The 144,179-nt window shown below is 41.8% G+C and overlaps 2 protein-coding genes across 2 annotated transcripts; one reads left to right on the top strand and one right to left on the bottom strand.

Moving 5' to 3' along the window:
• Positions 1 to 61,138: 61,138 nt before the first annotated feature.
• On the bottom strand, positions 61,139 to 110,533 carry LOC121434359 (galactocerebrosidase). The gene is made up of 17 exons (XM_041633252.1): positions 110,324 to 110,533; positions 103,574 to 103,642; positions 103,100 to 103,163; positions 100,528 to 100,641; positions 99,100 to 99,239; positions 95,422 to 95,460; positions 91,327 to 91,457; positions 84,011 to 84,166; positions 81,508 to 81,632; positions 79,323 to 79,450; positions 75,018 to 75,107; positions 71,855 to 71,941; positions 69,797 to 69,947; positions 68,584 to 68,764; positions 67,519 to 67,682; positions 66,253 to 66,329; positions 61,139 to 62,707 (listed from the first exon to the last, which is right to left on the bottom strand). Exons 1-17 carry the CDS (start codon positions 110,522 to 110,524, stop codon positions 62,561 to 62,563), a joined length of 2,064 nt encoding a protein of 687 aa, XP_041489186.1. The 5' UTR covers positions 110,525 to 110,533; the 3' UTR covers positions 61,139 to 62,560.
• A 13,390-nt stretch (positions 110,534 to 123,923) lies between these two features.
• LOC121434489 (psychosine receptor-like) lies at positions 123,924 to 125,177 on the top strand. Its single transcript, XM_041633492.1, has one exon. It carries the CDS (start codon positions 124,028 to 124,030, stop codon positions 125,039 to 125,041), a length of 1,014 nt encoding a protein of 337 aa, XP_041489426.1. The 5' UTR covers positions 123,924 to 124,027; the 3' UTR covers positions 125,042 to 125,177.
• Positions 125,178 to 144,179: the final 19,002 nt, after the last annotated feature.

Here is a 144,179-nt window from a genome sequence, read left to right as displayed (position 1 = left end):
TTTCCTGGATTAGTACCATAGCCCTTTAGTGGGTGACCCTCTGTGACCCACTTTCTTTTAAGGGTGGATATGGTGCCAGTGCAATCTTTCTAAATTAAAAGTTTAACTCAAACACTTGGAGAAAAAGACTGAAAGATTCTTTCTGCAAATTAGTGTTTGGATTATATATTGCCTTGTATTTATTTTTATTTTTGAGACAATGTTTCACTAAGTGACTCAGATTGTCTCTTACCACCAAGGTACAGTGATTATGAGGAAGAACCTCCGTACTGGATGCAAGACTCGTTTATTCCTTTTTAAGGAGAAACTGGGAAGAAAATGCTGCAAAGCAACAATAGGATGCAGAAATGAGTCAGACCTGGCCTCTCTCTTTAATTACTGATGCTCTGCCATGTGGTGTGGGAAAATGAGAACCAGAAGAGGTGACAGGCAAGAAAATCATTAGAATACATTATGACAAGGAGTGTGACAGACATCCATATAGGATTCTGGAGAACCAACAAGACCATTCAGACTAGAGAGTTAAATGAAGAGTTCCAGGGGAAATAGTGTCCAATCTGCATGTAAAGAATGTGTGGGTACCAGCTGGCCTGGGAAGGGGGAACATGAAATCCCTGGTGTTGTAAGCAGCGCAGACAGGCTCAGGGATGTGATGAGGCGGTGTCCTTTAGGTTTGCCTTGAAAGTAGGGAAGGGTTCGTGTACCAAAGAAGAAAAAGCAAAACTAAGTGAGGAAATACGAAGTACTTTGGATTTCTACTTTCTCATAACCACCTCATATTTTGGGTACAATAAAATGTATTTTATGATGCACAGCACCCAGCCACTTCTGCAACAGATATGGAATCCAAATTTGCATGTTTCAGAAAAAGCAAGCTGGGAAATCAGCGTTAGAACTGGTCATGTATCAGTTATTTTTTCAACTACAACATTGTTATTATGTATATGTATGATAGGGTGTATGCGGATTTGAATGTAACAGGCATCTATACAGAGGTCAGAAGACAACTGTGTGGAGTTAGTTCTCTCCTTTTTTTATGTGGGCCCTTGAGATCAAACTTAGGTTGTCCGGTTTAGTCAGCAAGTGCTACATACACAGACATTTTTCCAACTCAAATTTTTCTTTCACAAGGGAAAGAGTGTATTAATTTATATTACTTTGGAATAAAAAAAAATGCCTTTTTTCCGTTTTCTTTTATTTTGAGATTTTAATTATATCATTTCCCCTACCTTTTCCTTCCTCCAAACTCACTCATCTAGCCCTACTTGCTCTCTTTCAAACCGAGCACACATTAGTGCCCATAGCTCTTTGTAGGATGAGGCTTCACGGTCATCGCCCTGTCCACGTTGGCATGTCTGCTGTTGGTCTTGTTCAGCTCGTGTTTAGGCAGTCATGGTGATGAGTTTCATGAGTGTAGCTTCTGACACTGCTAGGAGACAGAACCTCAGAGCAATTTCCCTGGTCCTTTGGCTCCTACAATTTTTCTGCCCCATGTTCTCCAATATTCCCTGAGCCTTGGGTGTGGGAGCTGCTTTGCAGATGTATCCACTGGGATCGGGCTCCACAGGTCTGCATTTTGATTGTTTCTGGCCTTCTGTAATGATCTCTGTCTATTGCAAAGAAAGGATTCTGCTTATGTAGTAGTAAACTTTCTGTGTCTCTTGGGCAAAAAAATACAAACCTGTACTGTAGGGGGTTATTACAGTACCCAAATAGGGTCCTGCTACCGGAAAGCAAGCCCTCCACTGAATGCATCATCTCAGTCTGAAATTTAGGGCAAGGGGAATGATTCAATGGATAAAACCCTTGCTATGGAAGCTCAAGGACAGTCGTTTAAATCCTGAAAATCTTATAAAAGATAATGCAGTCATGGTGGCCGCCTATGATGCTAGCAATCACGGGGCAGAGACAAGGAACTTTCAAGATAAGCTGGGTAGCTAGACAAGGTTCCGATGAATGAACCATGAAGAAAATTTGATCATCAGAAAATAATGTCGACTTTAGGACTACACACACTCAGATATGCACCACACTCACAAAAATACCCTTAAAAAACACAGAAAATATATACTATCCTAAGTAGAATCAGTAGTTACAGCAAGAAAATAGAAATTGAATTGGCATTCCAAGAATTAGCATGCCAGAAAAAAACAAATTCCTAAGGTATGCTTAAAATCGCTAAAGAGGGCAAAAGAAAAATTAAGAGTATTAATATCAGGACAGGAAACTAGGCTTCAAAATAACTAAATTTTTAATATAATCCAATAAGACAGTAAAAGGGAAAAATGCAGGCATTCATGTATCAGAAGATGCATGGTGCAAATTAAAGATCGGATTAATGGACTCAGCACTGCTGAGGGAACCATCCAGAATACACAAAGCACTGTAAAGAGATGGAGAACATGAAAAGAACTTCAGATAGGAACTGAACTGAGCAAAAACATCTCAAGTACATCTACTCTTTTTGAAAAAGGAGGAAAAAAAGACAAGAGAAAAACAACATTGAATTTCCTAGGACTGAAGAAACAGCTCCAGTTTCCATATTGAAAAATCAAAGTAAGCTCTAATCTTAATCAATAAAAATAATTATGGTATATTAGTTTATTTGAACACATACTATTGTGATTTTTAAAAATTTTCTCCTGTGAGTCTATAAAAAGAGGTCGCCATACAATTAACACCATGCTTAGTCTTTGTGTGTTCTATACCACTTAGCCATTCTGTCCTTACCCCAGGACATTCTTCAACTTCGTCCAGAAGCCAAATTACAGTGAAATGGAAGACCCTTCCTTTGATCATCCATAGAAACCTTATGGCCAAGTGTATCTTCTGGCATCCATGACACCCCCATGATCAGCCTACAGCCTTATTGATGCTGAGATCTGGGATTCCTCCTAGCATACTAAAGTTCAGAATATTGAGGACCAGGCTATCTTCAGTACTAGCTGATTCCCAAGGCAATTAAAGTGCTTTTTTTGTCCAATTAAAAAACAAAAAAAATAAAGCTTTCTAGATGCCTCCAGCCTAGCCTCACCAGCTCTTCATCCTTCCCCTTGGATTCATTTACCTAAGCCTCTACCCTAGAGACATCATCCTTCTCAGGCTTTAGTCAACTGCCTGGAGCTGGCTGGGATCCCTGTGGGCAAAACTTCAACCTTTCAAGGTTTTCAACTGCAAAGATGTCACCAGGCTAGCCAAGCCCGAATGCACTCGAAATGCACATCAAAATTTACACAGGGCCCTGAGTCTCTGAAGAAACCTGTACTTCCTCCAAGTCCTGGCTGCTGCAGGGTCTTGCACAGAGCATAAGACCAGTCCCCAGCTCACACTGTGGCCATACCTTCACCACCCTCCAACCTGCAAGTACATCCCTAGTCCTGCTCTGACAACAAAGATACCAATGCAACATGTGTTCATGAGGGAGGAAAAGAGGGAAGAACTTATTTGTCTTCTCATTCTTGTATACAAACAAGAGCTTCAAGTGTGTAGTGAATTAGACAAGACCGTCTACTCTACAGTAATAAATAAAGACAGAGAAGGTTATTGGAGACCACAATAATAATAATAATAATAATAATAAGCATACAGCTGACAGACCAATAGGCAGATCCACAGGAAGTGTATATGTACACATCTACCTGGAATAACCCATTTTGCAGAGTTACTTTAGTTAATAAATCTATCAATTGACAATTTTGGTCTGATTTTTCTGGTGTATCAATGGGCACTATAGGTAGCCTAGCCATTTGTCTTCCATACCAGGGAGTTCCCCCTCATCTCAGCATTTCAAGCTATTTTGGGCAGGGACCATGGAACGACATGTTCTTTTCTGTAACTACTTCGAGCTGACTTTGAGGCATTGTTATCAGGGCCCAAGAAGGCTTAAAGGCTAGTAAGGAGGGAATTTAGGCAATGGGGCATTTATCAGAAGCATTAACTAATGGTTTAAAAAATGTAACTCCTTGCTCAGGTGTTAGCAAAAGCTGCTTGTTTGTTTCCTGGCTTCCCAGACCCGAAATAATCACACTGAAACTATATTAATTGCAACACTGCTTGGCCAATGACTCTAGTGTATTCCTAGCTAGCTCTTATATCTTAAATTAACCCATTTCCATTAATCTGTGCATATTCATGGGGGCATGACATACTGGCAAAGTTCCAGTGGGCTCCAGCAAGTATCTTTCTCCTCTGGCTGCTATATGGCTTCTCTCTGACTCTGCCTATTCTCTTTACATATCTTTCCCAGCCTGGCTATATTCTGTTAAGCCATTGGCCCAAAGCAGCTTCTTTATTAGCCAATGGTTTTCACAGCATACTGAGGGAAATCCCATATTACCTCCCCTTTTCTGTCTTAATAAAAAGGAAGGTTTCAATTTTAACATAGTAAAATTACATATAACAAAACAAGTATCAAGCAAGAATTACAGTTACAATATTTATATCTACTTTATCTTTAGTAATAATTAAGGAAATCTTTAAATATAGCTAGTTATTCTACAGCTCCATCAAAAACTCCAGAAGGATATATTACCTAAGTTAACAGGAAGTGCATTGTAAGCAACTTCCAAAACTCTATAATTGACAGAGACATCTTGCTGCCTGGACAGTCACCCAAAGTTTCTGTAACATTGGGGTATCCATCTTCAGCCTACAGGCCCATAGTATCTGGCGGACTTTTCCATGAAGCAGGAAATTTCAAAGACAGTTCTGCCTATATTGGCAGTTTGTTAGTCACTTTCCTCTGTGTCCTGCAGAATGTCTGACAGATTCTTTCATGAAGTAGGAACCCTGATGGACTGTCTCACCTTTAGGCAACTTCAGAGGTCATTTTTCTGTGGGTTATGCATGTCCAGCTTATATAGCATACCATTAAGCAGTCCAGGCAAAAGCAGTTTCTTACCCAAATGGCTAACAAACTCCATAAGGAGCTTCTTCAATGCCCATTATCTTCTTGAAGTAGATTGCTACTGCCAGGAGCAGATGTATCTCACTGTCATGAAAAGTCCTACGTTTTTAAAACATTTTAAATGCCATATTCTGTTAGTTTTTGAGAAGTTTGAAGAATACCCATCCATATGAAATATATCTCTGTACATCTAGAAAACTTAACTAACATGACTACAAGCTTGACTAATATAAATTAATATCTACTAAACTATATTTCTTAATTATACGTTACATTTTTAAATGAGCTGCACAAACACAATTCTTTAATCAAGAGCAGAAATATACATATAACAAAATTGACCTTAAATTTGTGTCAATAAATCAAGATCCACATCAATGCAAAGTTTTCATCTCTATAGCATATCACCCTTTAAATGTAAACAAACATATAAACAATATTTGGGAATTTGGGCATAGTTTTCTCCAAACTGCTTCCTGCTTTTTGTTGGGTGAAGTAATTTTGGGGTTTGCGGAGACCTTTCAGGGGATCTTGGTCCATCAGACCACATCAGTCTGGAAGTAATCCACAGGTTCTATTCCTCTGTGGAAAAAAAAAAGCAGAAGCTCTTTTCCAAAGCAACATATTTTTAGACACAAATTTTGAAGTCAAGATACCTCTAAAACATATATGTTGGTTTAGATTAGCAGCCCCAGAATCAAATATCTCTCTGTAGAAAAAAAATTCAAAGAAAACACAATAATATACATAATCCAGGCTCTCTGTACACATACCATCTTTATGTGGCTTATTTTTCTTACTTTATTACATTTTCTACAATTTTAATATTCATTTTATTATCTTACTCTTTTTCCTCTTTCTCTCTCAAACCTATGTACATTTACCAAACACCATGACCCATTTAGATGCCTTTTCCATCTGAATCTGTCTTTATTGCACATCTGTAATTATTCTTTGATCAGGAGCACTTTTTTTTAATGCTGAGCAGTCATGGCTAGGACCAAATCCACGGTCTTTCCTGCTGGTTCTGCCCAGTCCAACATGGAAGAGGCATGCACACTGCCTCAAAGTCATGCATACCACCCCAGCTCCAGGACTGCAGAGGATCTTTTTTTTTTTTATGTCACCATTAAGGAATTTGTAACACGCTGTTCACAGACCCCATTTAAGTGCTCAGTGCAGTATTTTGTTGCTAATGCTGAATCAGAAAGACCTCTCTTAAAGGATCCATGGCACCCCTGAACCCATCTGAAGAAAAATTCAGCTACCAAGAAACTCTGCTTGGCTCCCAATTTTGTAATTCTAGAAACCCTCTTTTTTTCCACTGTTTTTTAGGGCTTATGTGTATCTATGCCCCAGATGATGGGTGCCATTCTGTTGACAGAGGCTGCTTGTTCATTTGCCAGCCACAGAGACCCAAAATTATCACACTGAAACTATATTAATTGCAACACTGCTCAGCCAATGACTCTAGAATACTCTAGCATATTCCTAGCTAGGTCTTACATCTTAAATTAACCCATTTCCATTAATCTGTGCATCAGCATGTGGTTGTAGCCTACAGGCAAAGTTCCAGTAGGCTCTGGTGAGTGTCTTTCTCCTCTAGTAACTACATGGCTATGCTCTGACTCTGCCTACTCTCTCTAAATATCTTTCCCAGCCTGGCTATATTCTGTTAAGCCATTGACCCAAAGCAGCTTCTGTTTTAACCAATGGTATTCACAGCATACTGAGGAGAATCCCACATCCCTCACAGTCTATTCAGGCTTAAATATATATGTTAGCCTCCTTGTCTTTGCAAACTTTGTTGGGCTTAAGCTATTTGGATAAACTGAGTCATATAAATTTTTTGCATTGGTGATATTTTGTTTGTGATCTAACAATCAGAGCTGGACTGAAGTTCAGAGTGCAGAGGTAACCACACTAATTAGAGGCCAGGCAGTGGTGGCACACACCTTTGATCCCAGCACTCAAGAGACAGAAGCAGGGCTAAATGAGATTTGAATCAGTCTAAAAGAGAAACAGAACCAAGCGGTGGTGGTTCACACCTTTAATCCCAACACTAGGGAGGTGGAGACAGGAAGTGATGGCTGGGCAGAGAGAGGAATATAAGGCAGAAGAAGACAGGAGGTTAGGATTCAGTCTGAGGTTTCATAGAGATGCCATTCAGTCTGAGGACTCAGAGATAGGACACCACATTCAGTCTGAGGATTCAGAGATAGGACACCACATTCAGTCTGAGGACTCAGAGACAGAACACCAGATTCAGTCTGAGGACTCAGAGATAGGACACCACATTCAGTCTGAGGACTCAGAGACAGGACACCACATTCAGTCTGAGGACTCAGAGACAGGACACCACATTCAGTCTGAGGATTCAGAGATAGATAGGACACCACATTCAGTCTGAGGACTCAGAGACAGGACACCACATTCAGTCTGAGGATTCAGAGATAGATAGGACACCACATTCAGTCTGAGGATTCAGAGAGAGGACACCACATTCAGTCTGAGGATTCAGAGATAAGACACCACATTCAGTCTGAGGATTCAGAGAGAGGACACCACATTCAGTCTGAGGACTCAGAGACAGGACACCACATTCAGTCTGAGGACTCAGAGACAGGACACCACATTCAGTCTGAGGACTCAGAGACAGGACACCACATTCAGTCTGAGGACTCAGAGACAGGACACCACATTCAGTCTGAGGATTCAGAGATAGGACACCACATTCAGTCTGAGGACTCAGAGACAGGACACCACATTCAGTCTGAGGACTCAGAGACAGGACACCACATTCAGTCTGAGGACTCAGAGACAGGACACCACATTCAGTCTGAGGACTCAGAGACAGGACACCACATTCAGTCTGAGGACTCAGAGAGAGGACACCACATTCAGTCTGAGGACTCAGAGACAGGACACCACATTCAGTCTGAGGACTCAGAGACAGGACACCACATTCAGTCTGAGGACTCAGAGACAGGACACAACATTCAGTCTGAGGACTCAGAGACAGGACACCACATTCAGTCTGAGGATTCAGAGATAGATAGGACACCACATTCAGTCTGAGGACTCAGAGACAGGACACCACATTCAGTCTGAGGATTCAGAGATAGGACACCACATTCAGTCTGAGGATTCAGAGAGAGGACACCACATTCAGTCTGAGGATTCAGAGATAAGACACCACATTCAGTCTGAGGATTCAGAGAGAGGACACCACATTCAGTCTGAGGACTCAGAGACAGGACACCACATTCAGTCTGAGGACTCAGAGACAGGACACCACATTCAGTCTGAGGACTCAGAGACAGGACACCACATTCAGTCTGAGGACTCAGAGACAGGACACCACATTCAGTCTGAGGACTCAGAGACAGGACACCACATTCAGTCTGAGGACTCAGAGACAGGACACCACATTCAGTCTGAGGACTCAGAGACAGGACACCACATTCAGTCTGAGGATTCAGAGACAGGACACCACATTCAATCTGAGGATTCAGAGACAGGACACCACATTCAGTCTGAGGATTCAGAGACAGGACACCACATTCAGTCTGAGGATTCAGAGACAGGACACCACATTCAGTCTGAGGACTCAGAGACAGGACACCACATTCAGTCTGAGGACTCAGAGACAGGACACCACATTCAGTCTGAGGACTCAGAGACAGGACACCACATTCAGTCTGAGGATTCAGAGATAGGACACCACATTCAGTCTGAGGATTCAGAGAGAGGACACCACATTCAGTCTGAGGATTCAGAGATAAGACACCACATTCAGTCTGAGGATTCAGAGAGAGGACACCACATTCAGTCTGAGGACTCAGAGACAGGACACCACATTCAGTCTGAGGACTCAGAGACAGGACACCACATTCAGTCTGAGGACTCAGAGACAGGACACCACATTCAGTCTGAGGACTCAGAGACAGGACACCACATTCAGTCTGAGGATTCAGAGATAGGACACCACATTCAGTCTGAGGATTCAGAGACAGGACACCACATTCAGTCTGAGGACTCAGAGACAGGACACCACATTCAGTCTGAGGACTCAGAGACAGGACACCACATTCAGTCTGAGGACTCAGAGACAGGACACCACATTCAGTCTGAGGACTCAGAGAGAGGACACCACATTCAGTCTGAGGACTCAGAGACAGGACACTACATTCAGTCTGAGGACTCAGAGACAGGACACCACATTCAGTCTGAGGACTCAGAGACAGGACACCACATTCAGTCTGAGGACTCAGAGACAGGACACCACATTCAGTCTGAGGATTCAGAGACAGGACACCACATTCAGTCTGAGGATTCAGAGACAGGACACCACATTCAGTCTGAGGATTCAGAGACAGGACACCACATTCAGTCTGAGGATTCAGAGACAGGACACCACATTCAGTCTGAGGACTCAGAGACAGGACACCACATTCAGTCTGAGGACTCAGAGACAGGACACCACATTCAGTCTGAGGACTCAGAGACAGGACACCACATTCAGTCTGAGGACTCAGAGACAGGACACCACATTCAGTCTGAGGACTCAGAGACAGGACACCACATTCAGTCTGAGGACTCAGAGACAGGACACCACATTCAGTCTGAGGATTCAGTAGTGGTAATAACTAGTTCAGCTTCTCTGGTCTTTCAGCATTAACTCCAATATCTGACGTGGGTTTTTTTATTATTAAGACCAGAAAGAATTTGCACTACAAAATGCAAGATTGGGTTCCCCATGAACAAAGGAAAATTCAAGAAATGGGGAAGAGTCATCCTATTCCTCTGTGGTTAGATATGTTTCAACATGTGTGGCTGGTGGCATGTTTGATCCTTCACTGTGCTTTCAACAGAGCACCTCTACAAAGTGAACAGCAGAGTTCAAAGCAGACACAAGACAACAGTGGCTTTCTCTCTCTCTCAGTCAAGAAACAATTTCCCAACAAATTACAGGTGAGTTTTTCTGAAGCCCCTCTCACCTAGAAACAACTGAATCCTTTTAATCAAGAATGATTAAACAAATTCAATAGGTAGCCATTCGCTAAAGTTCAGGCAGTGTTCTTTGTTCTGTTTTGTTTTGCTTTGCTTGTTTGCTTGTGTGTTATAATAAGCAGAGCAGAACAAAGCACCCACCCCATTTGATAGTGACTGAGCGATATTTACTCACGAATGCATACATAGAGGTTTGGAAAAGAAATTTTAATGGGAAAAGCACAAAGAATACAGTATTAACAACCCCATTTAGAGCCATGATTTATTTCCCTGATTTGGATTTTCTGCCCTTTTCTGAGGAAAAAAATTCTAAATATAGTTGAAAGTGTTTATCACCTGAGATGCACCATTTGGAAAAGAAAACAGGAGAACGTATTTTTAAACCATAAATTTCCACCATGTTCACCCCTTGCATAAATAAGCAGGCCCAGACTTTGCAAGAAATATTAAAGTTCATTTAAATTGCAAATATGACCTTATTAAAATGGCTCTCCCAACGTGCCATAAACAAATAGAGTGTGTCGGTAAGGCTGCCAAACAACGGAACATACTCTCTACCTGTTCTATAATTAAACGGCAAAGATGGGAATTTTCACAGCTCTTAATGACTCAGAGATGGACAACGAAAACATGTCGTGTCAGGGACTTGAGGTGAGGACAATGTGTCCATCTGGAGGGTCCCTTTGATAAATGGATCATCGCAATTGCTGTTTGAAAGTCGAAATGAATTCTTATGAACAGCTTGTAAATGTTATTATATTGTTGCTAAATTTAATGTGTTTGAAATACTTTTTCTATAGCTACCACATTCCCTCTTAACATTAGCTGCTCAGCTATTAAGATTTACTGTGTTTGGGGTAAGAATAAAAATGAAACAATTAGGAATAAGCTTACACCTGCAAATGGCTTGAAAGTGCTAATAAATTTCCAAATTAAAAGCCAAACAGATATGCTGGGCTGTTTACTGAGTTTATGGAAAATCCATACTTTAAGGTATATTTAAATTAGTGGGCTGTCATCAAGCAAATGGCTTCCTTGTGCTTGGAAAAATAACCCAAAGTTCTGTAGACCACGAAAATTCCATGAGGTTGAGATGAGCCTTGGCTTAGTTTTAGTTGAGTCTGGCAGTCATGGATTTAAAAGTGCTCCCAAGATCTAAGGCAGATAGATGGGTTTTTGTAAAGGTATGGGGTGGACCACAAACACTTAAGTTCCCCACTGACATGGAATCATACCGCCTTCAAAAATATGCTAAATGCTTTAAATACCACTATGGCTTATTTAAATGTGATTTGGACTTTATTTGGATGGACATGATTTGAGACTTATTCATTAACTCATTCAATCATTGTTAATAAAGTGCTCATGGTATCCAGAGTATTAGATAGTAACAGGAGGAGGAGAGGGCTGCTTGTTCTTCCTGGCTACCTGGCTAGCTTAACCCCTGAAATAATCACACAGAAACTGTATTCATTAAAACACTGCTTGGTCATTAGCTCTAGACTCCTACTGGCTAATTCTCACATCTTGATTTAACCCATTTCTATTAAATCTATGTTCACCACGAGGTCCTGGCTTACCGGGAAAGGAGCATGTCTGATTCTGGCAGCTCCATGGCGGTTCTCTCTCTCTGCTTTCTTCCTCCCAGAATTCAGTTCTGTCTTCCCCACCTACCTATGTTCTGCCCTATCAGGCCAAGCAGTTACTTTATTAATTAACCAATGAAAGCAACACATAAACAGAAAAACCTCCCACACCATTAGATGAGACAATACAGAAGAGATCGCCTTTAAAATCTAGCCTGTGAACACTTCCGCAAGCTGTCAGCTACTGCAACTGTGTCTCTCCGCTGCTTATGAAACAGTCACTCTTAAAGGGGATGTGGTAAGGAATCATGTGATCTACACCAGCCCAGAGAATCTCCGAGAGAACTCACCTGTGTGAGCAGACGATTATATGAGTCAATGAAACTGACAACGATGCCAAGCAAGTGTCACTTCCAAGGAGGTCTACAGTCTGATGTGACCATTAGAACAAGAGGGCTTTCTGCAGGGTGCCCAGCTGTGTGCATCTGACTGCTCAGAGCAATTCCACTGCTAGTCTCAGATTGCAACCAGGACAACTCAAAAGATGCATTCTAAGATTATGCTTCTGACCTTGTCAGATCTAATGTTAAATTATCTCTTTGAAGTTTCCCAGAGTTTTATGGGCATCTGCCTCCACTTATGAATGTTCTCTGTTGTATCCCATCCGGTCCCACAGCCAAGCATTAATTGCGCACCTCCCTTGAACTATGATGGAGTTAGATTCTATTATAGGTGCCACGGGGACCCATTGGAGAGTTAATATGGAGGCTTATGCACACAGCGCAGCATGCACCCAATTATTCTTAGTTCCACATAATTAAAGATTTGACTATAACAAGGCCACTAAAATAGAAAATAGAAAAATAAGCAAGTCATCAAGCTAATAGAGGCACGAAACTTGGACGTTTCACTTTGTTCTCTGTGGAAGCAGTTCAGAGCAAGGACTGTGCTCTAGTTCTCGTCATTCTCCCCCTCCCTGTAACAGCAGGAGAGGATGAAAGTTTCATATGACTAATGACTAAAGCGCCCCCAGATTCTTCATCCCGAGAGGACCATTTTCTATGTTTGAAATGTAATGAGGAAAATATCCATCAATGCTAAGCGCTTGAGTGTGGCTGTTTCCAACTAATAAATCACCAACCTTGGTCAATTGGTTGATCCCAAAGCCTGACCAAGGAGATTACCATGCACCTCTCTTTGACTTTTTCGTTCCCCCTTTGCTTTACCATCCTAAAACACTCTAGCAGATGGTATGGGCATAGAACTGTAGCTTCTAGGTCTGCATGTGTGCCTGTACCTACATGTAATCTCCATATATGCATGCATATATACATCTGAGGGTGCCAGCACTACCTCAACTATAAATTTCCATCCTGAATTAGCAAAGCCCATTATTATCATCTGCAACACTGTCCTCTCATCCAACCCACTGATATAAAGACTCACTGAAACTGAAAAGTAATTCATTGAGCAGGTTGGAGAAAAACTCGTAGAGTGGAATTCTAGGTGATCTCAATATTGACATTGAAAGTTATGTGATTTTTCCCCCTGATCATGGGAGAGTAATCTCTCTAGAAAGGGCAGGAGGGATTTGAAAAGGAGTCAGGAATCCCCTGTGTACCAGTTATTAGGATATTCTGTTCAGTCTCGATCTAACTAAGCACAATAGCCTTGCCCCTGCTAATTCTGACTCAGAAAATAAAAATCAAGTGGTTGGAACTAAGCAAAAACAAGAGGCAAGTGCGGTTTAAGCTTCGATTTTCCGTGTAACACAGCTTGAAAATAGTGAGCTCTATGATTCCTTGAGGGGATAATAAAAAATGTGATGGATTTCTCAGAGGGCTTAACTCTAGGCTCCCCCAGAGCACAGCTTATGACTCTATTTTCTAGCAACATAAACTCCCTAACCGTGTCATTGTTTTTCTTCAACTTAACTTCCTGGAAGTGACCACAATTCTTACAAGATAGGTGTGGATTTAATCTGTGCTGGACTGGCCAGGCAAGGTTTAATTGACAATAACAAAAAAAAAAGTAATAAAAATATCTGAAAATCTGAAACCGTTCTCTCTGGGAGAAGACCAGTCAAGTTGAGGACCAGGTAGCAAATATCACCTGCAAACGCCGATGTTGCCAGGGCTCAGAAGACTGGGTGGAGTTCCCCTGGTGAGAGTCCAGTGCTGTTTGGAAGCTTCCAAAGCTCGCATGGAAGAATTAAAGACAATCTGCTATGACACTTGACACTGCTGCTTCTCTTTCTAAGAACATGTGCAGACCTGTCTCTGGACCACCAAACCCCAAAAAAATCAGCTGAAAACAAAATGGGTGCACACCAGCAAATAATAAATGAATACACTGGGAAATGTGACCTAGAGCTGCAGGGACTGGGAGTAGCGACTTAGAAGGATGCTTTTAGAGACCCAAACAGGTCTTGTTGACTCAATAATCTATTATAGGGAGGTTAAAGCTGTGATAAAGATTTACCTAAAATTTTGTTTATGTAATGTAAAATCTGAAACAAACTGAGTGCCCAAAAATAAGAAATCTATTCAAGAAAAATGTGCTACATTGACAAAATAAAATCACTTAGCGAATAAAATGAAAACAGATCAATGTAGTTTAACATGAAACCAAGTTCCATTATACTAAGCAATGTCTTATAGTTTTATGAATGATTCTAAAAATTCTCATAAAGTGTATAATATACACACAACCCCCCACTATTATTACATAGCCTCATGTGCACATTTATAATTATAGATAAAACATTATTATCTCTGAGTGGTGGGATTAGAAGGGCATTTTCTTTTATTTTTAATTATCTATGTTTTATCATTCTGATTCGATGAACATATATTTCTTTGGGTATTAATAAAATGTTATGAAACTAGGAAGATAGCACCATCAGTAAAAGGTTTGCTTTGCAATTAAGAGGACCTGAATTCAATTCCCAGGATTCACATAGACAAGCCAGGCAGAGTTGGATTCATTTAATTCCCAGCAATAGGAAGGTGCAGACAAGTGGGTCCCTGGGAGTCACTGGTCAGCCAGTCTAACCTTCTCTGTGCATTCCAGAATAGTTGGAGACTTCGTCTTAAAAAATTAGGTAACTGGTCCCTAAGAAAAAATACTCAAGGTTATTTCCTGGCTTCCGTGGATATATGCATGCACACACACAAACACACACACACCCCTTTCTCTCTCTTTCTCTCTCTCTCTCTCTCTCTCTCTCTCTCCCGCCAAAGAAGCTAAAAGACAGCTCTTGAGAAGACTACTAGATGAAACCAGTCCAAGAGCAAAGCTCTCCGAGGCTCACAGCATGATCCGTGAAGGAAACGGTTTGATTAGTGGTTGTTATCAACTATGGACATGAGTTTGAACATTTTAGTCCAGACAGGCCAAATACAGCCTGGAAAATAAAATTCACAGCCTGCTAAGCCTCGATTGTCTTCAAGGTATTACTCACAATCAGAAAACCATGAGAATGGGGGACAAACAGCAGGTCCAGCCAGCCGTGAAGGCAGCAGGGAGACCCTTGTGTTTGGATAACTGCTAGAGAATTGGTACCACCGGCTCTCCATGAGAACAAATAGAACCTGGCAAGTCAGAGGAGATACCGGCAAGGCCCGCAGGAGGCTCTCATTGGTGCTGAAAGCACACACCGTCTGGAAAGGGACGCTCTTACTATGCCACTTAATAACAGTTGTTAGGTGAGTGACAGAAAGCACATCAAAACTACATTACCCACTGAATAGGGAAAAAGCTAAGCAGCATACCGTTTATTAACTGGTGGAGGAAATGATTATAGGGTAAATACAAACAGCTCAGGGAAACGGCCATGGAGACGTATTAAGGAAGAAAGAGAGGTATTAACAGCCACGGCGAGCACGGGGAATGAGGTGGGTAGAGGGCAGACAGCTGATAGGAAAGCAGAAGAGAGAGCTGGCTCCAAACTCCATGTAGAAACCCACTCACAGTGTTCTAAATACCAGGGCAGCCACGATGGGCAATAAAACGAGGCTCATTCATGCACGCAAGGATGAAAAATGCAGAAATTACAGTGCTGGCACCGTCCAGGCGTGGTGCAGGCAGGTATGGGTTGCTTAGGCAAAAGCATCGATTAGAGTGCTAGGAAGAGGCAGGGTGCAGACCAGTCAAAAACCACAATGGCTGTCTGCTATGCAATGGGGGTGGGCAGGGGTAACACCCAGCTGGTGGGGAAACGAGGTTTAGGCTTTCCTCCTATCTCCACCGTTCTAGAAGAATCTCTGGAGTTACGGTGTCTTTAAAGTCTCTCTAGAAACGCTGATTCCACACTAAAACTGCTCGCTGTGTGCTTTGGACATATGGATGTGCAAACTCTTACTCTGCATGATACAATCCCAACGCCAAGTTTTGTTTTTTGTTTTTTCTTAAATCTGTGACTTTGCTGGTGAGAGTAATGATGTTCGTTCCTGAGCTACATTCTCGGCAACATTTATCTCCCTTGTTTGGAGGACGGCGCGTTCGCTAATGCATTCCTTATGAATAATTCTCCGATACCCTCCACAACTGGGATTCATGCAGAGTTTAAATATTGGCTTCCATTTATTTAACACCTGCTTCGAACTCCCTGCTGGGCGAGCTGCCTTTGTGCTCACTCTTGTCTCCTGGCTTCTCCTGCTTACGCCTTCATCCCTGACCACTATCATCTCAAAACTCCTTCATAACTTGAGTAGCTACAGAAGCGGTTCCTAGGATGCAGTATTAGCATTTTCATTTCTGTGTAACAAAATGAAAACACATAGGCAGTGCGGAACTCTTAAGAACCTCTCGCTTGCCATGTCTGCCTGCACGCATGTTTCCTCAGAAACACCAGAACTAACTCTATACACACTTTTCCTCTTAACCCTTTTCTGGTGGCTCCTTTTCAACATTACAAAAGGTAAAGCCTCTGAAACTCAGAGGAATAACTCTATTACAAGACAAAATGGCTGGTTGTAAGAGCCGGCCAGCGAGTTGCCTAGGTAATAACAGCACTCTATACTGGCACTAGAAAAATCATTTGGGGCAAAGGATGCAGTTTGGCTCTTTATAAACTGGTTTATAAACCCTTCGCTTGTTATGTTGTCAGCAGGAGAAGAGAGCACTTGAGATTGTTTCAGAAGGAAGCAGATCATAGCGGAGTTCCTGGGAATTGTATTCAGTGTGCTGCATCCTCACAAAGAAAGCAATACCATGTACAGAGTCCGTATTCCTAGATGATGAGAGGCTATCTTTTGAGAAAACTAGCCCAGGTGAAGAGCATGTGGAAGCCTGATCCAAGAATCCATCAAACAACTCAAAAAGGTGTGGGGAAAAGGTTATTACCTCCTGGCATGGCCAAGGCTTGACCAGATAATGAACACAACTCACTCTGCTGTATTATATTAATAAATGTTATAACTCTTATAGTACTGCTATATTATATGGCAAAAGATATTCTTGAAAACTGCAATTAAATTCATCATTTATTTGCAGTCAAGGAAAAGAAGATAATCAGGGTACGCGAATTCTAATAATATACCTGAGTAAGCCGGAGAGTCTGAGCCAGTTGGTGGCAGGATAAAGGAATCAGCATGTGATGAAGATGTATCCTAAGGGACAATGCTGCCAGCTGTCCTGATGAAGGCTGGCCTGTAAGAAGATGGGTGACAAGCTACCGCCAGGAGCCGATAGCATCTGTGAGCTCTTGATGACAGGAAATAAAAGGCTTAGTCCCAGGTCACAAGAAATGATTCTGGCAGCAACCTGAATGAGCTTAGAAACATTCCTCCCAGGGTCTTATTGTAGACTGTGACCTCTTTGGGACGCTTGAATAGGAAGCCCTGGGCAGAGAGCCCAACCAAGCCATTGAATGCCTAAGAAACCAAATAACTACTACGTTAAGCCCCTAGATTGAGAATGTGTTGTTGCACAGAAACAGAAAGCTAGCTCAGCCCTTCTATTCATTCCCTGAACACACAAATTTGTTATGCGTGATGGCTGGGTGATAGGTGTAGACATATGACATGCTTGTCACAAATGCTCAAAATCATGTATTCCACAGTACAGTCCCAAAGCTCTCCTAGAACCTGAGGGAAATAAAATGTAAAAGACACGTTTGTTTTGATAACTGATAGCTGTGTTCTGATTAAGACTCTAGTATTGTAAGGGCGGGTATGACTTGACCCACTCTGTTCTATGATTTATTATTTACTAACATCCTTTAATCAATATATTTAGAATAGTATATTCATCTGAAATTATATACAGCATGTATATACACACCTATACATATACATGCACACACAAACACACATTTTAAACAAAGTTATGCCATTTGGGCTGACAATGCTCCCCATAAAGGTTGTAAACTATCTCATAAAGACTCCAATACCCCAGACAAGAGAAACCTCCACTAGAGTTTTTGCTCAGGTAACCCAAGTCGTACTCACTAAGCCATAAACCCAATTTACAAATATTTATTGAAGATCTGATATATGCTAAGTATTATTCGAGGCACTGGACACATAATGGTAAATAAATTTTTTGAAATAGCTTGTGGTTTTAATTCTCTGTGGTCAGGCTGGGCACTAAATGAGTAAACTAATAAATAAACAAGATAAATTCAGATTTTTCTAAGTTTTAGGAGGGAAATTAAGATAATAGAATAGTGACCAGTGAAGCAGAGAACGGCCACTGTAGGCTTAGGCTCTATTAATAAAAATAGTCCCAGTTGTGAGCAATGAGCACCTCAAGAAGAAAATACCACAGAAACAAGGACCTGAAGAAGAAATTAAGAGGCCAGATACTTAAAACATAGGAGTCCACATGGAAACTGTCACTCAGAGGAGCTACAAGCTGAGGCTACCAGCCAGTTGACCATAGACTGGAATGCAGTGAGAATTAACCATAATACTTTTGAGCGAGAACTGAGATTCTACAATCCATGAGCCAAATTCAGCTGTTTTGTTGTTGTGGCTGTTGTTTTGTTTGTTTGTATAGCCCATAAGCTAGTAATATATTTTATGCCTTAAAAATGGTTGGAAAAAAGGCTAAAGAGTATTTCATGACATTGGAAAACTATGAGAAATTCTATCTTTGATGGCCCTCAATAAAGTTTTATTGGTGCACAATCCATGACCACTGCATTAAGAAGTCTCTGTGATGATTTATGTGCTACAATAACAGGGCATAGTACTTGTAATCAAGACTGGAAGGCCCAAGTAGCCTAATATATTTTATACCTAGCCTTTCTCAGAAAAGTTTGCAGGTTCCTACTCTGCACACTGTTATCAGACCATTTAAGTAAGTGGGAAATATCTGTCACCAATAAAAAGCTATGGCTCCCACTGTAAAGCCACTGAGGAAAGCCGGAAGCTGAGTATGTCCACGCCTGGAGCTCACAGGCAACCAAGGCGGCTGAGGGCCCATGCAGGTGATTCTGCTCTTTGTTTCGTGTCGAGAGTGATTTCTGCTACTTGAGTTCTTATTGTCATATCTTTGCCTTGGGGAGAAGGTTAGGAGAAGGTGGGGAAGTTGAAGTGAAGAACTAGAGATAGACATGCTTAAGACACAGAAGAGGTCACATATCCACGACAGAGCAAGGTAAGAGAAGCCACGCATGAGCCTGAGAGAGAGCTCGGAAACAGAGCACTGTTAGAGGATGACCTGGGTACCCTATGAAAAATGGGAGTGAATGACAAACGGCAGACAATCCTGTCTTCATTACTGACTTGCTAGCCCAATGATTTTCAAGATGCTAAGCCTCAATTTTTTCAACTGAAGATCATTGAGAGAGAAGTCATTCTTCTTAAATGAGGGCTCCCCCCATGCATCATCACCTCACCCTGTCCCTGCCCGGTGTGGCTCATTTAAATAGATACCTGCCTTAGTTAGAGTTTCCATGGCTGTGACAAAACACCAAGACAAGAAATTCAAGTCTGGAGGAAACGGTTTATTCAGCTTACACTCTTCCACAAGGCTGCTCATCATCAAAGAAAGTCAGGACAGGAAGTGAAACAAGGGCAAGATCCTGGAGTCAGGAGCTGATGCAGAGGCCAATGGAGGGGTGCTGCTTACATCACATAGCTTGCTGCACGTGACTTGCTCAGCCTGCTTTCTTACAGAACTCAAGACCACCAGGCCAGGGATGGCACCACCTACAAGGGGCTGGGCCCTTCCCTACTGATCACTAGTTGAGAAGATGCTTTACAGATGGATCTATCTCGTGGAGGCATTTTCTCAACTGAGGCTCCTTCCTCTCTGATGACTCTAGCTTGTGTCAAGGTGACACACAAGACCAATCGGCACAATACTCATGTGTCTGCTTTCTCTGCTAGAGTCATATGCATCCCTTATAAACCTAGCACTTCACCTAGGATCTGCTCTTTGGTAAGACCTCAGTAAAAACTTAGATGAATGTGTAAATGAATGCTGTGATGATTAATGTGTGTGTGTGTGTGTGTGTGTGTGTGTGTGCAATGTGTGTTAAGGAGTGACAGTAGTGAATGCCTGTCTAGTACTTTCAACGGTAGAGGCAGGAAGATTGCAAAGTTAACGCCAGTCTGGGTTACATAACAGGTTCTAGGCCAGTCTGGACCACATAGCAAGACTCAAAATAAAACTGTGCATTCATGTATTAAGTCTGACATAAACAAAAGCACCTAGGCCAAGACCCAATACATTAGTTTCTTTTCTTAATGAAAGGGGTAGCATCACCTTGACCCTCACATGGTAGCCATTTCAGTTTCACAAGTTTGTCATGCTAAACACCAAATGCACCTGCTCGAGTTTCAGAAATCCCCCACCCAGGCATAAAAAGAGTCAAAAGCTGTTTCCTTCAAAAATTACCCTAGTTGTTTCTTTCAAAAGCAGTTTGTAAACAATATCATCTTGCCTAAACAGAGTCTCCTATCCGTGGTCTACTATTCTCACAAAATGAATACTTTCAAGGGAAAACTGAGAAAGGGAAATAAGTGTCCTCCTTGTGTACTCTTCCCCGTGAAGAAGAGGCATCTGCTTCTATTATTTAGTGAAAAGGATTTTGAGGCAAGGATCAGGAGACTGTAACTCACATAGTCTAGTCTTGGGAAAGCCAGAAAAAAACGTCAGAACGGTTGTGGAGAGATGCTAACAGAATCTTCTCTGCACATTTCCAGACTCCCCTGTACAGCAAGGCAATCTTTAAAACCTTCCCTTCCATCTTGCCTGCTTCAGCCTCTGAGTGCAGCTACTCTTATACCTACAAAAGTAAGAGGATACATTCCTGGTAAAGACGGGGAGGAGAGAAAGATGACAGAGGTCAAGATGATGACGATAGAGCTGGATAAAGAGACAGAGATGAGACTGAGAGACAGAGGCATGGGAGATAGAGATGGGGACAGAGACAGAGAAACAGGTGAGAGACACACATACAGACTTATTTTAAGGATTGACTCGCACAGTTGTGGAGATTCAATTTCAATAAGAATGGACAGCAAACAGGCCATTGAATTCAAAGCGATCTTCAAGCAAATTCTCATTTGTTTGGAGAGGGCAGTCTGTGTGGCACTAAGGGCACCAACTACATAGGTGAGCCACCTCCAGGACTGAGGGCAAGTCACTCCAATTCAAAGTACTCAGTTGAAATGCTAATTTTATTCACTGTCCCACCCACAACTCCCCAAAAATCTTACAGCGATGCGCTCACAATAATGGCGAGCCAAACATCTGGGCACCAAAGCCTGGCCATACTAGGCATACAAAATTAATTACCACATCTGGGCTCTTAGCCAAGGTTGAGAAATGAGGTGCAAAGCATCCCATACCCCTAAGGAGCCCTTCTGTAGTTCGCGTTCTTACGATATTCTCAAAATCTCACATGATTTGCTTGACTAAATTTCCTGAATATGAAATTTAAATATATGAAGTATAGAAAATAATTTCATTAATTAAATCAATTCTGCCATGTAATAAAAAAAGAAAAATGCTACAAGAAGTGAATTACTGGATATTCAGACATGCAAGCTTATCAGCTACACATTTTAGCCAAAATAAACAAAAAATAAAAACTTCTGTTTTCCTGTGGATCCATTTTAGCAATCAGATTTACACAATTGATAAACTACTTGCATTTTTGGTTATTGATACAGAATTAGGATCCCAATGGAGTTTTGAATGTGTGTTCTCCAGAAGGTCAAGTTTATTTCAGTCAGCCAAGTTTTGGTTATTAATGAGGGTTTTTTTTCCAAGTTTGTGTATGACTCAGTGAATTCTACATCAGTAGCATCCAAATCATGAAGGTTCTTCCAAGCAGGATTTGTCTAGCAACTTTGCCATTCATTTGGTCTTTTGTGTTCTTTTTCTAATGCACAGTATTTCCTCTGGGTGTAATCTCAGAGAAGAAGCTAGAAAACATCCCTTCCATGCGGTCCATAAAACAAACGAGAGAGGAGCGTATCAAAAGGACATGTAAGCAAATACCCAATGCAGGGCCAACATAAATGTCTGCTGAGTTGAAATATAATATCAAATGAGGCAACCTGGGAACCTTATACAGGTGGGTTCAAGAACAAACAAAATTCCTGACAGGCTAGACAAAGAAGACAGCTTAAGGAGGTTTATCAAATGGCAATGATGAGTTATTCTAAGAACACAACCATACTAGGGGAGTCCTCTTCCAAAGATGATTCATCTCTATAGTTTCAGGGTTCTCCCCCAACATAATTTTGGCAATGGGAAGTTATAAGTTCCCCTCTTATCAGGGAGGGATACAACCAAGCTAGAAATTCACTGAGGTCTCTTATTGCATTTTACCACCAGGCATGTCTTTTATTTCTACATCACCAAGCCTAACACTTTTTCTTGATAGCCACTTGTCTTCTATTCAAGATTCTCTTGAAAATGCTCAAGTAAACGGCATATAATCGTTGCAGGTAACTACACTCCACAATTTCGTTTTATCCCGTTGATATCTTTTTCCTTGAACTGTACTATTTGATGATTAATTTTGCTTTTCCCATAATTTGCAATCATGAAAATAATCGAGTTCTGTTCCCCTGAAGAGAAGCTAGGTAAACAAGAATATGACTTGGACCCCTCTGTTGTGATCCCACCTCTGGGCGGGGCTCATGCTTGAATACATTTGAATATATTGCCAAGATACCTACTCTTCTGAGGAGGCTCTTTCAGATGATGGACAGAAACCCTACCAAATAGATTGGAGGGACAGGAGAACATATTTCTAACACTTGCTTCTGTATCTAGGAGACTAGCCAAGTTGCAACCTCAGTTTCCTGACTAGAAAAGCAGAGGGTCAATTCTACATACAGTGCCTGCGCAGCAAATGTGCCTTGGATTGGCTTCCGAGATCAGAAAAGAAAAAGATATGCTGACCGTAGGAATCAAGTGCTTTCAGAGAAGAACTTCAAAAAGAGATATCAAACACAAAAGTATTGCCTGGACTTATGTACTTTTTAATAAGGGTTATGACACGTTCATACTCAGTTTTGATAGAGAAGACAGATACTCAAGCTGGCTGCCTTCATATGCAATTCAGTCAAGCTCACATCAAAAGCTATACTCAGAGATGTCTCTACAAGGAACAGAAAGCGCCATGTGCCTTACCGGGTAGGGATTCGGATGCTCGTGGAATATGCTTGTTAGTTCTGGCTGGCTGCCAACAACCAGCTCTTCCAGTTTTGCCAGAACATGCACCTCACTATGTTTCTCTCCTCCCCATGTGCAAGCGAATGTTGAACACAAAGGCAACTCAATACCAAAGAGCACTAAAAGGTTCCAATAAGATGACCAAGGGTGTCAAAGATCATATCCACTTGGACCTCTGCTGATCACTGGGACAGGCCTGCACACCACGTTAGACATCAGAGCAAAAGGAATCAAGTCACAAAGGCAATCCCTGAGCAGACCCTGCCTTGTGCACTTACTTAATGCCAGGCAGGTGATCACGCAGAGGTGAACACTGAAATTTATGTCATGTATTTATAGCATTTACTCTGTGTGTTGACTTCAAAGCACATGATGACCAAATGCCACAAGGCTTCCTCCTAAATGCACTGCGGACCCAATAAATACATTAATAATTGACATTTCTTTGACATTTATTGGCTTCTCAGGGGCATATGGTATATGAAAGACAGGCCACTTGAATTTTAAACAATATACTACTGACATAGTTTAGATGGTTGTTTAAAAATAGCTTTAGCTCTGAGCTAGTCCCCCAGTACAAGTAAAACAAAAGGGATGGTTCTGGATCAGCTGCACACACGGATTCTGGTAGGTGCTTGAGGGAGGTTCGAGACAAATGCCCATTGCCTTCCTGTGGGACAGAGTCAGCTTCACAATGGGGATTCCTCCTTTGGTAGTCCAACCTTCTGTCTTGTAAGACGGCATCTGCTGCCCTGCAATTTTAATGGCATCCAGCTCATCTGGGGTGAGTTTAACAGACCATACTGACCAGTCTATAAAGGCTGTCCTTTGCTACAGGTGATGATTATGCCAGGGTGTCTCCTGGCGCTTCTGGGCAGAGTCTTGTCAGCTTTTCCATTGGAACCACCTGCACCAGCACTGAGCGCAAAGTCCTGCAAGAGAAGCCTGCGGCTGAGGCTCGCCTGGCTTCCTCCAGGCATCTTGTACCAATATGCTACGGCCAATTGAGGAAGCTGTATCTCATCTTCAAATGGCTGAGCTTTCTACTGCAGCTCTTTAAAAAAAAAAAAATGCTGTTTGTAATTGTAACCAGATTGTCCCGCCGCCAAACACACCATAGAATCTGGCAATAAAGGTAATGTTCTTCTATAAAACAACAGTTTCATAAAATGATCAGAGCCTGGCCCAGTGTCCTAAACACTTACCTACCCCCTTAAAGTGTTGAATTAGATTAAAGTGCCGTGGGGACATAACTGATGGAATGTTTCAAAAGCATAAATGCAGGAGGTGGGATTCTACAGCAGGATAATGGGGAGAATGGAATAATGCAATAAAAGCTGGCTCAAACGCTGTGTCTGATACCTGATTTATTGTTTTAATATATGCTGTAAAGGCCATGCTTGAATATACAGCAGTATTTTATTGATCAAAGAGTCACGCTCCTAACAATGAGTGTTTAGCAATGGTTTTAGACCGAATGTGGTGGCACACACAAACAAAGCTGGTTTGGGGGTATTCCAAAAAAGGCAATGGGACAGAGGGGATGTTGAGAGGCAATGTTGCAGGGAGTGCCTAAGAGCCCTTCTGAAAACCCCATTTCTCATCTGTCCAGAATGGCTCTGCAGCTTTTAGAACTGCCTCCAGCCCTGCAAAGCTCAACTAACTGAATACATTTTGAAGATGCTGGAGAATAGGCACAGACCTTAAGACCAGTCTGAATTTAACTGTTCCATGTCCTGTCTGCAGCTAGTGGTGGGGAACGCACATTCTCAGGGGAGGGTAAGCCAAAAGAAGGAAAGGGAGAGCATATGCATGCGCTACTTCCTGTTCCCTGGACCCCTCCCTGAGACCCTGGGAAGCCCCAGACACAAACCCTGAGCTATGGCAAAAGCTCCCTTGCTGAGGAACTTTTCAAATCATTGCACCGAGAGATGGGGAGTTAAGACTTGCTTCATTGGCCTACGTCTGTGTTTCTTCAAAAGAAATAGAGCTGGAGAGTGGTGATGGCATAAGCTTTTAATCCCTGCACTTGGAAGGCAAGAGACAGGCAGATCCCCGTGAGTTCAAGGCCAGCCTGGTCTACAAAGCTAGTTCCAGGACAGCTAGGGCTGTTACACAGTGAAACCCTGTCTCGAAAAAAAAAAAAAAAAAAAAGAAAGAAAGAAAAGGAAGGAAAGAAGGAAGGAAGGAGGGAGGGAGGGAGGGAGGGGGGGAGAGGGAAGGAAGGAAGGAAGGAAGGAAGGAAGGAAGGAAGGAAGGAAGGCGTAGTCGGAGGTGATGATACATGCCTTTAATCTTAGTACTTGGGAGGCTGAAGCAGTAAGATCAGGAGTTCAAGGCTAAACTATGGGTTTAAGGCCAGCTTAAAATAGATGAGATATTCTCTCTCTCTCTCTCTCTCTCTCTCTCTCCCTCTCTCTCTCTCCACACACACACACACACAGTCCAATACTTAGTGTCATCTTTACAAGCTCATTGTTAGCTTGTCCAGCAACAGTGCCCTTTATTGCTTATGCAGCAGCAAAACACAAGAGCTAGGCAAAGCTCCACGGTCCCATCTGGTCCTGTGACTTCATGTTGATTAGCAGAAACGGTGCAAGCCTTAGCTCCTTCATCCTCACAACAGGGTTAAGAACATGACCCATTTCCTACAGTGTTGAATAAAATATCCAGTTTCTTAAATTTATGGGGCCATGCAACTGAATGTCAGGGTTATAAAGAATTTGGCAACAATAAAAGGTTTCTGAATCTGTAAAGGCAAAAATTAATTCAAAATAAAATAAATAATGAATTCAAGGTGTCCCCCACGCTGCAATATGATCATATAGGAGATGAAACATCTGGTGAGGGCCTAAGCATGGGACCCTCAGAACAGGACAGGTGACCTTCTGTACCTGGCCCTAACATCTTCCTTGGAGGAGGATGTGAGAAGGCGCAACATCATTGGCTCAAACACTGGGAGTCAGGTAGAAGGCACACAGCAGACTTGTTCATTTAACAATGAGGGATACCCTCCCAGCACCAAGACATTCCTATCCCTTGGCATCACAAAGTCGCCCCTCATTGGCTAGACAGATCAGGACCGCTGATAGAGACCTTAACTTCTTACAACCTTCTAAGAAAAGTAAGACTAGAATTCTGTTTCCCCATGCTTTCCGAAGCCAAAATAGCAAGGAGTCTCCATCTTCCACAAGCATAAAGCAGGTTTTCTCCAGGACCAGATTCAAGGCTTCTCAGATTCCAAAACCTTGAAAGATAAATGGCTGTGAGTTAGATCCCCAGCCCTTGGTATGCTGCTATAGCCGTCTGCGATGACTGAGCAACATATCACTTGCCTCTTATTCTCCCTCAAGTGTAAGGGCCTTCTCTACATTGGCCATCTAAGGTAAAACCTCAAGCTTTAAAAGGCAAGAAAACAAGGTGTTCGTTTGTGTTGACCAACTACTCTTGGGCATGAGGCCAGTGTGGCTGGTATATCTAGTGGCATTCCTTTGGAGAAAATTTATTTTCCCCCTTGCCAGTAGATATCAATCATCTGGTTAAGGATGGGACCTCGTGGCCACTTTACCCTCTCAGAGTTGGTACCTCTATCTGGCTTGGACTTTTGCAGGGATCTTTTTTTCTTATTCTTTTCCCTCACTTGTTTATTTTGTTTGGGGGTGGTGTTTTTGTTTCGTTTTATTTTTTGAGAGAAAGACAAAACGAGGTGAGGAGGATCTAGGAGGAATTGGGGGAGGGGAAACAATCAAATATTGTGTTAAAATATAAATAGAAAAAATGACATGAAATAAAACAGGAGAAAATTAGGAAGAAGTGGAAATGGGAGACAGGTTGAGAGGTGAAGATGATAGAAATGCATGAAGTCCTTGTATGAAAATGTCATAGTAAACCCATTATTCTGTATAATTAATATGTGCTAATAAAACATTTAAAGACAAAAAGGAAAGAAAGGAACCCGCCCCATCCTCTCTCAGGGTCATGCTGCCCATCACCTGCTGTTGGCCAGGCAGAGGGTGGCTCCAGGGCATGATCCGTGCTCAGCATTTCACCTTCGTTCCCGCTTTACAAATTAATGGTTCGGCTTCAGATTTAAGGCTGGATTTTTTCATAAATGTGCAGAGTCGTCATAGATCTATAAATTCAAGACTGAGTTTTTCCCAGTCAAATTCTTTTCAGCTTAATCATCACCTTATGCGTTTCTGTGAAATTTATCAGTATCTGTTGGCAGTCGCTCGAATGCTGGGCCTGTAAGAGCTGCCAATAGCTTATGTGTGCACCCACCCAGGGCATGTCACTTCTAGACCAAGTCCTGGAGAGAGCTGCAATTCTTTTCTTGTTTGTTTTATAATTATTTCTTAATAGTATAATAATAGCATCATTCCCCTTTCCTCCCTCCAAATACTCTCTTGTTCTTTTCCATTAATTGTTGTTACCTATGTGTGTGTGTCTGTGCATGTGCATATGTGTATTTATGTTTTAAGGGCTGACCATTTGGTAATTGACACTAATTAGTGTGTTCTTCCCCATGGAAGGCTCTTTCTGCTGCCCTCAGCATTAGTTGCCTGTAATTCTGTGTGGAGGGTAGAGGCCTCCTGGGCTTTCGGAGATCATTGTGGAAGAAGGGTCAGAAAAGGCTGGCGTTTGCTGTGAGACTGTGTCTCCCATATATGTCAGAAGCTACACCTTAAAATCTCAGCAACCTGACTGCCTACACCTGAGTTGAACAAGGACAACAGACATGCTAGTGTGGGTAGTTTGTTTTTAATTATTTCTTTTATCTTTTGACACTATAACATAATTATATCACATCCCCCTTCCTGCCCCAACCTCAACCAAGCCCTCCCATATACCTCTCTTGCTCCTTTTCGAATCCATGGCCTCTTTTTTCTTAAACTATTGTTATAAACATATCTATATATTTGTAAATACAGAAATACAATCTGCTCAGTCTATATAATATTGCTTGTATTGTTTGTTTTGTATTATTTATTTTGTATTATTATTATTTTGTATTATTGTATTGTTTGCATTGTATTATTTTCAGAGCTGACTATTTGCTTTGTTTTAAGAAAGCAAGAGGGAGACAGGGCCAGAACTACAGAGATGGGCTCCCAAACATTTCTGACTTTAATATAATAATAATTATTGTATGCAGACACCAACAACAAAACCAACTGTGTATTAAGGACTCACTGAAGAGAACTGTTAATGTGAGTTTTGAAGCCATATTTGAGCATGTTACTCCCAACTCAGTCTCAGTTTCAAAACTGGAAAGCAGCTGGGCATAGTGGCATATGCCTATAATAACAGCACTTGGGAGGCAAGGCAGGTGGATCTCTGAGAGTTTGAGGCCAGCTTGGTCTACATAGTGGATTCCAGGACAGCCGGAGCTACTCAGTGAAACCCTGACATAAATAAATAAATAAATAAATAAATAAATAAATAGTAGAGTAAAACTGGGAGGCAGCCATAAAAGAATATTTGACTACTGAGCAAGTTAATATATATAAGTGTTTAGAGCAGGTGCTTGCATAAAAGTCTTGTGCAAACCTGAGGCACCTGCCAGTTAGGAGCAGCCATGGGGTATGCGAGAGGAGACCAGAGGGATGTCTGCACGGGGCCCATCTGGACCACAGCCAGGAGCAGACTGGGTGAAACACAGCTCGATGAACACGCACGGCACTGCAGACACACAAGAGGCCCTCCATCCTGGGGTTGAACAACCTCCCCAGTTTCCCCCTACCCACTCCCCCCAACATGATAGGCGTTAGTGAGATCACCCTCTGCCACGGCTTGCCTGGAACAATTCAAATGAAGAGAGGCTTCTGTTTCCCACGACAGCCAATGAAGTAGACTGAACAAAGGCTCCCCTGAGAAGCTCATATCCAAATCCACAGAACCTGACACCTTTACCTCATACAGCATAGAAGACTGCGTAGAGACGGGGTAGGAATGCACACTGGGAGGAAAGTGTACTCTAGAGTATCAAGACGGGTCCTGGATGTAATTATGAATATCCTCATAAAGGGAAACCGGGCAGTGGAAAATTATGTTAATAAAATCTGGAGCTTAGCATAATGGGAGGAAAAAGAATCATAATCCAAGTCATGGAGGAGCCAGAAGAAGGCAAGGACCAGAAAATGACTAGTGCCCTACCTCCTCCACGAGGAACTTACCCTTTGGACAAGCAGAATTAAGCCCAGTGAGATCAGTTTCAGGAATCTGCCTTCCCCTTCCAGTTCCATAAGGCACATCCCCAGTGTTGCCAAGTCTGTACAAAGTTACATCACACCTCTGAGATTACACTCACGACCTCACTGGGCCTCATGACCTCATCCTGCACGCAATAGATAAAATTGGACGATGAATAAAATCACAAGAAAAACCTAACAGCTATCAGGTTTTGAAAACATGTTGGCATTAAATTTTTTTCCTGTCTATGTAATCCTCAGAACAATTTCCTTTTATAGGTAAACAAGCAGGTTTTTAAAAGGTTAAGTGATTTGTACAGTTATAAAGCTAATGGAGTAGCCGAATGTGGATGCAAACCCAATTTAAGTCAAAAATTAATTACATTGAATTTAATATATGAATTCTATCAAAATTGGCATTTGTAGTGGAGCTTTTTTTGTGGGTTTTGATATCACATCTGCTTGCTTCTGCAAGCTGAAAGACATGAGCATTAATTAGACAGAACCAACTTTAGGAGCAAAACTCGGAATTCCCAATGAACAAGATAAGATGCTGTCTTTAAAAACACGAGATAGGGCCAGCAAGATAGCTTAGCACATGAGGGCCCTTGCTAGGAGCCTGACAACCCGAGTCCCCCTGGCAGACACACACATGGCAGAGGGAGGCGGTGATTCCCACTTGTCTACTAACCTCTACATCCACACTACAACATGCTTGCTTCTGCATGTGCACATACTTACAGACATGCACACACTAAATAAACAAATACAATAACGTAAAAGACACTAGTTATTTGAGCTTGTAATTATAGTGTTCTATAGCTTGTGTATATAGCTTTATGTAAGTGTGCTCATCTCTCTCTCTCTCTCTCTCTCTCTCTCTCTGTGTGTGTGTGTGTGTGTGTGTGTGTGTGTGTACATGTGTGTGTGTATGTGTGTGTGAGAGAGAGAGATGCTTAGTTGGGAGGGGATGCTCACGCATTCAGAGATGTATGGAGGCCACTGTCAGGTGTTTTCCTCAATTGTTTCTCCACTTGATTTTCTGAGGCAGGGTTTCTCATTGAGCCTGGAGCTCACCCTGTCTTCTAGACTTGCTGGACAGTAAGCCCCCAGGATCATACTGTCCCCTCTCACTCCCCACCTCTTCCCTTGAGCACTGAGACTGTTGACATATCCCACCAGGTTAGGCTTTTGTGTGTGTACTATGGCTCCAAACTCAGGTACCCATACGTGTACTGGAAACACTTTACTCACTGAGCCATAGGTCTCCCCAGCCCTTCATTATATGGTTTACAGAAGCACTGACTGTTTGCATCTGTATCCTAAGAGAAGTTGAGATAGTTAGCAATAGAGGGTCTTTTAAGGCTCCCCTTCTGTACCTGTTATTGTCAGATGCCAGGACATGACAACTATCCTGGGACAAATGAAGCTAATTTTTGCATCACACAAAGTAAAGCTTAAAAAGTTGAAATTTTCCCTCAAGCTCCCCCACTTAAGAACAGCAGCGTCACGGGTGGACAATCTGACATGAAGCCTGCGCCCTTCTCTACCCCACTACAGAGAGAAAACCTAAACCCTGATGTCTTTCCAAAGAAACACACCTTCTAGAGCATTCCACCCCACACTCAGGCCCATGGGATTTACTTTGTATCTAATGCAATGACTAGCTCTTTTGGAGAGAAGGCCAAAGGCAAAGTGAAACAAACATTTGGTTAATTTCATTCAGGATCTGCAAAGAAGTTGGTGACATCTAAGTCTGAGAGTCCGCAGGCTAGAAAGTTGCCTATGCTAATGAGGCCAGGTGGGGCTGATCAGCTCTTGAGCGCCTTCCCTGTGTCTACCCTTTGTCTCACAGGGAACAAGGCTCTTCCTCCATCCAAGGGGCCTTTCATGCCTAGGTTTCTGTTTGTTTATGAACTAAATGTTTCCTTTTCTTCAATTCCCCTTGGTGTGTGACAAGATTGCTGCTTTAGGGTCTGCCACAAACACAGATAACTCCCTAAATGACTATATCCTTCATTTTAGTTTTGTCATCTCTGCAAGATGGAAGCCTTAGGACATGGGGAGAGAGAGAGAGAGCAAGCAATGAGATTATTTTGATTTTATTTTTTTATTTTCCTTTAGTTGCTATCAAGATCCTGCAATGTAACATTTAGCTTTTCTAGTCACAGCTTCTAGCCCTGGGCCTAAGGAGAGATCATTTGAATGAAGGGCAATGGTAGGTTTATAAGATAGCAGTGTTGTCTGACACATGAGCGGGGCTGGCACAGACGATGAAGATGAACCACACCCCACAGCCAGCCTGTATTGTACGACCAGGAAGCAGAATTGATGTGATGGCCAAGGCCCTCATATTGATTTCCTGGAGGCAGAAAGAGTCCTACTTCATTGAGGGTCTTAGGAGGTGGGTTCCCTCTATCTCCACAGAAGCAAGCAAATCTAAAAAAAGGGCCACAGTACTGACATGAGCATCCAGTGAGAAACAGTGCCCACCACTCCTTCTGACTGTTGAGCATGTTGTATTTGGTGAAGTCAGTTTGTTCCCTCTCAGGAAAACAAAACCAAGTATTCAATTCGGGAAAGCCTCACTAGTGGAACTTGACCAATGGCCTCCATCAGTACGCTCCATCCTCATCATCCTAGTTCTCCTCTAGATGGTTTCCATTTAAGATGGCTCAGACCTCGAAACAATAGCACCAGGGTGTTTTTATTACAAAATAAACTATAGATTTGGCATGCTCGTCCTTAAGAAAAATAGCAGAGTAGAAAGGCATTTTTCCCCATCAAAATCCCCTAAAGTCTAGTTTTTCCAAAGAAAAATGACTATAAGCTTAGCTTATATTTTTACCACTCAAAAGTCTGTTAGTAAGCATTCTGCTGCTATAACAAAATAACCCAAGATTAATCAATATACAGAGCAGAAAGCAACACCTGGGCTCATAGATTCAGAAAAACAGTAACTAACCCCATTGTTTAGGACAGGGCAGAACCTCATAGCAAGGGATGCATGATGGGATAAAACAAAAGAAGACATAAAAGGGGGGAGCAGAGCCCCAATACCCCTTTCAAAAGCAACCCAAACACCTCTTCAAGGTTCCACCACTTCCCAGGAGAGCCAAAGGCTGGTGATCAAGCCTTTAACGCATGGACTTTGAAGAAGAATTTTAATCCAAACCACCCAAATGTATATCTGAATGCATGTGGGCCCAGATACATAACACTTTGCAAGTCAGAAGCAAGCTATCTGACAAAATCCAGGACTTTCTGAGAATGAGAATGTGCTCTGAACTCCAGGGTCTTCACCTGCTTCAGGTCTGTAGCTATTTCTGACTACACTCTGGCTTCTCTGTGATCTGTTAGAGAGGTACTTCTCAACTTTTCTAATGCTGTGACCCTTTAGCACAGTTCCTCGTGTTGTGGTGACTCTCAACCACCGACCAGAAACTTATTTTCATTGTTACTTCATAACTAATGTTACTACTGTCTTGAATAATATATATCTGTATTTTCTGATGGTCTTAGGTGACCCTCCCATGAAAGGATTGTTCAATCCCAAAGGGATCATGACCCACAGGTTGAGAACCAGTGCATTAGAGTAAAATGCATCAGGAGATCAGGACCCAGCCCCACTTCCAGCAATTGGCAAACTGGGATCTTGCAGACAGCCCTCACATATTGAAATGTGGTGATCTCCTCTACAAAATAGTTATTATTATTGCAGGGACACCTATCTTCATGGCTACTGTTAGAAAGGATGACGTAATATGCTATAACAAACAAATGTAAGTTGTGGAGATACCCATGAAGCTCTTTCCATAGGGCAGGTCTTTTCTTGTCTGTGAATCAGATAGAGAACAAATTTCATAGGTGGATTAGATATTTTCAACAAATGGAAGAAATATCAGTTCAATTCACATCTCCTATCCAATTGGATAAATAAAGCATTTTGGTGTCTGTCAACCTTTGAATGTTCGTAGCCCCCTGGCGGATGCTGGCTGCTTTGGAGAAGGTGGAGATTGACTTTCCTTTCTGCATCTTGTCTAGTCATCCTTTCTCTTCAAATCTGTCACAACATCACAGCTTCTGACCCTTCAGAGTTAGAATGTGAGTAGAAAGTAGAAGCAAAGAGGTTCCATGCCATAGGAACGAAGTACGTGGCCCTCATCTTCTTTCCTTGGACCCGGGGCCTCATGAAGACTAGCCACACACCTTACCAAATGAGCTACATCCGACCCTGCTGCATTCTGAGTCCCTCACCTCTTTTCATCTCCACCTCTTTGTTCCATCTTTGTAATCCATCTGAGGCTGAATCGAGTGGGTTGGGACCTAATGTTTCCCTCGCCTACTTTTACAAACCTTGCTTATGGTTTTGTGACTCACTCTGGATTATAGCTTCTATTAACTCAACTGAATAGCTGAAATCAAGACTGCAAGACCTGTGTTATAATCTCATCCTAGCCATCGTAGCAATGACAATGACAGCAGTCAGTGTGACTCGGTGACTGAGATAGTGCCAGCACTAGAGATGCATGACAGGGGTTCCCACAGTTTCACTACAACCCTGCGGGGGACCGAGATACATAGAAACTGAGGCTCAAAGTAGATCTCTAGCTTTCCTTGGGTCCCTGAGTTCAGAAGGGTCAGTAGCAGGCTTAGAAACAGGTACTTTGGCCCTAAGGTCATCTCTGACAACATCTGGGCACTAGAATGCTTGTGTAACCATCAGATCAGCCATGTATTTGATAGTTGAATGAAAAACGTCCTTTATAACACTATAAAGTCTTCGTCAATTATTTACAATGTTATTACCATTCTAAAGACAATAACGCTGTATGTTCTATTCATACAGCACTAGGATTTTTATATAAGACACATTAAATATTCTGAAAAAAAAAGATTTAAATTTAGGAGAGATGGCAAGATGAGAGAGTAACCATTAGATGGCCATTAAAATGTCTTAAACATGGAAGCAACTAAAAACAGAATACTTAACTGCTTGAAGATTTCCAAATTCAATACACTCTTCTTGCAAGTGGGATCACCCTAAGGACAGGAGACAGAACGGTGAAGCAAGCAGACCAAAGTGTGGGCAACACAGACGGCCTTCAAGGCAGCCCACCTACCACTCACTAGGCACACCTAGCTCTACTGACTTCTCGGGAAACAGGGCAAACATACCTTGCTTTGGGTACACTCAAACAGCCGAGTGATCTGCACAGGTGTCCCGTGCTTAAAGAAATTTAAAACAAAACATAAGATGAACAGTCAAAACCTAATGAGATACTGCTGTGGGCTAGGCCCTGGGCTGAGGGTGCTGCAATCTTCAACAGTAACTCCTTTTAATCCTCTTGTGAACTTGTGTAGCAAGACCACTCAGATTCCCAATTTCCTCTACGAAGGGGTTTTGAGATAGGTGACTGTAACAAAGCAAGCCCCTCAAGAAACGTTCTCGCCCCCACTCACTGGAACTTGGCTGTGTACTATTTTCCGTTGTGCACACTATGCAGATGTGACTGAGGTCCAGTTCTTGACAGGAAATGTTGAGGGTATTCCCCAAGTGGGCCCAACAGAATCACAAAGGCACTACAGAAGCTAACACAGGGAGGCAGAAGGTTGGATTCAGAGAGAGTCAAAGATAGTCACACCATGAGCTCTGAAGATTGAAGATTATGAGCCAAGGAATGTAAGTGGCTTCTGGAAGACGGGAAAGAAAAAGATGAATTAATTCTCTTCCCTAGAAGCTCCATAAGGACACACCTCTGCTGAGATCTTAGTTGCAGCCCTCTAAGACCCCCAGAAGGACCATCCATACTTTTGAAATCTAAAAGTGGCAGATAATAAATGTGTGTGTGTGTGTGTGTGTGTGTGTGTGTGTGTGTGTCACAGCCGCAGTGGGAGAGCAAGAGTCTCTTTGCACTAGTTCACCATAGAATCTGGATTTAACAGTGCTGTGCCTTGTGTCTACTAGACAAACATTCCCCCATCGAGCAACATCTCCAGCCCATGTGAACAGGAAGCTTGGAAGCAGACATTTGTAGGAAATAGTTGATATAAAGAGCTATGGGGAAAGCTGGGCATGTGCAAGCAAAGGGGAACCTGGGGCTGCCATCACTTAGAAAGAGACCAACCCTTCAGCAGCTTCAGAGGGATCGTGGTCCTACTGATAACTCCATTTCAAACCACTGGCCCCAGCACGGAAGCAATAAAATTCATCTGCTCTAAATCATCCCAGGATCATCAATGTTCCGTGACACAACCCTCTGAGAAGCTGCCTTGCAGCTCTTCCATTCAGAACTGTGGGTAGACACCCCCATATTTTATCAGCAGGGACAATTCCCTGTCTGGTTGTGCCACTATCTCATAGAGCAGAGGCTGCGTGACTTAAAAGTGATGAAGATTTATTTCTCAGGAGTTGTGAAGGCCTGGGAAGCACAACGTCAAAGTGCCATCAGGTTCCCTATATAGTGAGAATCTCCTCTCTGCCTCCAAGATGGCACTTCAAACAGCATGGACTCCCAGGAGTGAAGAAGGGACTGAAGAGCAGAAAAGCCCTCTCCTAGCCCCTCCCATCCTTTGATATGGTAATAACCAGCTCATGATAGGAGGGCTCTCAAAATTTCATCACTTCCCCCCAAGCCTGGGTTAGCCTCAAAGGCACTACAGTAGATAATGATGCTGAAGTTATGATCAGCCTGTCTCCATCTCCTAAAAGTTGGGATTCCAGGCATTCCCTACCACACTCACTGGTCTGTGTTGCTGGGGTTCAAACCCATGACTTTGTGCATGGTGAGCGTGTTCTCTACCCACTGAGCTATACTTCCAGCTAAGGCCTTGTCTCATAAAGGGGGATCACTTCCAAAAAAATGAGAAAGAGACCTCTTCATTCAGACTATAGCAGGAAGCCATTGGTAATCACGGGAAAACAGAACTTCTGAGGTTCTGGCTTTTAGAGGGCTCCTCCTAAGTACTACTATGTGAACCACACCACAGTCAGACAAGCTGGCCGAGGACAGTTTCTCCAGGGTGTGTCTGTGGTAGTCATTACACTTGTTGTGAGTTTTGTTGTTGGTGGTGGTGGTTTTGTTTTGTTTTTAACGTACCGGTCTTAAACTGTCTGAGTCCAAATTCTGCCACTTTCAACGGTACAGAGGTTACAGTTTTCATTGTGTTCGCTCTCTTTTCTTAAGTAAAAGGAATTATAGTAGAAACTCAACAGCCTCGTAACGGGGCTGAGACGGCATGTTGGTATGTTACAACGCTCTTGGACCACTTTATTCAGCCCACTACAAAGTCTTGAAGACCCTCCTTTACAGGCAGGAAAATCAAAGCAAACAGACATCAGGAGATTTACCCAAACGCATGTGGCTTCTAAGCAAAACCAGGACTGAAGTACAAAACTCTTAAATCCTGTGGCAAAACCATTCACCCCACAACATCCCTTCTCTCAACACCCTTTCTTTGTGTGTGTGTGTGTGTGTGTGTGTGAGAGAGAGAGAGAGAGTCTTTGCTGTTCTAAGTTGAAATCCATTCGAACCTCTTTGTCTGTTAAGCAATTATAAATTTAATTCTGCTTTCAATGCCCACCCCAGCCATTCAATAAAGATTACACTTTCTCTAAACCGCCAAGTCGTCCTGCTCAAATTCTTTTATGAGAACCTTTATCTCAAGAATTAGCTCGTTTTACTGCCCAACAGAAAAGCAGTTCTCTGGAGATAATGTCACCCCTAAATAAAGTGCCAAGGATGGAAAAAGAGAGAAAACACAATAGTCCTGGCCAGCAGCTTCCAAACCACAGGCTCCCCCTCCCCCCGTGCACACATCCTTCCTCTGGCTCGTTCCTGCAAAGTGAGCCAAGCTGGAGAACTTACACACTCAGGGCTATGTATCAGTTTGGTTTTTTTGTTTTTTGTTTTTTGTTTGTTTTTTTTTTTTTGCTTTGGTTTGGTTTCCAATAAAGCCAGTCCTCTACGAAGCTGCTTTCAGACCCCACTTCACCGTTTTCTATACTTCTCGTACTTATCCAACCATCTCAGAAAATGGTACTCCTTAAAATTATGGGATGCAGAATGAAAAACCCATCAGGATTTAATGACCATATTTCAGCATCTGACTACTTAGCAGAACTTGGCTTTTTCAGCGTCTCCACAATTACTCAAACTGGAAAGGGATCAAAAAGGTAGAGTTTGGAGATTTTTCTTTTAAGCCTCCACAAACCATTCATCAAACCTAAGCGGCTGTTCCGAAGAGGGACAGAGGGGTGAGGAGCCATTAGCATTGAGGTTGGAAGGATATTTTTTAAAAAAAGACAATCTCACTGTCTAACAAAATACAATTAACTGAATTTCATCAGGGTTTCTATAAAAAATACACAAAGAATCAATATTAGACATAAAATCCAAAAGTGGGTTGTTATCTATAGACCAGGGGGGAAAGAAACCATTTCATTAGGCCGAAGGATTTTCTACTCCTGTTGGGAAAATTGCTTTTCCCTCCCACCCCTCCCCTGCTCACTACAGAAACTGCACTGAAAAGTCAGCCATCAAAACCACTTAGCAAATGTCACAAGGTGCTGCTGCTCTCCACAGACATTTGTTTCTCAATGGGAAACTCGGCCACCGGGAAGCCTGGCACCTTTTCCCCCTATTGAATGACACTCCTCCATCTTTCCCTGGTGTTTTATTCTCTCGCTGGCTCCTTTACTGTTTGCGCATGTTGTTACAGGGCTAGGGGAAGATTCAGTATCACAAGGCCCTGAGCAACAGCTTTTCCCTTAACATCTCAGTGTTCCTCCATGTTCACCGCCCCAGTGAGAGCCCTGCTCGCCCAAGTTATAAATGAGCATCGCGGTCTAGTCTTACTCCCTGCCGCAGGGAAAGCCTTTTGCAGGCTAGTGGCCAGAGGTGTCCTCTTTTCACACTGCATCCTCAGAAATGCCTGGCACTTCAGGGACACTCTGCCTGGTAATGGCACTGTATCGGTACACCACCCTGCAGGCCACAGATCGACAAGGCTCCCCTCCCCTGCAACAGAAGCAGAGCCGATACTCAGGGAAGCACAGAAAACCCAGGAGGGAAATTTGAAGATCGGGCACACACGGTCCAAGAAAGAGCTTGAAGAAGCAGTTGAAGATGCCAAGTTATAAATTATTGAAGTGGAAAAAGTATGGGAAGAGACCAGTATGCCAAGGCTTGTAGTGAGGGGTGGCCAGAGGGAAGTAATAATTTCCCGATGCCTCCTGTGTGCAGGTGATACCTATTTCATCATTGTATTTCTGAATTCTATTTATTGGCCAGTCAGTTGAGCTGAAGCTGTTTCCCTTTTTATATGTTTTATTATTTTAATGACTTATCTCCTTGTGAGATTGTTTATCTTTATTTTTATTTTATATGTATGGGTGTTTGTCTGCATGAGATCTGTGTACCACGTGTATGCAGTGCTCAAGGAGGCCAGAAGAGGGTGTTGGATCCCCTGGAACTGGAGTTAGAGCAGTTGTGAGCTGCCATGTGGGTGCTGGGAATTAAACCCAGGTCCTCTGGAAGAGCAGCCAATGCTCTAAACCACTGAGCCTTCTCATCAGCCCCAATTGCTTCTATTTTAAAACACAGGGCTGTGAAGCTCACACAGTGTGTTTGGACACACCTCATCGGCTACAGGATATTTTTAAAGAGAATGATTAATGTTGGCAAACCTAACAGATGTGCTATCAGTGGACTAGTGTACGTGGGGGGGCCTGTGCGTACCCACATGTACGTATATGTAAGCGTACATGTGTGCTCAGTTAACTAACTCAATTAACCAGACTTACTGTGCACACATCTCTAACTTACTTTGTCTTGACCGCATGGACATGTCTTAAAGATCACAGACAGCGACAGTAGCAGGCAGCCCCAGTGGCTCCCTGATTCCCCGTGAACCTCCTGGCATCAGTCTCCCAGTTACCCTCAAATCTGGACAGCCACACTGCCGCTCTTCAACCCCAACTCTTGCACCTCTCTTACTCAGACGAGCCTTAGAAAGAATTCCTCCAGCCAATAGAACCGGGAGCCCTGATTTCCAGTTGATGCTAAGAAAGCATTCATTTCTAATCAAAGAATGCACTTTATGTCCGTAGTATCCCGCCCTCCAGAGTGAAGCCGCCGGACATCTCGCTCTGCATGGTTAAATTGCTAACAGCTCACAAAACGCCCGGCACTCGGGGCAAACATGATTATTTAATACGTTGCCTCCATAAAGGTCAAACCCGGGGCTACGCTAGTATGAAATTGCAGCAGCAGAAGAAATACTCACATCCCACGACTAAGTGAGAAGTCACAGCGTAGCAGCCGTTAGTAGGATCGTAACTGTGCGGTTGGCTTCAAATCGGTGCCACTGAGCAAAAATTGCCACCTGCCCTCAGAGGAGTGTGGCCTTAAGCCAGGCAAACCCCGGACTGAGCAACCAAAGGTGGAGGTGGGCGACAAGAAACTTTTAGCTTTGAGCCCTAGCATGAAACTCGCTTAAATCATAAATTACTTAGGAAGTGATAGACAGAATACGAACGTACTTTATACGATACCAAAGAATTCTTGGGTGGATGGGATCGCTTAACAGGTAACATCGTTTGCAGTTGTTCGAGCCTGATGAGCTAAGCTCAGTCCCTTGAACCCATGTTGAAGGGGAGAACTGACTCCATAAAAGCTGTCCTCCAGTCTCCACGGGCGCACCCTGTGGCATGTGTGTCTCTCTCCATGCATGCACAGACAAGCAAACACACACACACACACACACACACACACACACACACACACACACACACACACACACACACTAGCTTGGAATACTTTAAGAGTAGATTTACATACATAAAGGCTTTGCATTCCAATCTCTCCTTTCAATATTAAGAAATCCCCTTTCGAAGCCTATATATTTTAACTGAAGTCATGCTGCCATCTAGTGGACATTTCTGGAAACTGAGACATTTCTGTTCTGGAGAACTATCAGACAGGGATCCCCTATAGTTTCTTTTTTTCCCTGAGGGCAGCATTTTTCTCACTGCCTCTAGTTCCCGGTTTCACAGAAACACATTTTCAAATGTGTCAGTCCCACTCAGTGAGCTGGAGTAGAATTCCTGTCTTTCAGCTGTTGTCTAAAACTCAGGAGATTCTCAGGAAAGAAAACGTGTCTCCACAACCCCCAGGAAGCAGTGCCCAGAGACCAAGCATGCTCTGCCCCTTCTGCTCAGCTCCGCCATGTGTCTTTGAGGAAATGACCTCAGACAGAGAGAGATGGATTGGACGTGTCGTGTTTCTCTCCTTTCTTGTCCCCAGACAACTCTGAACATCACTGTGTGACACAACATGGTACTGCTTGGAAGGGGACATGTCACTTCAGCCCTTCACACACATCCATGTGGCAGCAAAGTTACCTGACAGATGCCAGACAGTGCAAATAAGAAATCTGAGAACTGACCCCTTCCTTAGAGGAACCAGCAAGGGCCACTTTGTCCTACTGCCCCTCGGTTTCCCCATTCTCTGAGTAATGGCATCAGGGAATAAGTACAATGCTCATAAGCACACGTAGATATACCATGTGTGGGTCTAATTACCTTAAAGTAAGGTGATATTGTGCCATAATGACCAACAAAAGGCAATTGAAATATTTCTCACATTTTAATTTACTTTCCTCTATTGATAGCAGGCCCTTATTGCTATCAAGAAAGATGGGTCATTGGTTATCCAATACCAAATGACCCAGCACTGAAAACATACATACAAGTAACACTAAACAGACTGAGCAGGTTATGTGTGCAGTTATAAACATATATGCATATACTTATATATATGTAACAACAATTACTAAAAAAAGGAAGCCATGAATTTGAAAGAGAGCAGGTGGATGTATGGAGGAAGTAGATCAGGAAGGAAGAAAGTAAAAAGGGAAATGATGAAATTATATTAATCTTAAAAGTAAAAGAAATTATTGTAAAACCCAAATAAATCTTCAAAATAAAAAAAAGAAATCTCTTAGACTTTGGAGGTGACTTCCTGGGTAAAACACTTGCTGCACAAGCAAGAGGACCTGAATTTGAAGACCCAGAACCCAGGTAGAAGCAGATGTGGTAATCCTGCCTGTGATGCCATCATTCCAGATGTGGGCACTACAGATGGAGTCACCACATCTGGAATGATGGCATTACAGGCAGAGTCATCACATCTGGAAAGCTCACATTACAGATGGAGTCACCACATCTAGACCAACACCTGCTCTGAGCTGACACAGAAGCCAGGGCACCCAGAGGCCTACACATACACACTCTTATATATATTCTCCCATACACTCTCACACACACATACTCTTACATACACACACTCACACACACACACACACACACACACACATCTGACATACACACAGGAACTACATGTCACTACTCCTGGCTCCATAGAGAGCTGACAAGTAGGACTGACATCTGAGCCCTCCTAAATGAATTTTGGCATGCACAGAGGAATTGTCTGGAGAAGTTGGCCATGCTGAAGTCCAGGGTGTCCCGAGACTGTGCGGTAATCTCTAAACTGTCTGGTGACTTGAATACAGCCTGAAGATCACGACTTGAGAGACAGCAAACCACAGAGCCCTTGGAAAATGAAATGAACATTTCTGGAAAATGTCTGGAGAGAGAAAGAGACCTGCCGTGAGTCACCTCATCCCACATCCCTGTAGCCTTGATAACTACAAGCCTCTTCTCATTTAAGCTCTGCTACATCCACTGGGAACTTCAAATACTGATATTTGGCTCCTTGTGTGTACACTCTGATAACACATTCTCTGCCAAAGAGGGGAAAACAAAAGTTAGAAGAAATATTAAATATTATCAATCATATATTATACATAAATATTTTCATGTGTACAGTTTCCAATCTGTCAGGAAAATTATTTTTTATTTTTTAGTTAGCCTATACATTTTCATTATATGTAATATTAATTACAGATATGAAGGTCTCAAATCAGTTTTATCAGAACAGCTTGATTGACTCAACCATTGCTTGAGACTGACTTTAGTAAAGATATTTCCTGTTTACTTTAAAACAGTATTTAGTTGAAAAGAACTGTTTAAAAAGTCCATTTTCTGTGGACACTCCAGACTTCTCAGAAGTCCTGTCACTACCAAGGCCCTTCCTTCTAACCTTACACTTGTCATGATATTCATTTTGTATTTTAATAAATAAAGCTTGCCTGAAGATCAAAGAGTAAGACAGCCCCATTGGTCAACCTTACAGACCAGGCAGTGGTGACACACACCATTCATCCCAGTAGCCACTCTAGTTTGTCATAGAAACCGGGAGGTAGTGGTGCACACCTTTAATCCCAGCACTAGAGCGGAACATAAAGCATGAGGAGACAGCTCTCACACACAGTCTCACTCGGAGATTCCTGGAGGCAGGATCGCCATTTCAGACTGAGGGAGAGGGAAGAGCCAGTGGATGTCTGGCTTTTCTGACCTTTAGGTTGAACCCCAATATCTGTCTCTGGGCTATTATTGTTCATGCTATATATACCTCACAAAATAAATAAATTGAATTATTAGTAGGACAGGGAAGAAGATATCTTAATTAAGGGAGCCATTTTAGGGTTGGCAAGAGACTTGGCTCTAGAGGGGATCCCAGATGTCCAAGGGGATGGCCCCAGCTAGGTCCTTGGGCAGTAGAGTAGAAGGTGCCTGAACTGGCCTTGTCCCATAGCCACACTGATGAATATCTTGACTATCACCATAGAACCTTCATCTAGCAATGGATGGAGATAGAGACAGAGACCCACACTGGAGCACTGGACTGAGCTCCCAAGGTCCAGTGGAAGAGCAAAAAGAGGGAGAAGATGAGCAAGGAAGTCAGGACTGTGAGGGGTTCATCCACCCACTGAGACGGCCTGACTGATCTAAGGGGAGCTCACCAAGGCCAACTGGACTGGGACTGAACAAGCACGTGATCAGACCGGACTCTCTGAATGTGGCTGACAATGGGGGCTGAGTGAGAAGCCAATGATAATGGCACTGGGATTTGATTCTATTGCATGCACTGGCTTTTTGGGATCCTAGTGTGTTTGGATGCACACCTTCCTAGACCTGGATGGAGGGGGGAGGACCGTGGACTTCCCACAGGGTATGGTACCCTACCCTCTCTTAGGACTGGAGGGGGATGGGGAGAGTGAGTAGGGGAGTGGGAGGGAAATGGGAGGAGGGGAGGAGATGGAAATTTTGAATGGTATTATTTACAAAGCAAAAAAATAGTTAAGATTATGAACTGAAAAAAATTGTAAAATACACAACACTACTATCTATGTACACCAACTTCAACAATGTCCAAACGCACCTGCATTTGGTAAAGAGCTGAAAGAGAACCCAAAAGGAGAAAAACAGGGCTTTGATTAGATATAGGAATTATCTTTCCTTTGTTAAAATGACTCTTTGTGGTAAATAATTCAACCTATCAGGCAGGGTGACCATATTTGATCTATTTAAACTTTCTAACTTCAACGACTAAGATAAGCGTTGTTTCTTTTAAAAAAAAATATGGTTTGCTACTACAACTTAAAAAATCAGCAATCATTTATTGAATGCTTAGTATACGGCAGGCTTGTGCCACGCACGTCACATGCATTATCTCACTTAACCTATACAATACCCATACATGTCTTAAACACAGGGATCCGAGAGCCCAAACGAATTGCATTGTCCAAGATCAAGAGCCAACAAGAGTGAAGCTGGAGGCCACCTGCTTGGCCTTTGGATTTCATAGAATTTTGACATATATTATGTAATGCATCCCTACCAGAATCACTCTGTAAAATAAAATAAAAGTTCAGCAAAGTTTTCTACCTCATTGAGTAGTATAAGCATGCCCCAAAGCTTCACTTAGACAGTTTATATTAGTGAAATCAAAAATAAAATCAAATCTTAGAACCTGAGCACACTACCTAGCTCTGGGAACGAGGCGGTATGTATGAAAGTGGCCTTTTATTAGGTCTTAAATAGCTGGGAGAGCTTCCTTGTAAATTTTACATTTGCAGTCCATCTATTTCCTTCCTGAAGATGTCACTCATATCCGCCTTCCACACACATCTATGTGTGTGATGTCTGACTAGTGTCCGACGGCTGGGGCTCGGCAGCTGACACAGATGCCCCTCACTACAGAGGACAGGGAGAGGTGATGCTGGCCCCATGGATGTTGTAAGATTAACGCACGGCTTTGAAGCCATGAAAGGTTTCAGGCAAACACTGTACTGGGGTCTTGTCCTTCGGCCATTCAGACTCTCCCATGAAAAACCACACAACCTCTCTCCTAGTCAGTCTAAGTAAACAAAGTTACTTTTATTGAATTGGCCTGTTTTTGTTTGTTTGTTTGTTTTTAAAGACCAGGCCTTCTTACGCAGCTATGTAGCCTAGGTTAGTCTCTACCTCAAGAACTTCCTGCCTCATCCTCCTGAGTTATGATTACAGCTGTGCACAAACACGGCAGTGATGAACTAAGCGGTTAGTTCTCTGAATGAAAATTCTGTTGAAAAGTTCTGGCATCCAAGTCACTACAGAATTCATACCACACCTACAGAACTCTGTCCCCTAAAATGAGGCCAGGGTGTCACTGATACAGAGGAGAGAAAGCGTCATCAGATGATGACAACCAGGCAGGAACTTCCAAGGTAAAGGCCCAGTCTAGATTGTTTGCTCAGTTGAGAAGGGCAGGCAGTCATGTTTAGATGGTAAGGTATAGCCCTCCATGTTTGTTTTGCCAGGAATTAACGGGGCTTAAAGAAGAGTCCCTGGCATTCCCAGACTCCTTACAATCTGGGTAAGATTGGCTGAGACTCTCATTCCATTTTAGCAATCCATACTTTGCCTGTGTCCACACTCTTCTACCACTCTGAATCTAGAATCCAGCTCCTGCTGAACTTCCACTCCATCATCCCCTGTTGTGTAATGCCATCATCCTCCAAAAAAACAAAAAAACAAAACACTTGGGTTCTTCCTTTCGTGAAAGCTGTTCTACTTCGTCTGTATTTGTCTTGACTCTCTCTTTCTCTGTGTATCTCTCTCACACACATAAACAGATGCATACATATTCACCATATATGCATGTCCTTATAACTATTCATACATACAGACTCATGCAAGCACAGACCTTACATATTGCTTTAAAGAAATAAATATTGGGGAATACAATAAATTTAGCCAAAGACCAAAACATTAAGAGAGTGGCAACACTAACGAATAGTTCCTTTAAAGAACAACTATCATCTCTATTCCCAGCCCTTCTTGGGCTTCCTTACCTCCAGCAGGGGCACTTCAGTGGCCCCTGGATTCCTTTCCAGCTTGTGTCTATTTTCCTGGCTTCTCTAGTATCAAGATCTCGTGCACAGAGATTTCTAAATCCTTTCAGCCACCTAGACTTTTGCCCTCAATGTTCCCAGCTCCATCCACAAAGGATTTGACAAGACGCTTTCCTGAAATAGCTCCCTTCAGAGGAATAACTCCAGTAGCAGATCTCAAAAGAAATTCATCTGCCATCTATCCTTCTTTTCAATTAATTTTTCTATGACTTGGTACCCGGTAGTCAGGACAATAAAGACATGCTGTATTCTGGATTTGGTAAATCCTGGCAACAAAAGCCATCATTAAAGCAATCTTAAGGCTGTTCCATCTTTATGAGCATTTCACTACCATAAAGCAGCTTGCTGGCTAGAGTTGTGTTAAAACACAGGGGTCCTGTATATTCTTTGGTCTAGAACTGAGACTACCACGAGGCCCAGCTCCTTCCAAGGATAGCTGGACATCTACCAACAACAAAATTCGAAGCCTTGAAGACAGATGTTCACTAACAAAAGAGAACTGTTGGCGGGAGGCTCCAAGTACGATTCTGTGTCAAAATGGAGGACTGCTGAAGACGACAAGCGGTAGCTAAAGGAAGTCGTGCCAAGCAGAAGGGTTTTCAAAAATAATCAGTAGGAGTGGGCATAGAGGGGACCAGCTGGGGTGTCACTTTCAAACCTCAGTTGAGCGTGCCAAATTCTGAAATTGAACAGAGTAGGAAAAAAAATCGTACCAAGTTGTCAGCAGATGCGAGCTCAGAATGCCAGGTGTCATCTTCACACGGCCAAAAGAGGGAAAGGGAAGAGAGGACCAATGTCCTGAACCCAGGACTTGACACACTGGGCCAGTTCCAGGTCAAAACACTGAAGATGCTAGACAAAAAGCCTGCCTCTTCTGATGCCTTTTTGCTGGGTCATCCTGTCTCCCCTCTGCCCACCTCCTGTTCACTCCACAATTGCTGTCAACACACCTACTCACTCACTCATGAACAAAAGTTCAGCCCTGCTGTTCCTGTGTCCTTGTGAAAGAGAGTGAGCTTGCTCAGGACAGCTGCTGAGACACATCTACCCAGACAGGAAAATACACTGCTGTCTTAGTGAGGGGATTTCAAGATTTCATAAGACAAAAGGGTAGAGAGCCGATGGCTGTTGTATGACGGGCTTTAGGTTTGTCAGATTTTCAAAATGATTGTAGAAACCATTTTCTTGTTCTGCTTGTTTTTTCCCTTTTCACTACAAAGAGAGCAGCTTAGCCAAGGGTTGTGAGCAATTTGGAAAGCCCGCATTCTCTGTGACATTGCAGACTCAAGAAGGAAATACAGCTTGACTTGGCTAGCGAGAGAAGGATCTGGGAAGAAGGACGGTGTAGGAGGATATCTGAAAAAAGCAACAGCAGGCTGGAAATAAAGTCTCCTTCCTGAAGGGAGTGCTAAGGGCTCTCTCCTGCACAGTGGGACTTCCAGGCATGCTGTGCAGGATGGAGATGGTCTCAGCCCTCTTGCTGGTCACCTCACCAGCAGCACTGAGCACCCCATGCTCACTTTGCATGTTGCGTACATTCTTTTTTGTCTCTATCACACTGGCTATCTCTGTTTCTTTAGCCAGTGTCTCCTCTCCTTACCCTCCAAACTGGGGAGCATACAAGATCTCAGTCCTTTTGGCTCTCATCTTATTATTTCCAAATCTCTACCTGACCTTACCCAGAGCATCAAGCTGTCCTTGGCAGGTAAATGTAGCTCTCACCCCTCATCAAAGAAGCATCCTTTTACAGCCAATGGAGATCATTACAGAAAACAACAACTTGATATAATGCAGAAATCAACAGATCATGGGGAGTCCAGGCTCATTAGATACATTGACAACATACTTCCTGTACCTAAGGCTCAGAGAACACCTTGGAAGAATGGGGCAGAAATATTGTAAGAGCCAGAAGACTAAGAAGTCTGCTGTATGGTCCTGCCCTGACCCTGGAACCAGAGCCAGTGAACAAAACACCCTTTAGCCCCCCAGTGAAAGAAACACACTTTGGCCCTGAAACGAGAACCAATGAAACATACCCTGATCCTGAAACCAAAGTTGGTGAAAGAAACCCACCATAGCCCTGAAACTAAAACCAAAAAGTTGAAAAGTACACATTTTGAAATGCATACGAATAAGAATACATTTTGACCCTAACACTAGAGCCAAAGAAACACACTCTGCCCCTAACCAACTGAGCAGGAAACCAACCAATCCCTGAGCAGGAAAACCAACCAATCCCTGAGTACCAAATCTAGCCAATCTCTGAGATTGTCAAACTTGTCAAGCTCAGGAGATTGAAGTCTGACCAATTCCCACCCTGAAAATCTCCCTGGAAAACTCTGCTCCCAGGAAGTCCTATATAAACCCTGTGTCTGTTAAATGGGCAGCTCCCCTTTCCTACCCTGACAGAGGCAGTCACTCTCCTGGATTTCTCCCTCCCAAACAAATCCTTTGAAAGAATTTTGGGTGAAGACCTTCTTTTGCCAGAGGGGAACTGAATCTCTGCTGGGAAACTCTCTCTGTAGAGTGGAGCAGAGAAGCAACAGACCTCCCTGCTGGGAAACTCCCTGGTGGAGCAGAACACAGAAGCGACAGAAACCTCTGCTGGAAAACTTCCTCGGGGGAGCCAAGCAGAGCTCAGCTAGCTATAAAGGCTCTCTCAGAGAGGAGCAGGATTGATACATCCCCAACAGAACCCTACTTCAGGTATAACCTGATTTCCCAACAAGTCAAAGCTGTGGGTATCCACGATACCTTCCCTTCATCGCTGTAGGTATTGCCTGACTTCCAACAGGCAGGGTCCCTTTCCCTCAAGAGCTGCAAGATTTGCATCAGTGACTCGGACTTGTGGCACCAGATTCCCCAATCACAGATCAGTACATCCAATGGCCATTCGGCATCTTTACTGGGTATCTGGTATATAGCCTAATAAGTCACAAATAGAAATTGTTGGTCTTCTATCCCAACTCCGCTTGCCTCACCTGTGCTCTCTTTCCAGAGGCAGTATAAACTCTTAAGGCCATTCTTTGAGTTTGCTCTTTCTGATATGCCTTAAATCTAGACTATCAACAAGGCTGCTTTCTTCTACTTTGTAGTTATATCAGAATCCAACTGCTTCTTACCACAATGGCTGTTACCACCACGGTGCCCACCACCGTTCATTGGTATCTGGACCACTGAAACAACTTCCTAAGTAGTCTCCAAGCTTCTGTGTCTCTGCAGCATGCTGCTTCAGAAAGACACATCCTTTCCAGGAATTCCTGCTCAGAACTACTGAAGATTCCCATCTTGCCCCACACAAATTCCTATACCATCTGCCCCTGCTATTTGTTATTAATTCCAAGTGCTCAGTCACACATCCCATATACCTTACACCTATAGACCTGTAAACATATCTCGAGGCACAATGTAGCTGCATACTATCCCCCAGACCAGCCGCATGCTTCTTCAGACTCCTATTATAATACAGGCATAAACAAAGGTGCACACTTTGACTAAACGTCAGTCAATACATTCAACCCTGCCACCATCTGTCTCCCAGACGATTAAGTTCAAATTCGGCAAGGCCTCCACCAACTCAATGTAATAAGACTCCTTACCTTTGATACTTTTGATATCATTTAAATTCTTCACCTAAATCTTTGCCATGCTCTTCAAAATAATTCTGTTGGGCTGGTTTAAGGAGAATCTCCTCTCCTTGATATCCAATTACATTTCTCTTAAGAGTTTCCCGTCCCCACGATTTGTTCTGCTGTATCCCGGCCTGAGTAGTCCCATAGCAAAGTCTCTTCCCCTTCCTATTGTGACTTGAATGCATGCTTTGTGTCATTTTTAGCAAATATCCAGTGCAAATTTTTTCCCTCCCACCATTCATTTGCATGTTGCCCACGGTGACATATGAGGAGCCACAAGGCCGAGGTAAGTAGTTAAAAGAGAACGCCTAATCTTCGAAACTTAAAATATTTCCTCTGTAGTCACTTAAGCCCGCCGATCCTTGCTATTGATTGTGAACTCCACAAAGATAGAAAGTTTGTAGACGCTCGGCAAATATTGATTGAATAAATCATAAAAACAAGATAAAATTACAAAGTAGTAGCTGGGTTTCTAACAAAGGGAACAGGTTGGGACAATCAATCAAATATGGCCTTACTGCCATGATTATAATAAGAATGTAGTGGGATACTTCTCTCCAAATATGAAGTTGAAATCTATGATGCCATAAATAGTGTCTGCTTCCAGAGGAAGGGGCTGTGAACTCAAGAAATTTAGGAAAACGATCCCAGTCGTATATAAATAGATTCCCATCTGGTGTCACCAGGAACTGTAACAGTGGAGCAGCCAAATGCTTGTGCTCCTGATGCTATTTCACTTTAATAAGGTAAAAATAGGGGTGTGTTTCTGTAGCGTTGCAAGCTTTATAATAAGGTGAAATAAAACTAACTCTCTCTCTGTCCCTCTCTTTCTCCTGATACTGAGGGAAGCTGAGGGAAATACTATAGGCTCTGAGCAACAGAGGATCCTGGGTCATCCCAGTATTGGATAAGGAGCTGTTTCTTGCTTCTGATGGCCGGCTAGGAGGCAGGGAGGGAAGTGGCCTTGTGGAGGCCAACATGGGTAAAGCCTAGGCCTACAGTGACTGGTAGAAATTTTAAGTTATTCTCTGTGGTATGCAGGCCTCTGAAATGCTTCTGGGAGCTACAGAAAGAACACGGCCCAGGTGAGAGATGGAATGGCAAGAAGTGGGGTTTTTAGACAAGACCAACAAAAGGTAGACAGGATCCCTGGGAGGACTGAGGGTGACAAAGTCTGGGTGGCATCAATGCAGACACATGACGTAGAGGCTAGAGAATGACAGAAAGAATTGGTCCTAAGTATCATTAAGCGACAGTCCTTCTAGAACACCCAAAATTATATAGGGGACAGGATTTCTAAACTTAAAGTGGAAGGAATGCTACAATGTGGATGTCTCAAGTGAAATGTGATCTTATTTTAGACCATAACCCACTGTCTTTTTCTTGTTTCCTACGTTCATTAAGAAGAGGTATCTGGGGGCTTTCTCCAGGAAGGTAATTCTGTTCCTGGAAGACCTAAAAAACTGAATGCCACCAGGAAATAGTGGCACACGCCTTTAATCCCAGCACTCAGGAGGCAGAAGCAGACGGATCTCTGTGAGTTCAAGACCAGCCTGGTTTATAAGAGCTAGTTCCAGAACAGGCAACAAAGCTATACAGAGAAAACCTGTCATGAAAAAAATCCCTCCCCCTCAAAAAACAATTTTGAATGCCACCCTTCTTAAGCATCCACTAAAAGTACAAGAACTCAGCTATCCCTGCCACACTCTTATGAAAACAGCTTCACCGGGACTCCCTGGGCCCCCTGCCTTTCCTCGGGCCCTTGCTCCACACTTCAGCAGTGTCAGAGCATGGGCAGAGGAGACAAGAGATGAGCACCAGCTTGTTCTCTTGATAGTAGATGGGAGTGACTCAGGAATCCTTTATGGATCTTGAAGCAGTCACTTCTGAGAGATGCTTCTCTCAATCATGGGATATCGACCTTCTAATCATAAGAGAAATGATCCAACAGGGATGTGTCCAGCTCTCACTGGTGTCTCCTAAACATGGGGAGGTTGGCAGACTGCAAATGCTACATCAAGTCTTCCCTAGTTTGAGACCTCAGTTGTGGGGTTTTACTGGAAATTCTAGGCAAAGTGATTCCCTTGCCTACCTGTCTATCAGCCACACCTATTATTTTTATTTTTTAATATCTTAAAACCAAAAATTTCACACTTTCTGGGCAGACCCCAGAGAAAATCTCTCTCTGTCCTTGGCTAGGGTTCTAAAAGGTCTGTGTCATCATATTTGGTAAAAGAAGACAACTTGGGTTCGTCATTAGTCAGACCACACACTCACTGTATGAACTAAATGATCTCCAGATTTCAATGTTGGGCCACACGCAAGTGTGATAGAATTAGGAGGTACAGCCTTTGGGGACCAATAAGGGATAGATGAGGTCGTGAGTAAGGGTGGCATTGGAGCTGTTTAAGTTCTCTGGCATCTTTCTACCTTGTCTGGGCACAGCAAAAAGCAGCAGCCTAGAGAAAAAAGAAGGGAGTCCTCCACACACACAGGACCTGCTGGAATCTTGGCCTTGGACTTCCAGTCTCCAGAACTAGGAGCAATAAATGACAGTTGCCTGGCCTGTGGCTTTCTGTTATAGCAGCTCAATATCAACAACTGATAGATCAAAAGGGAAAAAAAAAGGTAACATAGTCTGCAAGGGTCTGGTCCCTCCGTTTCCTGGATCAGCCACAGCGTATTTTAAACATCTTTTAAGTGCCAGTATATGACAGGCATTTCAGAATCTAGGATGGATGCAATCCCACATCCTCCTGCCCAAGAGTAGCCATTAGTTTAAAGAAGAAAAAGGATCTGAAAATAAATCTTTACACCACAAGGCCAAAACAGCAAAAGAACAACTATTCTTTGAGAAAATCTGGACATTCAGATGGATAACACTGGTCCTCAATTGTGAAAGCAGACTACACCCACAGAATACTATCAGGTCTGAGGGGACAGTTCAGTTGGTCTGATTCCATGTAGCAGTATGTTTGTAAAGCCAGCACTAAGAAGATAGAGACAAGTGGGTCCTTGGATAGCACAGGGAGTTAGTCTAGCCTATGTGGTGAGTCCCAGGTCAGTGAGAGACCCTGTCTCAATAAATAAGCAGGCAGAAAGGGTAGATCTGAGAAATTACATGAAGTTGTCTTCTAGGGCATTTAAATGTTCATGCTCACACACACACGGTGCACACACACACACACATGGTGCACACACACACGGTGCACACACACGGTGCACACACACACACACCATTCTACTCACACATACACACATGCACATCTGCCCACATGCACATCTACACACATGTAGTCTCATGCATGATCACACATATTTTCACACCAAAAAATAAAGAAATTCAAATCACAATACTGGGGGTTGACAAAAAGGCTGCAATAGTCTTCCAAATAGCACTCAAAAAGCATGACAGCTATGATTTATTCTCATAACTCGAGTACCTCAGAATCCCCAAAATATCCCATCAGGGGCAATAAATACCACTTCCCAAAACTGTCCACGACAAGCCTCTCAACTGTTGTAGAGCTTAGAAGTAGAAAAAGAATCGGGCCTTCTTTGAGTTGATTCTGACCTAGAATTAGAATCAGTGGGTGGACGTTCTACAAAGGCGGATCTGTGCGTTCAAAATAAATCGTTTCTGATGACTCTCACTCCTGCCATGAAGATAGCTCCATGGAGGAGCAGAGGCACCTGCCACCGAAGAGGTCAGACAGAAATCACATCATCATAGCAAGAGCTACAGACGTATGGATTCATCTGAGGTCCAACATGACCTCCAGATAACTCAAAGACGTGTTCGTTCTATTGTGAAGAAGCTGCTCGTCTGGATGGCACATTTTCTTCATGCTTATTAAACCATGTCTAAGGGTTCATGTCATTACGAGAGGTAAGCTCTGTCAAGGAGGGTCATTGAGGAAAACAGCTTTTGTGCCAAACCATCGATTAGTTGTTTGGTCCTATGGTCAAAGCTTGGAGTTCTTGCTGTGGTACCCATGGAGGAAAGAAGATTGCTACTTAAAAAAATGAGTCCAAAACTATTTGGGGAAAGGGGTATAAAAGATAAAAAGACTTTCTTCCTTCCAAACTCCACAGCTGATGCTGGATTGTGGTTGTCATGGTGACCTGAGCTGGTGCCTGCCTCCTGCTAGGACACCTCCTTACTCCCCGCTGGGGTACAGTGAGTTTCCAGGCTTGATAGATACTCAGCTTCCCTCCAGGGACCTCAGAGCCCTTCTGCCAGTTGTGAGTTATGTTTTGCTTTAGTCAAAATGAATTTTAAAAAAGGAGGGACTTCAAATTCTGGTCTTGTGTTCTTTAAATAAATTTTAATAACTTTATAAAATACTAAACACACATTATAAACAAATACATTTCTATGTACACAAATACTGCATAATACAAAGTAAATCCACCTAAAATTCTATTTAAGGAGGCTCTCTATGTGTACCAAACACTGGAAAATGCTGTTGTTAGTTCCTCCATTCAAGCATACAGGAGCTAAAGGGGACATATTGTACTAATCCCTTTAACTCTCAGAAACTCCAGGCAAGGAATGTCCCTGCTTCTGGGACTATTTTACTATGATCGTGTTTCACAAATAGCAAAGAGATGTATTTGAATTCCAAGACCACAGAGGTAGGAAGTGGTAGGGATGAGAGTCAGTTCTCCATTCCTCACCCAAAACCTGGTACACTTAATTGCCACATGATGTCTTTGAGAAATGGTAATTTTTCAAAAGTAGTATAGTACTATGAAGCATAAATGCACCACTGTCTATCCTGTCCCTCTTTTGATGGGCAGTTGGATGCTTGGCAACAATTGTTGGCAATGATGAGCAACAGTAATAGTCTGGCTGAGCTCTAGCCCTTGTATAGACCTCTTATGATGTCATCTCCTTCTTCACTTGACATTCCTGGCAGTAGGATAGGCAAGCAGGGGCCCCACTCTGCCCTGACTTAAGAAAGCAAGGTGAATGACACCTAAAGTATGATAATCTTGCTTGATTGCTGAAGCACACATGTAGTAAGAGCATGGGGCCCCTTTGTTCCATCCTGCCCGGCTAGCTTAACCCAGAAATAATCACACAGAAATTGTATTAATTAAATCACTGCCTGGCCCATTATCTCCAGCCCCTTATTGGCTAACTCTCACATATTAGTTTAATCTATCTCGATTAATGTGTATCACCACTTGACTGTGGCTTACCAGAATGAGTCTAACCAGCAGCCATCTCTGGCAGGAGAACCATGGCGTCCCGACTCTGCCCTTCTTCCTCCCAGCATTCTGTTCTGTCTACTCTGCCTATTTAAGTTCTGCCCTATCAAAAGGCCAAGGCAGTTTGTTTCTTCAACCAATGAAAGCAATACATAAACAGAGGGAACTCCTACACCACACACATGTATGTGTGTCTATGCTTATGTATACACATGAACACACACATAGGCACAAAGAAAGAAAAATACACAAACAGAAGAAATGTATTCTTTACAAAACTGTCTTCCAGTCTCTCTTCATTCAAGTCTCCTAGTATCATTAATTCTCTTCTCTTCTAGGGTAGTCTGAACAGACACATGAGCCTCAATGTTGTCTCCTGTGGGCTGTGAGATTACAGGATTCTACTTTTTCCTGTTTTTATTTTATTATTGGTAAAATAGGAAAAATAGTATATGTATTGCAGGGTTTGGGAGGATTAGATGATTTACTTGGCACATAGAGATAAACCAGATATTTTTCTGGTTCTCTATTCTTCTTGTTGTCTGGTAAGAAAAGCCATGCCCTTGCTTATTTCTAACTTTAAGAATGGTTCTCTTGCCAGGTGGTGGCACATGCCTTTAATCCCAGCACTCAGGAGGCAGAGACAGGTGGATCTCTGTGAGTTCAAGGCCAGCCTGGTCTACAGAGCAAGCTCCAGGACAGGTTCCAAAGCTACAGAGAAACCCTGCTTCAAAAATCAAAACAAAACAGCAACACCAAGAATGGTTCTCTTTTCTGGCTGTAGAATTCCTTATGCTCTGCCTTTTGCAGTGTTGCCTGAGCTTGGACTGATGTCTATGTCCTGCTTACGGTTCAGTCATCATCTATTCTCAGCCCTCTGAAGAACCATATGTGTCTGTGTTCACTGCTGTTCACCGTAAGATCAGCTTCTTGGATTAAGGATGAAGAGTAGTATCTGTCTATGGATACAATCATAAATGTGGAGAGGATTTCTTGGTATCAACAGAAAGTCACAAAGCAAAACAAAAGGCCTGTGGGACAGGGGCCTGTAGAGAGAAGGACAAGAAACAACAGAGATGGGAAGGCGATAAGGGAGGGTGGCTTTGAAAAGCAAACAGGAGTACATAAATTGTCAAAGAACAAAGTTAATCAATTTTTTAAAAAGTAGTCATTCTGGAGAAAAATGATTCTAGACTTTTACTACTTTAGCACGCTGAAAACAACTTACAGAATTCTTCTGAATGTGATCTATCATTCCTTACTATTTATCCAGCACATATTTTGACTTTCACCAGTCACCTAGGCCACATCTGTTGACATCCAAGCTTTTCCTCCTCCTTTGCCCATTGCGTTAACACAGAGCATTACATTATGAGATTTCCACTATGGACCAACCTTTGGTTTGTATCACTGAACTTCATTTGGCCATGGAGCTATCATTTCATTCACTGCTCAGTTCTATTTGTCTGTCCTTTATTTGCAGTTTTTCATATTGATATTCTTAGCATGGCCAGCTGATGTCTCACCCACCACGTCCAGGAGTGTGCTTCCCGAGATCATTGTGAGGTGCCCCTTCTCCCTCGCTCTGTCAAACTGTCCGAAGACTGCTCCTTAGTCAGCAAAACTGCCCAACTGGAAACTGTTTCTGCCTGATGTTTTATGGCAGATGGCAAATGTTTTATTGTTCCATGATAATTGGTCATTTTCACTTGCTTCTGTTTCTTTTGAAATAGTTCTACTCAGATCTGTTCACAGAAAAGTACTCATTTGGGCTCATTTTGCCATTTGTTGGCAGGTTATCTATATCTGGGCTTAACGGTTATAAGAAAATGACCTTTAGCCCAGGTTTCTAGCCCAGGTTTGTTTAGTATTTATTTCCTTGACTAATTAACTTACAATTTAAAAGAAAATTCATTGTTGAGTACATCACACTCTGTGTTTCATAGCCTGTTTTCTTTACTTACCTTCTAAAATGTCTAGGTCTAGTCTTTGAGGGCCATTAAAACACCTTCTCACAGAAGCAAGAGACCACCAGTTAGGTGAGGAAGGACACCAGGAAAGTAAAGGGTGAGAAATGTCCTCTGGAAGCGCCTTCCGCTTCTACAAGAATGGCTCTCAGTCTTGACTACACATCAGAATTACAGGCAGTGCTTACAATAAGAATCAATCCTCAAACTCTCCCCCAGACCAACCAACCAGATTCTCTGGGGCCAAACCCAGGTATCAAGTCTCCTCAGTTATGCTTACTGTACATTTAGAGTTGATGGCGACTCTATTCTAAATATATATGGCAAGAGCAGAGTTTGGGGTGTGGAGACATCAGAGCTCTTACGGGAATATAGCCACATCATCTCTATTAGATAGTGAGTCAGATGTTAGCAGGCATGGAAGTTTGAGGGTAGATTCCCCCCTCCTTTACAATCTTCAGATTATAAAACCAGGGACTCAAATTTTGATCACTGATCAATAGAATGAGATATGAATCATATTTTCAGCCCTGGGTGAAGATAGGAATTCCTCAAAGCTCATACAATTACTATCAGAGACTCCCTGCTATGAAACAAAGACATACTAGTTCCCCCTCTCTTAATCTAAACAGACCTATCAATCCCCTGGCCACTTAAACACATCTGTTCCTGAAATTTTACAAATTAGCATAAAATCCACCTTAGGGGCACGACGGCCACTCTCCACTGTCCTTTCTTCCCCTTGAAAGGCCACTCCTTTTGTCCTGCTTGTCTTCTGCTCTCTGGGGTCTTGCCTGAATTAATTCAACAGAGATCACAAATACCAGCATGTTGAGGGGTTGCCAGAGCCTGATTCCAGTTACAAATTCCAGCCCATGTCTGCCACTGAAAGATTTATTTAATCCATAGGTATGGTTTAAGGAGTCCCTCCAGACACAGGGTTAGATCAGTCTCAGGACTTAACACAGGCTTTTAACCGAGCTCAGGAAACAAGTCATAAGCAAACAAGCACAGAGCCATGCCAAACATCTCTCCTGATGGAGATGGAAGGGGAGTGCCAGAGGCACAGAAAGCCAGTTCTGTTCTTCATCCTTGCAAAATCCTCATGGCTTCCTTCGGAAGCTTTAGAACAGTGGAAATCAGTCCAATCCTGGGAGAATATATGTCTCCTATTCAGGACCTATAATACATTTAGACAGCATTTTTTAAGATGAATATATGGCTCAGAAGAGCAACATCTCCACAAAGGTAAGTGGAAGCTGTTTTGATGAACTGTTAATCACTCAGAATCACCTCATTCATCCCCCCAAATATCCAAGTATCTCTCTTTAAATTAACATCAGCTTTTTTATTTTCTCAAATTGTTTGTAAGCATAATTAATTTTTGTTCTTAATCACATGCCAACTAGCCAGACAGACTTTGAAAACTACCCCTATTTGGGCTAGGGAATTTGCTGTCAGTAAAGTACTTGCCATGTAAACATGAGGTCCTGAATTCAGATCCCCAGCAGCAGCTAAAAATCCGGGGCAGCAGAACACAGCTGTAATCCCAGCACTGGGAAGGCCAAGACATGAAGGTCCCTAAGACTGCTGGCAAGACAGCCCAGACAAACCAACGAGCTCTGGGTTCAGAGAGACCCTGTCTCAAACAATAAGGAGAATAGTGATGAAGACACCTGATGCTGACTTCTGACCTTCATAGGCATGTGCATACACATGCATGTGCAAACACATACACACACACACACACACACACAGAGAGAGAGAGAGAGAGAGAGAGAGAGAGAGAGAGAGAGAGAGAGAGAGTTTTATACATTTCATATGGTAATCGGTGGCAATTCTCAGCTTCCCTGGTAATCCAGGAAGGAGTCAGGCGCCAGCACTCTCTGACATCCTGTGAGTTTTAGTTGCAAACATTACAGGGTCTGAAATAATGTAACTCATGAGAATTACTTAACACAAGATATCCATTCCTCACAAATACTCCATCTTCCCTACGGTAGTAGTTTGAGGATGGCCTTCAAAGGCTTATATATTTGGATGTTTTATATATTTGAATGCTTCATTCCTTGGTCCCTAGATGATGGCCTTTTTTTTTTTTAAGGAAAGATTAGGAAGTGTGGCCTTGTTAGAGAAAATTCAGCCTACTTGGAAGAGGTGTCACTGGGGGTGGGCTTTGAGGTTTCCAAAGCCTATACCAGGCCCAGTCTTTCTCTCCCTCTCTCTGCCTCTCCACTATGGACCAGAGATAAGCTCTCAGCTATTGCTCTAGCATCATGCCTGCTTGCCAGTTTGACATGCTGGACTGACCCTCTGAAAATGTTAAATAAAGCCTCAATTAAATGCTTTCCTTTATAAGTTGCCTAGCTCACGCTGTCTCCTCGCAGCAATAGAATAGCAACTAAGATACCTCCCAACAGCTACTTATTCGTCACCTCTGCATTAATTATCGGGGCCTATACTAGATACTGCGGATATGGCTCTGCACGGAATCAAACTTAATCCCCGTTTCCACGGAGCTTACAGCCTAATTCTCAATAAATGCCTGCTGATATTATTTCAAGGCGCTAAGAAAGGGAACAATCCATTCACTGCTAAAAATAGTGTGGGTGGTACAGCAGGAATTTACTAGAACATGCTGGTTCCCGAAAGGCAGGGATTTGAAAAGTTTCATAAAAAGAAATAACGCCATCCCGGAGGGTCAGATAACTTTCTGCCATTAATTAAACGTGAAGCAATGGAGATGGGCTGAGTTGATGCAATGCAAGAGAGCCATCTTCCTGCTCCGGAAGTCTTCCCAAAGCCCTGAGAGTCACTCTCTTCACCCCTTCTGGGCCTGTGTGGGGGTCCATGCACATGAATTCAGGAGCCTGAAGAGGTCAGAGGTCTTGGGTCCCCTGGTACTGGAATTATAGGCGGTTGTAAGGCCCCTGATATGGGTACCAGGAACCAAACTCAGTCCATGTGCAAGAGCGGTAAGCATCCTTAACCTCTGAGCCATCTTTCCAGCGCCTATAACATAGATTTTAAATACTGCCATTTGGAAAGACAGTGAGGATCTTGAGAAAATGAGAGCACATGCCCAAGAGTGGTCATGGACTTGCCAAGAGAGATTTTCTTGAGAAGTTATCAGATTATTTATAAGACATTAGAACTAAAATTCCCAGATTAATAGCACCTATGTTAAAGATTCTCCAAAGTAGATTGATGGTCTAGAATTTTAGTAACTATGGAAAGCTGGAATATTCAGGTCTGGAGCCAAATTATCTTGGGCTATTTTTACCCCATCAGGCCTCTTTATTAATTTTTTTAACTTTTTGTGAATTCCACATTATGTATTCTAATCCCATTTATCTCCCCCATCCCCTCCAAAACCAAACAAAGGAGGGAGGGAGAGGGGGAGAGGGAGAGAGAGAGAGAGAGAGAGAGAGAGAGAGAGAGAGAGAGATCTTGCCTTGGAAACTGCAGTGTATCCCATTGAGTCACACAGTTTACCCTTTAGTCCGTTCATCTTCGCTTGCAAATGCTCACCACGAGTCATGGGTCTGGCTTAATATGGGTGGCAGAGCAGTAGCCAGCGTCCTCAAGCCAGATCCCTGTGACGATCAAATTTAAACCCTATGAGGTTGTATGAATGGACCTCTAAATTCCACCAACCCAGACTAAGAATGTCATCAGACAGCAGCTCAGGCCCATATCTGAGAACTTCCCCACCTTGCTGTAACCCATCTACTGATGTTGCTACCAATTATCTTTAACAGTGCCTTGGTTGATGACTGCTGTTGTTCTATTACTATAAGAACTTTATGAAATTGCTACCACACAGGAACATGGGATTTGGGATAACCTAAATCCATGTTCCTGGGCTGTAGTCACTCACATTTTGCTCAAGAATAAACTATTACTGCCTTTGAAGCGAGATCTGCACTTATGCACCAACAGCATTACACAAGAGATATAAAAACAAAAAAGAGAGGGGGAGGGGAAAAGAAACCACCTTCTTAGAAGATCATGCTAAGAGTGGAAGACATTCTCCCTAAGATTGGGAACGAGGTGGGGATGGATGCTCTGAGCACTCCTCAAAGCTGTAACTGAAAGTTCCAGTGAGCTCAAGACAGCAGAAACCTCTGAAACAAAGCAACACACTGGGAAAGAAGCAAAAGCCCTGGAGCCACAGATGACAGGAGCGTGTGTGCAGAGATCTTCATCTATCCAGACCCCTTGAAACCACAGATGACAGGAGCGTGTGTGCAGAGATCTTCATCTATCCAGATGCACTACACAGTGTTGGCAGGAATGCTGTCATTGGTGCATTAACACTGGTGATCATCACGGGAGTGTAACATCATTAACACCGGTGATGGGAGTGTAACATCAATGAGATCATTTTGGGAACAGCTGGTGGTTTCTTATGAAGTTAAACGTATCTTAACATAAGAGCCAGTAACCTTTCTCCCCAGTTAATCCAGAAGAAATAAGTGAATAGTCCCAAGACTTGTATGTAAATGCTGTCAAGAGTTTTACTTTTCATCTCATTAAAATAGAAGATGGAAAACCAAACTGTGGCATAGCCATTCAGTGGAGTTCTCTCCAGAAATAGGAAGGAGCCGACCACTTCGGCAAGTGATAACCTGGACAAATTTCACAGCCTTATGCTGATGGAAAGCAACCATTCTGAAGGACGCATCGCACAACATGTCGCTTCCATAGCAAACACAGAGTGCCTGTGCAGGTGTAACAGAAAGCCCTCCAAGGTGATGGAGATAGTTGGTGGCGTCATCACAGTGCTGGTTACAAAGGAATATTTACCTTATCAAAACAAACTACACACTTCAAATAGGAATATTCTATTATATGTAAATTGTATGTTAGTTTTCAAAAATATTTAAAAATTTAAATTATAAATCATTTAGACTTGGTTTAAATATATTTTTCTTTAATCTGAATTATACTGGCAATTATCTTCAAGTTCTTAAAAGCAACACAAACCTCCTTCTAGTTCTACCAGTGTTAGACTGACACAAATTCCCATGTAGTGGAATTAATTCAATGAGTAATTTTTCCTTATAAAGAATTCCAGAGTTCTCTTTATCCACATGAAAAACTGATTTGGTTCTAAGAGTTACATTAATGCTTACCAACACTTAAATATAAACAGTAGGAACATACTAAGTGCACCTATCCATAAAACACTAGGACATGACCCAATTTAGTAAGCTAGTAAAAGGCTAAGTGTACCCTCCTGGCACACAGAGAGAGGTGATGGCATTCGTTAGTGCTCGGCTGTTTCCGGAGGCACCTGTAAGGACATACTTCAAAGGGCAGAAGAAATGAGGGGAAAATTCTCAAGACAGTTATAAGGGTGATAAGAGTCAAAAGCCAGAAGTAGATAAGGAAAGAATACAAACAACCCAATTTACTCTGGTTACTTTTATTACTGCAAAAATGGCTTTGGAGTTAGTTTATTAATGAGGTATTTTTCAAATCATCCCACCAATTCCATTATGGGGGGAGGAAGGCAGAGAGAGAAGGAGGGAGGAGGGAGGGAGAGGGGCACGTGAGGGAGAGAGGGTGTGTGTGTGTGTGTGTTTCTGAGAGAGAGAGAGGACAGCATGTTAAAGTGTGCCCTGAAGTGTTCATCAGCCTCCTCTTAAGCATCAGCATCTTCTAAGGATGCCTCCACTCACTTAGACACAAACCACCTGTGGTTCTCAGGTCCCGGCCATCTGCATGATCATTTACAAACAGTATGGAGAGAGCTACCAAGAGCACCAAGACTACAAGGCAGGTACCACCCAAACCACTCCTGAAGGATGGGACCAACAGTGTTAAGGCTACCGCAGGCAATGCCAAAGACATCCGCATTCCTTCCGGAATTTGTTCTAATTAAATCTTTCACAGGATCTGGCAACCGTGTGCCATCTTCCCTATATACTCTTCATTATTGCTAGCCTCAAAGGCTCACATATAGGTCCATCAAAACTGGCCCTGAATATAAATCAAAAATAGAAAATCCAAATAGCATCTTGAGGCCCTGTGAGTACTAGCGAGCCGCTTGCACGTGAAAGTTGTCAAACTGCGCAAACTCGAAGGTGTGCGTTCCGATCGCAGCCCAGCCGTTCCCTGAGTATTTCACAGGGACGTTTTCCCACAGGACCTTGCCGTTCAACATGCCAGAGGCGAAATAACCCTGCAGGAGAGAGAAAGGTGTCCCGTGAAAAGGTGGAAATGTCCTCTGAAGTCCATTTAAGAATGTAGCTCACATACTTAGTGTAACAAACATCTCTCTCATTCAAGACCTACAACTGTAAAATACAATTTCATGTGTTTGAGAAAAAGTCTAAAATATATCAAAATTTTTCTGAAAGAATAAAAGGTACCTGTTTAAACAGTTAACAAAATACATTAAACCTCGATATTTCCTGATATCCCACCCAAAACCAAACCTCAAAACAAGGCCGTAATATTTTTATAGCATTATTACAAAGCTTCAGACAAAAGGCCACTGAAACAGCACTGCAGTGGCACACACGGGCACTTTGGCCAAGGGAGACTCCTCCGGAGTTTGCTGAGCCCAAACGCCTGCTGCAAACTGCTCTGTGCTTAAGGTCTCAATCAAGGACTGTGCACCCAGCCAGAGAAGGAATTAGCCTTCCTTTTGCTCTTTTGTGCCCACGAGGAGCATGTCACTACAAAGCCATATGGAAGGGCTACTCTTAGGTCAGAAGAGCAGTAGTTAAACTGAACCGTGGGGCAAAGTGCTGGGGGAAGAAGGAAAGTGCACAGAGGTGTGATTTCCTGGTAATGAGGGGAAGAAATCAAGTGTGTCTTTCTCAGAAAGTGGCCATTACATTTCCCTTACTGTCTGGCACATGGTAAATTGTATTTCACCCTTTATTGCCTCCGCTGCAGCACACTATGAACACACACTCAAACGCATAGCTAGCCACCTAAAATAAGCTGCTTTCAAAAGAGAAAGTGCTGGAGAGTCCAACTATTGGGCCAAAACCCACCACCAATATTTCTGTCTCAAAATTATAATACATTGTTCTTTAATTTTATAGATGAAGACATTGAGAGTTGGGCTGAGTAAGATTCTATGTTGAAGGCTCCAGAGGATCCAGGAAACAAATCCAAGTCACCCAGGGCCCAGTGTGAATCCATACGCCTCTGGTTACACAAGTGTACAGCTGTCTCCCTCTCAAAGGCACTCCTGGACCCCTCCCCCCCCCCCGCCACTTCTAGAGCAGTGGCCATTAGCCCTGGGCCAAGGGACACACATACACAAATCATATTAGACATATGGCCTGTCCCACGGGGCCACAGTGCCTCCTGGTCCCACTCCCCAGGCTCCAGCCATTTTGGCTTCCCAGATGCTCCCTAGACAAGGCTAGACCAGCTGCTTTCTGCACCAGCTATGAGGGCTACTTAGCTTGTTCTCAGTTTCATCCACATCTAAGCTCAAGCATGGCCCACTTGGCACAGTCTTCTCTAACTGCCATGACTAGGAAGCCAGAGCAAGGGGTGTCATAATTTTTTCATACTCATTTCCAAGTTACTGACTTAGAACAAAGCTCAGTAAACCAAGCCAGCCACCTATTTCCACAGTGAACTTTGATTGGCAAGCAGGCACACTAATCATTCACCTCTTGTCTGCCATGGCTATCTCATGACAACTCCAGAGTTGAGTGGCAGGAGCACAGAGCACATGGACCACAAGCCCCACTATCTCCCACCTGGCTCTTCAGGTCAAATGCTTGCCCAGTCCTGAGTATGAAGTCCTTCATCTAGCATGACTAATCTAGAAGGTAGCTAATTCCAATTCAGAGAGTGGTAGAAGTTAATTGGTCTGCCCCAAGTCTCAAAAGAAACATTGGTGGCAGAATTATACTTAGGAATAGACCTTTTAGTGTTTCTCTCTTACCTACCTGGCACTATTATCAGGTCATAGGATCCAGGAGAGATCCCACCACCGCTATTATTCCACTTAACGAGCATATATTATGCCAACTCTTAGTGACTTAAGCCTATAGATGAATGCAGCTTTCAATCCTCATCCGAGAAGCTTCCTTTTGCAGCAGATGGTGATTAACACATAGACTCACAACTGGGCAAGGTGTAAAGAATGTTCCACCCTAAACAGGACACCTACATCACACCCATCCTCCCAAGGCTCAGGGATCATGCAGAAGAGGAGACAGGGGTTTATAAGGGCCAGATACAATGGGTGACTACAGGAAAATGGTTTTCTGGACACAGCAGGACATCTAAATTATGAACTCACAGCAACTGTGACAGCATGCATGAGCCCTGTGTAAGCTCACACCAGATGAACTGCCAATGTGGAGAGAAGAGGTGGGTATGAGGCCCCTCCCGTCCCAGGCCGAGGAGCAACTGGCAACTGACAACCACACTGAGAGGAAGCTTAAGTTTTCTTAAAGCAAGTGGCCCCTGGTAGATAGAACATGCTCGAAGGGATAGTCACACACCCAAGAGGATGTGGGCAATGTAAATTAGATGTGACAGATTAAAAAAAAAAAAGAGGAAACAACATCATGTGGGAAGGGAAGAGGTTAGATCTGGTAGGAGATGGGTGGTGAATATATCAAACTACACTATAGGAAATTCTCAAAAATAATTTAAAAATAAATTGCAATTAAAAAGAAATAAATGCAATTTTTCTTGTAAATGCCCGTCTCCACCAATCACACCACATAAACATTCAGGAACTATGTTTGGGATCATTCTATCAAAGAACAACTAAAACAATTATGCCATTAAGAATGGTATAATCAAATAAACTAACCACACCCTAACTAGATCCTCAAGTCTACTAATAAAGAGCTTAAAAATCAGAATTCTCATTTCCAGTGGTTGAATGGATACCAAGTGAAACATTTTAAGTTTTTTCAGTCTCAATTTTAATTTCTATTTACAACCTAAGCGAAGGTATGAAAGAACCTCTAGGGAAGAGACACTTTCCCACACAGCATCCTTCGGGAGCACTGTCAGATCAACCAAGGATGCTAATGCTACTAGGGAAGACACTTTCCCACACAGCATCCTTCGGGAGCACTGTCAGCCAGCACCGTGTGATCAACCAAGGATGCTGATGCTACTAGGGAAGACACTTTCCCACACAGCATCCTTCGGGAGTACTATCAGATCAACCAAGGATGCTGATGCTACTAGGGAAGACACTTTCCCACACAGCATCCTTTGGGAGCACTGTCAGCCAGCACCGTGTGATCAACCAAGGATGCTGATGCTACTAGGGAAGACACTTTCCCACACAGCATCCTTCAGGAGCACTGTCAGCCAGCACCGTGTGATCAACCAAGGATGCTGATGCTGATGCTTAGACTTCCTTTCTCCCATGATCACTCCAGGATCATCTCTAACATAGACCAGCAGGGATAAGCTTCTATGGCTTTGCTACTCTGGCAGGTTCTATTTACTCTCTTGGTTCAAGAACATCGAGAACAGCTAGTTCAGCTGCTCACTTAACCAATTATGCCTCAATCTAAAAGACAAAAAAACAAGTTAAAAGAAAACAGGGTCTAAAAAGTCAGCTTCTGGGTCTCTGTGACACAGCACTCCATCTCTGGACGGAGGCTTTAATGACTCCACAGCAGACTCCCCCATTTCATAGTTTCTACCCTTCTACTTTTTTTCTAACAGAAAACTCTAGAAAGTTACACATTTTATTTTCACTCTTTCTTGTCCGTAACTTACCTTAATACTTAGGCGGAGTGTATACCATCTTTTCGCTGTAATGTCAGCTCGTCCTGAAGTATATGTGATCCATCCACCTGTAACAAAAAATGATCTCTCATCTGGGCTACGTGTAAAACCTAAATCTCAGGCTCATACAACTCCAGGAGCTTCAGAAATGGTACCTGTATGTACTTAAGTCTGCCTTAGGGAAGCACGGTCCCTTCATTTCCAGATCTGTAAGTGACTTCCAAGGAGAATTCCTCATTCGGCTACACACTACACAAGCCTGTTCTGAGAGTGGATTCTACACCACAGAACATACCTGCACTCACAGCAAAATAAATGAGATAAACTTAAAAACGAACCATGTCTGACATATCAGCATGGAAACCCACAGATACACTTATATCTTAATGGAGAGCCCAAGGCTACTAGAGACGCTTCCATGAAAACAGCATCAATACAACAGAGAGAGAATTGAATAAGCTAGCTTTCCACTTAGGGCATCTGACTGTCTGGAAGAAATCTAGGGTTAAACATCAAGAGGTGACTTCGAACTACAGCAGTGGGTACTGAAGATGCAGGTTGAAATTCCCAGTTCTGGCTCCACCACTAACTGGTTTTGGGGACTTGGGGACAAGCAATCTATGTATCAATGAGGTACCTCCTAGATGGGCCACACTATGACAATACCCTTACCACCTGCTACTCTCTAGTTTCTGATCTGGAACAAAGATCAGAAAATTATAAAATAAAAAAATGTCACTAATGTGGTAAGTCAAGAGATTTGAGAATTAAGAAGTTACCACCACAAGACCTCATGTCACCGCAGCTGGGTGACCTAAGTGCAATCCAGTGTCAACGAGCACCTAGGCCCCCACTCAGCATTAAGAGCTGTTCTGCATAGGCCAGTGTTGCTGAGACAGATGTCAGAGAGAAAAGGCAAACTCCTTCCCAGCATTCCATGTATTAGGGGATAGAAGTCTCTTTGCTAAGAGGCTCAGCCTGCCCCTTGATTTCCATAAGCACCAATACTTACAGTCTTCTGAGAGGCTCCCCAATGTGTTCTCCCTCCATCACTACCCCACCTGGGTCCTCAAAAGCTCACCCTCACAGCGCTGCACACCCTTCCTACTGTTCCTTCTCATTGCTGAGCTGCTCTCCTCCACACTAACTAAATAGCTGTGGCTCTGAATAACTCGGGACTTGACACACGCTGAAATTCTTCCCCCCTAGACACACAGGCTCCAAGTAAGTCCTGACCCGTTGAGATGTGTCATTTACCCAGGTCAGCTGTGACTCTGTAAGATCCGTTTGCGAAAATCCAGAAGAAAACTCCTGTAGCCGTCCTCACCAAAATGCCCCCTTTGGTCACCCTTCCAGCGATGAACACGCCCCCTCTCTGAGGGGTCTCTATGTAGACATCACACTGCACAGTCATGTTGGTCCTGCAGGGTCAAAGAGTCAATTAGCTCTGCATTCATGGTACCAACCCAGCGGTAACAAGCACTTCATAGCAAATGTCTCCCATCCTCAGTTGAGGGAGTAACTGGCTCTGTCTGAACAGGTAGCGAGGATGGGCTTCAAGAATCCTAACGGCTGTTTCAAGTTTTACACGATTAAGCGAACTGACTTTGTTGATTCTTTCAATGGGTTGGTGGACAGTGTTTACTAGTTTTAGGCACTGGAACGGTATGCTACTTGCCTTTCTATACTAAAGCAGTTTGTCGTCGTGTAGTGTGATACTGAATGAGGCACTTTCATAGTGCATAAAGGCAAAGTTTCTGGTGAGTCTGAATAGAAAGATTTACCTACATTTCCATCACCAACACAGGAGGAAGCCCAAGCCAGGGATGTTTTAACTACTCTGAGGCCAATTATATGTTTCTATCTATCAAGATTAAGAAACCCCCTTGATAATCTGACTAAATTCCATCTCTAAAAGGACAGTCGATTTGAGGGCTGGAGCGGCCCCACCGGATTGCTTTTTAAGTAGCTTCCTAGACCTAGCTTAGGTGGAATTCTACTGTTTGTCCAGCAGGTGGCAACACCAGCTCAACAAATCAACTCTGATAAACTTCAAATCACAAGGTCTGCAAGTAAGCATTAAATTATAATATATTATATTATTTATTATATACTCAAGTCCAAAGTATTCTCAATTCTTCCTTTAAAGTTAAATTTCTCTCACTAAAGTTATTATCAACCTGGAATAATCTGAGGGCTTCCGAGTTCACACAACCATGACCTGCCTAGTAGGCTTCTTTGACATGAGGACTACTGCAAGCTCGTCACTCAGAATGGACCCAGATCAGGAGGTTAGACACTGAGGGCATCTCTCTCACACACCAGTGGTAATCGCCTATAATGCTGATGGTGCTGGAAGCGTCCGCAGCCCAGGTGATAGGTCGTTGATTGAGAACTTGGCGCAGTGTGAAGCGATGCTCTCCAGGGTCTTCGTTATTTATGTAGTACTCAAACACGCCGGTCTGATCAGCAAAGTTCGGAGCTTCGCTAAAAAATGGGTATTCTGTTCAGAACACAACAAATCTTCTGTTTAGTGTTTCAGAGGCCGAGCATCAACCCCTTACCAGTGTCCTCCTGTCTGATATCTGTGGAATATTGTGAGACACTTTCCAGTGATTTTTAAAATATAAATAATACTTAAAACCTACCAAAATTTAGACCTAAAGACGTGTGTGTGTGTGTGTGTGTGTGTGTGTGTGTGTGATATTTGGAGATGCCAGTACCAGAGCCCAAAGGCCTTTCTATGTCAAGCAGCTGAACGTTCATGCCCTGCCACGGGAATGTGAGACCCAGCAGTGAGTGGCACAGGCCGGAGTCTCCATGTTGGGTGGAACAAGCAGTGCTGCCCTCTACAGGAGGATGCGGGTACATCACGCTGTACATCTGGACACTCTGTACATTGACAGCCATCAGTTTTGGAGGCAGATTATAGAGCTACTGGACTCAACTTTAAAGCCTTCAGGCCCACCAACCACTATTGCTTGGTAAGCAAATGCCGCTGCTTGCTGGTCCTCTAGAGATGCAAGCACAATGAGCACGCTTCTGCTTTCAGATGGTTTCCCAACGGCCCATCCTCCAAGGCTTCTCCAATCACATCAGGGCAGACCCTCCTGAAGATGCGAGGGTTAAACTCCGGCAAGCAATGAGTTGAAGCCCCTAACTCTAGCATGGCTGCCCTTAGGCACTCAGTTCCCTGGAACCGTGATTTAGCCTCCACATCAGAGAAACATGTAGGGCCGGTCAAGGAGGCGGTACCCAGCTATCATCTTATGCTTCACCCAAAAGGGCTTAGAATTATAACTTTCCTCCTCACAATGACTTCTGCATCTTTTTCTGGAACTCAAAAATACAACTTCGCCTCAAAGAACTGGAAATATTAGCTATCTTTTAACCAGGTAAAACTCAAAGTGCTGAAAGGGACATCAGGACTTTGGACATCATGCTATCTATCTGTCATTCATGCAGTCGGACGAGAAGACAGTGCTCTGCTCTGCAGAGGATGGATGGCAGGTGAGGCAGGTTAGAGACCACTCACCAACGTTGAAATCATCCTTATAGTTTCTCGGGAAGGGCTGCGACTTGGGAGGCGGAGGGTAGCTGCCTTTGCGGCCTGTGGTGAGAGTGGTGAGTGTCACCAGCTCGTCCTCCTGCAGTTCCAAGGCAAAACTGCCACCGCTGTCCAGGAGCTGAAAAAGAAGATGGCCCCACGTTCACGGCCAGGTGCTAGAACCCTCACAGGTGTGGGCATGGGGACAGCTTTGAAAGAAGCAAGCTTAGACAGTCATTCTGCTAGAGCTTCCTAAACACGTGGGGAAGACACAGCAATGCTAAGGCCCTCGGCAGTCTCTAAGGGTGTTTTACAAGAGGGTATAGATGATATTTTGTAGAAAAGAAGTTCCAACAGAAAAGGGGAAAGGCCAAGATGGCTGGAAGTCTCTATCAGTCAGCTGCCTCCTCTGTTGGACTACAGACTCCTTAAAGCTCACGTTGGTTTGATTAATGCAACTCAGAGGCTGCTTGTTTCTTCCAGAGCTTCACTAACAGACAAGAAGGCACAAAAGCTCCCAGACAGCTCGGCTGGTGAGCACTAGGAACCTCACACACTCGAGAGCTAAGAACCAAAACCTGCGCATTGTACTCGCAGTTTTAGCTTCAATTACTAGGCTAGGTTTAGGCCACATATATGACCCTAGCGACGCAGTCTTTCTAAGTTTTTCATCTCAAGGCTCCGGACACATATCTCAGAGGGCTGTTGTGAGAATCAGACCAGATGTTTAAAAAGGGCCTGCTTAGCTTGCTTCAGTGTATGGTCAGAGGAAACACTCTCTAGAGCCCAGTTCGTGTAATAGGCACTGCCTTCTGGAAACATTAGAATCCCATACAACTAACGTGGGCACTGAGCTTGAGCTCATCTTTCAAACTTTAATGAGTTTTTATCTACACTGAACTAAAGGGTTTAGCATTATTTCTTGGCTTTAAGGATAAAAAGATGCAGAACCATGGATATCCAGTGCCACGTTCTGGCTCGGGATTAACGCCAGATAATATTCCTATGGGGGAAGTCAATCGCATTATATGATTTCTAGCAAATTATTATACAAGTAGAGAGTGTTGTAATGGGTATTTAATTACTGATACTGACTAGCTAATTGTCAGAACATTATTATTAAAAACGCAGCCGATAAAGTCAGTCCAATGATGTAATATGCTTGCTTGGGCCAGTTCACTCTTTGCAACCATCCCTGGGGAACTACCAAGGATCAAACACCTCTGGACTAAAACAAGGCAGAGCCCCAATCTCAAGGTAACCAAAGTCCTGGGGGAGGGGTATAGGGTATTTAATGAGATCCACATAGAGTCCTGCACTGGGTCAGGTGAGCAAGGCTTCAAAGAAATGGACACTTGAGCTGACATATATCTTCAGAGATACGATGGAAGCCATTTTAGGAGTTTACTCTCTGTGAGGAGAGGCCAGCTACTGAGATCTGCCTCGGGAAGGGAAAGCTATCTTCCAGCGCCTGAGAGGACAGTGGTGGTCACATGACAGGACAGGGATGGTCACATGGGGAATGTGAACTGACGGGGAAGATTGATGATGCCTTCCAAACCAAGGACTGCAGGCACACTGCTCTAGCAGCAGGGCCATGGCTTGCCCTGAGACTCAGACTGGAGTCTGTTGAAACCGTGGGCGGTTTCTGAACAATGAGGCATAATGAAGAGTGGAGACAGGCAGCGGGGAGGACAAGAAACAATGGCAAATAAGAGAAAACACAGAGGGCAGAACTGCCTACAGCCAACTGCCAAGGGGACAGACCAGGACGGAGGGAAACAATCTCAAAGGAGACCTACATCTCTCACTTGGGCGGCCAGACAGCAGTGGGCACATCCACCAATATAAACAAGCACTAATACAGCTACGGATATACAAGGTTTTCACACCTTACTCAGGGTTTCTGTTTAAGACAAATATGGAGAGATGTTTATCTCTACCGCCCTGCTGTCATAAAATCAACTTCCCTTTTAATTCATCGATCACATTTGTTCCTTTTTACTATTGTAATGCCCCAAACGGAGGAATCAATTTTAAGACTACCCATAGAGAGTCCAGTTGTTTGAAATGAAGCCTCTCCGATGGTCCTCTGAGCTTGGTATACCACACCTGGAGCTCTTGTATTTCTCTCTGGGAAGAAAACACAAGAAAGCATGCTTGAGAGATTCATCACATCCTGGAATCGGTCTCTCATCCTGCTGCAGAAAGAACTGTCTCAAGGTTAACACAATTACACTTTCGGAAACAGGAAGACAGGCTCCAGCAACGCTTTCGTTTCCTACGAACACTAGCCACTGAGCAAAGCAGGCACCACCAGCAACAAACGCCCGCGTTAAAGAACCGGCACGATTGTCCTCTTCTGGCTTTGTTTCAGTGGAGACATTCCGGAGAAACCCAAGGAAAACCAGCACAGCCCTTGAGACACTGACTTGCATTGTTAGGGAACCAAATCAGCCTGGATCGGTACAATACTCAACTGGGCATGCTCAGAAGTGCTCCTGCCATCTGCTTTTGAGTATGTGTTCTCTGACCTTGTGTTAAGTAGGTGTACAACTGAATCTGTCTACTTCTTTTCCTGATTAAGCCACCACCTTAAACTGAGAGTCCTCGGGAACAACGGCTTTCCTCTGTGACCGTGGCCAGGGTCCCAGAAGAAGACTGTCATGCTTCCTTTTCAGGGCACTACAGACAATAAATCTCTCTACCCTGTTAGCTCATTGCATTAACACCTGAGAATACTGGCAAATGTCAATCACAGGTCTTAGTGCCTTGGCCTCCCAATGTAAAAAGAAGCTTTCTTAAACATTTAATTACTTTAAAATGTCTTTACTTATTATTACAGAATCTTACCTCGCTTTCTTCTGCCTTCTTGTGTTATTGACATCCATATAAAATTAAACTTCTTCAAAGGTAATCATTATGTTCTAAATGTTTTCCTTCAAAGTATATAATATTATGGTGAATGCAAAAATGCTAACCAAAAACTGAAGATCCAGTATGAATAATTAATAATGTCCTAAAAGTATCTTAAATTAGTCTTCATATTTTAATACTTATCATTAATTATAATTATTATGTATTACAGTAATTTCTCTCAAGTCAGTAAATTCTGAGTGCCACATTGACAATGGCAATAATTCTAGACATATATAAGAAAGAGACTCCTCTTTCAAGAGAATTCAAGAGGAGATGCATCTCCACGCTCACAGTTGGATTACACAGAAAACACCAGACCCATATGATTTTTAACAACTTGGTAAAGAAACATTTCAAGCAGTATCTTAGGGCTTCTGAGCAGTAACTGCCACAAGTAGCTGGACTGTCTTTACATCTCTGACCGTCTTTGTCATGTACTTTAGATAAATACGTGGGTGGCATGAGCTTGCAATATAAAAAAATAAACATGTAGCTTTCGGCTTGATTTTGGAGACAGCTGTTAAATAGCAAAGAGCCTATATCAGTGCCTCTTTCTGAAGCCTTCCAGCTTCCTGGAGTAGGACATTTAATCAAATCAGAATGCAGCCATTCCACTCTCTGTGCTTTGTGAGCAAGCTTCCCTTTACTAGGATGTTTAATCAAATACAGAATGCAGCCATTCCACTCTCTGTGCTTTGTGAGCAAGCTTCCCTTTACTAGGATGTTTAATCAAATACAGAATGCAGCTATTCCACTATATGTGCTTTGTAAGCAAGCTCATCTTTGCTAGGACGCTTAATCAAATACAGAATGCAGCCATTCCACTCTGTGTGCTTTGTGAGCAAGCTCCCCTTTGCCAGGAATTAGAGAAACTACACTGCTTTTTTTATTACAATTAGTAGATATTTTGTCTTCTTCTATATTAATAAATTTTGTTCTCTTAATTTTATGAATGTATATAATGAATTCTTATTGGTCTCCCTTTAGCCTCTCAAATCCTCACCCCTAGCCCTGCTGGCTGCCTATAATTCTCTGGTATAAAAACTTATTCTGTGGCATCACTAGTAAGAAGTACACTGGCTTCTTCCATTTCAACTTTAATAAGAGGTTTAAAAAAATTGGTGACTTTCGGGTATTTTTGTTTAAGTGGGCTTTGTTTGTTTGTTTTTCAGTATGGAATACTCTAAGCTTTAGAGCTTAAAAATTTCTCATCAAGTGGTGGTTGCTATATGCCTTTAATCCCAGAACTCAGAGGCAGAGGTAGGCAGATCTTTGTGAGGTCAAGGCCAGCCTGGCCTACAGAGTAAGTTGCAGGACAGCTAGGGCTGTTATACAGAGAAACCCTGTCTCAAAAAAAAAAAAAAAAAAAGAAAGTAAGAAATAAAGAGAGGAGCCGGGCAATGGTGGTGCATGCCTTTAATCCCAGCACTCGGGAGGCAGAGGCAGGCGGATCTCTGTGAGTTCGAGACCAGCCTGGTCTACAGAGCTAGTTCCAGGACAGGCTCCAAAGCCACAGAGAAACCCTGTCGTGAAAAACCAAAAAAAAAAAAAAGAAAGAAAGAAAGAAATAAAGAGAGGGAGGGAGAGAGGGAGGGAGGGAGGAAGGAAAATCGCTTAGGCCACAGAACTGATCTTAGACCACCATTGATAGCTTTCCAAGTCCCCACAGTCACAGGCAGCTTTGTCCTGTTCTGGCCTCTGTTTTTGTTTGTGAAGGTCAGAAGGTCAGAAGAGGCTGTTAACGTGGCTCAGCTGGTGGCGGGCTTGCCTAGCATTCCTTGCCCAGCACCCCCTGAAGCAGGTGTACTGGCACAGGGCTGTGATCCCAGCTCTCAGCAGGAAAAGGTGGGATGCTCAGGAGTTTGTGGTCATCCTCCACTGTGTAGTGAGGCCAGGCTAGACCAGCTATTACGTAAGACTATTATTTAAAAGGGAAATGCAGGAGATACAAGGCACCAGGACAGGTTCCATTTGTATACAAATTCTTAGTAATTATATAATACATGACTTCAAGACTTTAAGAACTGATGGCCTGTAATATAACACAAAATTTTCATAAATTTGTAAAGATTTGTTTTATTTGCTTATTTCTGTATGCTCACATGTGTGACATTTGGAGGCCAGAAGAAGGCAAGAGATCCTCTGTAGCTAGAGTTATATATAGTTGTGAGTTATTTGACAGAGGTTTCCATCTTTAAAGAAAGTAGCAAGCACTCTTAACCACTAGGCCATCTGTCTAACCCCAACACAAATTTTGAAAGCAAAATGAAAGTCAAACATACGTACTTACCAAAGATCCCTTGAGAGTGAAGGTGGCCAGCTGGCGTGAGACATTATAATACGGTAGATATGGCCGTATACACATGGAGTGTTTGTGACTCTGAGGGAAGAGAGTCATGTAAGTTATCCAAATAATATACACACTATATTGTGGGGGAAACTTTACATAATCAATGCTTGAAGAGTAGCAAACGAAGCAAACATTTATAACAAATTTGAATTTATTTCAAACTATAAAAAAATACATTCATAACATAACCTTAATGATAGTGTGCCTGGCCAAAGCTTAGAATAAGGAAATAACCCTAATGGCAAGTTAAATACATAGAAACATATCCAAAGAACAAGAACCATAGATAAAATAAATATAACAGGTGATATAAATATATACTGTCCTCTTTTCTTCTCTTCACTCTTAAAAAATCATCTAAAGTAATAATTTCACAGCATTCTGTTCTCTTCCTGTTGGAAATGTGATGTGTATAATTAAAAATGGGAAAAGATAAAAGCCTAAAGGGAATGAAAAGGCAGAAGAGCACCCCTGCATCTGTCCAGGACAAAGGAAACTGAAGTCTAAAGTGGTCCTGAAGCAGTAAGGTATGGGCGGTGAATTCTGAAACCATCGCTAAGATGCAACTCCCAAAAGTATAGTGAAAAGATTATTAAATGAACAGAATGCAGCCTCAGAAAGCACTCACTAAATGTGGAATAAAATGGCAGAGGAGGAATACAACATAGAAACAAAATCATGACTGTGGAAAACAAAGATCACAAGGCAAAAATAAACTCAACCATAGCAACACTAGTGCTTATTCAACAATCGGACCACAATGCCAGATAAGTTTAAGAAAAGCAAGACCCAACTATGTGCTTTTGAAAAGGAGATAAGCTTTATGTTCAAAGAAACGGGCTGAAAACAATGATTAAGGGAAATAAATACACTAACAGATGCCACCAAAAAAGTAGCAATGACAAAAAGGGAAAATCAATTTTACAACAAAAGAAAAAATAAAAACAGTGAGAAAGCCGGGCGTTGGTGGCGCACGCCTTTAATCCCAGCACTTGGGAGGCAGAGGCAGGCGGATCTTTGTGAGTTCGAGACCAGCCTGGTCTACAAGAGCTAGTTCCAGGACAGGCTCCAAAACCACAGAGAAACCCTGTCTCGAAAAAAAAAAAAAAAAAAAACAGTGAGAAAATTTAATGCCAGAAGTCAATACATTAAAATATCTGAAGTAACACCAAGAAAATCTCAAAATCATAGAAAACAAAAACTAACAAAAAAAGAGAATTGTAGACAATTCTACAAGGTTGAGATTTTACTTGTCATAATTCACAGCAGAGAAATGAACACAAACAACCAAACAGATCTAAGAAAGAGCCGTGTGGAATTCCACAGGCAACAGGGCATCTAGTCTGCGCCAGTCAGTGTTCAGGATGGCCCACGGGCAAGGCAACAGCTGCAACTCCTCTCAGGAACACCGGGAAGTACGTTCTCCAATCAGAATGGGATGAGATGAAGCATCAACAATGAAAGTTGCAAATTTCACAGAAACACAAATATAAAGATACCTTGGTACTGAGCAATAAAGTCGAGAAACAAATCACAAGGACAATAAAAAAAACATACTTTGTGATTAAAAATGTTAAAACGAAACAGAAAAGGGATGAAGTACACTAAAGCACCGCCTACAGAAGAAGTGAAGCCGATTCATGTTTATATATTTGAGGTTCAAAGGAATAACCTTGACTTCTATTTCAAGAAGCTGAACAGTTTTCAGAAGAACAAAGCAAATCCATAGGGGGGAAATAAAGACAATACTGGTGTGAAATACTGCAACACAGAAAACAAATAAAAATAATATTATTCCCTCGGAAAGATAAATAAACCTTTAGAAGACCAACCAAGAAGAAAGAGACGTGACTTGAGTGACTAAGGTTGGGACCAAAAGAGGAACATTAGGAACATTCCTACCAGCTGTATCTGAGTAGAAAAGGAACTGAACATAGGCCTCTGTGTTAAACAACACAGATCTGAAGGACAAAAAAGACAGAAAAACAGAAAATCCCAACGCTTCTGAAAACATACCATCTGAACAGACCTACAATGAGTGAAAAGATCCTTAAACTCATGAAGAAAAATCCTGGGGCCAGATGCTATCATATATGAATTCTGTCAAACATTTGAAGAGCACCAGACCTTAAGAAATTCTCTAGAAACATTCCCAAATCACTCCATGGTGTTAGTAACTATTCTCCTACCAGACCCAACAAGGCATCACGAGGAGAGGAAATCCTAGGGGATCTAGGAAGTTGAATCCAATACAGAATACAGAGGATACTGAATGACGTCAGGATGATAATCTCGGGCACGCATGGGTGGTTCCACACACAGAAGTCACTCAGGATAATCTAGCCCATGATCAGAGTGCATAACGGGCAAAAGCAGCACAAGCATGCATGCGGGGAAACCAGAACTCTGACTAAAAGGATTCAACGCGCTGCCTACAAAAGGCAAGAAAAGCACACTCTACAGTGATATTTCTTTCTAGATCAGCGGCAGGGCAGGACAACTGGGCAAGCAAAGGAAACACAAAGTTTCTAGAATGATAATGGGAGGACTAAAAGAATCTTACTTACTTAGTGTGCTCATTTAAACAAAATCCTCTAGTAATCCACAGAAAGAACTGGTTGTGAGGACAAGATCAATACATAAGAATCAATTGCATTTCTACACTTGAGAAATGAACACTCTGAAAATAAAATTGAGACAACCTATTTATAGTAGGATCTGGAAGAATAAAACACCCAGCAATATTAATAAGAAACAAATCAATAAAAATTTAAAATTTTAATAGATAAGTTTACTAAATTAATAAAAAGAAATATGAATTCCACAATGAAAAAGACAACATATCATAGAGAAATTAAGTAAGGCATAAGCACAGAAAGACCCCCACATGTGTGGAGTGGCAGGGTAGAATGCAAATGCTTCTCCATATTCATATACAGAGTAAGTAAAATATCATTCGTAGGCTGTCTGCTTGCAATAACTAATGAGCTAGTCCTAAAACTCATGCTGAAATTCAAAGTACCCAAAATAACCAACCTTGAAATTGATCAAAGCTAAACTCGCCCATCAAACCCTCACTCAGAAGTATAGGGATTAAGATGCAATGGTAACCAATACAGCACAAGTATGGAAAAAAAAAACAAATTTTGTTAAAAATTGCTTTTCAGCATGTATGCAAAATAATTCAAGTGGAAAAATAGACTGTTCAAGACATGGTGGAAGACTAACTAGGCGTGTGTGCACACGCATACATACCACACACACACACACACACACACACACACAGAGGAAGAAGCTGAACAAATGCTAAGCACCTCAAGAAATAACAGGATCAGAAACCTAAATGTAAGACTTAAAATAATGGCAATCTTACCAAAAAATACACAAGTTTAGAACATTTTTACTTCAGAGAATGCCATTAGAAAGAGAGAGACAGGTTGGGCCTAGCGACGACAGCATTTGGGATATTGACACAGCAGGCTTATGACTCTGAGATTAGCCTGGTCTACCCTGCGTATGCTATAAGGATGGGAGCAAATACACAGAAGCCACATGTGTCTTCTGAGGGGTATTAGATAGATTATATGAAGAACTCTTACAATTCAAGATGAAAAATAAAAATCCTCTTAACTTAAATGGACAGTGTAGATTTTAATAGACATTTCTCTAGTGAGGACATACAGCTAGCCAGAGAGCATATGAATATACAGCCAGGACCATCAGTCATGAGGAAAAGGTAAATCAAATTACAATGACACCACCTCATAGCCTATAGAATCGTCATACAAAGATAAGGACAATAATTACTAGAGAGGACGTGGTGATACTGGAAGCCTTAGGAACTGCTGGTAGCAAGGAGAAATGGCACAGGCAAGTGGCAATCTTTGCCCCATTAAAGTTACTATTTAACTTGGCAGGCCAGGCCCGCTCCTAGCTACACCCCCAAAGGGATTGACGCACATGGTCCCAGGAAACCTTCCATAGGAGTGTTAAGAAGCCATGGTGAGGATAAAGGCTAGCTATCCCAATATATCTTTAAGGATAAAGAAGTCTTAGAAACAACATGAGGAGCAAGGTACCCATCAGACCCTTTCCCCCACCTTTCTCCAAGGGAAGCAGTCATAAGACTCTTAGAGAAGTGCCCTCTATGCCCAGGAGAACATAATGCCCTTCTCGTCTCTGAAGGCCAAGTTTCTGGTGAAGTAATAGGCGCCCACTAGTTGTGGACCAACAACAAAACATTACCATGGTTTCAATGATGATGGTGAGGTTCCCCAAGCCATCAGTCAGAGCTACATAGCTTCCTCCCTTCTCTAGATGGCCAACTGTCTTCAGGTAATACCAGCCTGGTTGAGTAAACTGAGTTGTATGAGCTACAGAGAAAGAGAAGAAGACGTGAATGAGACAACTATAAAAGAAAACAGTCTAGCGGCTAGAAAGAACTGACTGATTCTAACCAGCTACGTTCTATTATAAGAAATTATCTCCTGACTTCATGCTTCCATTTTTTAAATACTTCAGCAGAAAAGTGTAAAGGCAGGAGGGCTTTCTGGAGGACCGATGAGATTAAATCAACCTGGAAATTCAAGAACAGTGGTTGTGCATTCCCATTCTCAAAGTACACAACTAAGTTACTCTTGCCAAGCCGTGGTCATCAGTACTTGTTCCACTCTAACAGAGCAGGGAAGAATTAAAAGAATTTTTTAAAAGGAACTTTTAAAAAGTTAATAAATGTATCTCAGAACTATTTTATAATTTGGTCTTAAACAGATTTGTTCCTAAGTACTGTCACCTCTGAATCTGGTCCTGAAAATAAACTAAGTAGTATTCCATGTTCCTACCAATGCCCCAAAGTCAGAAATTTAGAAGAGGGTTACTTCACCTAATTAAGTGAAACAATGCCAACAACTAAGAGGCTATCCAACCAACACATAGAAGTCTTGCTTAATTTTTCCACTATTTTGAAGAGCTACTTAAGGAATTTAAACTAATGCCATGATTATAATCAGAGAATAACACACAAAAAAAAGAAAATTTTCAAAATGTGGTGTTAAATTAAAGCAAGTTGAATTAGAATTATCTTTCTTTGGAAGAAATTGGGTTTTTAAAGACTATGGTATAATTTTGACACACAATAAATATAAATGTTAAATATTTTACTAAAATTAGAATTTTTCACTATTGTTATTTATCTTATTTATGATGTTATTAGCTATTAATATGGTTATGTTCCTTTGAATGTGACTGATACTGAAGAAGACCTGGATTTCACTGGAAGTACGTAGATCTGACAGCCCTGTCTTTGAGCCATGAAAACTATGTCATGTCTAGAAGATATTTTAATTGATTTCCTCCCAGTTGTGAGAAACTAATCTTGTCTCCATTTATAATTAATCTCAAGTTGCTTTGCCTTGATGACTTTTCCTCTAAGCTCGTTCTAGCATTTACCTGGTTTCTTCCTTTCATGTGAGAAACATAAAATCTTCAGTGTATGACCATTTTTTAATCTATATGAGAGTCATAATTTTATCTTTTCTAAAACTCATTGCTATAGAATGATCCTTTGCTATATTGTAAATATTTGTCACTTGAATTGGTTTAATAAAAAGCTGACTGGCAGAAAGTATGGGTAGGACAACCAAACTAAGGATGCTGGAATGAAGAAGGATGGAGCCAGAGGAGATGCCAACAGAGGAGGCAGGGAATATTAAAAAAAATGAGATAACAAGCCATGAACCACATAGCAGAGGGTAGATTTAAAAAAAAAATGTGGATTAACTTAAAATGTAAGAGATAGCTAGTAAAAAGCCTGAGCTATCGGCCGAGCATTTGTAATTAATAATAAGACTATCTTGTGGTTATTTGGGAAGAAGTGGCTGCTGGGATGAGAAAACTCTACCTACAGTTGTATATCTTCAAACACTGAGTAGATTTAGGGACCACTGTAAAGTCATATTATTTTACATAACATGTTTATTTCTTTTGATTAATGATTATAATTTTATTAGTATCAAAATTAATATATTATATTCACTCACATTAGTGCAATCAATAAAATGGAACTGATATAAAGAATAACCCCAAAACTCCTAGACATGCTGAGCTTAGCTGGATATTTCTAACTATATTCATTCCATCAGTTATAATGATGATTTGGGATCATAAAGTTACATGATTACCTCTGTCTCCATCACTGGGCATCCCCTTTCCCTATGGTGCTATCTGTCCCCTCTTTATTCTCCCTTTATAAGGGCCTGATCTTAGAATAGCCAAGTATAAAATACAGAAAACAGTCAGGTTACCCAAAATAGTATTATGAAACACTGGCATAACTCCCTTAAAAGAGTCAAACACTTGAAGCATGGACAGTTTGATAACCTCCTTCGGTGCTTTCTGTGGAGAGAGAGAGATGGAATCTAGACATTCATACCTGATATCCAAATAGGAGCTTCTACCACATAATGCCCACTCCATGGCTCTTGGGCTGTCATCAATCCACTTCGCCCATAAGGCAATTCCTCATAGTAACTAGCCACCAAATTCCAAGCAATTGTGCTAAAACATTAAGTTGAAAAAGAAGAAACACCAAAGTACTATGTAATATAAATATTTAAACAACTGGAGTAAAAATCTCAGAATGATATGTAAGTGAACATAAACTTTTAAGTACCCCAAACAAAATATATGTCTCAGTTCACTCTCATCTTTAAAAATTCAGCGCAGTGCACAGCCAAGCATTTTAACAGTGAATCAGAGAATTAAAAGTAACACACACATGTATATATTCTTGAAAACACACATATGTATTCATGTAAAACACATGCATACACATTTACATTCACACATTTATATGCAAGAATTCAGGCTAACCTGACATGTCAAAATGCAAAATCAGTACAAGTAAGAGCTTATCTATAACTGCTCTTCATGGACAGCCTTCCTAGGCCCCCACCTTCATAATGTGATTGCCACCAACTTGACTTGGAGCTGCTGCAGTTTGAAAACAAGGACTCCTAGACTGGGTTCAAATCAGGACTCCACAGCCTCACCTCTGCTGACCGCTGTTCCCTCCCCTGTGGACTGAAGATGATGATTACACCTGAATCACCAGGTGGCTGGGAGGATTAACTGTATTGACACAACCCCAGCCTCTATCCTTCCTCCTTCCGCTAAAGTGCTAAAGTACCAACTCAGATAGCCTGCTGGCCTATTTGGGGCCCTTTCTTTCAGGTGAGAGACACTAACACTTTACAGCACATACCAGCTCCAGCAGTACAGTCCTACAGCTCTCAGAAAATTCAAGCACAAAACATTATAGGTTCCTTACAGCTGATATATTAACAGCACCCACCTAAGAATTCCACTTCCCTGACCAAGTGCTCTCCCAAGACACAAAGCTATTCTGGCATGCTTAGAAAATCTAAACCTTCTCATTACCTCAATATAAAGCAAAAATAATAATGCTAATAAAACACACACACACTATCAGTGGAGAACATCATAAGAGTTCTCATGATCTGGGTCACACATGGCTGGCATCCTCTATTTTGTTCTAAGTGTTTCCCAACCTTGGGCATCAACAGAACTGCCCTAAGTACTGACCAGATGTACAAGGACCTTAGAAGTGAGCAGCTGCTTAGGAACTGCACGATGTCTTAAGACAGGGCATAGTTAGGAAATACTTGTTTATGTGACAGAGTATATGGATGTATGATAAGTATCTGGAAGTGGTGGTGTATGCCCATAACTTCAGCACTCAGGAGATTGAGCGAGAGTATAGAGAGTTCAAGGCCAGCCTAAGCAACATAGGAAGGCCCTGTCTCAAAAACAAAACAAAAAGCACGAGATGTAAAAATATACTTAACACGAGAAAAACGTCACAATACCCTATTAAGTAAGAAGCGGCTTGCTCAACAGACCATATACCAAGGTGTCAATATATTAATTAAAAGTCTATAAAAATAAGGGGATGTTTTAAGGACCATTATTTCAAGATGGCAACATTAAAGGCAGCTTTGTCTCACTTGTTACTCATCTTCATTTTCTCAGTGTCTGCAAAGAAGATGCATCACCCTAATACCGAACAAGCAACCACAAAAGTATGCATATTGGCTTGCTTTTATTAGACTTACAATTATCTTATAAGGCTAACTGGCATCTAATTACTCCTTAGCTGTCATCAAATCATTTAGGAAATGTTCCTTTAAGGATAAAAGCGATTGTGTTGTCTTTACAAACTTGGTTTTGTATAGAATTAGATAAAGTTAAGAGATCCCATAAGGACTCAGCCACTCAAAATGAATGTGGGTACCAACAAAAGGCTACTACCTTGGTTTCTTGTTTGTTTGTTTGTTTGTTTGTTTTAAAGGTAGCTATGAAAAGAAGATGAGTCAATAATTTCACATTAAAAGAGACAGGGACCAAAACTGCTAAATGGAATGCACAGACCTGTGCTATATCTTCTTTAAAATAAATAAAAGTTACAAATGACATTTTAAAAATATGAATAAAGACTAAGAATTAGAAATATTTCATATGCTCATATTTATGAAAATAATACAATAATGTGAGAAAATATCCGAATGCTCTGGAGATACACACTAAAATATGAAGGTATGAAATGACACAAAGTAATTGAAAATATATGCAAATTATCAAAGATCATTGCTCTGCCTGAGTAGACTGTACCTCAATGAAAACATTACTTAATATAGACTCTTCTCAAACATAAATCATCAAATTCATGCAGAAAAGAAGGCATAAATTAGACAAATATTAGGCATATGTAGATTAAGTCAATAAAGCATATGTTAAAAACCACTGAATCTAGAGCATGAAATTACAGCGGCCCATTATACTTTTCTACTTATTGTATTTTGTAAAATACATTATAATAATAAATACAATATAATAAAAGACTACAAATAACTTACGAGGTCATATTGCCATTGATATAGTTCTGATTCAATATGCGACCCCAACAGCCTGCACCAACATCATTGTTGAAGGTGCTAAAATCTTCCGACGACCAAAGCTTCTTCCCTGTCATCCTTGCGTTCCACACTGTCCGGGTCCCAGGATAATGAGCTCTAGAAGAGAAAACCAAGGGTAGCAGTGGGGAGCGGTCAGAGGTACCACTTCCATACAGGAGATGAGTGAGCTGGAATACACGTCTTTGCCAAAGTCTGCTATTTTAATACGGTCAAGCAGCTTCCAGAAGAAAGATGGAGGATGGGAAGGAGGCAACCGCTTCCCACTCTCCCATTGTGGGCACTCTCCAAATGACAACAGGTAGACAGAAAGGCAGAACCTTCAGCCATGCACAGAATGAAATGACAATATTCACAAAACCTTAAACAGATGGAAGTAAGTTGACTGACGAAGGTTAAAGTGGCCACAATCTGGACCACTACAAGTGAAGAACAAAGAAAGATTTGCCCTTTCCAGGGGAAGCTGGGGAGCTTTGGACAGGAGGAAAACACCCAGGAAAAGGTCAAGCAAGGTGAGTCTTTTTTTTTTTCTTGGTTTTTTGAGACAGGGCCTCTGTGTAGCTTTGGAGCCTGTCCTGGAACTAGCTCTTGTAGACCAGGCTGGCCTCGAACTCACAGAGATATACCTGCCTCTGCCTTCCGAGTGCTGGGATTAAAGGTGTGTGCCACCACTGCCCAACTTGAGGTGTCCAACCAAAGAAGAAGCAACCTCTCCCATATTCCTGTCCTTTGGAGAGAGAAATCTTGGCACTTACTCCAAGGTAAAGCTCTGAAACAAAGCCACAAAAGCTGCACCAATAATAGTGCATCACTAATTCTTGTGTGAAAAGAATGAACTACGCTGAGAAAATTAAGTTACTGTCTCAGAGCGGTAGTTATCTTCAGCCATGGGGATTTCAGTCCTGAAGGGGCCTAGGCAGCGATAGTGGGACACTTTGTCAACTGTCCCTGCTGAAACAGGAAAGGTTTAACAGCTGAACTTAGTAAGCAGAATCCACAAATGCCGCTACACAGCCTACAAGACAGAGGACAGATTCCAACGACAAAGAAATGCCTAGGTAAGACATCAAAAGTGCAGCAACTGAGAATCTGTCCCAGAAGACCAGGCCCTTTCATTCTAGCATGGGAACAGACTCGGTCTGGTAAAGTATAAATATACACCAATTGTTGCAAGGATAAAATACTGTTCTCATGACAACTGTAGACACTACCGATTAAATGAATCAATATGACTAAGATATTAAATGTAAATTAGAAACTAGATTGATAGGTGATACAGTAAAAAGAGCATATTTGCTAAACTTCAGAGTAAGAGTACAAACTTCCCAGGCTGATTATTCACAAACAAGCAGGATAAATACAAAGCAGAATAATGGAGATTTAATATGCAACAATTCTAATCCTCGTACTTTCTTGGGTAGTACACCACCAAAAGAATGACTTTAAAGACCTTTTAATCAATATCATCTTAGGCCAGGTCATTTTAGCAGAAAGCCCTGCTTGGGAATCATTTGGATCAGTAAAGGTGAGTTGAGGCATAGCATGAATGGCAGGAAGAACTGACTGGCATATAACAGGGCACCAACAGAGACGCTGGAGAGAAGTGAAGTTCCAATAGGACCATGTTGAGCGGCTCAGCACAGCTGAGTCAAGCTGCAGGTCAACCTGGCGAACATCCAAGAGCATCTCAGCTCCCTCTGGGTCTAAGAAATTATGTACTTACCTTATTAGGCCAAACTTAAAAAATCAAACTGCTAATCTTCAAACTACTAATGACTGCAAACCTATAATTCTAACATATTCTTACATCTCATTTCTATATCCCCTCACTTTATACTGTGATCACTGTGTTCGGTTTTGGCACTTCAGTAAATACAAATTGTCAATATATTAAAAATTAGGATATTTCTAATTGGCAATCTGGAACATGTATGTCTGCTATACTTGTTGTTTTCTGTGACCAGGTCCCACTGGCATGAGCCACCATACCCGGCTTGTCTGATGCAGACAATGAACATATACTTATATCTGTGTTTTTTAAAGGAGGAAAATCCTAGGACATTTGCTACACTATCATTGATCTTTAGAGGATCATAATAGGAGTAAATTTAACTCTGTCTTTATAATGGTACACATCTTCCAAACTATTTCTACATTTTACAATTTTATAATCTATCTGAACTATATTTCTCTTAAGGTTTTTTGGAGCTGTATAGATCTGAATATTTCTCTTATCTTAAATATACCTCATATATTTATCTTTGAGCTTTGTTTATATCTTTTAAATTATTTAATTTAATTTGGCATACCAAATCATCATTTAACATGTAATCAACACAAAAATTGTAAAAGATGTTTTTTGATTTTGATTAATTTTCAAAACCTAGTCTAGGATGTGCTATACCCCTCTGTATGCTTTGAATATGTTTTATTACAATTGGTTAGTAAAGAAGATGTTTTGGCCTATGGCAGGATAGAATATAGCTAGGTGGGAAATCCAAGCAGAGATAGAGGAAGAAGGTGGAGTCAGGGGAGATGAGAGCAGCTGCCAGGGAAGCAAGATATGAGTTAACAAGCCACAAGCCTCACGGCAAAATATAGACTAGAAATGGGTTGATTTAAGTTGTAAGAGCTAGTTAATAGCCCTGAACTAATAGGCTAAACAATTTGTAATTAATAAAAGTTTCTGTGTGATTCCCTGGGACTGGGTGGCTGGGAAATGAAAGCACAGCCTCCAATGACAAGTCTGCCTCCCACTTCTGACACGCCTAAAGTAGATCAGTCACATTCCCGGTGATCCACAGACACCCGTGACTGACTGGTGGCTAGTATATCAGACAAGGCAAGCCTAAGGCCTTAGCGAGTTCAACAACAAGTAACAAACAACCCCTTCAGGAATGGCAGACTAAATCAGGGGCCATGTTTACAGCGAGGGAAAGTACCCAGAAACCTTAGGAGAACAGGCCCAGCAGAACCGTCCTGGAAGGAATGAATATCTCAGAAGACCAAAACCTAGAAACAATACAAATAACCATGAGGAAGGATTTAACACCACAAAATTGCTCAGTCGAGTAAGCGTTCTAGGCCATTCTGACCTAGGGAAGGCTTTCTAGAGCATAAACTATTGTCATGAAATCATATTAGGTAGGTACGATGACGCAAGCCTGCAATCACATCTCTTAGACAGAAGTCACAAGGATGATTTAACATCAGCCCTGGCCAGAGAAAACAATAGAAAAAAAAAACACATTAAATATCTTTCCTTCTTACCTGGAATCTGTAATGAGCAACCGATAATAACATCCTACGTGGTCAACAATGCAATTATACAAATAGCTTGTTGAAACCTTGAGACCGGCCTGCTTCTGCCTTCTGAATACTAGGATTAAAGGTGTGCATAATTTTATAAGTTATTAAAAAATATAGAAGTGATCTGAAAGGTTAGCAGTTCAAAGTTCATACAAAGTTCAGAGAAGCATTGAAGAGAAATATACTTCCCTGGTTTTTCTAAAGACATGCATGTCTAACTGATGTACAAATACTAAAGACAGAACTACTTTTTCCATGATTTTTTTTTTTGCTGGTAAAGCTTTTAAGTTAAAAAGATGAGAACTGCTTTATTTATTTTCCTTCCTGATCAATTTCTAAGTGTTCAACTGAGGGGAAAGCTATGCTCCTCTATGAAATGGCATGGCAATGAAATTTTCTGTTCTTTGCTGTTAGAGGTCAGGATAATAGCTACAATTTGAGGCAAATGCACAGAAAGGTTTCCAACCTGCCTGGGTCCTTTACAGTTTCCTGGGTGATAGGCCCATATGTATGAACACTCTGCGGTAATTCATTAGCTCACCTAGCATGGAAAATAACAATCCCAGATGCAGTTTGATCCTCATCACCTCTGCTTGAAAAAACAAACAATAACAAAACCAAAAGAAAATAGGGAAGAGCACAGGAACATAGAGCAGTTCCTCAATTTCAGCACAACCAAAATCGTGGGCTGGTTATAAACATGGGAGAGCTGAGCTGTGTACCCTGGAATTTCTGCAAACACTTCCGGCATCTACCCATTAGATGCTAACAACAGGTCTTTATCTAAGATATTTACAAACACTCCCAGACGTTGCCAAATGTTTCCTTGGAGATAAAATGATCCCCATCTGAAACAACCAGTAGCAAGCTATGAATCAGAATGGCTGAGACCTGCAGAAACAAAAGCAAGTCTTGCGAAGTAGGAAGACATCTCCTTAAGCAAGAACCAAGAAGACAAACACCACAGCAGCAGAGTTTGCCTTGCCAGAATCACAGGACACATCATCAAATAACAGAAAATATCTGCACATGTAAAACACAAACATCAGTTACACCAAAAATTGTAAATGTGGGCTGGAGAGATGGTTCAGTGGTCAATAGAGCTTGCTGCAAATCCAGTTCCCAAACGCCCATAACAGACAACTTACAAACTCCTCTAACTCCAGCTCCAGAGGATTCAAGATCCTCTTCTGGTCTCCAAGGGAAAATACACACACACACACACACACACACACAGAGAGAGAGAGAGAGAGAGAGAGAGAGAGAGAGAGAGAGAGAGAGAGAGATATTTAAAAAGAAAAGAAATATGAAGACCTTTTTCAGAGCAGTATCAGAAAGCAAAATTTAATTCAATGCAAGAAATATATCTAAAATAAAATGACTTTGAAAATAAAAAAAATTTAAAGTAACAAAAACTGAAAGCAGGGTTTCTTTTAATCTCAATGAAGAATTCAGTTCAAGAAATACTGAATAAGTTACAGAATAATATTTTCTATCGACAATAGTTACAACACACAAAAAGATAAAACATCCATTATCTATGTGCCAAGTAACATGACACCAATTCCCATGCAAACAACCGTGTAAGACCGAAACAGTCAGCACTGAACAAGGAAGAGATGTACATAGCAGCTCCACACAGATCACGTGAACAATATAATTAGTATACAGAGCATTTAAACTATACCAGTGAATTTACATACTCAACCAACCTGTTTTCTGTTAGCAAATACATCCTAAGTCAAAAAGCAATTTTTGAGAAAAAGCATTTAAATACATTTACCATTATATGACCACAATCAATAAAACATTAAATTAATGAGAACAAAAGAAACTATGAAGTAATGCTATCGCTCAGAGGAAGACTAATTGCACTACAATACCTATATGACTAATGAGCAGTGAAACACCACACTTCTTTATGAAGTACAACAGAAACTATCCTTCACTCCCGACAGCCTTGCCAGCCAAACACGTTCAAGAAAAACAGTCTTTCCTCCTTCAGATCTGAGCTGTTCAAGTGGATTCTAAGGCAAAATCTTCCATTTAAAAAAAAAAAAGTTTAATATAAATTTACAATTACACTTTCTCTTACAAAAAAATCCCATATCTAATTTACTCTCATCAATTTTCCAGAAAAACAGGATAGGCATGTGTGTTAAAGTACAAGGATGAAATTGTTAAAATATAGACTAGGAAAACTTTACAAAACAAACAATCCAGTCACCTAAGTAAGTTACAAGAAGAAAATAAGCAAGAAGTTAAAGGAACTGAATTATAAATCAATGGAAAGAGACTTAATTACCAACCAATAGATGAATCTTAAATGGATGCAGATACAAATAAAATTACAAAATAAGAAAAATACATATTTGATAATATCAAGAAACAATTACATGCGTAGGTATAATAACGGTATTATTTATGGCAAAAAGGGAAAGACTATCTTTAGGAAGGCATGATGAAAACATGATGAAGGAACATTCATTTAGTTTTTTTTTTAAAGAAGATTCTAATAAATTTATGAACATTTTTGAAATTAATTTTAAAAAAATAACAAGTTGCTAATCACATTGTCATATGTTTTGTAATATTTTTCTGCTGCCTTTTGACAATGAGAAAAACATAGCCTCCAAATAAGACACTGTTTTTTGAAAACATATTTTATTCATTATATATGCACATGTTATTTTACATATTTATACATATCTGTGTACAAATGTGTGTGTGTCTGTGCACATGCATGCACACAGACACACACAGACACACACGTAAGGAGTGACGTCAGAGATGTCATAGTCTTTCGATTGCTGGGAATCCTGTTCTGTGCTCTCATATTTAATTTTCTCATTGAAGAGCTGTATGCTCTTTGTACCTTTCAAATGTTTTTACTCTGCTTTAAAACACTGAGAGACTTGTTGACTTGGTGTCAGAATGGTCAAACCGAAAATAAGTAAATTAGACTTCATATGTTTCTAATTCAAAAAAAAAAAAAAAGAAAACATGATGAAGATGGGAAAAGAAATGGATTGACACAGGAATGAAAAATGGCACTGGGTTCTTATTTTCTGAGGCTGAGCGAGTGGTCAGAACATACATATTTATTATTCTGCTTACTTTTGTAAACATTGAAAACTCTTGCAAGGGGATATAGCTCAATGGTAAAGTATAGCTCAATGGCCTTAGCATGTATGAGGCCCTGGGTTTGGTCCCCAGCGCTGAAAATCAAAGATAAAAATAAAACACTAAAAAAAAGTCTAAAATTTTTCTTTTAGAAACAAAGTATATGCAGAGATTAAGCTGTGTCACAATAGATTAAAAATCAAATTCCATGCATATGCAGACTCTAGTTTTAAATGCTTATATACTGTCATAATACACAGAACACACGTTTACTTTTTAAAAAAATTGAACTTCTGAGCACAGTTCAGTAAGGACCCAGAGAGCTATATGGCAGAAATTAAATTATAAAATAGATTATAAATTATAAAATTAGATTGAATAATTAAGAGTCAGACATCTAAGAGTCCAAATGCTAAGGGTACAAGAAGAAAAGACAGTCAGGGCGTATACCAAGCCACTTACAAAGTGTTCGTGCATGAACTCGGAGTCACATCATAGGAGGCCTGAGCAAGACACTAAGTTCACAACATTGCCCTGGTAACATCCAAGACTACATACCTACCTTCTAATCTAAATAAAGCCCTGTTTTATTCATCTAAACATTAACTCATTTATTGAAAAAGTCACCAATACATTTCATTATCATAGAAAATGCCCCAAAACACATCTCAAAGAGAAAGGAATGAACTGTGAGAGATCAATGTCTTATTGAGTGAATACTGAATGAAATGTAATCACAGGGGTAGAGAAGGTGAGAAGAAATGCACAGTCAACACCCAGATAAAGAAACCATGAACTGCTGGTGATCTAAGGGAGCTGCACCTTACCCTATAACATCAACCGCCTTCCAGAGGTCACGGTCAAACAGCATGGAAGAAGAAATCGGCTCCCAGAGATTATCACTTGCTATGATTTTCACTCGCTGCAGACCATGGTAGTCCAGCATTTTTCTTAATTCCTTTGGAGACATAAATAGATCACAGCAAAGGTTAACCAGCTTTTAGTTGTTAGACTATGACCAAAATAGCCAGAGAATCTTTGGAACATTTTGCATTCTGAGGACCGTCAAAACCTAGTCTAGTCTTTATGGACTTACTTCTAAACAATAATCAGGAAATGTGTGTATATTCAAATGCAGTGCAATTGAAAACATTTTTAAATGCACGTAATCTGTAAGCTCTGATTTACAAATCAGTTTCTGTCTGATATGATTACAGCACTCTGTACAGAATTTTATCCTATCTCAAATGTTATCTTTATTGAGCGATCCATCCCTCCCAAAATCTACATCCATTTTATCTGTTGATGAGTAAAGAAGGCCCAGAGGCTTACACACCCACATCTGTCCATCACTCTCAGACACCATGATCACAAACTACCATGAACCAGAGTCAATCATGAATGTAACTGCACAGCAAACATAATCCTAAAATAGGTGATACATAAATAACTTGTATCATATATATTTTATTCTTAAAAACGAAGTCCTCTTCTCTCCAGAAGCCATCTTCTCACACAATGAGGACCATGTATTCGTTGAGGTCATGTGAACTTAACATCTCCCTATATTCATTTGTCATTATTTAATGCTGCAATAGGAATTCCAAAGGAATACAGAATCCAATAAATCCCCTGCTATAAAAACATATAAATTAAATGCTTCTATATCCAGAGATATTAGTGTAGGAAAACCCCAAGGTCAGAAGAAAGTTAAATGAAGTCTGACTTCAAAACAATGCCAGTGAATTTTAGAGCAATAATTAAATTACTAACTTAAAAGAAAATGGAAACCAAATATTAATAATTCTAACATTCCGGCCGGGTGGTGGTGGCGCACACCTTTAATCCCAGCACTCAAGAGGCAGAGGCAAGAGAATCTCTGTGAGTTCGAGGCTAGCCTGGTCTACAAGAGCTAGTTCCAGGACAGGAACCAAAAGCTACAAAGAAACCCTGTCTCAAAACACAAAAGACAAAACAAACAAAACAAAAATTCTAACATCCCTAGAAATGAAACAAACACTATTCTTACTATGCTAGGCGGGCACCACCTTCAGCATCCGTCCCTGCATCTTTCTGACTCACAGCCTTCCACTTACAATCCTGTGCTTCAGTTTTCTAATAAGCCCACTGTGCCATCTCCCATACCCAACTCACTCCCACACCTCTATGAACAAGATCCAGAAAGAGCAGTAAATGTATCACAGCTTCAGTGATGGGGAGAGGCTGGGACATGCCAGGTCCTGAGCTAATTACAATTCTTTAACCCCTTAAATCACTATTCCTTGCCCACCTCTGTGGTCCTACCGTCCCATGACTAACAGAGCACTTGAGGAGATGCACTGTTTAACAGATGTAGAACCCTAGTTTCTACCAGCCAAGGGGCTCGGGGTATCATCAGATCACATCTGAAGCCTCCAGCTAACCATTCTGCTTTGTTGTAACCACCTATTTAATGTGTCCACCAATGCATAGGACAAGTGTCTTGTTGTGTGTTTTTCTTTGTTCCCCTGCTATAAAACTGTTTCCACACAATGGGGATGTTCTATCGGGAACTCACCAAGGCCAGCTGCCCCGGGTCTGAAAAATCATAGGATAAAACCGGACTCGCTGAACATAGCGGACAATGAGGACTACTGAGAACTCAAGAACAATGGCAATGGGTTTTGATCCTACTGCACGTACTGGCTTTGGGGGAGCCTAGGCAGTTTTGATGCTCACCTTACTAGACCTGGATGGAGGTGGGTGGTCCTTGGACTTCCCACAGGGCAGGGAACCCTGATTGTTCTTTGGGCTGACTAGGGAGGAGGACTTGATCAGGGGAGGGGGAGGGAAATGGGAGGCGGTGGCGGGGAGGAGGCAGAAATCTTTAATAATAATAATAATAAAACTGTTTCCACAGTGGAACATGAAATCTGAAGGAACCTAAACCTGTGCTCCTAGACCATGGCACTTGCACTTGTCTCCAGAATAATCCACCTCTCTGCTACTGCACTGACATCACCTACTTACCACCCTACGTCAGGCCTGCAGCCTGGCACTGACACAAGCATGTTCTGGATGGAGCTGCAATGTGGCTGCAATGGATGCTCTCAAAACAATACCCTACCTCCTCGCTGACGACAAAGTTGCTAAAATATGCCCTCACTCCAGGGACGCCAGGAGCCTACTGCTTGGGCTCGGTGTCTCTCTCGCTCTTTGGTCTGATGCATCTTTTTACAAGTGCTCTTCCCGTCACCCTCAGCTGTGACTTTAATACCATGGGCTGCCTTAGCAGCCCGGGGGTTACAGCTGCACTTAATCTTTCAACAGACCTCCCTAACCAAGCCAGGGACAAAGTCCATCTCTTCTAGTCACTTTCAGAAAAAACAGTTTTTTTATTATTCTTTTATAAGAATTATGACTAATTTTTTTCTCTATCCCTTTGCCAATACTTCTTTTGGTCATTAACAGTATTCTCTATCACTGCATTCCAAAAATGTTAACAATGCCTGACATGGTATGTACTATATACTATGCTGACATAGTATGTACTGAACGAAATACCTGCTGCTTTGCTGACTGAATGAGTAAGCAAAATAAATCCATTGGAAATGATATCTTAGAAGCATATGCATCTGATTTGAAGAAAAACAGCAAAAATTTAAACAAAATGTAGTTACAAAATGTTTCTTGGAGAAAAGTGACATAGACAAGACAAATAGAGATGGGAAATAAACTAGTGAATGCTAAGTATGGAAAGTAAAACTACTGGGTTTTTCCAATAACAGAAATCATTTCAGTTTTCTGTTTCCTGGAAACTGGTAATAGCAACCACCTCATGGGAGGGACTTGATGGTATTAGAGTGATCCAAGAAAAGTAGTGAAATAAGATTTACAAATACTGGGTACTACTCTCCAGAGATGGCAAACAGAGCCGTGTTATGTGATATGCTCTACCCTAGCTAGCTTTAACTGTCAACTTGACACAGGCTAGAGTCACATGAGAAGGGAGTGTCATTTGAGGGACTGCCCAGATCCAATTCGCCTGTGGTCACGTCTGTGGGGCCTGCCTTGACTGTTAACTGCTGTGGGAAGGTCTAATTCACAATGGGAGGCACAATCCCTACACAGATGGCCCTGCTAGCTACGCGTGAAACTGAGAGTGGCCCAGCAACACCATTCCCCCGTGGTTTCTGCTCCAAGCTTCTTAAGTTCCTGTCCTGATTCGGCTCAGTAAGGGACTGACTTGGGAATGTAAGTCAAATAAGTCCTTTTCCTTCCCAAAGTTGCTTTTGGTCAGAGGATCTTAGCACAGCCAGAAATGGAACCACAAGACATAAGAACAATATCATGGATATTTGAATGAAATTCAGAAATATGATAAACAAATAAAGCTAAATTTCTTGAGTCTTTAAAATCTAAAATAATATGTTGCTTTTATAACATTTATCAGAATTATAAAGCTATTACATAGATATGCATACATATTTACATTGGTACATATCTTTGCTTATTTGTCGAGATATATAATCCTGCCTATCTTGAAACTCACTATGTAGACCAGAGTGGGCTCAGAATCACAGAGACCTTCCTTTGCCTTCAGGTACTGGGATTAAAGGTGTGCCACTACACCTACCTAATGTTTTGCTTCATTTTCTTTTTCCTTCTGGTGCTGAAGGGATTCAAATAAGCATGAATTCCACTGTAAGTCACAACCTTACCCCAACATTCAACATTCAACCCAACTCTTCAGATAGGTCATTCAGGGCCTATGAAGAATTGCACACAGACTTTTCAATAGCAGGAACATAGACATGAAGAATTTAATTTTATAGCACATTTAGTAAATTAATTATGCTGTCAAAAACCAACATTTCAAATCTGTCTTCCAAACTTCTGTGTATAAAAGTATAAGTAAAAAGAGATTATATAGTTTTACAGACCTTTATATAGTCGGCATCAAATGGCCTTTCATTCCAAATCTGCAAAACAAAAACCCAAAATTTCTCAGTTCAAAGTATTTAAATATCTGAAAATGAACATTCTCATTAAAATGCCACTTCTCATCCCATTTTTCATTATATCTGATGAACTAGTTTCCTGTCTTTTGAAAATGCCTGTCGTGGAACTTTACAAATATGTTTATAAAGCAACATAACTTTTAAAAATTAAAAGTTTTAACAAAACTTAAAATAGAGAATATTTTTTCAAAGTAATTTATGGGTCTGGAGAGAGAGTGCACAATGGTATTCAGGGAACCAGAGTCATCTCCAATCCCTGGGGTGGCTCACAGCAGTCTCTACCACAGCTCTCAGAGAGTCAGCGCCCTCTTCTGGCCTACAAGGGCAGCAAGCATATATGTGGTGCACAAACACACACACAAGCAAACACTCACATACATAAAATCATTTTTTTCAAAATAAATCATTTATTCCAGAGATTGACAACAACAAAGTATGTATTCTCTCAAAAAAGAAGAAAACAGAACTGTAATGTGTACAAAGAGTACAGTGGGTGCTGGAGAACTAATAGGTATGAGAGTCATTGAAATAACTCTGATATAGAAACATAGTAACAAGCAAATTATTCACCAGGGCACTATATAGAAGGAATTTGTTTACAGTGAGAAATGTAATGATCAGCAAGAACCAAAGAGTAGGCTCTTAATCAGGACGAGTAAAACGAAACACACTCTGCTCTCTAGAGTTCAGAATCATGAGGGGAGAGTTTCAGTGACAAAAGAAAACAATTAAAGAGATGACCCTAAGGTCTGGGTGTAATAGAGCAATTCTTATTACAGAATGTCTCACCACAGCACGTGATTATTAGAGACATCGGAACAAAATGAGGCGTCAGCGTCACTCACTGGAAATATTTAGTGAAGATTGACACATCTTAAAGATAAAACTGGGCACTCTATCTGCTTCTAACCACACTACTGGGTTAAATATACCAACACTAAAAACAATTTCCAGACACAAACTGTCAGCTATAATCTGGAAAGGGAGAGTAAAAGCGAGCATCCCGCTCTCTGCCGTCCTGTGGCCAGGGCTCATCCTCATCCTCTATCATCCTACAGGAGGACTGAGGATCTGCGGCAGTGCCTGCCTCTCGCTTCCAAGAGCTCACTAATCTGATGTTGCTGGAACATGGCAGGCACAGCTCTGCCACACAGTAGGAACTCAGGAAGCACTGGCTAATAATTTAAATCGCGAGTATATGAAAACTTCAATATCAGCTTTAGTCAGTGCTGTATTAAAATGCATATGCTAATGGAGACCCACTACAGTTATGCGAGGCATCATAGGGTATGTGGCCGGCCCCCAACACACAAACTCAGTATGCTTTACACTTTTTAACACATTACAGTATGTTATAAACAGTTTCGGACAGAAGGAAGCAGGTTTTCAACAGCCTGCAGACTCTTGCCCGCCACCTTTATCTTCAAGGTCTGAGAGTGTAAACAGTTTTCAGTTTGAAATGATTATACTGCAAGTGATTACGTCTTAATATTGCCTATGAGCTACTACTAGTGCCAACTTAATATCTATACACTAGCTCTTTATAAAAAAAAATCAGCTAATTCCTGGTTTAGAAGATATTCATCAGAATGAGAATAACTTTTAAAGTGTAAAGAAACAATATTATTGCTTAAGAACTAGAAAAAGCTTTGAAGGAGAATTTGAATTGGACTGGCACCAAAAAAATTACTAACCACAGCCAATCAAAACACAGAGTAGTGGAGTCTAGCCCTGATGTGGGAGTGTCATATATCAATCTGTTGATTTCATTGGTTAAGCAATAAAGAAACTGCTTGGCCCTCATAGGTTAAAACATAGGTGGGAGGAGTAAACAGAACAGAATGCTGGGAGAAAGAAACTGAGTCAAGGAGTCTCCATGATTCTCCCACTCCAGGCAGACGCAGGTTAAGATCATTCCTGGTAAGCCAGCTCGTGGGTTACACAGATTATTAGAAATGGGCTAGTCCAGGTGCGAGAGTTAGCCGAGAAAAGGCTAGATATAATGGCCAAGTGGTGTTTAAAAGAATACAGTTTCCATGTAATTATTTCAGGACATAAGCTAGAGCTAGCCATGTGGGTGGCCGGGTGCCGGGGACGCACCCCCATATTACAACATAGCCCCACGCTACAAAACACTCCCACACTCGCCCAAGGCTCAGAAAACATTCCAGTAGAGGAGGCAGCAAGACCGACAGCAAGAACCAGAGATGGGGAGTTTGCTGTGAGACATGCCTCCTGGTGTCGTCAGAAACAGCTCCTATAAAGTCTCCCCAACATGACTGCCCAACTGTGAGCTGAACACGGATGACACCGACAGACATGCCAAAGTGAATGGGAAATGCCTGTGCGGCCTCAACACCACACAGAGAATTACAGGCAACCAAAGAAGCATGGGAGGGGGTGAAGTTCCCCAGGAAATTCCACATTGGACATTTGTCCAATGCCAAATGGAAACATACAAACATACATGCAAGTAACAATCTACGGTCTGAATAGGTGTTTAGGAATATATATGTACACATACACATATATGTACACAATAACAATTAGAGAAACAAAAAGGTCGTGGATTTGGAGGAGAGTGGGGAGGGGTAGGTGGTAGGACATAAAAGGGAGAAATGCAATTATATTATAATCACAAAAATAAAATTAGAAAAAAAACTTTCCAATTAAAAATGTTTTACTGTGAAAAAAATTAAAAGAGAGGAAATAGTCACTGTTGTCCAAAGGTAAGAATAATAAGGGGTGACCTGCAGTTCACTTGCAGTGCTTTAGACAACAAAAGAACAAATGGATCTCATGGCACAAAAAGGTTAATCAACAAAGCACCACAGAGTCAAGTGTTAGGTGGAGAGGAAGGGCCAAGTGCAGGCAAAGAGCACATTCCTTACAAAAGAGGAAACAAGGCCTTTTTTTATTTCAAGTTTCAACTCCATCGTGGTTTTATTTGGTTTGATTTTCTCATGGTCGTTATATGAGTTCAACTTTCTGTTTATTGAAGTAACAAGAACCATTTGTACATTCCCTAAAAAATCCAACATGTATTATTTTTTTGAGGCAATGATGTAAATACAGGGATTTCTTTTAACCCCACTGACTAGGAATTAAACAAAACTAGTCCCTGAACATATTTTTCTCATTGATCCATTTAGAAAGAGTGCTTTTGAAAGTCTATTCTGAGTTTTGTAACCTGAAATATTTCCCCTTTTTCTTCTTAAAATTATATCAAAGGCTGGAGAGATGGTTCAGCAGTAAAGAGCACTGGCTGCTCTTCCCAGAGGACCCTGGTTCAATTCCCAGCATCCACAACAAGGCTCACAAACACCTGTAATTCCCAGTCCCAGGGAATTGGACGCCTCCTTCTGGCCTCTGAGGATATGACATGCACAGACATACATGCAAGCAACACACCCATACACATAATAATTAAAAAATAAAAACTATATCAAGTCATAGTACAATGCAATATGTAAATTGTAGTTCTACACATAAAGTATGGTTATAAATCTTTTCAATGGAACAAAATATGAATCAAATTACTTTCTAAACTTTCTAAAATAAACATCCAAAAGTAAATCCTATTTCCAATATGTTACTAACCCCAATATAGTCAATGTCCAGGTCATGATAATGCTTAGCACCCAAAATCCATCTCACGATATAGTAGGCAGTCAGCGGAAGGTTTACATAAGGCCAGCTGAAACCTTTGCCCAGCCATCCGGGAAATGACCACGGCAACCCTGCGGGGACAAGAAAGGTAAAGTGGAGTGTGTGAAACAATGCTGCCACTACCAGAAACAAGATGAGCAAACCTAAATTGAGTATTATATAAATATATAAATGTCAGGGACTCGAGAGGAAACGCCGTTGTGAAGGGAACTTCAGAGTGAGCGCATTCTTCCTGTGACTCTTTGGACTGTGAAGTCAGAAAAGGGAACAGAAAGGCACGAGTTACAATTCCCACTTCAACTGCGATATTTTCAAATAAGCTCACTTCCAGTTGAATATACTACCATCTAGTTCACTGCCAAAAGCAAACTCAGAATCAACATGATGCAATTTTTCCTAAGCTAATTTCACTATGTAAAATGTATGACATTAAAACAACAGACCATTTTAAAACAACAGAAGGCTGAGCACAGTGAAGATCTACCACGTGAGTCTTTGATGGGCTGTGGTTTAACAGGAAAATGCCCTCACCTACATGAGGTCTAACCTTGAAAACAGCACAGCAGGGAGCAGGTGCTCAATTCCAAGATGCTTACACTCTTCCAAACATTTCTGGAAGAACACACTCTTCAGTGACTGTTTAATTTGGAAAATAATATTCTTTCCTTTAACTATCAAGGGAACTAAATTTTGTAATTCAAAAGAAAACATTTAATATAATTTTATTTAGCTCAGCTTGAATGGCCTACAGTGACTGATGGCCTACAGCCCAGCCCATTGTGAACGGTGCTATCCCCGGCTTGTGTTCTACAGGAAAGCAGTCTGAGCAAGTTCTGTTGAGCAGGTCATTAAAAAGCTCCATGGCCTCTGTGCCAGCTCCTGCCTCCAGGATCCTGCCCTGTCTGGGTTCCTATCCTTACTTCTTTTGATGATGAACAGTGATCTGAAAGTGTAAGCAAAAAGAAAAAAATCCTTTGTCCCCCAACTTGCTCTGAGGTCATGGTATTTCAGCACAGCAATGACACCAAGACTTAGCAATAATAAGCCAGGCACAATAAATCAGCCTGTAACCCTAGCACTTCAGAGACAAGAGGATGAGTGATAGGCCAGTCTGGGCTACATAGCAAGTTCCAGGCTACCCTAGGTCACAAAGTGAGACTCTGTCTCAAAAATCAATCAATCAATCAAATGTATATCTATAAAACAATAAAATTATAATTCATAAAGACGCAACATAATAAACAGTGACAATGAAGATCAGTCCTGTATATGTTTTGTAGCTGCTAGCGGGGAGAGGGGCATCACAAGCATGATTCTTAATATAAAAGTTAAAGAGACCCCCAAGCACTGTAACCTTACCCATGAGTATAATATTAGGGTTCCTCTCCTTGGCTTCCTTCATCAACCACCACTCATAGCCTCGGAAATAATTCTCATCTAGTTCATAGTGCATGTGGGATGGTTCCGTGCCATCTGAACAGGAAGAGAGCAAAAGGAAGGAAATAACCCATGAACGGTGCTGTCTGGAACCGTTCAAGTTCTCTCTCTCTCTCTCTCTCTCTCTCTCTCTCTCTCTCTCTCGATATATATATATATATATATATCATCATACACACACTCTACTCATACACTTATACACATACAAACACAAACAATTTTTAAAGTGCACTTTCCTTGTATTCTAGTTGTGAAGATAAAAATTTTATAAGAAGGTGGCTGTGTAAAGCATATCATTTCCTATTTTTTTAGTATCTTAAACACTGTAAGATTCTTAAATAATAAAACCACAATGTTATGTAAAAAAACAGTACTGAGAGAGAAGCTATCGCATTGTATTCCTACAAATTCCCAGGACTGCATTCTGCTGAGCTTCTGATCTCTCTGAGGTTTTCAAGCTCCCGAGTCCAACTTCAAGTTCATATCATCTTAATTTTCACTCTCAACTTTGGGTATGAATCACTGTACTCCTGAGCCCCAATTCTTATATTCCACCACATAACATGTCATCAGACTACTAGCCTTATGGAAAAGTGAATACCACAATATCAAAGTCCTCTGCCAGCACTCACAATTGGCAGAGGAAAACCGAGGTCAGAGGTCATTCTCTGACATCCAAGTCCTCAAGTGCTCTCACGCACCACAAACCTCACTTGTTGCTCAATGGAGCCGTCTATGAATGACGCTTCTGAACCATGTCATCTTTAATGTCAACATGAGAATGTGCGTATGTGTCGTTATCTCTAATTTAGCTTCAGCAAATGCACCAGATCAGCATCAGCACCCTGTCTGCATCGGCACCCTGCCTGCACCGGCATCCTGTCTAAATCTTTGAAAAAGACACTTTTTGAGAAAAACCTCTGTTCTGTAGGACCTTTTTCTTTCCACATAAATTCTACATGAATACCCGAAAGAGGGCCCAGCAGCTGACCTACCTCCCTCTCATTTTCTCCCTCTCTGACTTCATTTTGCCTCTCTTTTTCCCTCCGGAGTTCTAAATTACTCTGTCCTGCAGTTATCTTGGAGTCTAAGAACAGTTCTGATCCACAAACACACATTTATCTCATCAGACTAAGACTGCCTCCCAAAACAACAGCAAGCCTCCCACAGTAGGCAAGAAGGGAAATCAAGCTGCCCTCTCAAGGGAGAAAGACTTCTCAGGACCTTTGCAGGACCAGCCCTGAGATAATGAATGATCAGACCGCACAGCCTGACCAAGGTTACCTGCTCTGCCAACCATGCAAAACTCTAGCTAGCCAAACCACAGACACAGGCCTCTGTTCCCCATTTCAATACGGCCTCAAAATCCTTGTCAGCCCCTCACAACAAGCCGTGGTTCACTAGACCTTTCTCTGATCTTCCAGAGTGATCTGGATGGTAAGAGTGCCCTTCCTGTCCATCACCAATGCTGTGTCCCTGATAAGCGGTCAAACCAAGTTTGTCACACTAGATGCCAAGACTTTTGTCCTGAAACTCCAATAGATGTACCTGTTAGAAAGTGACTTCCAGCAAGCTAGAGACATGCCTCAGCTGTAAAGGCTGCTCTTCCAGAGAATGTAGGCTTGGCTCCCAGCACCCACATGAAGACTCACAACCATCTGATACTCCAGTCCCAGGGAGTCCAACTCCATCTTCTGGCCCCTGCAGGCACCAGGCATGCACACAGTATACATATATCAACACAAACATAACCCTGTACACATAAAATCAAAATACATCTTTTTTTAAAAATAATTACTTTGAAATCGCTAGCAGGAAGACAAAATATAGAAGATATTCTCAAGTTAATATTAATGGGCTTAGCCTATAATTATTAAGTTAAATACTAAACAGAAGTCCTTTAAAATTTGATTATGAGGGTTGAAGATTTAATTATTTAATATATGTTGTTTTTTTAAGAAAGAAAGCTCTGTTTCTAAAATACAAGTTGCATTTTACAATACATTTTTAGAGTTTGTAACATCTTAATGTCCTACACATAATTAAATTTTTCTTATAACTTTTTCATAAACTTCCAATTGAGCAATTTAGAGTATTAATACTATCTTGAAAATTTTACATTTCACATAATTTTTAAAAAGAAAAGAAATATCAGATCAGCAAGATGGCTCAGCAGGTAAAGGTGCATATCACCCAGCCTGACAACTTCAGCTAGAGTCCCAGGACCCACATAGTGGGAGGAAAGAACTTACTCCCTCAAGTCGTCCTCTAACCTCCACACTGCCATAAACATACATAGACACACAAATACACACACACGCACACACACACACACACACACACACACTCACAAGTATCCCAAAAATGAGAAGGGAGACGAGTTAAGTACAGTCTGTGGAGGACCAGTCACCTCATAGGAGCTGACCCTCCTTATGCCCTGTATGTTTACATATAGATTAAAATTGGGGAAATCCTGTTTCCCAGATCTTCCTACCTGTCGTTTGCCCATCACCACCGATTTCCACTTTTAAAATATGCAAAGAGGCACCAAAGTTTGGCTGTGGAAAAAAATAACAGTATTATCACCATGCTCCATCATGTAAAGCCTCAACACAATCATCCACAGAGGCCTTTGGCTGCACAGATGAAAGGAGCAGAACCACAAAAAGCAGCTTATTCCAAGTGGAATCTGCCACTGTCTACAAAAACTACCAGGAAGAGCCGGGTGGTGGTGGCGCACACCTTTAATCCCAGCACTTAGGAGGCAGAGGCAGGCAGATCTCTGTGAGTTTGAGGCCAGCCTGGTCTACATGAGCTAGTTCCAGGACAGGAACCAAAAACTACCGAGAAACCCTGTCTCTAAAAATCAAAAAAAAACAAACAAACAAACAAACAAAAAAACTACCAAGAAGCTGATAAAACCATACACTTTCAAAACATCATAAGCCCAGGAGATAATTTTCCTTACCTTAAAGAGATAATCCAGTATTTCAGAACGAAAGGGCTCTGGGTAATTTACTAGAAGCCTAGAGGTTGCCTGAAAAAATAAAAGTTTTCAAAAATATGAAAACAAATATAATCATCAATACCTGTCTACAGTGTTCACACGCAGCCCATCCAACCCCGGCCCCACATGTCCCTACTGGACCACTCCTTGGGCAAATAGAGCTGGGGAGAGTCATTTCCCTGCACTGTTTGGTCTGTTTGGTCGGTGCCCAATCCCTGGTGCACAAGTCTATTGTTTTTCTAAGAGCTAACAGGTTTTCTTATGCTGGTATAAGAGCTGATGAGAGATAAGCTTATAAAGGCTACTAAAGCATTGTTGATGGTTAACAATGTCAACTTGACAGGATCTAGAATCACACACTTCTGGGCCTGTCTGAGAGGGAGTTTCTAGACTCAGTTAAGTGAGGTGGGAAGGGCCATCCTCAATGTGAGTAGAACCATTTCATGGGCTGGGGCCTCAAACTGTCCAAAAAGAAGCAAGGTAGCTAAGCACAGACCAGCATATCTGTATTTCTCTATCTCTCTTCTTCTTTCACTATATCTAATTGTAAATGCAATGCAAGCTGCCTCGTCCTCCTTCCCAACCATGATAGACCAAGCCCTCAAACTAAATAAATCACCTCAAACAAAATAATCACTGCTCCCTTGAATTCACTTGGGGTATTCTGTCTTTACAACATGAAAAATAACTAATGTAAACATGATTTCAATTTTGTCTTGAAACTGGAATAATCTATCTTAAACTACTTATCAATATCTGGGGGCTAGGAATTTTGGGGCCTTATTCCTCACACCAGATTGCCCTGTGCAGCCTTAACAGGAGTTGAGTGCCTTTACTGCAACTTGATTTGCCATGTTTGGTTGATAGCCATGGGAGGCCCTCACTTTTCTGAATAGAAATGGAGGAGGACTGCGTGGGGGTGGGGGAGAAGGGGAAGTAGGAGGAGGGGCTGGAAGGAGAGGAGATGAGGGAGGGGAAACACTGTTGGGATGTAAAATAAACAAAAATATCTGGGGGCAAGAATAAATGAGATGAATCTCAGACAATTTTATGCATTAATATCTTACAGCCACCAGAGTAATGCTGAGAAGAACAGCACTCCCCTTATCTTCATAAATTCCATCTGCTACCACTGTGATCAACTACACAGCAATCCCCAAGGCAGGGCCATATGAACAAAACTGCATACAAGATTGTCAACAGAAAGAATGGAAAAACATACGTAGAAAGTACAGGCACTAACGAAAACCAACAGTGAACCAAAAACCTGTCCTTTGGAAGGTCAGATCAAGGTGTAGGCAAGGCATAGATATGAGGTAGCCAGGAAAACTAGAGCTAAGTCTTCATGGTTGTGCCTCTCATTAGGCAGCAGGAAGACATGACAGAACCAAGGACCTGAAGGCTGTGTCCCCTGAGAGTCAAATGCACCCTGCTTATGATTACAAGCATCATTGAAGCTGAAGTTAGGGCCTTTCTACCTTATTAAACACTAGGGCAGCTGTGGTGCATGCCTTTAATCCCGGTACTCAAGAGGCAGAGGCAGAGGCAGGCTGATTTCTGAGTTCAAGGACAGTCTGGTCTATAGTGAGAGCTAGGACACCCAGGAGAAACCCTGTCAAACAAAACAAAACTAGGGGACCAGGAGGACACTTTCGCAACCGCCTGCCACATACACACAATAGTGAACTAATGAGGGTTACATCCTCAAAAGACCCTAACTTCATTACGGTTTTGACCCCTCCATATTCCACACACACACTCACACACACATACTTAAATGGGTTTTTTTTTATTATTTATTTATTTATTAAAGATTTCTGTCTCTTCCCTGCCACCACCTTCCATATCCCTCCCCCTCCCCCAGTCAACTCCCCCTCTCTCTTCAAGATGATTATGGAATCATCTGGTCCTCCACGATTCAGGAGAGGAAAAGTAGACCGCATCCATGAATATGGCATCAACCTCATAGTCATAAAAATTCTTTAAAATCCATAACACAAAACCCACTGGACTGCTTTTCCCCTGCCTTTGAGACAATCTACTGCAGTATCTATCTCCTTGTAGTGTTTGTTTTGTTGCTAAGTGTTACTTAAAGAGTATGTCAGCCTGAATTCTCTCCTTCAGGAACACAGAACTAAGGAAAGGCTTTTGCCTGGTGACATAAGCAAGATAAACAGGGGTAGGTTTTTTTCAGCATAAAACTGGCAATCAACTGACAATTTGCCGAGAATATGAGCTTGTTTTTTTACGGGGATCCATCCCCTCTAAGCGCTCTCATAGAGAACATTCTGCTTGGTGCCTGGTCTACTTAGAATCTTCCTACCCTGTCCCTCTGAGTCACAAACCATGTCATGGAGCACAACAGATCCAAACCAAACAGCATTCTTGCCCAATCTGTTTCTTCTACATGTTCTACCTTCCCAAACAGCAAAATCTGTCTAAGCCATAAGCCTGAGGTTGTGCTCTCAACAAACTCATCCTCAGTCAGCAAGAAGTCCTCAGTGCTCTCAAATCCATCCCCTACTCTTCAACCCCACTAGTTTAAGGAAAACAGCGTAGCGGCTTATCATTCACCCCCCTGTCCAATTCTCCACACCACTTACCAGTTCAATATTCTCCAAACAAAAGTGTAATCCTGTCATTATTCTGCTGAAGTTTCTTGTTCTCTGATAGCTTTCAACATAAAATTCCAACTGTTTAGTTTATACCGCAGTCCTTTAATAACTCGGACCCAGTTCTGCCAGCTTGACTATCACTCTTGCAAGTTTAATTCAGACCTATCAAACTGTTTTTTGTTTCTTGTCATCCTGGGATGTATATTGAATCTTTATTTTCTAGTCAACTCCAATTCAATAGTTAGCTGTCATCTCAAAGTCCACTTCTTCAGGGAAAGCTTCCTTCTGCCACTCCCAGCTAATCCAAGTTCTTGCGCAACACTGGTAGCAGATCCATGTCTCTATTCGAACTAATCCTGCATCCTAATCCCTGGTGCTGTTCTCACCTTTAAGTTCCGTGTATGCTATGTCATCCTCAAGCTCTTGCCCTTACTCTTCGTTATTCAAAAGCAGCTATTGAGTATCTTCTATAGGTTGTTTGCACAGGTACAAAGAACAAGAAGGAGGCTTTGAACTAAATGTAGCATGCGTCCTGATTTTCTCACAAGACCATGAGCAAGCAAGTAATAAAGCTGGGTACTCATTCGGGTGTTGTAACTTTAAGATGCCCATTAAAAGCACAGCAAGGGCTCAAGCACACGGTAAGCCCCAGATAAATGGTAGGTTACACACACACACACACACACAAACACACTTTGAAAAAAATACATTGTTCTAAAAAACTTTACAGCCTGGCAGAGGTTCAACTGTCAAAAAAAAAAAAAAAGCATTCATCATGCCCACATGCCAACATATGCTGCCGTAAGCAATTCTTCCTATTTTGCATTATACAACTGGAAATGCAGTTTGTGGCCTGTCTCCTTTTAACACTGGAAGGACCGGGTTTAGAAAAACAATGCTATAGTCACACTATAGTCAGTGTAAACATTAGGCAAAGGCAAGAGACCTAAATGTTGAAACCCATCACTAAACAATGAATTTTCAAATGACTAAGCAAGGTGCCTAAATAAGGCCTGAAGCTATTGGCGATACTAGGAAATAGCATTGGGGTACACTTGTTCAAAACAACTTCCTCCTCCCTAACCCCTAAAGTATTACAGTAATCACAATTGCCTAATCACACCGGTCCTCACAATGGTATAGCCAGGCAGTTAGTTATCTTTGTTCCCTCAGGAAAAAAAAAAACCCTATGAAGTAAGGTGAATGTCCTTACCAGAATGACTCCACCAACCTGTCAAGCCCACATTTCAACTACTACAGCAAAATGCTTTCCCTAAAAATGTAAGGGTGAAGTGAGAGCTATCTAAATGCTGCTACAAACTGTGCTAGATAGCAAGAGTTATACACACACACACACACACACACACACACACACACACACGTGCGATGGACCAGCTCAGTCAGAACCCTGAGACCGATGGGACAGGGTCTCAGGAATATGTGGGAAAGGAGTCGGCCAATGGCAGACACAAGACTCAAAGCTCAAAGGAATTGCATCTGAATGTGTCTTTACTAGGCATGAGGCATTAGACAGAAAAGATAGTTTAACAGCATGTATTGTTTTTTCATGTGGTACAGATTATTCTTAGAATCATTATATCAGATACGATACATGAGAATAGAATTTCATCAGACAGATGTCTCTGGTGTGAGTCCACGGTTAATTGTGCTAGACATGACTTGACATTAGTTTCGATATAAATCTTTATCTAGGCTATGAGTACATGGCATTTTGAGCTAAGGGCAAGCAGTTGTGGTTAACAGTCTCACAGTCTCCAGTATATGTATATATATATATATATATATTTATGTGTGTGTGTGTGTGTGTGTGTGTATATACACATATATACATATACAAATCCATACAGAGAGGAAGTGGTTTGGCCATTCTCATGATGACTTATGCTCATTATGATAGGTCCTCATTGGTTGCCACACGGATTTTATATATATATATATATATATATATATATATATATATATAGTCTTCTTTCCTTCTCCTTCTCCATATTTCTAACTCCTTTTCAAACCTTCCCCAAAACCAATCTCAAGACATTATAGGCATTTATCTCTTTCTTCTATCCTTATCCCGTTTTTTCTGAATCCGTCTTAATTGCTTAATTAAGTTTGCCTTTTGTTCTTTATTTACTAAGCACCAGATTAAACTTGGAAACCTTTTTCCCTTGAATATTAACCCATCTTCCTCCATTAGCATCATATAGTCCTGTATATGGCAATGGCTCATCAGTGGTCTCTGGTAACTTAAACATACTGTCTTCCCTTCCAGAAGAAGCCAGACTGTGTTCCTTAGAACAGGAGCAGGTAATGCCAAGAGTGCAAGGGCTCCAGTGCAGGAAGCACACACACCTTCTCTGCGGGCACTCTTTCTTGAAGCTTCTGCCACAGCCTATGTGAGAGATGGGTGACTTGACTTGAGTCTTGCGTCTGTTTGTCATTCGCTGACTCCTTACTCACCTATTCCTGAGAACCTGTCCGGTCCATCCGTCCCAGTGCCCCAGATGAGCTGGTCCGTCACACACATGTACACACACACATACACACAGTTTAAACTGGTAAGCAAATAGTATGTTCAACCATCTTCATTCATTGCTGATTGTTCTCCTAAACTGAGTAACACTGTACAAAGACATTAATAATTGAATATTTCATAGATAAGAATTACCTGCTCTGGGGACTGGAGAGATGGCAACTCAAAATGACCTAATTCTTCTGGCCTTTAGAGGCACCTGCTCTCACATCTACATATGCTCACACCACACACACACACACACAATTAAAATCTTTAAAAATAAAAGTGAATTTCCTGCTCTAGGTTATTAACTGATTTTGTTTTTTAGAGACAGAGTTTCATTATATAGCACTTGGATGGCCTGGAAACTATATACATACACTAGTTTGGCCTCAGACTCACAGAGAGCCATCTGCCTCTGCCTCCTGAGTGCTGGGATCAAAGGCTTACTCCACCACACCAGGTTATGAAATTATTAATTTTAAATGGAGCTAAATAAGTAAAACTAGAGAGTTTGGCCTTTTTTTTAAGAAGCCTATGCAATTAGACCTAATATCACAGAGATAGCAATAGGAGACATTGAGGATTAATATGAAATACTTGCTATTTTAAATTTTAATGAAAAAAAACAAGAAACACCACACCACTGAGAATAAAGAGATTAGCTCATTAGTGCGCGCGCACACACACAAACATAATGTTGGGGTATACAGAACATTATACTGGGCTGCTAACTTTCCTGTAGATCTAAAGTTTACTCCTTAGTTTCACTTGGAAAACAAAACCACTTCCCACACCTGAGATCTTCGAACCAAAAAGAAATCTTTCCCAATACCACTTCTTTGAAGAATTAACTGGTGTTCATGACAAGGTCAGAATGGGAGAGGAAGACAGAACTTAAGTTCTAGCCGGTACACCTGCCGATTCTCAGGCACTCGAAGAGAGCCAGCATTCCCCATCCCCGCACAGACTGCACAGCCCCTAGGCAGTTTCTCTTCGTGGATGAAGGTAGCCCTCTTAAAAAACAGTATCCCAGATAGCTTCAGACCGTACACAACCCCAAAGAGTCTATGAGGCCACACTCGCATGGGGAGGAAGAGGAGGTGTACTGTCGGCTGCTCAAGAAGGGTCCCCATGCCCTGCTGCACTGCTCATGTCTTCTGTCTGACTCACGGGCCCACTATCTATCTCCCTAGGAAGGAAGGGAACCACTAGGGCAGCCCGCTGAGGCTCGGCGTTCCCTCTCTGGCTTTTTCAGAGGCGACCCTTCCAGCGCGACAAGGACAGCCCAGGAGGGCGATCGAGAGCGCGGGCACTCTCGAGCCCTCGCCGGTCCATTGCAGACACTTCTCCCCTCGAGACCTCCGGGCTGCTCCGCTCAGGTCTAACCGCCTGCCTGGCTTCACTTCAAAGGGGCGTGCGGGAAGCGGCGTCTGCTCGCCCGGCAACGCCGCGGGGGCTTGTGGGACCGGGCAACGCCCGCCTCCCCCACCCCACCCCCGCCCCCGCCCCATCCTGCGTCCCCGCGCTCCAGAGCATCCTCGCCTCCCGCCAGCCCGCGCTCACCCCGCCGCCGCTGACTGCGCCGATGCCATCGAACTCCCGGCCCAGCCCGTCGGAGTCGTCGAGCACGTAGGCGCTGCTGGACGCTAGCAGTGCGCACAACAGCAAGGGCACCGCGACACGGCCTGCCGAGCCCGCGGCGGCGGCGGCGATCATGGCTTTAGCCCGCCGTTGCTGGGAAGCGTTAAGTGGCCTGTCAGCCATTGTGCGGGTCACGTGACTGTGGCGCCCAGGGAGGCGGGCCCGATCGCCTCCATGATGAAGAACAGGGGTCGGCTGAGGCAGCTTTCGCCATCTTTAGTAAGGGCGGCGGGCTGTCCGAGCAGCCGTAGTAGTGTTCAGCAGGGAGAAGCTGAGCGAGCTTTACCTTGGCACTCCTGTGTCAATGAGGTGGTGCCGGTCTGTGCGTGTAATTGCTTAGTGACCGCTCTTGCTACCTCACCTGATGGATCATGGTAGTGACTGGGAAGTGGACGGTCAACAACTGCCAAAAGAAGAGGGCTGTGAGTGGTCCTACCCTAGCATCCCAGATCCTACACTAACAGCTCATTCTCAGCGGGAGACAGCAAGGACAGGGACCTTGCTTGAAACCCCAAACTAAGCACCCAATTCAGCGGTCATCTTGGTTGAGTTGCTTGGTGTTAGGACTCTGAACTTTACTTTTTTTTATTTTTATTTATTTATTTTTTTAATTTATTTATTTATTAAAGATTTCTGTCTCTTCCCCGCCACCGCCTCCCATTTCCCTCCCCCAATTGAGTCCCCCCCCCCAGCCCGAAAAGCAATCAGGGTTCCCTGTCCTGTGGGAAGTCCTCTGAACTTTTCTAAACCAACAAGAACGGCAAGTCAGGGAACCTCTAATTAAATACGATAAAAGTAAGATAACAGGCACTCAGGAGCACTTAGCAAATGCTAACTGGCAAAGTTTTCTATTTGATTAAGCACTCTGCTGTATCCAGGGCTTTTAGCCTTAAAGGAGTTAAGAATATGATTACTCCACCACAAAATGTTGCCATAACATATTGACTATTTTGAATTAGAAGAGCTAAACAATACAATAATAAGTCCAGGATACTCTGACCTTTATTCTGTTTCTTAAAGGAATATGAAAGTCACTTACGAAAGACGCCCTGACTAAACTATCAGGAAGCAGCACTGTTTGCCGGTTCTTGTTACAGTAACCCTTACCTTCCTGTTCACTCTCTAGCCACTTAAATACCTTACCAGGTACATCCGAACCTGGGCCTGCAGACCACATGTAGCAGATGTTAGCTGGAGAGCAGCCCACCACAAAGTTATGCATATACCTAACTCAAAACATTATGAGACTGTTCATGATTCAAAGAGAAAACACTCAAATGTGCAGACATCAAGTGTGAAGTCTGCAGCTGACAACAGAGTGTCACAATAGCAAAGGCTGGACACCACTGCTGACCCCTCTACATGACCATGTCTTACAAACCCCAGCTACTTCGTGCTCTGATTCAGCTTATAAGTCATTGACCTGTTTGGGGGAAGAGGTGTTTTCTTAGGGTATGGCTCTGTGCCCCGTAACTTGAACTTGTAAGCTTCTTCCACCTACTTCTTCACATCAGTTTGATCCTTAGGCCAAACCAGGACCCAAAGATGGCAAAGGTAAATGTCTACTTCCTTGACCCACTGTCAGGAAACTGATTCCAGAAGATACCCCTAAATCGTTAGGGACGTTGTAAATTCCCTAACCAGGGAATTCTGGTTCCCCTGATAGAGAAAATTAGGGAGTGAGAGACTAAAGAGAAATTTTTTTTTCCTCTAAAATTTCCTTTACTGGGAAGCATAGAATCATTTGAGTTCCCATCTAAGCTCCTAAGACACCAGAATGGCAAAGAGAAGACAAGGGAAGGTGAGCATTAGCATAATTATCTCTGTAGGAAGTTACATTGTTCCTGTGTCGTTCCTTAACAACAAAGCTAAATTTGTGTTTCAGGACTGCTCTCTTAGGTACCTTTCTCGTTACTGTAGCAAAGTGGTTAAGCCAGGGAAGGAAGGGTTTATCTTGGCTCCCAGTTGGCAGGGAAGTCATGCCAGCAGGACCCTGTGGCACCTGGGTAGTTAGCATCTGTAGTCAGGAAGCTGAGAGAGCTGAACGCTGGCACTTTGCTTATATCCTTTTTGCTCTGTCCAGGACCCATCCCCCCCATCTACAGTGCCAAACCACATTCAGGGTGAGTCTTCTGTAAAAGTGTTTCTGGAAACAACTTCATAGACACACCCAGAGGTGTGTTTTGTGGTAATTCTAAATTCAGTCAAATTGATAGTGAAGATTAACCACCACAAACACAATTATGGGAAATTATATGAAAGGGTAAAATCGAATCACTTGGAAATCCCATAATCGACTTTATGAGCTGCTGTGATATCTCTAGGTTCTTTCTGGGCAAGAACTTTGCTCATTCCACCTCTTTCGATGTGTAGGTGTGTGCATATGCATGTGTTTGTACGAGTGTGTGTGTGTGTGCGATATGCACACATATTTGAAGATATGCACTTGAATCCTTGAAGAGGCCAGAGTAGGTCTTCTTCGGGTGGCTTGCTCTATCATGACCTTGAGGTGGGATTTCAAACTGACACAGCAAGCCCCAGTAATCCACCTGTCTCCTTCACCCTCCACAGCACTGGGATTTCAGGTGCCTGCTGCCATCCTCAGCTTTTGATGCAGGTGCTAAAGGTGTAAACCGGGTCCCCATGCTGATGCAGTAAGTGTTCTCACCTACTGAGGAACATCCCCAACTCTCCACCTCATTTTTTGAGGCAGGGTCTCTCACCGAACCTGGAACTCATGCCACAAACCTGAAAGGAGGAAGTTAACACCAGCACCCAGCATCTGCCATCCTGCAGCATACCCCATTCCGACTTTTCCTTGGCACACAGGCACAGATGGTGTGCAACGTGTGAACTAGGGAGAAGAGGACACGGAAACCATTAAGAGAACAGGTAGCTTCTGGCCACCCCTGCTCCACCTGTCCAGGAAGCATTTACAGTTCATGCATCAAAGAAACCAGCTGTTGTTTTAGATCTCTAATCTAATCTCAGGAAACCAACAAGAAAGCATTCTATAAAAAAAAGGCACGTACACAAAGTGGAAAAGAAAATCCACTATATGAGATGAAGAGAAATCACGGTTATCAGAAAAGCATTTATGTTTAGTTTCTCTCATGTGTATGGATTCAGGATCAATGGGATAAGACTGGGATAGGAAGATCAAAGGTCACACATTTCAAATGTATTATTTTAGGATGTGAGGGCAACCTGGCTGCCACGTCTGTCACCCCATTGATCGCCAGGGTTGATTCGGCTGATCTGGCAGGCTAGGCAGGTGTCCCTTCCTCCCTCACCACTCCATGTGTGTCGCTCTGGAAGCTGTGCACTCGGTCCAAGAGGACGACCTTCCCCGAATAGAGGAGAATCGGTCTTTGGTCAAGGATATACAAGTGGCTGCGCTCTCCTGCTAGAACCTCCAAATAAGCTCTCAAATGTGTTATTTTGAATGCTTTCAATCAGAAGCATTCCTGTGCATCCTATTTCTGTCCATATAAACCTATTTTATAAGTTAAAACAAGAGAAAAAACAATCTTTTGGAAAAGATGAGCAATCTTGCCCTCTAATAAAATGTGCTGATTAAGTTTTGTAACAGTCTCTTGCAGCTGTTGTTCCATACTGTGTATACACACACACACACACACACACACACACACACATATGCATGCACACACACACACATGCACATACACTTTCTAAGCAATGTCCAACACATGTACATATTCAGCGTGTATTTCTTGATTTTAAATTTTTGAAAGGTCACCAGTCGAATGAAGAGATAAGATGAAGTATTCACTAACAGAGTTGGAAACATTCTTCAGAGCCATCCCCATTGTGTGACAGGATGTGAAGATGTGTCTCTTCACAGTCATCCTGTAATATCTGCTGGTTGCTCTGCTCTTTAGACTCTGGATATAGTTGCTTGATTGCAATTGTAAAGCAACAGGGGCTTGGAAATCAACTTCCATCAAAAACTCTATGATTGTGGGGCTGGCGAGATGGCTCCAGGTTAGGAGCACTACATACAGAACCAGAAGGGCTAGAGTTTGGAGTTTTTAGAAAGTCTGGCATCAATAAATAGCTGTAACTCCTGTGCCTCGTCATCAAACGCTCTTATCTGGCTGCCCTCTCTTTATAAACATGCAGAGTCACACGTGTGTGCATGCACTCACTCTGGCTTATTCGTGAACATCATCTAAATATATGTAATATGTATTATAAGATATATATCATATATGACACACATATGTATGACTCGCATGTGTGTGCATGCACTCACACAGACACACTCGTCCACATAAAGTTTATGTATATATATGACACACATAATGGGAACCAAAGAGATGGCTCAGGATTAAGAGCCTTGACTGCTCTTCCAGGGACCCATCCTCAATTCCCAGTGGTGCATCACAACCATCTGTAACTCCAATCCCAAAGGATTTGACAATCTCTTCTGGCTTCTATGGGCACTGGGCATGTAACTGGTGCCCAGACATACATGTAGGCAAAACACCAAATCATTTTTTAACTACATTATTTTTTAATACATGATGGAAATCTGCTAACTTGGAGCATTAGATAACAGTGAAAATGATTTGGAGGGAAGAGTCTACCATGTGGAATAAATTGTACATTGCCCACGGAGCATTTTCTTAAGAGTACATGAGTGTTCCTCCTTTCTCACATCTCAGCAAATCCAGAAATAAATAGGTTTCTGTTTTTGTATTGGTCTAGATTTATTACTGAGTGGGAACTGGGTGCACTTTTTTGTGTTGTCTTGTTTTAATGCAGTTTATCCTTTTTTTATACTTTTTTTATTAGATGCTTATTTATTTGAGGGGTTGACCATCCCTGACACTGTGCACACGTGGAGGCCAGAGGTTCTCTCCTTCAACATGCGTCCCAGGGATTGAACTCAAGTCATCAAGCACTCTGGTTATCACCTTCACCCGCAGAGGCATTTCACCAGCCTTGCTTTGGCTCTGAGTTTTGGTTCTATAATCATCCAGACCTATCACTAAATCCCCATGGTAAGAGTGTTGGGAGGCAGATGATGCCTCCTTCGAAAATGAAGAAACGAGAGTCTCCATCTTCCTGCTTTCAACAGGGTCACCAGACTTCTTCAGTCAGTCCAAACTGCCCTTTGGCATTGGAAGGGTGACCAGAAATTACAGAGTGGAGAAATCACACTGGAATCCCAGGAATCCAGGGGAGGTGGTGCCACGGAGACTCCCGGCACAGTGGGGTCAGCAGCATCCTAACCTGAAAGCCCGGGTCGGGTGATGGGGTTTTCTGTTCTTTGTCTCTAAGCAGTTTTTTAAGCCACATCCTTAGGGCTCTGCATCATTCATGGACCACACCCTGACAGCTTCCCAGGTCACTTTCTGTGGCAGGTGGCCACAGTTTCTGTTGTTTGCAGCAAAGAACCTTGGCTGAATATTACCTTGGCTACTGTGATCATCACAACAAGTTTCCCCACTTTGAAAATTGCCTCCTCTACCTGTAGTTCATTTGTCAGCCATGTTTACTGTATGCATTTGCTCAAGCAGTAGACAGCCAGGGGTTTTCTGGCGGGATCTGTGGTTTGTCTGCTCTTTTTGATATTGTCAGTATCTTTTTCCTGCACTCCTGCCAGGAGAGGAATTTAAGAGTCTACCTAGTGCCTAGGCATGAAGAAAATAGCAGTTTATATGTTAGTGACTTTTTGATTTTTTTTCTGTCACTGTAACCAAATAACTAACAAGAAGCAACTTGAGGAGGAAAGGTTTATTTGTCTTAGAGTTTAAGAGGTTTTAATTCATCATGATAGAGAAGATATGGCATCAGGGGGTGATGGGTGTCACTGGTCACATTGTGTCTGCCACCAGGAAACAGACAGTGAACAGAAAGTGGGGCCAGGCTAGACAAAATCAAGGCCCATTTCACTGGCCTACTTCCTCCAACAAGGCTCCAACGTCTATGGCTTCCACAACATTCCTTGAATAGCACCACCAGAGGGGGACCAAGCACTCAAACACATAAGATTCTGCAAAACATTTCGTGTTTAAACCACAACGCAGTTCAAGAGGGAGATTATTTCAACGTCCAGTAGGATATGGCCCAACAGAGATAACAGCACACAGGCATCATTTGATCTTTGCTATCAGCCACATTCATGTTAAAACAGGGCATTAACTTCAAGGGTGGATTTTGTGTAACCCCGGATATCAAAAATATTACCATCATAGTATGTAATTAGTGTAAGCATTTAACCTATATTCATGTCTTCATAATTAACTTTCTAAAGGCCTGTACTTTAGGCATCTATCACATCTGAGTTTGGATAAATCCCTCACTGTATCTCAGCAGCTTTCCCCCCAAGCGCCCAGAACCCCATTTTTTCCTTTCCTTTCCTTTCCTTTCCTTTCCTTTCCTTTTCTTTCCTTTCCTTCGTTTGACCTTTTGAAACTCAATCCATAGGCTTTCCCCTTGGTGCCAAGAATCTTTTCTCTTTAGGCAACCGACACAAAATGACTGAGACTATGTGTGTAAAAAGAAGTAAAGATGAGAATACGTAGCGGGATGTCGGAACAGGATCCTGCCTTAGTTCCTTGCTGTTTTTCTCCTTGGGAATAGCAGCAGACAAAGGAGGCAGCTTCAACACAACAACAGGAGCCTTCATCACCAGAATAATCTTCCCCGCTGTCTACCCATGGAGAAGTCCTAATCCAGCAGGTCCACATTCTTTTGCCTTGTTTCCTAGTTCAAGCCCAATGTGCTGCCTCTGGCCAATGTCAGGTGCCCACATTGTGATCTCAGAAGACAAGAAAACTGACTGGTCAAGAATTCTGACTCCGCAAAGCCCATGTTCTCTGTTCTCAATAACTGTTCATTGACCTTTACATTAAAATACCTCGGCATCTCAGGGCTCCGAAACATCTAACTACTCATATTAAATATCCCTATAATTAAAATATGATACTGCCACATTTTTAACTAAACAAGGTGCAGAATCCATAAAAGTTGGTGAAGGTCTCCTTGTGTGAAGTAAGCAACATTTTTTTTCCTTACTTAAGCAGAAGTGAAAGTTTGTATTTCACATTCTCTAACTACATCCTCTTTTTTTTTTTCTGAAGAGTAAAGTACATAGATAACTTGACATGGATGTGAAAATGCTCTTTCTCTAAAAACAGAAGTAGGGTCTATCGAGGTAAAATTAGATGTAATTCATGAAATAGAAAACAATAGTTAGGCAAACGTGCAAAACCAAGCAGAAAAAAAAAGATTTGGGGATTGTAGTTATGACTAAACAGAAATTATTATTTTCTTTTTGGTAAACTTTAAGCCTTTTTTCTGTAGGCGTGTGTAGGTACATGTAAGTATATGCATGTGTGTGCAGATTCCCATATGTGTGTACATGTATGCAGATGTGTGTGTCAGTCTGATGGCTATCCTGGAAATTGCTCCTCGGGCACCATCAACCTTTGCTTTTTTCTTCTTTTTTTAAAATTTAAGACAGACTTCGCCTAACCAGGAACTGCCTGTCTCTACCTTCCTAATATTGGGATTGCAATCGTGTATCACCACACTGGGCTTTTGTGACATTGGTTCTGAGACTCGAACTCAGATCCCTATGGATGCAGGGGAGCACTGCATTGAGACAGCCACCCCCAGCACTGCCCCTGATGCCTTTGGCCATTCAGTTTCGACATTTTAACTACACTTTTTATCATCTCAATGACAGTATACCCTGAGGTTTTCGGTTGCTGCATGATATTTACAAACTCTTGAGTGCTTTACAAATTCATTTTAAATTATTCATTTGGTTTTTTTTTTTTTTGAGATAGTTTCTCTGAATATCCCTGATTGCAATGGAACTGTAGCCAGGCTGGTCTCAAAACTCAGAGATCTGCCTACCTCTTCCTACTGAATGCTGGGATTAAAGGTGTGTGCCACCAAAGTCAGGCATATTTTTATTATTCTTAGAGACATGTAAAGAGACTTTCAAAAGCTTTCACATTCCTGATATCCCCTAGTTACTCCAAGATAAAAAAAAAAATTGGCTGTATCCCATAATTCCATTCTTCCATCTACCAACCCAGACGATGTATCTGACTAAAGCCTAAAAATAAGTCAGAATTTTCCACTAAAAATTAATTCCATACTAAAAAATAATTTCCCCTCATTTCTAATTTTATTGGGGGAGAGCTTAAAAGTAATCTCTTAACTTTTCTCAGAAGTAGGATGTTCTAGAAACTTGATTTCATTTTGTGTTAAACCACTGTATAGAGTCACCTTCTTAAAGTACTGCATTAGCTTTTAAAAATAATAATCTATATCACTCACAAACAAATTTTCAAATTTCATGGTTATCTATTTGCCTGAATCAGTGACTCCGGTTGCTTTTAGCCATCACTGTTTTCTATTCTCAGAGGGTTACTAGAAGAGAAAATGTTTCTGTAATCAAATACTACACATCTAATCCTATTAGTACCCCAGAAGGAGAAGGGATTCACAACGGTGGCTCTCCTGGCCCATGCGTATCCACAGCCATTTTTGCCAGTAAACCACAGGATTCACCACCACCACTCTGCCTCTTGTTTTATTTCCATGAACCAAAACACCCCAAATAGGGTTCACGGCATCTTCTCCGTTCTCACACATCCAAATGACTCACATGCTTTATTCAAGTTTATCTAGAAGTGCTTATCTATGCTCCTGTTGTATCTATGTTGTAACTGTGTGGTTATCTCTTTCGTGGTAGTATGCTCCTTTCTGGGTAATATGTAGATACCCACACAGTCACTGCATAGTAAGAATGGATTGAATAGTTGCGACTCATCCTATTAAGTAAAGCATAACTATCAGAGTCTGGAAAGATGAATGAGTGGGTAGGAGTGCTTGCTGCACAGCGTGAGGACCTGAGCTGGGATCCCAGTGTGTAATAGCTATGTGCATTGCCTGTTACCCCAGCCCAGTGGGTTGAGCTGAGGCAGGAAGATTGCTGGAGCTTGCTAGCCACTAGTCCACCTCCAGAATCAAGAAGAGACCCTGACTCAAAGAAACAAGGCAGAGAGAAAAACAAAGCAGGTCACTGGACATCCTTTTCTGGCTTCCAAAAAATACGCACACAGGTGACACACCTGCACCGCACACACGTGTGCATACACCACGCACGCATACATATACAGGAAAAGAGAAAAGCATACATGGAAGTATACAAGTATAATTAAGAGACAAAGAAAAATGAGTTAAGAAAATTGCCCCACAATAAATGACCCAAACATCATTTAAAGTACTGAAGGGATCCTTTTGTTTGAACTCAGATAATGTAAGCCTTCTCATTAAGAAGCTGCTTCCTCATTGGTTTATGACAAAATATGAGTGCAATTTCCTGTCCCCACAACACAACTGGTTTCTCTTCTTGGTACAAGCAGATCTGCCAGCCTCCTCGCTCAAGAGAAGCATCACTCCCGAAACGGGTGAGTATGATACTAAAGGCTAGAACAAGAGTTCAAAGTACATAGCATACTGGGCATAGCGATCAAGCCGTGTTCGTGGCGTTTTTATCTGGGTTTGAGTTTCGTGAATGTAAGACGAAACTTTGTAAGTGAGATGGAAATGAGGAAGACACATGGTTTCCTCTACTTTGAGGAGTGGTAAGGGGATGTCAGGTCTCAAACTTAGAACCAGTCAGAAGAAGGTATGGGTAGAGCGAAGGAGACTGTGTGTGCTCAGCCTTCTCTTCCTGATGCAGCTACTGGGACACTGGGATGGTTGCGGAAGAATCTCTGCCATCCTGGGCTATGGTATAGCTGTCTACTTCTGTTTCCTCATCAGGGCAGAGGGTCTAGGAATAGCTTTTAGATTCATCAGGAATCGCCTGAGGTTAGGAAATTTTGTTTCCAATGTCAGTAAGCATCAGTTGTAACTATTTGTTAATAAGTAACTGTCATAGTGCCAGAGGCACATGGAGACCCAGTAACAAGCAAGCAAGCTCACAGGTGGAAGCAAATACCTCTGGAACCCTGTGTAAGATCAGTTTGCTTTGAGCTATGTCATCGTTTTTTTAGATTATTTTTAGAGCTAAGCTGTAAATTGTCTTTTGGGCACTTCCGAAAGTTTAAGTTGATATCCATATTTTCAATGAGGGTGGCAAAAATTATTTCTTAAAATTTCATTAATGCTGTATAAATAATATTGGGAAAGATACAGAAGTAATACGGTTTGTTTATCCCATTAACTTTTGCATGCACTTCCATTGGATGAACAGGTGCTGCCTGCAATGCTTGGCATCATACATACCAAGTCCCTAGGTTACCCTGTGATGCTCTTGCTGTAGGAGGGAGAGAGCATTGCTGACATTAACAGATGGCTTTCCGTTTGCTAGGTTCTTGGCCTGAAAGGCAACCCTATCAGGCAATACTAACTTAGGTGGGAGGAAACAAACTTGGAAGAGCCTTGAAAAAGGCAAGCGCAAGCTCATGCTGTCTCTGTTGGAGAGCAGATAAGATACTATCTGCTTCATCTAGCCATCCTGACAAGTGGCGGCTCTCAGAAGGCAGGAAGTGTGTTTATAACTAAAGAAATTAATTCTATTGAGAACTTTAAAACCTCCTTAAATAATTTTCTCTGTCTTATGCTTTTGTGGAGAAAAACCTATACTTATTTAGCAACACACAAAAAAGGAAGCCCCCCTCTGCCCCACCCAGCTATTCTTGGTCCTGTCTCAAGAGAGGAGACTTTTATAGTTTAGGTGTTTTCCCTCAAATGTGTGAAACCCCCCCCCCCCCAAGGATGTGCTTGCTGGCATTGATGAAAGTCCCATCCTTAGCAGGCTTTTGCCGTCCTTCCTGTGGTTCAGAGTGTCACTTTCTGTCTTCGTCGAGAGCCTTTGAAGGGTTCTTCAAGAAATAGGAATAGATTTCCCGAATGATAGTTACCTGCAAATGTCTAGGTTTTGCTTCAGGTCTTGCAGTTTAATCCCATCGGGAATATAATGATAGGATAACATCCATTTTCTTGGAACACAGAGACATGAATCTGTCATCTGGTTCTATCAGCCTGAAATGTATCCTTTGTACATAAGCCATCTCTCTTCCCTGGCCCTTTTCTCCCCTTAGTTTTTGGTCTCTGCAGTTTGAACACAGTGTGCCTAAGTACCAACAGTTCACTTTGCCCCATCTGACACTTCCTAAGCTTCACGAGTCAGAGGGATCTGTGCCCCTGATCAGTTCTAGGTATCAATCAGCCGTGATGTTTGTGAACACTGCTTTTCACTGACCTCCCTTTACCTCCTTCCTGGAGCTCGAGTTGCACATGCATTGACCTTTTCTGTTTACTCTCCATGTATCTTTGATGTTTTCCTATTTCTTTTACACTGATAATTTTGTTTGATCTCTTTAGCTTTAAGTACTATTGTCCTCTTCTAAGGAATTTCACTATTACATTTTTTTTAAAAAAAAAAAGTCTTCTAATTTTAAAAGAAAATCTGGCTATTCAGATCTTAACATTTTCTCTCTCCTCCATCCCTCTCCCCCCTCCCCTGCTTTTGAGTCAGGGTTTCATTCTATAGCCCAGGCTGTTTGCAAATTCGCCATCATCCCTAAGCCACAGCTTCCCAAACAATGGAATTATGGGAGAGAGCTATCATCCTCCGCTGCTGTTTTGCTTTCTCTTCATTCCTCATGTGTTCTGATTCCATCTTTTTTACTTCTTAAAAGTGATTAAAGTACACGTTTTGTGTTACATGTGTATTTGTTCATTTCTTCTAGGTGTCAAGAACTCTTTTTTTGTTTAGTAAACCCTTACCTTCTGTGAATCTTTCCATGACTGTTTAAATGCTTTTTTATTAATTTTACCAATTTTCTTTTTTTTCTTGAGATGTTATTTTATTTTTTTAATTTTTTATTTTTTTTATTGAAAAAAAAATTCCCGCCTCCCAGCCTCCCATTTCCCTCCCCCTCCTCCCACTCTTCTCCTCCTCCCCCCACTCCTCTCCCCCACCCTCTCCAGTCTGAAGAGCAGTCAGGGTTCCCTGCCCTGTGGAAAGTCTAAGGTCCTCCTCCCTCTGTCCATGTCTAGGAAGGTGAACATCCAAACTGGTTAGGCTCCCACAAAGCCAGAACATGAAGTAGGATCAAAACCCAGTGCCATTGTCCTTGGCTTCTCAGCAGCCCTCATTTTCTGCCATGTTCGGAGAGTCCGGTTTTGTCCCATGCTTTTTCAGTCACAGTCCAGCTACCAATTTTCATGTAAGAAAAAAGGAAGTAAATTAATTTCTTAGGAAGACTTATGTGGACCATCTCCGTGCCAAATGTGTTGTCAAGATGCTTTCTACCCCAGTCACCACAGCAGTTGGAGTCCACCCCTTCTCCTTTTATTTACAATATTGTATCATGCAGACAGAAGACTATATACTAAGCACATAGTTAAATCGATTTTTACAACTGAACCTGTTCAAATCAAGTGTACAGCTTGACAGTTTTACAAACTGGACACGCTCAGTCAGTCAGTAACCATCCAAACTGCCAAGTGTCCCCACCAGCAAAGGAATGAGGACCATTTCTCTACGTCACCGTCACTTTACGAAGGAACGAGCCCCAGAGCTAACCAGCTCTGAGGATGGAAGTCGGTCATCACAACCTTCTCCCAGAATTGAGGTGGTTCTGTCCCCTCCTTTATGGAATGAAAGTGAGGCACAGTGAGCTACATTCCATAAGAAACAGAAGAGGGGGAGAAGGGAGAAAGCTGTCTAACTGTGTATTAAATCTTAATGAACTTTGGTGCCTTATAGTGATATTGTATAATAAATTGAAACCTGCAAATCATGTAGTCATGTAGTTTACATACACTCCAAAGCAAAAAAAAAAAAAAAGCATTCTCTCATCACAGCCAAATAACTGAATTTTCTACTTTTAGCTACCAAAATGACTTTAGATGTTTAACAAACTTTCATTCTGGTTGTTAGGAATTGTCTGATGAGAAATATAATTCTCTATGAGCTAGCCTCCTTTGAGAAATTCTTATTTGAAATAGGTAAAACATCTCAGTTTGATTTTATTTACTAAAGTTCATTAATTGCTTTAGTTAAATAGCATTTTTCAATTGAAAATATTTGATATTTTCAATAAATGAAAGCTGGCTGCTTGGAAACCATGACAGCAATGGGGTGGTATATCTTGTAAGTATCTAACCTGTCCTACTTCATCTTTTGTTACAGAAGCGGGACACTTTGGAAAGAATGCCAGAGTGCATGAAAATAAAACCCACGTGCTCGTATTTGCACCAATCTCCCATCTTCTGTAAGATCCAGAAGGGCAAACTGAGAGAGTCTGACTTTTCAAGAAAGCTAAACAGCCCATGATGTTGAGCATGAAGACTTCTAGTGGTTAAACTCAGTTCACGGCTTTAAGTCACCTCCAGGAGCGTGGATGCTGACTTCTGGTAGTGACAGTCTATGTAAACATTTGATCTACTATCACTCTCTGAATGCATTGGTATATTGATTAGAACTTCAAAAACTAAGGAACATCTAAAAGAAAAAAGAAACTCCTAGCCAAAAAAGTTAACATTGAAATCTTAACAACGAGGCAAGGCTTCCTTTCCTGTTCACCGCCTAAGAAGTAATGTAACCGCCACTGCCGAACAATGACGATGAACAGCACGTGTGTTGAAGAACAGCATGACCTAGATCGCTATTTGTTCCCAGTGGTCTACATATTTGTGTTCATAGTCAGCGTCCCGGCCAACCTTGGCTCTTTATGTGTATCCTTTCTGCAAGCAAAGAAGGAAAACGAGCTAGGAATTTACCTCTTCAGTTTGTCACTGTCAGATCTGCTGTACGCGTTGACGCTGCCTCTGTGGATCAATTACACTTGGAATAAGGACAACTGGACGTTCTCTCCCGCCTTATGCAAAGGAAGTGTCTTCTTCACGTACATGAACTTCTACAGCAGCACGGCATTCCTCACCTGCATTGCCTTGGACCGCTATTTAGCAGTTGTCTACCCGCTGAAGTTTTCCTTTCTGAGAACGAGAAGATTTGCCTTCATGAGCAGCCTGTCTATCTGGATATTGGAGTCCATCTTTAACTCCATCCTCCTGTGGAAAGATGAAACAAGCGTTGAATATTGTGCTGCGGAGAAGTCGCCCTTCACCCTGTGTTACGACAAATACCCACTGGAGACCTGGCAGATCGACCTCAACCTGTTCAGGACGTGCATGGGCTACGCGCTGCCTTTGGTCACCATCATGATCTGCAACCATAAAGTCTACCGAGCCGTGCAGCACAACCAAGCCACGGAGAGCAGCGAGAAGAGAAGAATCATAAAGCTGCTTGCAGGCATCACGTTGACTTTCGTACTATGCTTCACGCCCTTCCACGTGATGGTGCTCATCCGCTGCATTTTAGAGCGCAATATGAACTTGAACGACAAGTCCGGAAAGCAGACATTCACAGCATACCGAATCACAGTAGCTCTGACAAGTCTAAACTGCATCGCGGATCCAATTCTGTATTGTTTTGTGACGGAAACAGGGAGAGCCGATATGTGGAACATATTAAAATTGTGTACCAGGAAACACAATAGATCACAAGGACAAAAAAAGGAAGAAATTTCTGTGTCCACAAGAGATACCATAGAATTAGAGATTATAGCATAAAAGAGATGAAGGCAGGTTAAGTTACATGATATTATACAATAAAAACTGTATTTTTGAAAGTAAATCTGGTAGAGGAAGACCAGGTGTTCTGAGTGAATACTTTATTCTACCCTAGTAGCAATATTTTAAAGGTACATTGTACAACTCCTACATTGACTTTCATTAAATAAGGTATGAAAATGTACCATTTTCTAAAGACTTGGCGCCATCCTTGTTGGTAGAAGTTCTCTCCCCTCAGAGGCATGTAGGAGATTTGGTCTTTAAGTCAGTGCCCGTTCTGTCTGATGGTTATAATTTTCCTCTTGTTGTTCTGTCTGATGGTTATAATTTTGCTCTTGTTGTTCTGTCTTTGCATTTCCATACTGTCAGCCACCAGTCTTCTCATCTCTATAAACCGGTACCTAACACATGGAACTGCTGAATGCTATTTCTAATTAATTCATCGGCAATATCGATGCCACTCCATAGGCTGGGATTTTCCATTAAATTCTGGGGCTGTGAAAGAAACGTTCTCAAGAACCTTCATGAAGTTTACATGGACTTGGGAACTGAGTCACTGAGGGATGTAAAAGAAAATGGACTTTGTAGTTTGATCTTGATTTCTTTAAATTTACAGCTGAATACATGACTGTTGGAACTGATAAAAGTTTCCATCCAGACAAATAGATATTTATAGACGTCCCCCTCCCGTTAGGCTTCTTTTTTGACTTAGAATATGTAAGAACTTGATACAGTATAATCTGTCAAATCTTCATTGTGGAATTAATCTGCCTAGCTTTAGGCAGGCATTGGGTAGGCACTTTTTTAACCAAAGAATTTTTGAAGGTTTCTTTCCTACCCTACTTTTCCCTTTGCTCCTCTTCTTCTCTTTCCTGTATATTCTTTCTCCTTATGCAGAAATGATCAGCTAGCAAGTGTCTATACCACTTTGGAGCTGCACATCATGAAACAAAAGCATGATGATCACAAGGACTGATATGTTCACAGCAGGATGTGTGCGTATGTGGCAGTCAGTAGTTTATCACTGGTCTTCCGTAATGATGTGTGCACACAGTAGAAAGCTACCTTGCCTTGGTACCATATATCCAGGCACTGTGCGTTGCATTTTTCTGCTCAAAATGCTGTCATAGCGTTAATTCATTCTGTCTGCATTCTAAGACTAAAGACACAGTATTCAAATGAAGAGTAGCTAAAATCATTTGAACTGCTTAGTTAATTTTTGGTTAAGTTATTGGTGGTCTCTAAAAATGCATTTAAAGGTAAAAAGTCCAGAAATAATATCTTGGATGCATATGAAAATTCAGATGTAGATTAAGTGACTTCAAGACCACAAAGATCCAGACCTTGAACCCAGAATCATGACTTGATTTCCGGACTTGACTTAGCCTTTTATGATAATTTAAAAAGAGTTTTTAAAATAATTTATTTCTTTATGCATGAAAAATTAATATAGTTGTTGGGTTTAGGTCAAAATGGGGGATGAGAGTTTTATCACTATTTATACCTCTGGAAGTAAAATTCAGATAGTAATTACTGATCTGTTATAGAGACTTGCTTAGGATTTTTCTTCAGTTGGTTTTGAAAGAGACACAACAAACACAAACTTGCACTACCACTGACTGAAACATTATAATTAGATCATTAACACTAAAGCATTGATTTAGCAGATTGTAGAGTTAATTTACCGAAATTCAGACTATCAAAACCTGCTAGCAACCTGTGAGCAGGGCCGATGATGAAGCCAGGAGGTTTCTCATATGACTTAGAACAGAGCACTCTAGACACAGCTAAATGCAATCCCCACTGAAAAGTTAACCCTTGAATCTTTAAAAAAGACTTCCTGAGTTCCTCATTAAGATTTTCCCATGAGGCCCACAGTCTTCCTGGGAGGGAAAAGAATTTCTAGCTTTAATTACCCAGTACTTTTTGATAAAGCCAATTCTCTTACTGACCAGTTGTTGGGAAATTTGCAGTGATTTCCCCAAAGCTTGCTTTCTACAAAATGCAGGAACAGTGGTAGCTCCTGCTCTTAAGACTTCTTTAAGCCAGGAGGTGAAGGCACATGACTTTAATCCCAGCACTCTGGGAGGCAGAAGCAGGCAGATCTCTGTGAGTTTGAGGACAGCCTGGTCTACAGAGTGAGTTCTAGGACAGCCAGACATACACAGAGAAACCCTGACTCCAAAAAAAAAAGAAAGAAAGAAAGAAAGAAAGAAAGAAAAGAAATTAAGTGAAAGAAAGAAAAAGAAAAAGCAACTTATTTTTATCTTCTGTGTTGGGTGTTTTGCCAGCAGCTACATCCGTGATCCATGACATCATCTGTCTTCACCAGGTAGGCAGGAGAAGAGTGGGCATTGCCACGGGCTGCTTATTGCTTTTAGTTACACCTGTTCTCATCAGGACTGTGACAGCCACCTAAGAAGTAGAAGGTACTTCATAGGACCCTAAGAGGAGATTACAGCAATGAGAACCAATTGGAGCTGGGCACGGCTGTTATACTCTCCAGATGCTTAAACACTGACATTAAGGCAATTCAAGGTCCTTCATATTTTCTGGGTCTGTGGGAAATTCTCAATGGTGCCAGTCCCTGGGCAATCCCCACCCCAGAGGAGACATACTGAAGGCATCAACATACGGCTAGACATCCATTTTAATGTATTTGCATATACAACTTTTTTGTTTGGTTTTCGGATTCAAAATGATATCTTTTAACAGCATGTACATTTTTGGAAAGCCAGAGAAGAGTCTACCTGTAGGTGGGGTTTCTTTGCTTTGAGGTTTTGATTTTCATTGTTTTGGGTGGTTTGTTTTTTAAGTCACCACTTTCCCTGCCTTACCTGGGAAATCTTTATGGAAGGAAGGAATTGTAAAAGATATAGGAATTAAGTCCTTGTTCTGTACAAATTATAAACATTATCTCCCTGAGAACACCTGTAGCAAATCTTTGTGTGCAAAGTGATGCATTTGTATCCCTTTTCTCTCTGCCAAGGACCCTGGGGGCCTCCCCTTTAGGATAATGATTAAATGAGTCACTACTCACCAGTTACCTTGCCGACTTTGTTAAGCTGATTATTTATTTATTTTAGTGGGATGAGTTTGATTTCAGATATAACCCATGATACAGAGCACACAGGCATCTCTTTGGCTTTCTCTATCATCTCTCTCATTCTGGGTGCTTCTTTTTACCCGATCCCATACTCACCATTCTCTTATCCACAATCAGGGCCCTGTTCTCTCCTAGGGAAACCCATCCCAGTTGCTATGGTAACAGTTGCTACTGTAGCACTGCTGACCCAAGAAGGCTTTGTGATAAGAGATCATAGCCTTGTCTATGTGGGAACCCATTATGAAATCAAAAGAATTCTGGCAGAGAGAGAACTATACATAGACACAAAGCCATCAAACTTGCTTCATCTCATGAAAACAGAGAGAAAAAAATAATCCCTGTAAGCCAATTTAGCACAAGCTTGTGCCTTTTTGTATAATGTCTAATACCAACTAACAAAGCACAAAGTCATCTTTTTTTAACATATAAGGTTATGCACACTTTGGGTTCATTTAATTTTCCTGTTTAGCAGTCAGCAGCTGAGGGAAATGTTTTAAATATTTTTCTTCCCTACTCCTGCTTTCCTTTTTCTCACTGAAAGTGACTATCCGTTTTGTTTTGTTTTTTTTTTAAAGAGGATTTTTTTGTTTCTTTCTCCCCACGTTTTATTTTCTATTCAACACATTAAACAAAACTAAAATATATACAATGTATATATTGAGATGTTTTCAGTCACAGATGTTTTTTCTCCCTCAGACACAAAATTTTCTTTTGTAACCTGTCTCAATAAATAAATAATAAAGAGAAATAAATATTTTCTTCATTTATTCTTCTCTCATGTCATACATCCTAACCACAGCCTCTCCTCCCTCCGCTCCTCTACACTCTCCCCCACCTCCCACCTCTCTCCTCCCCTAGAAGGGGTTGTTTTAAGAAAATGTCTATATATTTTTTCTTATACTGTTCTGGAAAATTTAGTCCTAAGTAAGTTGTTCATTTACATCTCCTAAGTAGACACTACTGGAAGGAGCAGTCAATGTTTTGTGTCTAGGACAGCCAGCTGTATTTTCAAAGTATTCTCACCTCTTAGCATAAAACCCAGCCCATTTCATGCTGTTGTTGTTGTTTTTAAGACATTTGAGCACTGTAATCTCATTCTTGGTACTTCTTATAAAATAAAGATGGAGCACACTGAGATAAGCTGTGTAGTACTAGTTACATTATCTGGGTGCACCTGATCTTAAGAACTACCTAGAAATCACAAAAGCACATGAGATATTGGCAGAGGCGGAAATGATATGGCAGTTAAGATTTTTCTCCTCTCTTTCAAAAGTGATTCTTAGTACATTTGTTGATAAGCGGCGGTAGTCCTGTTTGTGACCACTAGGGGTCAATCGTGTCCTACCACGGAATTTCACAGGTTCTCTCTCTCGCCCACAAACAAGCCTGACCTATGATGCCTTTTCTTATCCAAGCAAACACCTCCTGTGACCAGAAAATAAAAGAAGGGATAGTCCTGTATCCTCTGTTTTCTAAGAAGCTAGGCTACGAATTGTGGGTACTTTGACTTTCTTTGTACTACAAATGCCATTTCAGAAATGTTTTTACCAAGCTAGTTAAAACTAGTGAGTTCCACATGTAAGAGAACATAGACGAAATTGTTTAATTTCTCTGAGATTATGGGTATAGGAGCTGGAGATCTGGCTTGATGGTTAGAAGCACTTGTTGCTCTTACAGAGGACCTGGCTTCTGATCCCAGGTACCTACTGCGTAGTAACTCACAACTATCTGCACTCCAGTTCCAGAGTATCCTAGACCCATAAATGACTTCCGAGGGTATGCATGTAGTACATAAGCATAAATGCAGAAAAAAACCACTCATAAAAATAAAGTGAATAAGTTTAAGATTTAGGGATAGATCTTGTCCCTCCCCCCCCCCATGTGTAAGGCACTTCACCTGTAGGCAGTTTGCATGTGAACCTGCTATTATAAAATTATTGTGTAGAACTCAAAATGCAATTCAATGCATGTGCAGTTTTTAATTTTTAATTAATTATTGTTAGATCACAGCACACACAAATTGACATCTGTTATTTTGAATTATTTAAATCCATTCTTCCCTAAAGAACAGTAATGCCATCATGATCTCATTTAACAGAATTTGCATATCATTAAACATATAATGGCTTGCAATCGGTTTCTCTTCTGCTTATAATTTTCTGATGCCTTTCATAAAGCTCCGATGGATATTTGCACGTTCAAAATAGGTTACTGTTCTTCAAATGATATTGCAATTAGACGTTCAACAAGCAAACCAGGGGCTGGAGAGATGGCTCAGAGATTAGTAGCCTTTGATAGACAACCCTGAGGACCTGAGTTTGGATCCCAGCACCCACGCAACAAGCTAGATGTGGTTTCACATGTTCCTGAAATTCCAGTGCTACAGGGAGCATGGGTACAAGAGAATCACTGGGGCTTGCTGAAGCCAGTCAGGCTGAAAAACACAAGCTCCAGATTGGGGGCGATCACGCCATAAAAGAATAAAGGGAAAGTGATAGAGGAGGACCCCTTCCCCAGACAGACCTCTTCTGGCTTCTATACACACATGCACAGATGTGCACACTTACATACGCCACACAGATATCTCTTACACACACATTTTCATGCACACAAGCAAAACATATGTACACTACAAATTGATGAGAAAACCAGAGCCTCCATATTGTTCAGTTTCAGCCTTCAAATAAAGATATATGCTTTATTAGTTAGGAAATGTGCTCTAGTTCAAGCTCAACATAATCAAGAAAATGTTCTTCTGGTGCCATGAAGATATTTCCCATATCTCAGTATTTTAAAGTTCTTGGATATTTGGCTGAACTTGTACATATCCTTCTAAGAGAATTCATTAGCTTAAAATTTCTGATCCTATCTCCAAGATATTAAGAAATGGTGCAACTGGGAGTTAGGGTTGGAAATTTAGGACTAGCGCCCACCTTCACCCCAGAAAGGATGTTCTTGAGGACACTCTCATGAGTTAGTATAATTATTTTTGAGTGGACATGTTAATTGTTGGGACGGAGTAGGGATGGTACAGTTCAACAGCTATGGGAGTTCGTTCCAGAATCCCCGCGAATATCTGTGATTGAGCTGAGAGTTTTTAAAGATCCTAAGTTTTAACTTATTTTCCCTTTCGAAGAGAACCTCTTAGGAGCCTTTCTGTGTGCTGCAGTAAAACGGGAGGAGCACGGTATCAACAATGACTCACTCCTCTCGGCTGACGGTCGTGGGTGTGCTCATGTGGATTTCCAGTCACGGCTAACTCATCAAAAAGTCACAGAGAAACCCTGTCTCGAAAAAAAAAAAAAAAAAAAACAAAACAAAAAGATTTTCAGTGGGGTTCCCTCACCAGGAGAAGCTTTTAAAAGTTATTTTTTTCTTATGTGTGTGGGTGTTTTGCCTGCATGTATGTCTGTGCACTGTGGGCCTGGTGCCTCAGTAAAGTCAGATCCTCTGGAATTAGAGTTACAGATGGTTGTAAGCCACCATGTTGGTGCTGGGAATTAAACCCAAGTCCTCTGGAAGAGCAGGCAGTGCTCTTAATCCCTGAGCCATTTCTCCGGCACCCTTCCCAGTTACTAATAATTCACAGATCCATTAAATTCATTGCAATCTACATGGTGGCATCAGTTTCTGTTGAGAGCATCACACACACACACACACACACACACACACACACACACACACACACACTGTCACATTTCTCCACCAACTACAGCTTCCAGACCACATGCTGAGCTATGGGAAATTCCACCTTAGCCATTACTAAACTGTGCTTCCTCTTTGAGGTTTACACCAGAGTCAGAGAGATTTACAAGACGTTAAGAAATGAAGAAGCAGCCTTTGATTCGTGTCCACCCAGACAGTGAATTTTAGCTTTCAGCGATTCTGTAAATGTCACTGCTTCCTTCCCACCTCCCTGAATATTGCGGCACAGGGCTCATTGGCAAAACTGGGAAGGAGTCAGGTTGCAGACGCTTTCCTGTGAATCATGCGTTAAGCTTTCCAAATAAGATGCTCTCTAGAGGGGCTGGAGAGATGGCTCAGAGGTTAAGAGCACTGTCTGCTCTTCCAAAGGTCCTGAGTTCAATTCCCAGCAACAACATGGTGGCTCACAACCATCAGTAGTGAGGTCTGGTGCCCTCTTCTGGCCTGCAGGCATACACACAGACAGAATACTGTATACTAAATAAATAAATAAATAAATAAATAAATAAATAAAAGACTCATTGATCCATTAAAAAAAAGATGTCTCTAGAGATGTCTTTCAACTTCCACAGACTTGTGGGCTTTAGCTTGAGGAATGGAGCGTGCAGTGAGCAGCTAAACTGGTCAGTTGAGTCTCTTGGTCACTGCCACAGTGAGTGACTCAGTGGCAGGCATGTGACTCAAGTGGCTTACGTGGTTGAAAGGCTCTTTCTTTAACTCCCAAGGATGCAATTTGCCCCTGAGATGCCTGAAATTTTTCTGGTCATTTTGTTAACATGGAATAGCAACATGTGGAAGAAAAGAAAGCTTAAAGAACCTAAAAGCTGAAGCTGAACCCTAATGATAAGGTAAGTCTCTGCACACGACAGTTACACGAACCAAGTAGACCTTGTCATTTAATCCAATCTGAGTCAGATATTTTTTTTTTTCTTACTTGTATCCCAAAAGTCTGTAGTGGAATTTGGGATGTAGAAGTGAGGGTGATGTTATAGCCTCTCATTGTTGAATAATTAGGGCAGGAAAGGTCCAAATGAAACAACAAAGGAACGTCCATCACACACACACACACACACACACACACACACACACACACACACACACACTGCCATGAAATCTGCCATACCCTCTCCATCATAATAGATTTCTCAGAAACAGTAAGCCAAAATAAGCCACCACCTCTTATGCCAGGCATTTTATCAAAGCAATGAGAAAAGCAACAATGCCTTAGGCATAAGACAATGTCATCAAGACTTTTCTGTTATGGAATTTTTAGGTGAAAAAAAAATCAAAATATGGGTTCTTTTGCTTTCTTCTTATTGCCTTCAATGAGGCACCCAAAATCCTTAAAGTAAAGTAATTTTCAAACTCTGAAAATGCCGTTGCTCAAGAGACCTCGCCACTGAAGAAGTGTGTTTAGGAAAAGTCAAGTCTTAACTAGAAAGTGGAACTCAAAATTGTGAGTCACTAGTGAACAAAGTCTCAAAACCCAGAGATTAGGAAGAAAGAAAAGAACTGTTAACATTTACCACATTGTGGAGGCCCAAAGAGGCCAAAGGTCAGAGAGTTTGGGTCTTGTTTTCAGTTCAGTTCAGCCCACCTAGTTGTAAATCAGAGTTCTGCTCTCTCAAGGCTATGGTCAACAGGTGTGACTAGTTGCGAGACCTTGTACTCCTGAAATAGGGAAGTAGTTGGTTCCTACCTAAAACAAAAGTCTAAGGTTCCAGCTAAGTTCCACTTCCCTTTATGGAAATAATTTGGGATTCCACCCAGGGAGTGGTTTGCCTACAGAATGTTTGGTCCAGGGCAGGAGTTAAGAGCATGAACTGTGAATGCACCCTATGACTTTCAATTTGTATGTTAATGCAGTCCGTTTGTTCTACTTCTACCTTTTGAAATCAGGGTTATATTAAGCTGTTGGAAAATAAAACACGGGCGAATTTTCAGTACTCACTGAAATTCCCTCCCATTACTATCCTATATGTTTCTGCGTTTTATTGCTTTTTTCGCATCTTAGTATTCTTTACTATATTTCTAAATTCCCCTGCCTCCACTCTGGAAGAGGTTATTTTTGTCAAGGCTGGCCCCTGACACCACATTAAAAAGTAGCAGGTCTTGTTGGTTTTGACTTGGAGGTTTCTGCATGCCAGGAGAAATGAACAACTTTGGTGTGTGATGTTTAATACTGTCAACTTGATCTAAAATCACCTAGTTATAAATCTCTGAGCATGTCTGTGAAGAAGTTTCTAGGTGGAGTTGAGATAAGACTACCTTTGGACAGTCCTATGGACTGAGGTCCCAAACTGAAAAGGAGAAAGAGAGTTGATAATCAGGATTCGTCTCTCTGCTTCCCGACTACATGTGATGGGAGTAGCTGCTTCAAGTCATTGCCACCACGACTCCCCACCTGATGGGCTGAATCCTCTAAATATGAACCAAAAAAATCCTCCTTGGTCCTTAGGTTGTCACAGCAAAAAGAAAAGTGACTAATGCATGGTATACTCAGACCTTCTCTTACACAACAACCTGGCAGGTACCATGACCCAGGAGACTTTAGATTAGGAAAGAGACAAGGAAGGGTTCAAATAAGGGCCGAGTTGAGTGTTGGACTTCATTACTGGAAAGTGATAGAAACTTCTAGGCCTGAATGCTATTTCCATCATGGCATCAGTTGTGCTAAGGTCTGGAGGCCAACTAAGGTCTGGGACCTGTTACAACATACAGCAGGTTTGCACATTTATCTTCTATCATAAAACACCTGAGTTGAGCTGAAAAGGCAGCTCATGCAGAAAAAATTGATCTTATCCCTAGATAGATTTAATTTACAAGTGAAATAAATTTTGTCACTCGACTCTAGGCCTATTAGTATATTAGAATAGGCTAATAATACAAAGCAAAGGCACTGTGTGTGTGCACACATGCACACACGCACACACACACACATACACACATACACACGAGTCATAGCAAGATCACTGTTTCGCAGATGATAAAAATTTTTCACAGACATAGCTTTCCTCAGTCCTGTCCACATATGAGCTACAATTCAGACAGAGTACAGATTCAGCTTTTACAATGATCCTTTTATTAGTGACTTTCCTCATTGCTGGGAGCAAATACTTGTGAAGGAGGCATTAGGGAAAGGGGGAACTTGACTTGGCTTATGTTCTGAGAGGGCGCAATCTATCCTGGCATGAAGGTGAGGTGGTAGAAGGACCAGGTCTCTGATCGCAGTACATGAGCAATCAGAAAGCAGAGAAAGGACCAGATGTTGGGCTGCCATTGGTGAATCACCTCTTCCCATAAGTCTACACCTTCTAATGAGTCCAAAAATCTCTAAAACAATGCTACCAGCTGAGGGCCAGAGTTTCAAGTGTATCAGCCCTTGAGGGGTAGTTCACATTGAGACTCCATTCTGCTCCTGGCCCCTAAGAGTTCGTGGCTATTCCTTAATATAAACTGCACTCATTCTGCTTTAACAGTTATCGTAGACTTTCAATAGTCACACCGCCAGTCTAAACGTTGAAGTTCAGAATAGAGCCTCTTAACATGAGCCTCTAAAATCAAAACATCAGTTACATATGTCCAAGAAGGTCACTAGGAATACGCCTGCTTCTGGTGGGCGGGGTAGGAACCTAAGCATCCTCAGCTGCTCCCAGAGGTGGATGGGCAAGGGAGACAAAGGAGGGCGACTGAGCCATCATGGGTCACCGTGGAGAAGAAACCATGGTAGGACAGAGACGCGGGGTCAAGAGGAAACGTCAACAGAAACATAAAATACACAGTTCTAGTGAGAACAAAGATTAGGAAGCATAACAAAAGGAGGACACACTAGTCATCTGGGACACTAGACCACAGCTACACCGACTGTGGGCAGCAATAGCCAGTGACTATGTAAAGAATATTTAACGAGTGGATAGAGTGTCTTCTTAAAGCACAGTAGCAGGTTCAGCAGGCAAATCTCAGCCCTTTTCCTGTGTGTGAGGAAGGCAAGCTTTCTGGTTCACCTGGGAACCATTGTGTAAAGACTTTCTGCTATAGACTCCATATAGTCATGGTATCTAGGATGAGAAACAGCACTGAGAAGTACTGCCGTGGTTAGTATCACTCCCAGGACCCTTGAGTGCACTTGTGAAGGCTTATCTGCTTGTATTAACCCCGGGGAGTGTCTGTGGGAGATCTTGACTACATTAACTGAAGTGTAAAAACTTGCTCTAGATGTGAATTAAACTTTTTTTTTTATGTCCAAGATATAAGAGGGTCTTAGGTGAAGTTTTTTTGCTTTTTGCATGTTTACCTTTGTGACTTGTTCAGGAGTTCGTCCACCCTGTAGCTACCACTGTCCACTGTCACTGCTGCTGTTGCTGCCATCCCTAGATAGCAGAACCCAGCTACTCTGGCCTTCCAAGAGCGAAGACCTGGAGCTCTCCAAGGATTCTTGAGGTCTTTGGTACCCGTCTGGGACTGCTGAGACAGTCAGGCACCTAGATTGAGCAGCTACTGAGTTCTCAGACTCTTTAGGGTGAAGACGGACATTGTTGGGCTACCCAGATCATAGGCCAACTGAATAGTCTCTCTTTATATGTGTTCATTCTATCAGTGTGTTCCCCTAGAGAACAGACATGAACTTTAAATTAGACTCACTGTTTATCCAAAAGATTCTAACCCAAGCCTTTAAAAGATTGTTTTATCTGACAGAGAATAAGATACCTTCTATGAAGAAGTTTGGTTTGTTTTTCTCAATATCGTCAGTTGGGATGTTTTCAGGGAAATGGCAGTAGAATTTTTCTCCCATTTGAAGGTAGAATGTGTAAACATGTAACCTCCACTCAATACACCTTCAGCAAATAATTCAAGACTATGCCGCTGTGTTTATTTTGCACAAGTCTAGTTTACTTAGTCTAAAATTTCATCTCCTGGAAAACAATAGTAAAGAGTAAGACTACAGTGAGCAGCCCAGAAACAATGCCCGGGCCAGTGGGTGGTGGGAAGATGAACGCTTGAATAATAAGGAGAATTAACTACTCTTCAAAATGCACCTCCATCTTTGTTTCAAAGCCCATTTACTTTTCTGGCATGCATGTGATGAAAATAAACGCAGCTTCTTCCCAAGAGGAGACATAGAAAGAACCGTGAAGATGACAGTGCCAAGCACGGGATGTTTATTTGGTCATTTGAAGAGCTGGTTAGATTCTAAGAGAGATATTATGGAGTTGCATTGTGAACCCAGTTGAATGAAGTGGAGGGGGAAGAAGATGAGATTGGATCTCTTCGGCTTCTCAGTGGGCTAACCAGGGCTGTGTTCAGTCAGTGTTTGCAGTGGCCTTCATTAGGTGGATAACAGTGGTTGCCTCTCTGCTGTAGCGGATGGGCTGGGAATGAAGGACAAGCTCACTCTAAGGCTGAGTTTTCCTTAGTTCCTCCTGGGGTGGGAGGTTGGACATGCTTCTGTTTGTATGAGCAGCCCGAGAAAAGCATTTAAAGAAGATCTGGGGTCTAGGGAGATGACTCAGTGAGTGAAGCACTTGATATGCAAATACAAGAAGCTGAGTTCTGATCCCTAGTAGCCCCTAAAAGGCCAGGAATGACAGCACATGCCTGTGACCCTAGTCTTGGGGAAACAGAGTCAGGAGGGTCACAGAGACTCATTTATCAGCCGCTCTAACCAACTGGTGAATTCCTGGCTCAATGAAAAATTGTCTCAAAAACTAAGATGGAGACAGGAGGGACTAAGGAAGTGATCTCATCATCAATCTCTGGTCGCATCAAGAAACTACAGTGGTGAGCCCACCTACACACATGCACACATGTGCATACACTCAAACACAAATAAATAATACATAAAATAAATCAAGTCCCTCTAACCAGAAAAGTTTTTGTTTCTACTGAACACTCTTCTGAAAGGAGGTGAAATTGCATATTATCTATGAAAAAAATACAAAAGGTCCAGGAAAATGGCTAAGATGGCTCAGGGATACTTGCTACAGATGTCTGAGGACTACGGTACAGGTCCCCAGAAGCCACAGAGAAAGCAGATATGCACAGTGGCCTCCTGAAATCCCGCCAAAGATAGAGGGTCCCCTGGATAAGCTAGCTAACTAGACTAGCTGGAATTGGCAAGCTTTGAGTTCAGCACGGGACCCAGTGCTAAAAATATCCTAAGGATAACAATGATTGAGGAAAAGATATGATGCCAATTCCAGGCCTCCACACACATGGCAACATACAAGCATATGCATATGAACCCACACACAGGTGTGCTCTCAACACACACACACACAACATCATTTGAAAATATTATAGGCACTGGATTGCAAAGAGTTGACCATTTCATCGCATGATATATGGGGCTTCTTTGTGATCTGAGGTGCTGGGAGCTACTTGAGGTGACCATTCCCTAGATCTGTTAGAGTTAAAAAAAAAAAAAGTAAGCTGAGCTCAAGCATGAAATACTCATTACTCTCTTGGAGAAGACTTAAGAGCTACTTCAAGCCAGTGTTGCACCTATGGGGTGTCTTGCCAGGCCAGTCATCATTGAAACCCTTAGGGGTGACTTCTGTGTGAGGACTACGGTACAGGTCCCCAGAAGCCACAGAGAAAGCAGATATGCACAGTGGGTAAGACTCACTCTTCTCCAAGAGCATTGTGAAAGCTGCCTGGTAGGAATGAAGCTTCTAGGTTGGTACCAACTTGATTTCTCTATGTCCTGTGACTTATGAACGTAGCATCTTCAGCGACAGAGCCTGAGCTTCAAGGTCTGGAGGGTTACTAAGAATATTGGCAATAGCCTTCAATGTTTTGTGGTCTATGGGACCTCACTCATATTGGCCATTTAAAAACTATTCATTGCTCATTTGTATTTCTTCTTTTGATAACTTTCTGTGTAGTTCCAAGCCCCAATTTTTAGTTATTTGCTTTCTTGATGAGAGGTAGTTTTTTATTTTTATTTTTGTTTTAGTTTTTTGTTTATTTTGGACACCAACACCCTGTCGGGTCTATATCTAGAAAAGATCTTTTCCAGTTCTGAAGGCTGCCTCTCCACTCAAACAGTAGGTTTGGCAATAAAGAAGCTTTTTAGTTTCATGAGCTTTCAGCAAACATCTTTCTCATCCTCTTATGAATTTTGATTTTGTTTTTGTTTTAAATTATCTTACCAGGAAAAGTTTGACAGACTACTTGACACAGTCCACACAAGCCAGTATTTTTCAGTATGTGAAATTAACTTCAAACTACCCTCCAGCTTACTCCAGCATTGCATTCAGGACACGATTTACTATGATTCTGTTTAATGTTAGAAGAAAACTAAGGCAATCAAGTTTGCTGCCTGACAAGTGAGTCACGGTGTTCATGATGAGCCAGGAGCACTGAGCATCACCATGCATCCAGCGAACTTGAAAGTCTCCTGGAGAGCAGGGCATCAGCCTGCTGCCTCACCCTGCAGTTTACTGAGAAGATTTTCCATGACAGAACTGGAGATATCACAATTCATTTCTGCTTTGCTGACTCCAAGCCTAGAGTTCTGAACCCCAGTTCAGAAGCTAGAGTTTAATAAATACACTGAGAAATGGCCACACATATCCACTCCCCTCTCCCCTCATCCTGGTTCCTTGGTCCTCACTATTCCTTTAATATCCAGGCTGGTAAGGTCCTTTTAATCAGATGTTCTCCTTGCCCTAGGTTTTTAGGAATCAGTCAGTGACAGGTGCCAAATCCTAGCTCTCCACATCTTACAGTGCAGTTAAGTGTTCCGCCAGCCTTAGGAAGCTACTGGTGTTTTTCCTTCATCATATATGAAGAGACTGGAGCTTAGGGGAACTTAAAACAGGATGGATATTGAGATCCACACTTCTGAGTTGAAAGGCTGAGGTTCTAACCAGGTACTGTAGACCCTTCTCTTGCCCCTTGGCTTTAGCAGGACTTCTCTTTCTTTACAGATGGCTGACCATTTTAGAGAAGTAGATCTAAATTAAGGTGCAGAGGTTTTGTCCCTGTAAGTTAAAGAGATCCTGTGTGCACACATACTACTGCAAATCAATGGTGACTTATTGAAATTAAGGCTGCTAATACCCCAGGAAAGCTCCATTTTAATATCCAAGTTGTTAAATAGCATTGATTGTTTATCTGCCATTATGAAGTCTAAAATTATAATTATTATGATATCCTTTAACAATCGGGGCTATACATTGTCAGAAGAAAGCTTGCTTTTCCTTGTAATATGTCAAGTGAAGACAGCATGAGGTTTTCAAAACAAACCTGTAGGAAGATAAGGAATGATTATGAAGCTAGATGTATAAAGTTTCTGTCTGTCAAGGTTTGGAAACAATCTATTTCTCCAAAGGTTTAAGAGAATTGAAGATTTTTGTCTTTCATTCAGAAGTTATGTAATATTTAAGAAGCAGTACTCAACAAAAAGTAAGCCTTTGGAATTGATTAATGCCATCTCTTCAGAGTGATTCAGATGTCAAAAAATTGATGCGTAACCCCACAATAATGGGTTATTTTAAAAAGAATGAGCATAGCCTTTCAGTTCTCTTGCTTCTTAGACTCAAATATCAGTCCTTTTTGCATGAGGTTGGTTCCTTTCTCAAGTCGCCAGAATGCTGAAGTACTGTACCAATTACCCAGACTTGAGCATTTTGTTATAGCAACACAAATCAGTCTAACACATGGCTTGTAGAAAGTTAAACTCAATGATGTAGACTCTCTTTAGTAAAGTTCCCAGTCAATTCTATGCTGTTTATATGCTATTTCATATTACTTAAGTACATTGGAAAAATATGGAATAAAAATATGATTATCTTTTAAAGGATATTATAGAATACATCGCTAAAAATGAAGAAAAATATAATTCTTTAATTTCAACAAATATTTTGTCAAGTGCTTGATTTTTACTGGATACCAGAGTATTGGGGAGAATAGAGTTCAGTGTGGGAATCCAAAGATAACTCCACTAAGAGAAGGTACAATAAGGGTTAAATGAGAAGGAGAGAAAGAGATGACCAATCCTAGCTTGCTCTTCAGGGGTCCAGAAAGATGTTCCAGGAACCTTGCTGTTGTTTCTGAAGTCTCAAGGCTTAGTGGGATTTAATAAAGGGAGGAGGCTGCTTAGACAGAGCCAGGTCATGCAAAAGCCTGACTCCATTCTAAGGAAATGAAAGTGGTTCACTTTTATTGGAACTTACTGTAAGAGAGGGAATAGAAAATCATAAGAGATGAGTCAAAGCAGATGTTAAGTGTTAGAGCGTCTGGCAGCTACGATTCATAATTTGGACTTTTATATTAAGGTCAATACATATATATGAAAAAGTTTTCAGCGGTGAATAACAATTAAATTTGTCCTTTACTAAGCTAACTCTTGGCGGGGTGTCTCAGCTAGAAGGAGGAGAACAGTCTAAAGGCAGCATTAGCTGATATTGGGAAGAGGGGTTAATGAAATGGCCAGGAGGAATTTAATGCGGGTCAGGTCTGAGCATGCATGTTGCATCTGGGTGGCAGAAAGAAGATAGAAACAAAGGATATTTAGGACAGTGGGCCTTTTAGCTGGATAGCATACATTTAGAAGAAGCAGGAAACCAGGAGACTTATCATCCTCCTTATTCTGTGGGATGAGATCCCTATGGAGAAGGCTTGGGAGGGATGTTCAGCATTTGTGTAGCTACCTTAGATAACATTATAAGGTTATTTTCCAATGACACTTAGCTTCCCTTTTGATGGGCTTTAATTTAAATATAGAAACTAAAGGGAGGACCACAAATTTCCACTGTGGTAACTGATACCACAGCTCCGCTCACTTCTGTATATCCAGAAATAGAAGGATACAAGGAATCAGCCCAGCTCAGCAGTCTAGCTGTCTCAGGACTAGAAGCACAGCGGCCTCTTAGCCTATAGGACAGATCCCCGTTAAGATGTTTAGAGTGACAGTCTGACCTGGTCATGATAGACTTGATGTCAGCACCAGCTGTGATCACGAAACTACTGGAGTTCGAGGCTCTGCAACTCTGGAATCCTGCCATTCTCAACCACAATATATTGCTTGATTTTATCGGTATCCTTTTCACAAAAACAGTTGCTTCCATCAAACTTCTAAACTACTGTCAGTGACAGCCATAGATCTTGTTGACTTGATTAAGGAAATGGGTCTGAGTTCTTCCAGTGAACATTTCAGGTGAGAGGGTTCCTGACCTTCTGTAAAAACCAAACCTAATAGAACATCCCCATTGTCTTAGTGTGTGGGTGCACCCCTCGTGGTCCTGAGTTCCTTGCTCGTGCTCCGTCTCCACTGGCTTTGTGGGAGCCTAGGCAGTTTGAATGCCTACCTTACGAGACCTGGATAGAGGTGGGCAGTCCTTGGGCTTCCCACAGGTCAGGGAACCCTGATTGCTCTTCGAGCAGATGGGGGGGGGGACTTGATCGGGGGAGGGGGAGGGAAATGGGAAGCGGTTGTGGGGATGAGGCAGAAATCCTTAATAAATAAAGAAAAAAAAATACAAAAAAAAAAACCAAACCTAACCCCTATCTCCTTTAACCTTCTCACCTTTCATCAGTACCATACCAAGACAGCCCTAGCATCTCTACCTCATTTACCCAAAGCCAGCATCCTCTTGGGTCTTTTCCGGACTCATCCCAGACTCTTAACGTTGACCTTAGACTCACCCCAAGAGTCTGAAGATCATCATGAGATATTTCCTGACTCTGAAACTCAAGTTAAAAATGAATTATTCTTGTTTGTAAATTGTCTCCATCAAACCATTCAGCTGCATTTCCCGTTCTAAACCAACATGATTCAGATCCACTTTTCAGAGTCCTGCAAATCTATTAAGTATAAGGTTGTCTCTCCAGGAACGGACGTTGTAATTCTTCCCTGACTGTGTGCTGAGACCTGGGGGAGACTGGGAAGTAGAAAGTAGATCTTAAAGTGAACTAGTACTGTGGTGAGTGAATAGTGCCTTAACTGTTGCCATGCAACTCTCTCTGGAAAAGGAGAGACTGCTCCTGAGGGGAAGAGTTAGTTGCTTTGGCCACCCCGCAACATTCAGAAGACTTCAAGTTTTCAAATTCCCAGGATAAATTCCTCAAACATAAGTCAGAGGATCACACTATCATTTAATCATGGCAGTCCATATGGCTGTCCCAGAGTCCTCCCAAAGCTGTGGAGATCTGCTCTACCTAAAGCTACTTCCAGACTTAGGTTTTTGTGCATCTTGCAGGAAATGAGTCTCTTTCCAAGCACTACAGCATGCTCAGCTCTTCCCTTTGCATTTGGATATCACAGGCTTCTCATTTTCTTGTGCCGCTTTTCAATGCAAAGAGGAGCATAATAGTCAAAAGTTCTTGCACTTAACATTGCCGTCAACATGTTCAAGTACATGTCAAAATATGTCACCTTCTACTTTGAGCCTCACTTCAATTGATCTCAAGTGAAAGCCTTAGTAATATCATGCCAACATAAGCTATTGCAGGTCAAGGCCGACCACCTTCCCACCTGCCATCACAAGTGGAATACTTGAGTACTGCTGTTACATTACTGGGCTTGAAAATCTCACCCAGATGCTTTGGTTTATCGAGCCTCTCCTGATACCAATTGTGTTCAGCCTGAACCCCTTAAGGAAGTACATCTTAAAACAAGGGGATTGGGTATAATTTCCAAGATCAGGAATGAATTACAAGGGGGAAGAAAGGATATAAAAAAGTGAGGTTTTTTTCCCCCCATAACAGGGTACTTCTAGGTATGACTGATTGCTCAAGTCTTTGCACACAACCAAAAGAAAAATACCTTGCATCTCATCATTACCCATTGATCAAGAAATGGAAGCAGACCTTAGTTAGATGTTTTGACAGAACAGTCAAGAGAGGACAGATAGAGGTTTGAGTTAGAAAGGTTACAAAAGCCAAATGGGTAGGGGTTCAATGGTGCTTAATTTTTTTAGAATACATTAGCCCCTAGATTTTTTTTTGTTTGGCAGGTACTAAATTTAAATATCTGTATGCAGAAGTTGAATTTTTCTCACTTGTAACCATCAGTACAAACCACCGGTATATTACACCTCGGATATTTCACTCATTTTCCTTTCCTTTCTTACTCCTAAATGCATTTTGGCTTAAAACCTAAGAATCTTAGACTATATTCTGGTAACAAGGCAGGGTGCTATCATCAACTGCAGGCTTTCCAGCTGACTGGTTTTCAGAACTGAGCAGATTTCCAGCTGATTGGTTTTCAGAACTGAGCAGATGAGAGTGAGTCATGCCTCCTGAAAAAGGTGGGCAAAGGCCTGATTCCCTGCATTCCTGTGAGACTTCCAGCATAGAGGAGCAGAGAGGCAACGGGATTCA

Source organism: Microtus oregoni, unplaced genomic scaffold (genome assembly GCF_018167655.1).
Source record: "Microtus oregoni isolate MIOR12 unplaced genomic scaffold, Mior012 000043F_ref0000047, whole genome shotgun sequence".
Classification (NCBI taxonomy): Eukaryota; Metazoa; Chordata; class Mammalia; order Rodentia; family Cricetidae; genus Microtus; species Microtus oregoni.
This window is presented reverse-complemented; position numbering and strand designations above follow the sequence as displayed.

Bases quoted from the DNA above. Each gene is read 5' to 3' on its own strand.
- LOC121434359 (XM_041633252.1), bottom strand. From the start codon at position 110,524: ATGGCTGACAGGCCACTTAACGCTTCCCAGCAACGGCGGGCTAAAGCC. The intron at 69,948-71,854 runs GTAGTCTTAAAA...CTTCTTTTTCAG, and splicing joins AACAACTGGACTCTCTATGG to CTCCTGGACAGCGGTGGCAG. The intron at 68,765-69,796 runs GTGAGTGGTCTC...TGTTCTGAACAG, and splicing joins TAAGGATGATTTCAACGTTG to AATACCCATTTTTTAGCGAA.
- LOC121434489 (XM_041633492.1), top strand. From the start codon at position 124,028: ATGACGATGAACAGCACGTGTGTTGAAGAACAGCATGACCTAGATCGC.